Genomic DNA, 129,392 nt, shown 5'->3' with positions numbered 1-129,392 from the left:
GTTAAGTAATTTTATCCTGTTTATTTGGCTGAAAAGTATTGTTCGTGCATGCGCGAGGTCCATGACACGGGCGCCACCAGGCTAGGCGCTGCCGCCGACGACAGGGCGCTTTATTTTATCCGTTGGGGGGAGCACACCACCGGCGGGCGGCGGTGCAGTGCAGTGCAGGCCGAGGCACGCACGCAGACGCACACGCAGGCGTAAATTTTGATTGCCAGGAGCAGTAGCTGTATAGCTGATTGATCATAGAGAGTTTGGATCGTCCGTCCGTCCGTCCGGTCCGTCCCCACTGGCCGTTGCCTGCACTGTTGTGCCCCAGTGCTGGAGCAGTGCAGGTGCAGCAGCGCCCATTCTCCCCTCTACTACTACTACCTAGTATGGCATTCCCTGATCATCTGCGGCTCATGCATACCATACCACCGCCACCTTGGGGTGAAATGGCAAAGCTTCTGCCGCCAACTTGCCAAGCTTGTGCTATGTTGCGCTTTGTCAAACCTCAGTGGACTTGTTCAAAAAAAAAACCCTCAGTGGACAAAACAAAACAGTGGCGCAACGAAGGGAGGGAGAGGATTTGGTGACTGCCCCAAAATCCGCGTCGATCGTCTCCCTCATACTATCTCCAACGACGCAGGCCCAAACAAGAGAACCATTTCAGGATTTAAGTCACACACAATAAATAAGTCATGCACCCACAACCTATCTTCTCCAACAGCCTATGCAAAATCCGTGTTTCTGGCTACGCAAACCACTGTGTGCGACTCATTTTGCGTATGGGTAACGTTATTGGAGACAGTCTTAGGCTGTCTCTGAAGACCGCGACCTAAAATACAAGACATATTCGTCCTTAGAGTAGCGCTACAGGCAAATGATTCAATATTTATTTTTGGTCTTCTCCAACAACAAGGCCTAAAAATAACCATTTTTACCAACAGGTCTTCAGGAGAGAGAATACTCAGATTTAGGTTATACCTCTTCCGGCACCCAAAATGGGTCTTCCGTATAGGTAATATGTTAGAGGCTATAGGTATTATGTTGGAGACCCATTTTATGTTTGGGTTCTACAACGGGTCTCTCGTTGGACAACAGGAGACCTATAAGGAGACCCAAATTTAAAATAGGTCTTCAACAGAATACCTATAGCCTCAAACAAGATATCTATATAGAAGACCCATTTTAAGTTTCCTTAGATGTATAACCTAAATCTGAGTATCCTCTCTCTTGGAGACCCATTTGTAGAAAGAGTTCTCTTTTAGGTCTTGTTGTCGGAGAAGACAAAAAATGAGTATTAAACTCTTTACCTGTAGCACTATCTAAATATGGAATGGTTCTTGTATTTTGGGTAATAGTTGTAGGAGACGGTCTGAGAGAGTCCGCAATGGGCGTTTCTATGCTCGAATTTTTTACATTTTAACCTTTTTTTGAAAGTTTCTCATAAATAGACCTCTAGAGGAAAGATTTCAGAATATGGACCCTTAGCTCGGTGCCATTGATGGTGGCGCCGAGCTATCACGTCTCGACGCCAGCGTCCCTGGCACCGAGCTCTTGGGTTCGACGCGAACGTGGAAGGTGACATGGCAAGGAGCTCGGCGTCAGTCACTCTGGCGCATAATGCAACAACATGCTCATTTAAGACCTGCATCTGTACTCTTGTCTCCTCCCTTGCCTCATTCCTTGCCCTCTCCTCCTCTAACGTCATCCGTCTCTCCAATCCTCATATGTTAAGCCCAACATCGATCGGGTTGTAAATACCGCGTTGTCTAGCAAACTCACACATTTTTTCTTTGTGATGTTTAACGAATAGATTGACGTAGTCAGGTCCATATCCCCTCTTCCGTGCAATTAGTTGCCTATTCTTCAGTTCATCCAAGAACTTAGCTTGACCATCATAACATTCCCACCTGCATTTTCTAGTGCTCTGTTCAAAAGAAATATTATATCATATATGTCTTAGCAAAAGAAACAAAATATGATTCCATGTTTACCACAAAAATAACGAACCTCATCATACTCAATCATATGGCCATAATAATGGCCTATTCCAAGCTCCGAAGGGACTAGGCCATAGTTGGATTTAACACCACATTCGCACATGACAGGAGGTGCTTTGTAGATTATCCTTTCTTTCTTCTTTTCCTTAACCCTCCGCGGTTCTTCCAGCCATTGGTTCTTAGGACCATACAACCATTCCTTGAAACGACACTTCGCCATTAAAAACACCTAAATAATGAGACATTAGTACATGAATGCATATAACTCAAGATTTGAACACATACACTTTGCACTTACTTCATGCTTGTTTAGACACACAAGCTCCAACATATTCTCAGGGCTTATCACAGCTCGATCTCCAAAATCACACAGAGAAGGTTCCTCAAGTCATCTAACTGTGGCTAGGTGCTTCTCCTTAGCCGTCATTGACAGAGGGTTAGGGGGTGGAATCCACCGCTTGAAATGCTCACGTGGATGTCTCCCTCTAAACCAATCGTTGAAAAGGAGGTACTTAGGATCAAACTTGTCTGCACCGTCGATCCACTGAAAAAAAAACACCTCTCATGGTCCTACATAACGAGATTCCAATAAAATATTAGTAGCATACTTACACAAATAAAGAAAAATGATAGTGGAAACAATTTCTTACATTAAAACGACTACATATGTAGAAGCAACACGTCGCTATGTCCGGATGTTTCGATTGAAAAACATGGATCGGAAAACCATAGTCACAGTTAGGGACAGAGAGGTCAGGAGAGACGGGGGCATCTTTGCTAGACGCGTCGGGGTATAATTCTCGAGGACAACCCTGTTTTCGCCAAAACTCCTCCCAAAACATTTCTTACATCTAACAAAACGAATGTAATTTAACAAACATAAATCAAAACATCACAAATAAATGTCAGTGAGAACCATAACTACAATACAACTAATTTCTTTCTAAGAACCGAAAGCAGTTAACATTAAACCCTAAACCTAAGGCTTCCTATTTGATGCACAATAATGAACCCATAACATAACTATATGCACCTAGGTTTGCTAGCTTTTTTATGCCTTAGCGTCATCCTACGTTTGTATAATACATATATTGAGGAATATAATGAAACTCTAAGTGATGACGATTATTATGTTAAAAAATCCGACTAATATATACTGAATCGATCGAAAAAACTAGGAGGGGAGCGAGAATATCTTGCTTTCGAAGATCTACGGATCAAATCAAAGTTTCAAAGGTCCAATATACTGATTCGTGAGGTAGGGTGAAGTGGGGAGAGAAAAAAAAACCCGAGATGGAGGAGAAAGAAGAAGAACGCTCGGGCACGAAGCTTGGGCCGGGTTAAATGGCAGGGAGCTCGGCGTCAATATCTATGGCGCCGAGCTCGTCGAGCTCCCTGCCATGTCACTTTCCATGTTCGCGTCGAGCCCAGGAGCTCAGCGGCAGGGACGCTGGCGCTGAGACGTGTTAGCTCGACGCCAGCATCAATGGCACCGAGCTAAGGGTCTATATTCTGAAATCTTTACTCTAGAAGTTTATTTGTGAGAAACTTTTAAAAAAAATAAGCTAAAATGTAAAAAATTCAGTTTCTATGCCGGGTCGATGCATTTAATGCGAAGATAGGACCCGGGCCTTCACACTGTGAGCCCGTTTCGATGGAGAAGCCGGTCTGAAAGGTCCTTGTTTAGTTTTGGTAATTGAGTGACAACTTAGGTGGACTAATTGTGTTTATGTGAGATACACAGGTGATTAGCCCACAGGTACATGTGTATGAGCAACATATGCCATGGAGGTGAAAATGGCTTGGAGATGTTGCAAAGCTCACACATGTGATGATGAAGGAGCTTAAATGCACATGAGACATGACATTGAGTTATATGATCAAGGTGGAGAAGATCAAGACAAGACTTGGCTTGATGGACCGGTTGTAAGCGTGAAGGGCAAGTCGAAGGCTTTGGAGTGATGGACCGCGTGGCGGTGAAGCTTGAGCGAGACTTGGCGCCGATGGACGATGGCAACGGTGAAGAGCAAGTAGAGTCAAGATCGATGAACCAATATGATCATATGATGATATGAAGTGGATCATATCATTGTTGATCGTGTTGGTGCATGTGTTGCATCAACATTGGAGGAGATGGAATGGAATGCACAAGGCAAAGGTATAACCTAGGGCAATTCATTTCACCGGTCATAGGTGTGTAGAGAAGTTTATGACCGGGTTTAGGATAGATAGCCGTACTATCAAGAGGGGCAAACTTGTTTGCATATCGGTCATCTAGTGCCACTCGAGTGATCTAACTTTGCATTGTCGCTAGGATCGAGTGGCGTGGCAAGCTGAGTGGCTAACATCCTTTGGGAAATGATTGTGAAAATGCTAACACACATATACATGGTGGTGTTGGCACATTTACAAAGGAGGTGGTGCTTGCAGGGGTGAGATGGGTTTGGGTCCCTCTCTCCCTCCCACCGAGCTTGTGAGGCGGGATTCGGCGCTTTCGAAAAAATGGAATGCCTATTTTCTATTGCGCCGGATGCAAATTCTTGTGGTTAGCACACTTGAGCAAGGGTGAAGAAAATGGAGAAGATGCTGGCGTCGGTCAACTGACCGGACGCTGGATCTGAATGCACCGGACGCTGGCAGGCTGTGTCCGATCGCGCTGACGTACGGTGACGCGGTAGCTGGAGAGTGACCGGACGCTGGCTGTGTCCGATCGCGTTCGACCGGACACGTCCGGTCATGCTCAGAAGCTTACTGGAAACGACCGGACGCTGGGGGTTCAGCGTCCGGTCAGTTGAAGCTGGAGCGTCCGGTCAGGTCAAGTGACCGTTGGAACCGGGCCACGTGGTCGTCTGTGAGCGACCGGACGCTGAGGTCCAGCGTCCGGTCAACACGACCGGAGCGTCCGGTCGGCCCGACCGTTGCCCAGTGAAGGGGTAACGGCTAGTTTAGCCCTTGGGGCTATAAATAGAAGTGGCCCTCGGCCATGGCTGGTGCTGAGCACCTTGGGGGACTTTGTGTCCATGCTTGAGAGTGCTTAGGAGCCCTCCATCTCACACATACTTGATAGCGATCATTCGATTGTGTGAGTGAGCGATTCTAGTACGATTGCATCGAGAGGTTGCATCGAGTGGCACTAGGTGATCGAGTTGCAAGCCGGTGGTGCTTGTTACTCTTGGAGGTTGCCACCTCCTAGACGGCTTGGTGGTGGTCTCCATGGAAGCCCGCAAGAAGCTTGTGCGGCGCTCCGGAGAAGTGCTTGTGAGGGGTACTTGTGCTCGCCCCACGGGAGTCGTGAAGAGCAACTTTAGTAAAGCGTGTCATTGAGCTACCCTCACTATCGGGGTGGGTTCTTGCGGCGCCCGACGTGCGGGCTTAGCGGGTGATGCTGATTAGCCGCCGAACCATCAAGTGAGCGGTCGACACAACGGGGACTAGCGTGTTGGCAAACACGTGAACCTCGGGAGAAAAATCATCGTGTCAACCTTGTTCTTCCCGTTGGTTTGTATCCCCATTACACAAGCTTGCAATTACTTTTATACATATTAAGCTTGTGTAGTTGCTCTTGTAATTAGATAGCTTGTGTAGCTTGCTAATTACCTTCTTGCTTGTGTAGCATAGAAGTAGCTCTCTTGCGTGGCTAATTTGGTTTTAGTAACCTTGTTAGTCACATTGCTTAGTTTGTGTAACTAAGTATTTGCGCTCTCTAATTAGGCATTGGTTGCCTTGTTATTGAGCATTGTTAGTGAGCTTAGTTAGCTTTGTGCTTTTGCTTACTAGCATGTGTAGGAGCTCCCTTGTTGCTTAAAGTACTAGTGGCATAGGTTTGTGTGACATTGCTCCTAGAATTGTTTAGGAGAGCTCTAGCTAGCCCGGCACCTTTGTTGCATAATTGTTATCTTTGCAAGGTGCTAGTGAACATATATAGTGTGGTATAGTCTTGGCTAGACCGATAGTTTTAATTCCGCATTTATATCGGTTAGCCGACGCGATTAAGTTTTAGAAAAGACTATTCACCCCCCCTCTAGTCGCCATCTCGACCCTTCACGGTCCCTTCTATAGAACCTGGCTCGAAACAAAAAAGAAATCACGCTCTCTCTCTCCCAACCTTCTCTTTCCTACCGTTGATGCTCCCGTCGAAGATGTCGTTGTCGGCGGCGGCAGCACCGGTGGCCCGTCCGGGTACCTGGCCCCGTCGTTGGCCAGAACCCCTCTGCACCTAGTCGCCGCCGCCGCCATGGCCCCATCCTTGCAACCCCATGGCCCATAGATCTAGCGTCGAACGACCGTGTGGCAGCGGCGGGCTCGGGGCCTCCGAAGATGGAGGCCCGCTCAGAGCCTCCGAAGATGGAGGCGCGCCATACCAGCCAGCTATCGAGGAGAGGATATAGAGGAAGTTGCGGACGGAGGAAGTTTCTTTGGGCCTTGTTTAGTTCCAAAAACTTTTTCCAAAAAGTGCTACCGTAGCTACCACATCGAATCTTACGATACGTGTATAGAACATTAAATGTAGACGAAAAAAACTAATTGCACAGTTTGGTTGAAAATCGCGAGACGAACGTTTTGAGCCTAATTAGTCCATGATTGAATACTAATTGCCAAATAAAAACGAAAGTGCTACAGTAGCCAAATTCCCAAATTTCATCCAACTAAACACAGCCTTAGATACGAAGCGAACCGAGGAATTCGCGACGGAGAGAGTGAGAGACGAGGGAGGACGTCGACTCGACAAGTGCTGAGGAAGGGTAGTTGGGCTAGATTTTGTATTTTTTTTTAAATGTGGTGGGTCTCATTTATAGAGTCAGGCCTGGTTCCATACATTGTGGCGATTTTTAGGCCATGTTCGGCAAGACTTAAGCCCCTTTGGCACGGCTCATCAAAAATGACTTCACCGGTGAAGTTAAAGCCGGTGAAGTCAGAAAAACTGGCTTTTCTCGGCTTCTAGTTCATTTTAACATCGGCTTACAAAACGGCTTCACGCTACAGTGCCTCGATTTACGCAAAATAGATGAAGCCAAAGCCAGCAGGCATAAGCCGTGCCAAAGAGGCCCTTACTGCTGCTACGGCTGGTTTATTGTGAGAGAAAAATACTGTTCCCCAACTGATTTGTATGGATTAAAGCCGAGTGAATAGCACAAGCGAGCATGGTCTTAATCTGTTTAACAGGTGAAATAACGTCTAACCTATAGAACCGGGGTTGGTTCCATACCTTGCTGATGTCCTTACGTTCAGCATGTTCGCTTTATCGTATTTAGCTTATAAGCTATGACTTATTAGCTAATAAATATTATTTTTCTCTTACACCAAACTAATTAATAATATTTTTACTCATGATTTATAAGTTAAACGAGGCCAAACTTAACGTGCCGCTTACCAGCAGCTCGTGTGAATAGTGAACTCCCGCTGCGTATCCGCGCAGATCGTGAGTGATCTCTGTAGTAAAAACCAAGGCATGCTGCACCGCAGCAGCAGCAGCAGCACTGCTGCCGCGTCAAATCCGGCTGTCTAAAAAGTTTTTCGAAAAGTGTTACAGTAGGTATCACATCGAATCTTACGATATATGTATTGAGCATTAAATATAGACAAAAAAAAAATTAATTACACAGTTTGATTGGAAATCGTGGGACGAACGTTTTGAGCCTAATTAATCTATAATTAAACACTAATTATCAAATAAAAACGAAAATGCTACAGTAACAAAATTCTCAAATTTCTCGAACCAAACACAGCAGCTCGATCGGTACAACGACGGCAGGGGTTCGTTTTACGACTGCAAGCATTTACCACGAGTTACCAGCGACAGCGAGGATCGATCTCCGAGGTCCGAGTACAACGCAAATACAGAGTACTCCTACGTACCTGTTGGACTGGACGTGGACGAGGACGAGCAGTGTGCTCGTCATAGAGGCCTGCATCTTCAGTGACGTGAAGCAAAGATCTACTACAGCGCAGCGCACGTACGGCACCAAGCCACTGGAGACTGACAGAGAGCTTTGGAGTAAGGAGAACAGGCAGGCAGGCCATCGTCGCGTCGCTGTTCGACTGCATACCTGCCTCAAGCTTTCAATTCCTTCGTCCCTTCCCTCGGTATTAAACGCCCCCATTACCCACCTGCTCCTCCCTCTCACTCTCACCAGTCACCATGCATTCATGCCACCAAAGCAAACGCTGCACCTGCACCCAACCCCGACAGCAAGGTGCGAGGCTTCGCAACTGCTCCACGGCCGACATGTGGGACCCCGTGTTAGTATTCCATTTGCATAGGGTACACCGTACATGTAGGGCTGGCTGGCTGCATTGCAATGTTGTCGTGCTGGCGACCTTGCATTGCATTATTATTACTGCGTCGAGCAAAATCAAACTACATCACGCAAATGGTACTCCTAGTATAAAGCATGCATGCAATTTCTGGGGGAAAATGAGATCAGGACACAGCACTAGAGTTCGTTGCTTCCTGTAAATGCAGCCGCGTCCGTCCAGCTGGGAGTGCGGCTATTTTCCCAAGGACGATGGGAGTCTCTGATTCTGAAAGTTTGAGATCTGAAGGGAGTCTCTGATTCTGAAAGTTTGAGATCTGAAGAAAGGACACATCATACACACTGTACAGCAAACAAAATAATGAAATGCACTGAAGTATGGGTTACTCACTGCCTAGAAAAAAAATGGGTATTTTTATTGAACAAAAGTGACAGCCTCTAATTGTAGTACCCCCTATATATCCAGCAATGTCTTTGAAAAGAGAAAACTTAAGCCTTACAAATTTTATCAACAAATAACAAACAATATACACGCCCAATGTATAGAAATTGCATCCAGAGTGGCTTTGAGATGATATTTAAGCAACTGACAGTATATTATAAGACAAAACTTAAGCTTTACAAATTATCAAAACTAACAAATGATACATATAAGCTACAGGGCGCTGTTCACCACCAGCTAGTCAGACACTACTATGCTCTCACCAGCAACTAGTCAGACACTACTATACGGGTACTCCACTCCACATTCCGCAGCACACACAGACGATATAAAATAAGTAAAAATCCTCAAGAAAGAAAAACGCAGCGTACTATCAGTAATAAAATACTTCCTCCGTAAAAAAAACGTAATTCACAGATGTAGCGTTTTTTTCGGAGAGAGTACATTTTTATATGCTGTAGATGGACCCCGCGGTGCTCCCTCTTTACAGGTTTTTGGTGCGGAGCCCAAACTCCGACGCGCACACGGCACCCCGCTCGCAGCACGCACGCACGGACACAGCGGCAGAGCAAGGACCACAGCATCTTCGGAAGGTTATCGTAACTTATTTACTGCTGACCTAATTTGGTAAAACACTGTTTCCGGTTGGAAATAGGCCAGGTCACCCCTCATTACCTCCGCTCTGACGGACTGCCCTCTCTGCGTCGAGCATCGCCCGCCCAGCCTCACGCAACTGTTGTACGTGGCTTAGCTCCAGTCAGTCCAGTATCGCAATTGCTTCATGTTTCGGTGCAGTTTGGCACCCTGAAAGAGTGAAAGGTGATTACATACAAGTAATTTCCAATTTTCCAGGCAATAAGTAATACTGTATTATGTGTTGCATGCTATTAGGTCCCGTGGCAGACCGTAAACTGTATAGCAATGTACTCCGTCCGTTCAAAAAAAACGTACAAAAAAAACGTAATTCTAGCTTTGAACACGCGACGTACAGTACAGTGTCAGCCTGCAAAATGGGACGCGCACACAGGCCTTGGCGCCTTGCTTCCCCTCGCTCTCTTGACTCTCCGGACAATGTTCTGGAGGGAGTACAAAAGTGAAGTTTTACCACACTATTCTAACGATAGGAGAGAGGTACTAGAGCTGAGAGTGTGGTGTGGGCATGGCTGTATATATATAGTACAGGGCGTCGCAATATATTTTTCCCACAGCGGTGGGGCAGGCAGGCAGGAGCCAAGGAGGGCGAGGGAGACGAAGGCCCAAGCCAAAGCCCAGGCGCGCCCATGTGGGTGTGTGAGAGGGTCGGTCTCGGTCAGGTCACTGAGATATATAGGAGGGGAGAGAGAGCCAGCAGCCAGCAGGGCCCAGGTGAGGGTGAGGGTGAGGCCGAGAGGAGCGTTGCCGAGCCATTCTTTTAAATGCGGGCGGGGGGAAGTGAGTAGTGGCTTCACCTGCAACGGCACAAGCACAAGAACAAGAACAGAGACTCTACTATCACTCCTCCACTTCCCCACCATCAGCTGCCCCATCCTCCTCTTCCTCCGTCCGTCTCTTCTCTTCTCTTCTCTTATCCCCCAGCAGCCAGCAGTCTCTCTCTCTCTCTCTCTCTCACACACACACACACACACAAGCAGCGACTTGCTCACAGTAGTGCTCCCCGGACGGAATGACCAAGGACGAGGAGTTCAAGCTGGTCAAGATCCAGGTTTCCCTCTCTCTCCCTCTCCCTCTCTCTCTACAAGTCATGTGGCTTCTTGAGTGAGAGCTGACTCGAACTGTTCTTGGGCCTTGTTCGCTTGTTTCTTGCAGAACCATGTGCTGAAGGTGAACATACACTGTGACGGGTGCAAGCACAAGGTCAAGAAGCTTCTTCAGAAGATCGAAGGTACTTCCTCCTCCGCCCCCCCCCCCCCCCCCCCCCCCCCCCCCCCCCCCTCTCACTCTTTCTCTCCCTCTCGTGCACACACACAGGTTTACTGCCACCCACACACACACAATTTCTTGGCCTCCTACAGAAGAGCGCCTTACTCTAAGGTGGTGTGGTACTTTGTTTTCAGTTCTCCTTTTCCTTGACGGCCACTTCACTGCCAATATCTTTTCTGCCCGGCCATAAAAACCGAGAGCTTTGTCCACTTGCAACCACCCCTGTGTCTTGCTAAATGTGTTTACACGACAAGAGATCCCGCCTTTCCATGTAACGGGCACTTGATGTTCAGACCAGATTGATTGTTAATACCATCCTTCTACCTTACGAGAACCAAAGATAGGAACCGCTAAAACTTGATTCCGGTTTTAGAGATGGTGTGCATTTTATTTTACTGAGCTATAGTAAATAGGGAGCCCCAGACTTTTCACCTCAGGTTGAGGTGAAATTTCCTGCCCGTTCATTCAAATGGATGGGCAGGAAAGTACTCTGGATCGCAACGCCACTCACTGCACAAGCCCACATCTTGTGATATGCATGCAATCGCCAATCGGTGACACAGTACATGGTAATTACTAGTTACCGTTGCTCACGAGCGGCCTGTGACCTCTCTCTGCTGCATCTCATCTCATGGCAGGCGTGTACTCGGTGGCCATTGATGTGGACAACCACAAGGTGTCGGTGACAGGCGATGTGGACTCGGAGACCTTGATCAGGAAGCTCACCAGGGGCGGCAAGCATGCGGAGCTGTGGTCACAGCAGAAGGGCGGCGGCAACCAGGGCCACAAGGGCAACAATGGCCAGCAGAAGCAGCAGCAGAGCCACCAGCAGCATCAACAGCAGCAGAAGCAAGGTGCCAATCCGGGCAAGGATGGGCACAACAAGAACAACAATGGCGGCCAGAAGGAGCAGGGAAAGCAAGGAGGGGTTGGGAGCCTCATGCAGGGCCTCAAGGCATTCAAGAACCTGCACAGCAACAAGCACCAGCTCCCTGAGCTCAGCTCGGAGGATGATGACATGTATGATGACGAGGACGATGAGTTTGACGACGACTATGAGGAGGAGCTTCGCTTCCTTGGGGACAAGATGAGCCAGCTCGGATTCCACAGCAACAACCACCATCAGAACCAGAACAAGAACGGGAACAATGCTGCTGTCAACAATAACCACAACAGTGGCAATGGCAAGAAAGGTAATGGTGGCGGAGCCAATCATCACCAGAACAACCACCACCAGAACCAGAAGAATGTAAATGTGATCAACATGGCAGCTGCAAATGCCAAGATGGGCGGCGGAGTCCAGAACCAGAAGAATGCTAATGCGATCAACATGGCGGCGGCGGCGGCGAACGCCAAGATGGCGGCTAATGGTGCCCAGAGGAACACTGGTGCCATGAGTGGCATGTTGGGCCTGAGCCATGGCTTGGGAGCCGGCAGTGCTGCTCCTGGCTTCCAAGGCTACACAGGCTTCAACCACCCGTCCTATGCCGCCGCCGGCTATGGAGGTCTTCAGCAACAGCATCTCCAGCAGCAGCAGAGCAACAACCTCATGGCGAGCATGCAGGGGTACCATCATCACCCTGCAGCGACGGCCGCGATGATGAACAATTTGAGGGGTCTGAACAGCAACATGATGATGATGCATCAGCCCCAGCAGCAGCCGCAGATGATGTACCACTCCTCTCCCCAGATCAGCCCTTACACTGGCTACTATAACCCTTACAATTACTACTACCATCCCCATCCTGGCAGTGCTGGTTACCCAGCCAGCAATGGGGATGTGGAGACCATGTTCAGTGATGAGAACACCAAGGGCTGTGTTGTCATGTAGGGATGAGCTACAATCCTATAATCTAGAGGTTGGTGATGGACCATGGTAATGGTGATGCAGTCCTGCTACCTTTTTTTTCGTTTTTTTTTTCCTTCCATTATTTTACTGCTCGTATGGTTTCGCCTGTATCAAGAGTGAATCATGGTGTTGACTTAGATGTGTTGTTGAAAGTAGGGGCAACTTGAGAGGGTTATCAAACAGTGTAATGTAATACCTTTTAGGCTTTTACTGCCTAGTGCTTTGCCCTGACTGGCTTGTTATAATTTGTATATTGTATATCTGGGTGTTTGTGGCTTTGGACTAGTATGCTGTGGCATGTGAGTGCTGCTCATGGCCTAGACTAACAGTGGAGAGGGTGAACAACTGTTAGGCCTTGTTCAGTTACAAAAAGTTTTCCTAAAAAATGCTACAGTATTCATCACATCGAATCTTATGATACATGTATGGAGTATTAAATGTAGATGAAAAAAAACTAATTGCACAGTTTGGTTGGAAATCGCGAGATGAACATTTTGAGCCTAATTAGTCTATGATTGAATATTAATTATCAAATAAAAACGAAAGTGTTACCGTAGCTAAATTCCCAAATTTCGTCTAACTAAAACAGCCTTAGCAGTCAACATTGTGGGTGATGCATGCCAGGCAAAATTTGTCGGTGACAGCATTGGAGTGGACTTGGTAAAAGCATGCCATGTGAATACAAATTAAACAGTAGTTAATTAAGCACAAAGGACTCAAGAGCTTTCGAGTCCCGGCACTTTAGTTTAGGCAGCACAATTTCTCAGGGTAGTGTAATAGTGTTTAAGGTCGAAATATTACTAGGAGAATTACATATTGTAACAATTTCGATCACCAAAGAGGAGGAAGCTTTCAAACCTGTAACCCTGGAGATAAAGAGAATTCCATGGGAGCATTTTCCTTGAAAGAAAGTTATGAGCCTGCTGAAACCAAAGATTCCAGCCATGATCAAATTCCATGATGAAAGTGTATGCTGGTAAAGGTGGTTGAAAATGAATGCCCATCATAATGGTTGTGGCTCCCTTCATGAACGCATTGGTCCCTAACAAAAATAAATTCTGATTTCTCGTCAGTCTTTCTTACCACTTTGCCAGACTATAGTACAGATACCATAACGCACCCCTTATATAGACAATTGATACCTGTTGCGAAATAAACAAACATAGAAATACCAGTACTAGGATTTGTTATTATTCTGAAGATTTTAGAAAGATCGACTTTCCAGTGTTGTACCGAAATGTGACTGAGGCCATGTTTAGATTGCAAAAAACTGCAACCCGATGAATAGTAGCGTTTTCGTTTTATTTGATAAATATTGTCCAATCGTGAACCAACTAAGCTCAAAAGATTCATCTCGTGATTTTCAACTAAACTGTGTAATTAGTTATTTTTTTTACCTACATTTAATGCTCCATGCAAACGGCTAAAAATTGCTGTGACGGAGAGAGAGTAAAAAAACTTAGAATTTGGAAGTGATCTAAACAAGGCCTGAGGGGGATGGCACAAAAGGTGGAATGCACAAGCTCACTTATCCCTGTATATTCTTAAGAATTCCAAGAACTTTTTTAGCAGTTTTTATCCAGTTTTCAAGTAGTTAGTTATGCCTTATCAGAAAAAAAATAGTTGTTATCTGTACGAACTACAAAGGCAATATTTTTGTAGTGCACAGCAGTTCCCCCACTTCACCTGTATAAAGAATGTGTAGATTCTCGGGAAGGGAAATTAGCAGACAAATGGCTTGTTTATTCCTCCTTGGATGGGTGGAATGGTTGATGTGCGTATAATATTTCATACACTTCAGGGAGCGTGCGGCACGCACGCCTGCAGCAGTGATGATGGTCAACTCAATGCAAGATCCGGACGGATGGACAGTGCAGCAGCAGCTGTACCGTTCCGAGTAACCTGCAGGAAAAGAAACCCTATCAGCCGTCCTTTGTTTCGGTGGCTTATCAAACCAGCACCAGCCAGGCTTATCAGTCTAGAAATCAACCAGTGAACAGACTCATTGGAGGGTTTTTTTAATTTTTTGATAAAACCATGAGTTGGAGTTGAAATGCAGGGATGAAACAAGCATTAAGATGCCAGTGTGCAGCTTATTTCAGTGAAGAATAAATATGCACGGTAACAAGCGCTTGTGCTGAACAAGTATATGCATAAACTAGCAGACCAATTTTCCACGACTAATGGTCCTGATTCCTCAATGGCTGAAGGTAGAGGACAAAGCCGCTTGTGGGCAAACTGCTCTGTTCACTTGGCTTATAAGCCGAACTTTTTTCAGCCAACGAACAATATTTTTCTCTCACAACAAATCAGCCAACCATACTTTCAGACATGGCTTATCAGCCAAGCGAACAGGACAAATCTGGATCAACACCCAGTTTTCTTTCCGTCAGACTATCTCCAATGACAGAAACCTAAAATAGAGACCCATTGTACAGTTTAGGTCACGCACAGTAAAAGAGTCACACACACAAAACTTTCCTTCTCCAACAGCGACCGCAAAAGCAGAGCACACAAAACTGCCGCGCCGCTCCGGCCGCTCGCCACGGGCACGCCACGCCGCTCCCCGCCGCGGACCCCACTGCGGACCCACCTTGCCCTGTCGGCCACGCCGTGCTGCCGTCAGGTGCCGCGTGGTGGAGGAGTGCTGGGAGCCATCGCTGCAGCGTCTGTCGGAGCGGGCCTGGTTCCATGACTCCTGCGACCTACCTCCGCTCTCCTGCCCAGCTCGTCTTCGATGTCGCAGGATTTTGTGGAGCCAAGGCTAGATCTAGCAGTAGGGCGGCAGGAGGTGGTACGAGGCCGGCGGATCTGAGGGATCACCGGCTCGCGGAGAGACGAGATCAGGGAGGCGCGGCGAATTCGCGAGCCAAGGCAGAGGATGGTGAGGAGGAGGTGGAGGGCCGTGGGCGCCATGGCCGCGCTGCGGTCGACGTGGGCCGTGGTCAGGGAAACGAGGCGGGGCGGACGACCACGCGGGGCGCAGGCGGCAGCGAGTTCGTCGGGGACGGGGCGGACGACGCTTTTTTGGGTCGTGCATCGCGTCCCACCCAAAATGCATTCCTCGTTTGTGTCGTCCATTGAAGCGCGTTTTCCATCGATAAAAGCAACATGGAGTACGTATTTTGGGTTTGCATGCCGTGATGCATGAGTTGTTGGAGACAGTGTCAGGACGTAACTTGGGTAACGAGTCCCTTGCCGTATTGATACCCAACACACAAGCTTTGTGGAAAAGAGGTTTTTCCCTAGCAGAAAAGCTGAGAGACACTAAAGCAGAGCCAGTACATGATGCTAGCGTAGTTGAAATGAGGCTTTCTCCATTTCAGTCAACATCTCGCCCCCGCACACATGCATTTTGTGTGTATGAGCCTATGAGGGGAGAAGTACTCCAACAGCCATGTGAGACCCACGTACAGCAAACGTCTCAGCAAGCCAGGCGGTGAGGAGTAAGAACTGAGGGACCAGAACACAGGAAACAGTGGACAAAAGCTGGAACCCAGCCGAGGGCATGGAAAGCCATGCACAGTAAACTATAAACACAAACGATCATCTTTAGACTTTATCAGGCAGCTTTGGCATATCACTAGAATAAAATTGATGCTTGCTTTTAGCACAAGGGATTATAATGAGAGGGGGGGGGGGGGGGGGGGGGGGGGGTGAATATAAAGGGCAAAAACAAACCTCTTCAACAAAGAGGAGGCTCTGCGACGGCAAGGTCTGAGCGGGGGCACCACGCTTTTTGACCTGTAGTTGTGAAGCACAGTGAAATGCTACTTGCAACTACCAAGAAAACTTGGCCCCTGCGAGATGAACAAGCGGGCAGAGAACCATTGGGGGAGGTGATGAGATTCTCTCTGGAATGCGACATTCACCTCAACAGACATGCCAGACTTTTGATTCAGAGCTTTGGTATTTGGGTGATGTTTTGTATATTAGTGGTACTTCGAAATGTGGGCAGTTTAAGCAGTATGGGGACCTTAACTGTAAAAGCTACCACTGAAGTCGTGTCATTTCTGAAAATTTTAAAGACACGATGTTCTTGTTGCGGACTAGATTAGTTCCGGTTAGTCATTATCACAACTCAAAATATTATTATATTTGATGAACTGGAATTCTAAAGCTCAATTAAAACTAAGAATGAAACATAAAAGAATACTTAACTTGCAAGTTGAGCGTACTTACCTTATTCATTTGATCAAGCATAACCGATCGTGAAGAAATCACTCCTTATCCAAAGTTCCAAACTAATAAACATATCTTCAAAGTACCCAGTGGAGAGAGCTTCCGCTCCGTGCAGGGTCTAGGGAAGGATGTCAGTGGCAAGCCTTACCCTCGCATGTGCAATGCGAGGAGACCACGACTTGAACCCGGGACCTTCCGGTCACAGGCGATAAGACTCTACCACTTGCACCAGGCCTGCCCTTCTTTCAGGGTTCAAAGTAACCTGCCTTTTTGTCAATTAATAAAACCATAGATGAATCCTTGATGTACGCTATATGTTCACCGTCTTATTGTATACTTTGGTTTAACTTTATGTGAGTAAAAAGTGGAGGACGAAACTTTAAGGTCCCCAATGGAAGTCTGAAAAGCCTACAATAGATCATTAGGCTGTGGAGACAGCCAACTACAATATTCACAAAGGAAACTTCAGCAGTGGATGCTTTTCAGACTTTGTAATAGCATTTCAGCAGTAGCAACAAGCTCAAGAACTTTAATATTGATCTGCCCCTCATGCTTCCAGAGAACAAACTAAGACAACGAATCTTATAATTCTGTTTGGAAGCAATTCAATATTGTAGAGTAGCTATAATTGAGGTGAGATGCGTGAATAAAGTGAGCATGCTCACCTGCATGATCCCATAAGAAGCTTCCTTGCCTTCGCTCTACCTGAAAAGGAGAAGTGAACACAAGCAAGTAAATTACTTGCATGACAGTTTTCAATCCCATTGCTCTAGATCAAATATACTGCAAACCATTGATTTTTCGAACCTTCACATTAACAAGGCAACTTCTCATATAAGAAATCCACCATACAGTGGTAACAAAAATAAAGGTCACCACGTCACAACAAAAGTCCGACGGCTTTATTGGCTCAGTTGCCAGTTGGCACAACAATCAGATCCAGCCAGCATGATAAACAGGGTTGAGTAACCATGGATTGCTCAACAAATTAAACTTTTCAATATGCAGGCTGAACCTTCAATTTATCACAGCAGGTAGTGGAATGACAGCATCAGTCTTCACACGACAGTTAGCATTAGCAACAATCTACTATATGAACTACAAATAAGTGATCAACCATCCAAACAATGTTATTTAGCCATTAGGACAGACAATTAGGGGCTGTTTAATTGCGTCCCAGGCAGCTTTGCCTAGCACTGCACTAGCTCCCAGGCGTCTGATTTCGAACGCCTGAGGCTGAGAAGGCTGCCTGGTGCTCATGCTGCCTGGGAGGGCGCAAGCCAAATATGTCCTTAGTGTATAATCTTCGAACTGCATAAGGCGTACTACAAGGAAAAAAAAAAGAAAAAACCCAGTGGTATTGGTACCAACCATTTCAAAACAAGTCCAAACCAAGTCACTAAAGTCCAGCCAGTTACCGCTCACACCAGCCAGGACTGGTTTATATTGTACCAGCAAGTAAGAGATGAACCCAGTGGTATTGGTAACCAACCATTTCAAAACAAGTCCAAACCAAGTCACTGAAGTCCAGCCAGTTACCGCTCACACCAGCCAGGACTGGTTTATATTGTACTAGCACTAAGAGATGATTTCAAATGGTTTTGATGTAATCTTAGTGTTGAAGGTTATGAAAGACCGAACAAGCACAATAGTTTGCGGAAACAGATAATTGCATACTAAGTAAACATGTGCACTCGAACAATACAAAGAAACAAATTTTATGTCCTATGAAACTATCAGGGGAAATAAACTGTTAGTTTGTCATGACAGCTATATACAGCTTCTAATGATATATTGGTTATATAAACATGCAACATAAGGCCTGACCTCCATAGTGCTTAGTCAATCAACACCAAGTCAACAAGTATGACCACAAAGGTTAGTGGTAAATCTGGTACTGTAATACTGTAGTTGGTCCAACTCATATAACTTGTAAGCGTTACAAAGGACATTAGCTATTCACCTCAGATACAAGAGAAACTGAGAAACTATGCAAAATCAACAGTTTGAGCAAATCATTTCCTCACAGACTTCAATTATAGAAACAGTTGAGAATATCAAGACATGCATGTGTTGAAGAGTGAAGATAACAGAGAAACTTCAAGTCTGACTTGAGTTAGTTGTACACAAACTTCGTATCACTCCAGTGTGAACAAAGAGAATCATACTCCCTGCTTCTTGCTGGACTCAGATAGACAGTAATTCAGAACTCTCAATCGCCAAATAGAACAGACGTCACATGTGAATGATATGAACATTTATGTTTTTCTTGAAGTGCTTGTGCCATCACACCAAGCATATCCCATTGTGAATAACACTACAGATAATTCGTGAACCATCTGAAGAAAGCATTCTGATGTGAGGGAAAAAGAGATGAATACATTACGAGGTATGATAACCTCAACGTCTGTCATTTTTCCTCTTCCTAGCTTTGGCTTTCTGCCACTTTTTCCTAGACACTAATTTACTCTTTGGCTTTAACTTCAACTCTGGAGAAAACTTGAAATTTGGGTCCCTCATGCGTGCCTGTATATCCTTAAAGAACTGTATATTGAGCTTTTTTGGTCCACCCTCCCGCAGCTCTGCATATTCTGGTCCTGAAACAATGTTCTCAAATGCACCAATCAGGATATCTATATCAGTAACAACATCAAATACGTTAATGTAGCGTCCATCAGGGCCTTTCTTCAACTTTTTAAGAGCATTTTCTACGGCAAGTTTTCTTGCTTGCTTTCCCGGAGATAGCTCAGGTGGTTCATTCTCTACTTTCAACAGCTCTGAGATTGTGCGGTACTTTGGTGACTCGTCAAATTCAAACACCTTATCAATATATGAATCACTGCGTTCACTAGGATGTGCTTCGGAGGGAATATCATCGTCATCATCGTCTTCACTGCCACTCCAGAGAGTCATATCATCTTCATCACTCTCAGGGCATATACTTCTTAACTCGTCACTGTCATCAGCATCAATAAGATTTGAATTTTCCTTGGCTTGCCTCTTCACTTTCTTAATTTCACTCTCCAGTTTTGTATCACTCTCTTCGTCGTCGTCGTCATCTTCACTACCTGTCCACAGACAGTCCTCTTCATCTACGTCCTCCTGCCAAGCTTTTCTGAACTCCTCATCCCCAGGCCTTCTTTTACCAAACAGATCGTACTGTGAGCGATCGTCAGCAAAGTATCGGGTTCCTGGATAAGAAATTCCCTTCAGTATAAATTGTACTCCCTAAAGGTTCATTTATCCATTTTGACAAAATAACTACAACATTCTAGACTGATCAAACTATTAGTTTGCCTCCACGACCACCTTAACATCAACCAATGCACCTTGTATTAAATTATCTACTATTACCTCCAATTCCAGATGTAGGTTGTTTTAGGATTCTATCCAGTCAAACGTTTTTAACTTGGACCACTGATAACGAGTTACATAGATTCACAACAGATGGTTGCTGTTATCATATTCATCATGGAAATATTTTTATAATATATATAATTTTCACTATTTGAAATGGTACGTTTTTTATCCTTCGTAATACAAAGATATACAGCTCTGCTGCATGTTCGATAACAGAAATGGTGTATTTCAATAAATTTTACAAGTCAAGGTGTCACATTTGAGACTGTGTCGCTGTCCTAAACAACCTAAACCTACATTTGGAATCAGAGGGGGTACTTGGCAAGTTACCATCCTTCACATGAAGCAACAGAAGATTTCAAACAAACCACTGACTGTCTGGAGTGCAAGGAGTGTAAATCCACTTTGCCAGAAAAGAAGGAAGTGCTGAGGTTTTGGCGTACTCTGCATCTGAAAATCCCAATATTCTGCTGTCTTAACCCCAGCCGTGGAATTGGGTTGTAATCGGATATTTTTTTTCTATCTATCAATGAAACGACATGCAGCTCTCCTGCGCGTTCGAGAAAAAAATATTCCGTTGTCTTAATCTTAAGAAATACTTTGTCATTTTCCCCCCGAGAGGAAACATACAGTGTAGAACAATAGTGGTATACTTCAGTTCTATAGCTTCTTTCCCCAAATCAGGTAAACACAATCAAGAAGTGAAATGGGTTACGCACACTGTAGCATATGCAGTTTTCAGATGCAGGTGGTGGCGATGAGCCAATGATGCATGCGTCCCCTCGTGCTCCATCACACTAATCTCACATCATTCATCGCCAAAGACGAGACCAAAGGCGCGCGCGTGGGGGGGGGGGGGGGGGGGGGGGGGGGGGGGGGGGGGCGGGTTATCGAATTCGAACAGCCCGCACCTTGAGGCGCCTGAACCGGAGGAAACGACAGTCCGACAGCTCGAGTAAGCATGCCCAGCGTCGGCGGTGGAGCAGACAGGAGACGCGGCGCGTGGAGGCGGAGGTGCGGGAGGAAGTGGCGGGCGACGAGGCAGCGAGCCATGAATAGGTGGGAAGCCTGACACCGATATCCAAAGACCAAAGTGGAGGAAAATCGTGTCAGAGTGGAGGGCAGAGTTGGCGCAATGGGAATGGGATTGAAGCGTCGATCCTTACCTAGGTCCCTCGGCGGCTTCAGGAGTCGGCGGGCGAGTTGCTCTGGCGGCGGTCGGCTCCGTTTTTGCTTCCTCAGTCCGAGTCGGGCTGGCCGCGGCGGCTTGCGTCCGGCGGGCGAAGCGGCGGCGGGGAACGACGCCTTCGGCCGCGGGAAGGGGCAGATACGCCAGGCGCGGCGCAGGCGGCAGGCGGAGGCGCACACGACGGCAGGAGCTCGGGAAGAGGCCGTGGACTGATGATAATGGGCCTCATTGACAATGGTATGGACCTGGTGTGGGCTTCACATGCTTATCTATTTCCTTCGTCCCAAAAAAATATATAATTCTTTTTCTAAAAAAATATGATTATAATTTAAACTTTGACTAAAATTATTAAGAAATTGCTAATATTTATAATACAAAATAAGTACTCCCTCTGTCCAGGAAAACATGCAATTCTAGCGCAGTACCATGTTTTAGTATATCTTGTTTGACTAATTATAGGTAAAAAACTATAAATATTTATAACATCAAATAAATATCATTAGATCAAATATGAAATATATTTTCATAATAAATTAATTTAGAGTCATAAATATGAATATTATTCACTAAAAACTTGGTCAAATATGAACAACTTTATCTGGCACGCAACCCATAGTTGCATGTTTTCCTAGACAGAGGGAGTATTAGATAAATTACATAATGTATTTTTATAGTAAACTTACTTGAAAACATAAATGTTGATTATATTTTCTATAAACTTGATAAAAATTTAAACTTGTTTGACTGGCACGGATCTCATAGTTATATTTTTTCTAAGAACAAAGGGATATAACAAGGAAAAAGGTACATCTTGCAACCTCAAGTATTCTGCAAGTTCGCTTTGCCGCCCTTAATCAGAAACTGGATTTTTAGATTCTTCTGAATTTTTAAACCGTCCATTTTACTCCTTAAGCGATTACTAAAAATGGTTTTGGTTGACATGGTACAAGTTAGCCACGAGGAACGATAGTCAATCATACTTTAACAAAAAAGATAGTATGCATATAAAAATACTAAAATCTAATTTAACCTTAGAAAAATTGTTTTCTCTCAGAAAATATGAATCCATTTTTATATGAACCGTGTTGTCCTTTGCTTGTGCACTCATGTAGACACGCATGGATCCAGTTTGCGGACGTTGCTGCAATAACTAAGTCCTTGCACCATACATCGAGAGCCATCTCTTGGTGTGCACATTACGCCAACCATAACTCTGTACTCCTACAAAGCCTTTCATCGGTACTGTTTGCTAATTTGTTGTGAGAGAAAAACACTGTTTATTTGCTGACAGATGGTTTCACTGACGTGCGGGGTCCAATATAAGCTGGGGCCCACCTGTCGAACAGGAGAGAGAATTTGCTACGGAACGCATTCGTTCGTACACACCGATTATTCCGGTAAACGTGTAAGCACCACCACCTGTTCACCACTCCCTTCCCTCTCGCGACCTCAGATCACGCGACGCAAGGAGGAAGAAAAAAATGGCGCAGCTGGTGGAGACGTACGCGTGCTCGCCGGCGACGGAACGCGGCCGTGGGATCCTCCTGGCCGGGGACCCCAAGACGGACACGATCGCCTACTGCACGGGCCGCAGCGTCATCATCCGCCGCCTCGATGCGCCCCTCGACGCCTGGGCCTACCCGGACCACGCCTACCCCACCACCGTCGCCCGCTTCTCCCCCAACGGCGAGTGGGTCGCCTCCGCCGACACCTCCGGCTGCGTCCGCGTCTGGGGCCGCTACGGCGACCGCGCGCTCAAGGCCGAGTTTCGCCCCCTCTCGGGACGCGTCGACGACCTCCGCTGGTCCCCCGACGGCCTGCGCATCGTCGTCTCCGGGGACGGCAAGGGCAAGTCCTTCGTCCGCGCATTCGTGTGAGTACAAACTTTGCACGCTCTTCTCTCTTCCTTCCATCTCGATCTCATTTGAAGGATTCGGAGGTTAGGGGAAAAGCCAATGGTGCCGCCTTTTTGTGGGGTGGCCGTGATCGGGATTCGGGGGAGAGCACAGATTGCTACCATTCGATGCTTCTAATTGAGATTAGCAGTTGGCTGGTGATCTGGCCATACGAGGCCGTTCGAGGGATGTATTCTATGAAGTGCTTTGCAATGGGGATGACGGGCTAGCCGTTGTCCCCATCACACATGGATTGTTCAGGCCTACAGGATTCTGTGAATTGGATGAAGTATTTCTTGAAATCGGGATGATTAAATGATTCCTGCATGCCCAATGTATTTTGATTCATAATTGGCACGGAAAAATGGAGGGGCCTATTAGGTTTACTCCTTGAAACTTCCATATGTTCTTTATCTTATTTCAGATTAAGCATCACCGTCAATTGACATTATGTTAGACTATACATGTACTCTTGTTTGTTTGAATGACAATTATTTAGCCATCATTTAGTTCATATAATAATAAGTAATACATAATTGAAGAAAAATTCTCCTCATAGGAACAGGCCAGGACCATAATGATTTTGTTGTTTGTTGTTTGTGTCTTATTTAAGTTCTTTGCATTATGTAGGTGGGACTCTGGCAGCACAGTTGGTGAGTTTGATGGGCACTCAAAGAGGGTTCTGAGCTGTGACTTCAAGCCGACACGTCCATTTCGCATTGTGACATGTGGTGAAGATTTTCTGGCTAACTTTTATGAAGGACCACCATTCAAATTCAAGCATTCCATAAGGTCAGTAGTCGTCTCTGGTTTCCAGACCTACCTAACAGTGTATAGCTATAACTCTCCTGCCATAACAGTTTTGTTACGATCTTGCTTACCTTTTGCCAATGGGCCAGATATACACATCTGATGTGGCTTACTATAATACATTTATTACAAGTGTGTGAATTAAAACCTTCATTTACCCCTGTATCAGCGATGTAGTCATGTTAACATGGGGTGTCATCTATCAGAATTTATCCTGTCTTGCATTTGCTTATGCAGTTACACTCTAACCTATCCTAATATAGTTTACCCTTTTCTTTTCATTTTTTTTCTCTTGTTTTCCATAACAATATGTGATATTTATTGAGCTTTGCTTATATATATCTTAACACTTGACAGAAAAGACAATTGTAGTCTGACACAAGTTTTGGTTACTGCAGGATCTGTTTTCAACACCTATAGCGATGTTGTTTCATTTTTTTAGTTTACTTCCTGACCTATGCAGAAATTGAAGCTGTTTCTTGCATAATTAAGGTTTTCCAGTAGCTGTAGGCTTGTTCCTGTATACTGATTCTGTGCTCCAGTATGACAGACTGAAGCCAACACACATTGGAGTGACTGGAGTACATAGATGCTCTGTCCTGCACCTGCTCCATGCATTCAAAATAGAATGTTCCTATTGATTTACATGCTTTGCACATTTCACAAGCACTTCTTTTAGTTGTCATTCGTTATGTATTTATGCATCATCCTGTAGCATTATTTACTTCTGGCACCTGGGATACATATTTCACATTTTTCAATTCACTTTGCAAATCAGGGATCACTCAAATTTTGTTAACTGTATCCGATATGCTCCTGATGGTAGTAAGTTTATCACTGTGAGTTCTGATAAGAAGGGTTTGATATATGATGGCAAAACTGGAGAGAAGATAGGAGAGCTTTCCACTGAAGGCGGTCATACAGGGAGCATATATGCTGTTAGCTGGAGTCCTGACAGTAAACAGGTAATTTGATATTAATTGTTCTCTGTTTTTAGTTCTCATGTCATAGTTCTAACTTCTAGATGTCCTGTTTATACTTTATAGTGTACCTAGATTGTCTTAGATTAGATGTGGAATTATTTGTTAGGCATGATTCAGGAACAACACACAGATTCAGAAAATATGCTTGATAAAACGTAACTCTGTTGAACATATAACATAATCCACCTATAAGGATACTGGACCATCAACAAAGTATTTGATTTCAACGTAGATCCCATAATGATCTAGCCTGTATCTAGGATATGCATGATCTCATTTTTTTATGCACCTCTTATCTTTTTCCTTCAAATTTTCAGCTTTTTTTTTGTAGCATTGCACTTAAGCATTTTAGTTCCTTTCAATGGATGTTTGGTGCTCATGACCTATGTGTGCCTATCTAAGCAATATCATATGATTTCAAGTGTTTATCCACTTCTAATGGTTTTCTCTTATTTTACGGGTGCCTTTAGGTTCTAACAGCTTCTGCTGATAAATCTGCGAAAGTATGGGATATCATGGAAGATGCAAGTGGGAAATTGAATCGAACTTTGGCTTGCCCTGGTATAGGAGGTGTGGATGATATGCTTGTTGGTTGTCTCTGGCAGAATGACCATCTCGTGGCAGTATCTCTTGGTGGGACATTTAATGTGTTCTCTGCAAGCAACCCAGACCAAGAACCAGTTACATTTGCAGGACATTTGAAGACTGTTAGTTCTTTGGTCTTCTTTCCTAAAAGTAGCCCAAGAACTATACTATCTACTAGCTATGATGGTGTCATCATGAGGTGGATACAGGGTGTTGGATTTGGTGGCAGATTGACGCGCAAAAACAACACTCAAATAAAATGCTTTGCTGCAGTAGAAGAAGAGCTTGTTACCTCAGGTTATGATAATAAGGTAAGAAAAATCAACAGGTTGCCCATATGACTAGTATTCATCCATATCTATTAAGGATAAACAGAAATCTTTATCTAGGGTTTGTTTTGATTTATGAGATTAGACTAGTTCCTTTGGGTTGGTACAGAAAATGTGGTTCTTTTAAATTCCCTACTAATTTGAAGGGTCAAGGGTTTAGACTATCTTGACTACTTTCTCTTGCTGGTATTATAGGTTTCCAAGGGGGCAATAATTGTGTATATGCTAGGTATTAAAATAATGATACTTTAGCATTTTGAGTTTTAACTAGTATGATATGGTCGGTTGATCGGGCACTTGATACAAGACAACAAGATAGATTAGTTATCTCACCCTCCCTTTGGAGGAGCTGCTTTCTTTGATCTATTCCTCCTTGCCGATCCTATGTCTACAGCTGCCTGTAGAGACCAGACATCTGCTTTCTTTGAGTGATTTTGTAAGAGGATAATAATATATACAAATCTCAACATTGAACACTGACTGTAAGCTTATCTGTTTGTAAATTGCCAGATGAAGTTTCTATGGCTAAACAAGATAACTTGAAAGGGCCACAGGCTCCATCATTCTTTAGGACAATATTTATAAAGTTCATTTCTTTCCAAAGACACAATTAGAGGATTAACTTGATGTCTGGCAATTGATTTGTAAATCCTGAAATGTCAGTAATTATGAAATGAATAGTTTCTTTTTATAATCTCATTTCATTAATACTGATGAAATCAAATACTGAATCCAAAATTTTTGACTGATGTATTTTCTTTTTCATGTGCTGAAGTTTGGTTAGGCTCAGTTATTATGATAACTTATAGTTTCTCCTTGAAATCAGGTCTTCAGAATTCCTCTTAATGGAGACCAGTGTGGAGATGCTGAGTCAGTTGATGTAGGCGGTCAGCCAAATGCTTTGAACCTTGCAATTCAAAAACCTGAATTTGCACTGATCACTACTGATTCTGGGATTGTATTACTGCACAACTCAAAAGTCATTTCTACAACCAAAGTTAACTATACCATCACTTCATCTTCGGTATCTCCTGATGGCACGGAAGCTGTTGTGGGTGCTCAAGATGGGAAACTGCGAATCTATTCCATCACTGGCGATATGCTTACAGAAGAAGCTCTGCTTGAGAAGCACCGGGGCGCTATCACTTCCATACATTATTCGCCAGATGTTTCTATGTTTGCTTCTGCTGATGCCAACAGGGAAGCTGTTGTGTGGGATCGGGCAAGTAGAGAGGTACTGTCAGTTTTCAACTACTAGTTCTTTTTTCAGTTGTAAAATGATGAATATTGGACTGTCAAGTTTTTGTTGTTACTACTTATGAATTTTTCCCCCTAAACATGTCAAGTAATGCATACTTGCCACTTTTTCTGTTTTGTCTATACCAGTTTATAGTTCGCTGGAGTTTTTGTTGATATTTCTTGTGGTTAATGCAGCTCATTGATTCAATACACCTTGCCTTTCCCGGCCATGTCACATCAAAAGATATTAAATCTGTCTTTTGATTACTAAATATTTTTTATTCGTAATCATTTCACACCCTTGTAATCTTCGTTAGTTTGATGGAAAAATAAAACAATTTAATGCAAAGTCTTGCTGAAAATATATTTCCCTTAATCTAAAGAGAGTTCCAAGGTTATTTTCTTTCTGTAAACTTCATTCAGTGTGTTTAAGTTGAGCAATGCCCTTTACCTCTTTACATGAAATTCATGTGCTCGACTGACTTATTTTCTACTCAATATTTTGGGTTGCAGTAAGCATAATATTTTTTTCTTTAACAGGTCAAGCTGAAGAACATGTTGTACCACACAGCTAGGATAAACTCCCTGGCTTGGTCACCTGACAGTCGATTGGTTGCCACTGGCTCACTGGACACCTGTGCAATTGTCTACGAGATAGACAAGCCAGCAGCCAGTCGCGTCACTATCAAGGGAGCCCATCTTGGTGGAGTTCATGGTTTAACCTTCCTGGAGAATGATACTCTGGTGACTGCTGGCGAGGATGCTTGCATTCGTGTTTGGAAGGTGGTGCAGCAATAGGTTACTCATTATTCTGGTGTGCATTGAGAATGTCTTTGCTATTCATTGGAATAAACTTCTTTTTTTTCTGTGTTTTGTTGGTACGGTGGCTATTTTACCCACAGGCCATAGCATCGTTGTTGCCTTCTCTGCGATTTGTGCTCTAAATTTCCTTTACAATTCTTTTTGAGTTGTGTAATTTTCGCTTGTTTTTTTTTTCAGTAAGAAAGACTCCTTTGTAAATCTATATCCCTGCATATGATTTTGTTAGGAGCTGTGAGAATATAGGGATACTGTTGTTGCTTTTCTTCCTCTGGTCCTGAAATAGTCGTTAAAAACTGACTTCGCTGTGGCCTGTGGTGCAAGTTTTAACGAATGTTGAACCCATATGCATTCAACGGATGCCTCTAGCTGTTGCCTGTAATTTGCATACGTGTGTTGGCAAGAAGTAATACATGACTTGCAGCTTGGAATTGGAATAGAATAACTTTCTTGATGATTATTTTTCTCTTTTTTTGCTTAGGATTATATTTTGACGCTGAAGCTTTTGTGAGAATATAGGAAAGCATCTGTACCTTCTTTTTTTTTAATGTTAAGCATCGGTATTTGTGGTTTCATAGGGCATAGAGTTCTCCCCCATCACAGGGCAAGAACAAGATCTGGATTGCGACCTATGCGGCTGTGCCAATTCCATCCCATAATTTATCAGATGCATTGATGACTGATGAAGTGACGAGTGTCCGGTATTTTCAAACGTATATAAACCGCGGAGACTATTGGGCCTATCTCATTCTTTTCTTATCTTACATATACTCTTCCGTTCCAAATTAGACGTTTTTGGCTTTGCAGATGCATTGTTTTTTATTATGTATCTAGACATAATGTATATTTAAGTATATAACAAAAACTATATATATAAAAAATCATAATGTTTTATAATTTGAAATTTGAAATGGAGGCAGTAATGAAAATGGCCGTGAAAGATCTAAGTTGAGAAACATCACGAATGGGAATAGCATTACAGATTTGAACTGCATGCGTGAGAAAAACATTTATCCTTTCTCTTCATTTTACTGTCTTATGCCCTTTTTAAGTGAAGCAAACAAAATCAGAGTTTTCATGCATGCATCGTGTAAAAAAAAAAATATATATGTCTTTTTTTTGGCACGGCTCCACTTCATTAGTGAAGCCATTTTTTTTTCTTTACCTTTATGAGTAGCTCCATCGATAGAGCTGGAGCCGTTTTGGTAAACCTTTAACAACTTCACGTATAGAACAGTGAGCACATTAAAACATGCTCTCATACCCCATGCAGGGTTCACCAGGACAAGATGAAGCCAAATGAAGTCACTATTTTTAGCTTCGTCCCCCCTCAAACCCTTGTGAGAGCATGATTTAAGAGATTTCCTGGATAGAGCCGTTTTGTTTTACCTGTTTCGCATAAAACGGCTTCAAATCGCTTCTGAAGCTGGTATTATTACCGGATTTTCATACCATCGACATCGTATTTGTATCAATTCCACGAGTATACTGTATATATGCAAAGCACAAAGAAAAACAAGATTTGAGCAAAAGAATAAAAAAAAGTAAAAATTATGTGCTACCGGGCAAGCCAGCAGCATAACCCCACTTCTCATCTCAGTCAGCTAAACCGTCTACCCCCCCGAGTCCACCACGACCACGATCCGATCCACGAGGGCCGAAGCACAAACGGACCAGAACTCGAGACCCTTCTCCCCCCGTTTGCCTCTTCTCCTGTAGGAGCACAGTCCTGTTGGTGTTCGTGTTTTCTGGCACTCTTCCGCTTTTCCCTTTTCCCCTTTCCCCCCGACTCCTTCTTTTCTTTTTTATTTTTTCGTCTCCTGCGCTGCTGGCCTCCGCCTCCTCTTTTGTCCCCCGCCTCGTCTCATCTACCCTCACCTAGGGCACGCGCGCCGCCTCGCCGCCTCGACACCGACGCCGCCGCCGCCGATCCTGCAGCCGTCGACCCCCGGCACTCCGATAGCCAGAGGTCAGTCCGTCCCCATCACCAGATGACTTCCCACTCATATCCCCTCGCTATAATCGATCGCTTTCGACTTGCGTGGTTTCCCGGCGCTCCTACGGCCGCGCCGCCCCTGATCTCGGTGCGATAGTTCGTGGATTGGCAATCGTAGGGTATCCGCTGGCCGATGAGGCTTTTACCCGTGTCTCGATTCGGTTCCGGCGAGTGCGGCGGTTGCCGCGGCTGGATGGCGGCCGGATGCAGGGTGGGCAATGGGACTGTGGCTTCGCCGGCTGTTGGTTTAGCTTGGTTGGATTGGGGGTTCGTCGAGAACTAGATGGTGGTTGCTTGCAGACTCTTTAGCCTGGCATATTCGGTTGCTTGCAAAGTCTGCTAGTACATAGAACAAGGTCAATGGCACGCCTCTTTTGCGAAGCGTTTGTTTGATTTGGATTGGCAAGAACAATAGCCATGTTAGATTAGCAAAAGAGTATGGGCACCATGCTCACTTCAGCCTGTTAGGTTGCTTGTCGCAGTTCTTGCTTTTAATGCCTATAATTGCCTATTCTTCAGTTATAAGCATCATGTGTGGTTCTTTTTTTTTCCTGAAATATGTGATTGTTTTCTTGTCTGTCTTCCATGAGTGGTTGCAACTATGCTCACATAACATGTTAACTCTTGTTTATGATCAGACAAGGTTATTTACACGATTAATACATTGAAATTCAATTTTTGAATCAAGAGTAGCCTAGCCCATTCTAATTCCACAACTGTTACTGCTATTTTGTCTTCATGAGTTAAGTTATTCCCATGTTCACATTGTCATTATTATTTCCTGATGAAACTATCACCAGGTACACATCGACGTTCTATAGTTCTTGAGCTCCTTGTAGTTTTTAGGCATATGAAAAGATTGTGCAAAATACATGTTACAAAATAAAATGCAATATATATGCAGATAACTGCATTATAGTTTTCTGTGGCTTCTTGATGATTATGGATTTAGGATTATTTAATGTACAAGTAAAACAACATATCGTTCTACTTTTCAGCACGTATTTATTGCACTCGCACGATACTTTAATGGGAATGCAAGGAGCTAGGACCCTGCATTGCATGTACATTCCACTTGTCATGCTTGTTCCTTGTGTTAAGGAAAAGTATATATTGTTTGTTAGGAAACTACTAGGTACGACTCATTGGCTTACTTTAAAAATTCTGGCAGTAAAACAAGTGGTGATCTGCATGCTTTTGTGGAATTCAATAGCAGTAATCATGGGGAAATATTTGCATATGTTAAGACTTTTAAATTTGTTTTTCTCCCAATTTTAATGCTTAGCCTCATGTTTCTTATCTAAACATGTTGTATGTGTTTCAGTTTAATAGAGGGCTACTTGATTGTTCGAAATCTACTTTTATAGTTGATTCCAAGCATGGAAAGTCGACCAAATGGTTCAGTAAATAATGCTGAGCATAATCAGGAAAATGAGAAGTCCATGGATGCTAGTGAGCCTGAAGAAGCACGAGACGTTTTTGTTTACAGAGAAGATGTTGTGAGTTTGAAGTCCAAGGAGGATGTCCGTGGATTAGTTTTGGAGGTAGCTGGGGAATATGATTCTGAAGGTAGCATCACTGATGATGATATTAATACTGAGGAACATAAGGATAAATCTGCCCGCGGAGCTGAAAATGGTGGTGCTGATGGTGATAATGTTAGTAATGGAGCTGAAGTTGAAAGCCAGAGTTCTTTGCCTGATGACAAAGTTCGAGTGTTATGGATAGATGGTAGTGAAAAGACAGAAGAGATTGATGAGGTAGTTGTTGTTGATAGAAGTTTCCTTCATGGAGATTTAGTTGCCTCTGCCTTAGACCCAACTGGTCAGATGGGGCTTGTTTTGGATGTCAATCTTGTGGTTGATTTGCAAGGTGCCAATGGCGATACGATAAAGGGTGTATCTTCCAAGGATTTGAGACGAATCAGGGAATTCAATGTGGGTGATTATGTCGTCTCTGGGCTATGGCTTGGTCGAGTTGATGAAGTGCTAGATAATGTTAATGTGTTGTTTGATGATGGCTCTGTCTGTAAAGTTAATAGGGCAGATCCTATGCGCTTAAAGCCAGCATTTGGCCCAATTCATCCAGATACAGCTTGTCCTTTTTATCCAGGACAACGTGTGAAGGCAGTGTCATCATCTGTTTTCAAAACATCCAGGTGGCTTAATGGATTGTGGAGAGCAAGTCGTCTTGAAGGTACTGTCACAAAAGTGGAAAGTGATGCTGTTATAGTGTATTGGATGGCATCTGCACACTTTGCTACAGATCAGCAACCTGTTCCTCCAGAGGAGCAGAACCCAAAGGACCTTACTCTATTGTCTTGTTTCTCATATGCGAACTGGCAATTAACTGACTGGTGTCTTCCTCGCCGATCCACTTCATGTACTAATGATACCGTGATTAATTCTGATAAGCATACAAGGCAGATATGTACATGCTCACAAAGCTCAGCTCCACTGTCTCATATTCCAGAATCTCAAGCTGATGTTCAGACTGAACAAGATCAAATGACTGATACAGATGCAGGTCACCGGCAGACAGATGTTGATTCTACTGCGGATGGATTGAGTATGTCGGATGGAAATAATTCATGCATAGCCAAAGATTCAGAAACAGGAACTAGTGTATCAAGCATCCCAAAGTTGGGTCCACAGGACAATGCAACATCCAGAAAAAAGTTTAGGAAAGTGTTTCTAAAAAAAGACAAAAGAACAAAAAAAAGAGACGACAGCTTTGAGCGAGCTCTACTCATTGCAAATACTTGTACCAAAGTTGATGTAGTCTGGCAGGACGGGACAAAGGAATGTGTAGTAGCCGCAACATCGTTGATCCCTATCCACAGTCCAAATGACCATGATTTCTTCCCGGAGCAGTATGTTGTGGACAAGGTCACAAATGATGATGATTCTTCTGAACCAAGGCGTGTGGGTCTTGTTAGAAGTGTTAATGCTAAGGACCGAACAGTAACTGTATCATGGTTTAAGCCTTCGCTACGTCTAGAGGAGCCAATGGAGATCGGGTGTAATGAAGTTGTGAGTGCATATGAACTGGATGGCCATCCGGATTATGATTATTGCTATGGAGATATTGTCGTCCGCTTGCCGCCTGTCTCACCTGTAATTGAATCAACCAATAACAAGGACCAAATGGAACTGGATAAGACGGTAGATTCCTCGGAAGGATTTGCTGCTTCAAATGATGCACCCCCTGATACTAGTGCGGACGAACAGCTTTCACAGAAGGAATCCTGCTCGCAGTTTACAAGCCTCTCATGGGCTGGAAATATAGTTGGCTTTCAAGACGGTGAGATTGAAGTCATTTGGGGTGATGGATCGATTTCAAAGGTATTTCACAGCTAATGCGCTAAACACTATTATTTATGTGAACTAGCATTAGGAGTTTATTCTGTCAAAAATGGTTAGCTGAATCCTTTTGCTTTGTCAAATATATTCAGGCTTGTCTAGCTTAATCATTTCCTTTTACCACCTGGCCTGACCCTCACTTGACTATTCTGCAGCTTATATTTGTTTTAATGATATCCTGCTCTTTCAGGTTGGGCCTCATGAAATATATGTTGTCGGTCGTGAAGATGATGGTGCCTCACTAGATGATGGAACAGCCTCTGATGGTGCTAGCTGGGAGACTTTTGATGACAACGAAATGGATGTACTTGATGATTCTGCAAAGGTATTCTCGACTGCTGTCTGACATTATCATTAATTATTTTAATCAGTTATATCTTGGATATATCTCCGAAACACATTTTAGTTTCCTTTTCTTTATATTATCAATACCTATCGTCTTTCAGGATGGTTCGCAAAACGTACCTGAGAATAGCATTGAAAGGGAAAATGGTTCATTCAGCTCCCAGGATGGAAGTTCTGTTGCAACTGGTCCCCTTTCGGTTGCTTTTGGGTTTGTGACCCGACTGGCGAGTGATCTCTTTGCTCGAGGTAGAAGGCATTTAGATGGATCATCAAACTCAGATGCTATGGATGAAGTTGAGTCTCACCGGTCTAATGAGGCTTTAGAAACTGGTGATGACGTTGATAAAATTAATGAGAATCTTGTGGAATCGCCAGAGCATGCTGCAGTCACAGAAAATGATTCTTCTGCCGAGAAGTCTGTAGATGTGGTCATGGCTGATCATCCTGTAGATCCGGAATGTTTCAAACACTTTGATGTTCTGCAATGTCCTCCAGACCACCACTACCTTGAAAACACAGCCCAGGTGAATTCTTACATTACTGTTTTTATGTTACTCTGTTCCGTATTGTAAGTCGTTTTGGCTTTTCTAGATACATAGCTTTTACTATGTATCTGAACACAATATATGTCTAGGTAGGTAGCAAAAGCTATGTATCTAGAGAAGCCAGAATGACTTACAATTTGGAACAGAGAGGATTAGTATTTATTTGTTTTGTAGTACACTTGTACTCTTCCTTTTTAGCTGATTATGAAAGCAATTCATCTATAGTCTATTTCCGTTGTTAAATACTATCTCTGTCCAAAATATAGTTAGGTCTGGGTTTGTCCTACTCCCTCCGTCCTGAAATACAAGGTGTAGGAGTTCTAGGACATATTACGCATGTAACCTCCCTTAATCATGGAGAGAGATTATGATTAGATATTTGGGTTGGTATAAACATTAATGGAAGGTATGCATGTGAGTGCTGCCTTTTTAAACTGAGTTAGGAGGTTACTTCACCTAGAATCCCTGTAATTTGTGACAAATTTTGAATGCTTGGGTACCTTATGATCTAGGACAGAGGGAGTAAGTCAAATTATTTTGAATTTTGACCAAGTTTATAGAAAAATTAATAAAAATCTGTGACACCAAATACATATATTTCATAACTGATCTAATGATAATACTATTTTGGTGTCCCAAATGTTATTTTCTCCTATAAATTGGGTCAAACATAACATGGTTTCACTTAGGACAAACTTACAAGTATAAATGTTATGGGATGGAGTACTCCCTTTGGTCATGGTAGTTGACTTCTCTGGTTGCATGTAGTTGAGGTGTATAAAATTCAGCGATACATATCTATTTAGATTTGAAAATGTGAGTAAACTTGTCCTGAAACATAGTAATTTACTAATTTTGCTGTATCTTCTAACATATCAGAACAAAAGTTAGTAGGGAACCTTGCATTTTGTCGACTGTTTTGATCTCCAAAATGGCAATTGTTTGTGGCTGGAGGGAATTTTTTTGTTGGCATTTCACTGCTGTAGTCAAATATGTTTCTGTATGAGGTTTCTTGCTTACATATAGGTAAACAATGTTCTGGCAGGGTACGGGTGGAAGAAAGTGGGTCAAAAAGGTACAGCAGGAATGGAGCATACTTGAGAAGAACCTACCAGGTCTGCTATTACTCAATACAAACACTAAAAACAACCAAGGACAACAGTATTATGATTTGCTGATGTTCCTTTCACTGCATTTGTAGACTATATTTATGTCAGGGTGTTTGAGGATCGCATGGATCTCTTGAGAGCTGTGATTGTTGGAGCAAGTGGAACACCCTATCAAGATGGCCTGTTCTTCTTTGATTTCCACCTTCCACCTGAGTATCCGGAAGTCCCTCCGGTAATTGCAACAACTACATCTTTCATCTATGCTGTCTTGGTTTTCATAACTGCTGTATATTTAAACTGTAAATAAATACATTTAGTGGAGCTCTGCTGACATTGCTGCATTTTTTTCATTCTGGCATCCATTGTTGAATCTGCAGTCAGCATACTATCATTCTGGTGGTTTGCGTGTAAATCCAAACCTGTATGTGGACGGGAAGGTCTGCTTAAGTCTCTTAAATACTTGGACTGGCAGAGGGAATGAAGTGTGGGATAAATCATCATCAAGTATTCTCCAAGTACTAGTTTCACTTCAGGGATTGGTTCTCAATGAAAAACCCTATTTTAATGAGGCTGGGTATGAGAAGCAAGTTGGTACTGTTGAAGGGGAGAAGAATGCAGTGCCGTATAATGAGAATACTTACCTGCTGAGCGTGAAATCTATGTTGTATATATTGAGACGGCCTCCTTTGGTAATTGAACTTACCCTTGAGAATCATATCGCACTTACCCAGTTAATCCAGTTTGCCTGTGTGTTCCTAATCTGTTACCTGAACCATGTTTTACCTTTCTGTCACAGAATTGATAAGCATGCAATAAAATCTTGAAAATCCCAATTTTTAAATGTCTAGTGGTCATTTTCTCTTCGTATGGTCCAATAAAGAATTTGATTAGTTTAAGATAACTATTCAATACCTCTTTATTTTCTAATTGTTTAACGCATGACACCGCAGCATTTTGAGGATTTTGTGAAGAGCCACTTCCGCAAGCGTGGTCACTACATCCTTAAAGCTTGTGAGGCCTATTTGCAAGGAAATGTTGTTGGCACTCTCACTGACGACGCATGCCCCACCGACAGAAGCAAGGAGCACTCGAGCTCTGTTGGCTTCAAGCTTGCACTAGCAAAGATTTTACCACGGCTGATTACAGCCCTGAAGGAGACTGGAGCCGACTGCGACCAATACGAGCACCTTGGGAAAACAGAAACAGTTAGAGAGAGCTTATCATTGAGTGACTTGTAATTGGACTTGTGTTTTTTCTCTGTTTTCTTGGTTCATCAGAAAGATGGTGACTCAATGACCAGGCTGTTTTCCTATAAATGTACATTCAAAGTTTGTTGTTTCAGTCAAACATTTGGAAAACATGGCTCCAAATGATTTATTCGATATACATGGAACTGAGCTACCCTGTACAGTTGATGTTTTTGTTAAACTTGCAGGGTGTTTAAATACCAGGGTATCGTTGGCAGCAATACTGGAACCAGGCCAAGAAATTCCTGGAACAGAGATGTGAGATCCATCTATCTACGTCGTTACGGGTGGTGGTGTTGGTTTGACGAATAAACACACCTGTGGGAGAACCTGGCAATTCAGTGATTTGCCGTATTCACTTTCCCGTTGTTAACTTAGGCCCCGTTTGGTCGGGCTCCCGCGGCCTCCGGCTCCGGCACTGTAGCAGGGTGCCGGAGCCGGAGCCGGTGAAGCTCGAATTTCTGGCTCCGGCTGCTGTGATGGCGTCTGTGAGAGGGGAGGAAAGGAGAGAGAAAAACGGCTTTGATGAACAGTGAAATACGTATAGGTGAACAGTGATTTCGGCGCAGGAGCCGGAGCCGCCGCAGCCAGCCAAACGGGGCCTAATCCTTGTGGAGGACTGCTGATTCTTGATCAGATAATCTGACTTGGGTTGCTTGTTCTTGGAATCTTGGTGAACAATCAAACGTGTATGTTTATCTGTTTGACTAGTCCTGTGATCTTGGCATGGTACCCAATCCTATCTTAGTCCAAGAAGTACAGCCTGTGCTGCCAGTGGGACGCTTACCTTCGTAGCAATAATCAGGCTTGCTACTCCCGTCGATAAGAGAGTAGTGTTCTTGTTTGAAGAGCAAGATGAATCGCAGACTCGAAACGTACGAGTTCGGCGACGATCGGATCGCCAGGCAAACTACGCCGGCGTCGTGCACCATGCAGCACTTGCTGCCTATTTTTTTAGTGGCAATGGCGCCATATTGCACGCTGCCAGTGCCACACCCTGGATTTGGAAGGCTGACTTCGTGGAGAAGAGAAGAAGATCGGGATGCAGCGCGAATCCGTAGCTTGACTTCGGGCATGCGTGCCTGCAACGACTCCGAGATTTGGGTCGCGCTTGGTTTCACACTAAGAACATCGCTTCAGCATAAACATCTGTCGAAGTTGCCTTTACATTTTACAAGTAGGGATACAAATGTATTGGCACGCAAACCCCGTGCAAGCAAAAGCCTCCCCCTCATTTACCGAAATACACCAAATCTGATTAACCATTTACAACATGTCCCATAAGATGCCTCAGTTTATAGAAAATATTTTCAACATCTATGACCTAGGTATACTATAAAAATATATTTCATAACGGATCTAATGATACTTGATACTTATTTAGTATATTACAGTATACTTTTATATAAATTTGCTCAAACTTTAAATTACTTGATGTAGCAATATTTTAGTATTGCATTCTTTGGAACGGAGGGAGTACTATTTACAATCTGAAATTAGTTTTGCTGGCATTGTCAAATTTGCACATCGATAAAGCTCACATATTATTATACGATAATGCTGCAGTTAGGGCGTCTGTCCGCCCGGACGCTTGCTACCTGGGCTACGGACCGGACCACAAGCCTGCTGGACGACTTCTGCGGCTTCTAAAAAACTAGACGCCTCGACGACTTCCTGACTCCGCCTTATTGCGTTCTCCACCGCCGCACCCGCGCTGCCTGCTTGCTGCAGCTGCCTCCTCCGCGCTACCCGCTTGCCGCGACCGCCTCCAACAAGCCGGCGAGCCTCCTCGTCGTCGCCGGGGTCTGACCGCTCACCAGTACAACTGGCTGGCCGGACCATCCTAGCAACAGCCATGCAGGCACCCGGACGCCGCATGTGGCCAGGCGACCAGGAGAGGGGGCTGTCACTGGCTGGGCCCAGGCTAGGTGCAGGCATAGTTGGCCGCTACCAGAGGCCACGCCACCATCCTCAGTTATCGGCTGACCGGAACAGGTCGTTTCCCGCTCTGCTCTGCGTCGTACGGAAGAAGGTTAAAAAATGCATGTTGCAAGCATATGTTTCAAGTGTTTCAGATGTTTTAGAGGTATATTGCAAGTGTTTCAGATAGATGTTACAAAAGTAGATCGGGATGTTTCATATGTTGCAATGGTTGTACAGTATGTTGCAGCCGTCTGTTCCCAATGTTTCATCCGTGTTTTCAGACGTATGTTGCAAGTGTGTTTATCTGGATGTTGCATACATTTTTACACATATGTTGCAAGTGTTTTATCTTGATGTTGCGTATATTTGCAATGGTTTTCAAGCGTTTTTGTAAGTGTTTCAGAAACTGTTTCATCTATCTTCAGGCATATGTTGCAAGCGTTGCATCTCGATGTTTCAAAAGTAGATCGGGTGTTGCACATGGGATGCGCGTGGAAAACGAGAAGGCAGCGTCTGTTCCCAATGTTTCATCCGTGTTTCCAGACGTACGTTGTAAGTGTGTTTATCTAGATATTGCGTATGTTTTTACACATATTGCAAGTGTTTTATCTGGATGTGGTGTATATTTACAATGTTTTTTCAAGCGTTTTTCAAGTGTTTTTTACAAGCATTTCAGAAACATGTTTCAAGTGTTTCATCTGTCTTTAAACATATGTTGCAATTGTTGCACCTCGATGTTTAAAAAGTAGATAGGGTGTTGCACATGAGATGCGCGTGGGAAACGAGAGGAGGCGCGAGCAATCCCCGTGAGCAGTCTGGCGGCGCTGGTGACGTCCGGGCGGCACTGGCCCGTGTGGTTGCGCGAGCGGAGGCATGCTAGCACGAGAGCGGGCGTGGAGTGCGGCACGCGCAGGAAATGGAGTGCAGCGTGTGCGTTCGTCCGGACGGTCCGACGCTAGCACTACCGATTATTATATATACTACATTCATCAAGAAAAAGATGCAATTCTAACTCTATCTCTAGTCAAATTGTCTAAAGTTCGATCGAATTTATAGAAAATACTATCAATATCTATAATATAAGATAGTTATAATATAAAAACTGTTTAAATGCCGTTTAAACACTAGTCGGTGACCAGCCGTGCCGTGTTTGTTTATCCCATTTAATTGACTGTGCAGCCCGAATAAACACTAAATAATAGGTGTCCGATTGTCTACTATTTAGCGTTTTGGTGAGCATTGGAAAACATATATCTCATGATGACTATAGTAACACTTATTTGGTATCATAAATACATTAATATTTCTTTGCATAAACTTAATCAAACATAAAATTGTTTGACTCGGTACTATATTAGAATTATGTAATTTTTTCTGACGTTGAATGCACGCATCTCTATTTGAGAAAAAAAAGGGTTTGGAGATCGCGTTCCTTTGTTTTTTTTAATAATTTTTTTAGCATGATTGGTGTTTTGGCACCAAATCTTTCATAATACTATATAGTACTGTATTAGAGTTGGTAGCCCATGCCATGAATGAACATTTCTTACACAAGCAAAGCAACGGCGCGCCACACGCTTTTGACGGCAGACGTACCACGCAAAGCCGGCCCTGCCCACTCCCAACAACAGGTTGATCTATTTAAATTACGCCGCTGATGCATATGCACTCTCATCCACATGGTGCTCAATGAAGCATGGAACTGCGGCTAGCAGCTAATATCATTATCTCATTTAAGTTAGCAATATCTAATCATTGCTTAATAGAGCGGTGTGAGGCGTTCATCTTGCTATTGCTAATGGCACGGGAGGTCCTCATTTGCTTGGAGACTATCTGGTACTGCACTCTCCTACTACTAATCTTTTTCCTGTCGCAGTCTAGGGCAAGCAAACCTGGTACCTGCTTCTCGGTGTGTGTGGCCTCATGGTTGCCTATTTATATGGTAGCTCGGCTTGGTTCAAGCATATGTCTTACAATTGTACGTACTCGGCAGCTGCAGGCCTCTCTCTCTAGCTAGTTCTGCCGCGAGCAAGCATTATTGTCCACTCCCACCACCGTCTATCTCATCAGCACTGGTTTGTACATCTGTCTGCTCATCTGGTTACCAATAATATACTGCAGTTTTAATTTCATTTCATTTTCATTTCGTCCTTCCGATCAGCATGGCCATTAGATATGTAATAAGTCAGCGTAGAGATCCAGCTCCACATGAATAGGCACACACGCACATGGAGTTCTTGATGATTATGAACAAGGAAGCTAAGCTTGCATTGGTAGCATATATGCAAATAAACATCTATCCATATATATAGCTCCACATGAAAAAATTGACTTATCGAGAAACAAGAACAACTTCTATTTTGATACCAGGGGAGTATATCTTATACCATCATCCGTTCAAAAAGGTCACCAATATATGTCTGCTGCCTGATGTGACGTCGACGTGTGGATAGTGCGCTAGGCTAGGCTATCCCTCATTTGCTTTCCAGACTTATAAGCCCCAGCAGGCCGCACTACATGTTCCTAGTAACTACAAATGCTTGTTCCGATCCATTCCCATTAGACGTCTTGATTATGCATATGCATGGTTTAGCAATATATCCAGTTGCCCATAACACTGGTTGTGTCACTTGTGTGTGCCGATGCGTCACGCGTGCGCGGTTGTACATGCGGCCATGCGGGCATCAACTTTTGTGAAATACATATAAGCATGCGATCGACAGCCAAGTGCTGCCAGTCTACCACTTCGATCGACAGCGTAGTGGGAGCTCCACATACATCTCGGCATGCATGGAGCATATATATAAACATTTGGAGCAGTAGCGCATCATGCATGATCTCCATCTGCAAATATATTGGCGCACCGCGCATGCATGCTCGCTCGCCAATATGCATGCATGCATGTAACAGACTGCATGCCGCTAGTGCTCCTCTCAGAAAAGTTTGTCTGCGCGCGAGACCACCACCGATCAGATGAGCATGCACGAGATAGCACTACCTGGGCGGGCTCAAATAATGATGGCCTGCACCTGCACGCACTACTAGCCATCCTTGTGCGTCTTCCATTTCGATTCCACCCCCCATCACGCCTGATGCTTCTGTCCTGGCTCTTGCATTCCGAGAATCAGAGGTAGTGTGCTGTAAGCAATAACAGCCCGGCCGGCCGAAATGGTCGCCGCCAGAGCAGAGCTCGCCGCTCTTCTCCTCGTCGCCGCCGTCTGCGCTGCCACCGGGTTCATGCCGCCGGTAACGGAGGACACCCTTGAGAAGGTGGCCGCCTCGCTGGAAATGTACGTCGACGTGCTCCCTCAGATGCCTAAGGTCCTCGGCTACTCCATCAAGCACGGCCGCCCCACGCCGACTCACCTCACCATCGGCATGTACCAGAAGAAATGGGTATCCCTTTATTTATTTACTCAAAATCTATATCTCTATATTATTTATATATATCTAAGTTGTGCGGGCGGAACACTGTTCAAAGTTGACTTTTATATTTCTGTGTGCGCGCGCGTAATGCATGCAAGCAGAAATTCCACCGGGACCTGCCGGCGACGACCGTGTTCGTGTTCGGCACGTCAGCGGAGAGCGCCACCTTCCCGGGGCCTACCATCGAGGCGCTCCAGGGGGTCCCGCTGTCCGTGACGTGGGAGAACCACCTCCCCGACCGCCACATCCTGCCGTGGGACCCCACCGTGCCCACCGCCATCCCCAGGAGCGGCCGCGGCGGCGTGCCCACCGTCGTCCACCTCCACGGCGGCGTGCACCCGCCGCAGTCCGACGGGCACGCTAACGCCTGGTTCACCGCGGGGTTCCGCGACACCGGGCCCGCGTGGATGACGCCCACGTACGCGTACCCGAACGCGCAGTCGCCCGGCGGCGCGCTGTGGTACCACGACCACGCGCTGGGCCTCACGCGCGCCAACCTCCTCGCGGGGCTCCTCGGCGCCTACGTGCTCCGGAACCCATGGGTGGAGGCGCCCCTCGGCCTCCCCCGCGGCGAGGAGTTCGACCGGGTGCTCGTCCTCGCTGACCGCAGCTTCTACGCCGACGGCGAGCTCTACATGAACTGCACGGGCGATAACCCGCGCGTGCACCCGCAGTGGCAGCCCGAGTACTTCGGGGAAGCTGTCACCGTCAACGGCAAGGCCTGGCCGTTCCTCCCCGTCGCGCGCCGCCGCTACCGCTTCCGCGTCATCAACGCCAGCAACGCCCGCTTCTTCAACCTCTCGTTGTCCAATGGCCTCCCGTTCCACGTCGTCGGCTCCGACGCCAGCTACCTGCCCCGGCCGGTCGTCGTCACGCACCTCCTCGTCGCCGTGGCCGAGGCGTTCGACGTCGTCGTCGATTTCTCCGAGTCCGTGACCCCCGAGGCGGAGCTCATCAACACGGCGCCGTACCCGTACCCCGACGGCGACGCGCCGAACCACCTCAACGGCAAGGTGATGAAGTTCGTCGTCGAGCCGCCGGCGAAGAAGGTGTGGAACCACCACGACGACCACTCGAGGGTGCCGGCGAGGCTGCTGGACTACGTCAAGGTCGCCGAGGAAAAGGCGGCGCGGAGGCGGTACATCGTGATGTACGAGTACGAGGACGAGGCGACGGGCGCGCCGACGCACCTGTACATCAACGGGAGGCGGATGGAGGACCCGGCGACGGAGACGCCGCGGCCGGGCACCACGGAGGTGTGGGAGGTGATCAACCTCACGCAGGACAACCACCCGCTGCACCTGCACCTGGCCACATTCCAGGCCGTGCGCGCGCGGGAGCTCGTCGGCCTGGAGGAGTTCAAGCGCTGCATGGAGAGGCTCAACGACGCGGTCCGCTGCGACGTGGGCCGGCACGCCGTCGGGGAGGAGGTGGCCGTGCCGGAGCACGAGAGGACGTGGAAGAACGTAGTCAAGATCGCGCCGGGGTTCATGACCACGGTGGTGGTCAAGTTCCTCATGGTCGACACCGGCAGGAGCTACCCGTTCGACGCCACGGCCGAGCCAGGATACGTCTACCATTGCCACGTAAGTAGCTGTAACAAGTTGATTATTACTACTATATTCATTGCTTATTACCAACTGATTGCGAATGCTTTGTTTTGTTTGATTAATACTTGCAGATTCTGGACCATGAGGACAACGCCATGATTCGGCCGTTGAAACTGATCAAATGGTGATTCGTCCACTACTTGAGCTACAGAATTTCACAGGAAATAGCTCATTCGTTTCAAGAAAAATAATAATAATGTAGTCAGCCAAACAGGGCGTTCAGCAACCAAAATGTAAATGGCTTCAGCTGTTATCAGATTATACAAAAGGCAACAATTTCCTCCAGAGATGTAACCCATATATATGTACATATAAAGGGCAGCATATAAATTGTTGTTATGTATTCTTGGATTCCTAAATACCAAACAAATGAAGGAGGTTAAATGAACCATCCCATTTCACTATATTTTTAATGCTCGTGCTCCACCAAGCTCACAGGCTGAATTTCGGCAAACCATTCACTACTACTATGTGCCCTTCACACACTAGACTTAGAGCTTGTTTGGATACAAGAGCTAATTGCTAGCTAGCTAAGATTAGCTGAAATTACATTGGGAGAGAAGAGGAAGAAAGAGATTGGAGGATAGGATGACATGCCGGCTCTGCACTAACAGTTCTATAATATAAGACTAACAACCATCCATCCTCTCTCCCCATCCTTCTACAATCACATATAACAGGATGACATTATTCCCTTAACTAACTGAAGAGATACAAGAAACCATATTTTAATTCAAATACGGATGTAGATATTGTCGGATACTAATACAAAAAGGACATCTCGAATTTGGATTCAAATTTGGATATCTACTTGATTTTGAAGATGGCATGTATCTATTTGCTTATCGATAGTTTTAGTATAATAAAATCATTATGGATGAAAGCATTTAAAATATAGCTATATAACACCGTGGATAAAGACAACTACCAAAAATTTAATATTTTAAACAATATTTCAATAATTAAATACAAAAAATACATGAAAATTGTAGACAATATATATTAATTACTGAATTTAAATAAATAAAAATAAATTCTAGAAGTATATAAATAAAATAAAATACTAATTAATATGATTAGCCATGTTAAAATTAGTTAAACTTTAGATTTATATATCATTAATAATATTAAAATTACATTAGCCATAGATAACTTTTAAATAATGATACATATCATTTGTTATGTTAAAATTAATTTTATTTACATTGTTAATTAGTCATAATTAGAATATCTAGATGATTTTAAAATAATTTGTACTTCGCGGATATGGATAATATCCGATATTTCACATTTTTGTCGAATACAGATGTGGAATCAGATAGAGGATAATTTCCAAAAGCGAGCACAGATACATCCATTTAACATCAATATTTAAATCGAATACGGATAGGATATTCATATTTACGCTAAAATGGATACGGATATCGGATCTTTCGAGCATATCTGGACACCCGCGTCCATCCCAAAGAGATACAGTAAGATCAAACAACTTTCCACTGGTGGCTAACGAAAAGATCGGTGGTTGATTTCTATTGAAAAGACTGTCCGATCGGCAGGGCTTTGGAGGAAGCTGCGGCGTTATTAGATATCTTGCTTGCTTTGTTTGTGTTCTTATCGTTTTGGTAGAGTGTTTTGAGCTTGGTAAGCTCCGTCCCTTAGCTGCAGTGGAGGTAGCGTTGCCGTTGCTCTGCACCGTTTTTTTTTAAGCTGGTAATCCCAGCAATGATGTACCTATAAGTGCTTTATAAAACCAGGATTTTCCTCCGTAAAAAAAAAAGGAGTAAGATCAAACCATTTCAGAAAACTAGGATGCAATCATCCCGTCCCATGCATCTTGTCCCTAAAGCAAATGCATCCCAAGAGAAAGTTGGCTTAAAAGTTGTTCCTAGTTCCTACTACTGTTCTGATGCTTGCCAATTGGCAAAAGAAAGCTTTCCAAAAAAAAATCGAGGGGAGAAGAGAATGCCACATCCTTCCCACAGCAAAAGTGAAATTGCTCGTCCACTAGAAATCGTCGACACCTCCCAAGCAGTCTAAAGAGAGATTCCTGCCCCTGCCAATCGCTAGATTTTTCTCTTGTCACCTATCGGTCAGTGCCCTCAAAACCAAGAACCAGGAAGCAAACAGCACAGTGCTGAAAGGTCCATCGGTGCCAGTTGCCAGCAGCAGCTAGCAGCGAAGCGAAGTCCGAGCTCTCCACTGAGAAAACCTCCCCTCTCTCCTCAAGACATCAGTCCCCTATATATCCTCCTGTTCTTCTTCTTCACATCGTCAGTGAGGTCCTCGGGGTTGTTGCGCGCAGCAACGGGGGAGAGGAGGCTTCCTGCTGGCGCCTGCTTGCTCGCCGTGGCGATGGTGTTGCAGGCGGCAGCGGTGGTGCTCGTTCTGGGCGAGGAGAATGACGGCGCGGGGGCCCTTCTGGACCCACGGCAGCTGGAGAAGTTCGTGGACGAGCTGCCGGCCGGACATGCCGAGGCTGCGCGGGTACGGCGTCACGGAGGGCGGCGCGATCGTCGCCGGCAACCTCACCATCGGCATGTACGACACCACCTGGGTAAGCGCTCGTAACATGTCCATGTTAGTTACATGTACCTTATTACCTACGTTCGTGGCTGGGTGCACAAAAATTACATGTCTTAGTTTCCTAAGCTAGCTAGGTTCACGTGTCGCCGTGCCTAGAAAATCAATCTATCCTTTACTTTCGTCAGAAACTAGGGTGTGTCTGGTTCGAGTTACTAAACTTTAGTAGCTAAGAGCATCTCCAAAAGTTTCCTAAACATTCTCCTAATTCTTATTTTTTTAGAAAGATGGAGAAAAACCCCTCTCCAACAACTCCTAATATTTAGTCCTAATCTTTTAGGACTTGAAAAATTCCTTCCCTTTCCGCGTAACTTTACGCGCTGCTCCAGTCGCACGTATCCGTCCAACTGCTCGCCCGAGGACAATGGCGTCGGCAAGCCGTGGACGCTGACGCGGAGGACTTCATCCGCCGCTTCTACGACCAGCTCCGCCGCCAGAACACCGTCGCGCTGCTCCCCTACTACATGCAGCAGGAATCCATCGCCCCCGCGTGATCGCACCGGCCGGCCGGCTGCTGGACCCTTTTGCAGCATGCCGCGTGATTGCCGCTGGCCATGTGATCGCTCGGGGTCGGAGATGGTCGTGATCATCAACCACACGTCACGTACTCACGTACGGTGCCTTGGTTGGATGGATTCCTTTGCTTCGCACTTTGCTTCGAGTACGACGAGACCCCAGCGGCTGCCGTCGCCACTGAGGAAGAGCAGGGCGAGCATCTCGTGTCGCCGTCGCCGATCACAAGGGTTCGCCCGCCCCCGATGCCGGGCTTCCTCGCCAACACCGGCATGGAGACCCGCTTCATGCCCACCTCTGAGCCGATAGCAGCCATGAACCCGCGTGGAGATGATGTGGGCCTCAAATTTGATTTTTTAGATGATATTTATTAAAAACTCTTGGAGATGAATATATTTTTCCATTCTAATATCTTTTTAGGAGTTGCCAAACTACAGATTTTTAGGAGAAAAAATTAGGAAACTTTTGGAGATGCTCTTAGTAACTCAAGAGTTACTAGAGATGACTAAAACTCTTTTAGTAGCTTTTAGTCATAGTATTTGGTTAAAAAATTACTAAAATGACTAAAAGCTACTAAATTTAGTAGCTACTAGGCGAACCAAACAGGCCCTAAGATAGTTTTTCGTCGTCTCGTAGAATTTAAATTTAAATTTATTATATGCATGTATATATAGCTCTATTCGATATGGTCGATGTCCTTTGAATCACGATAGATCGTCCAACGTAGTACGTCAAATACGAGTGATACGAAAGGGAAATTCGAGGTTTTAGAACAATTCGCAACAACGACCCGGCGTCCAATATCTGCGTAAGGTTTGTGTTTAGTGAGTCGTTGAAACAGCACGGCAAAATGCTGACTCATGATGCGCACCAAAAAACTTACAAACTCATTAAACATACTTCGTAGATGCTTAAATTAAATTAGACGTGACAGGCCACTGGTAAAAAAGCAATTCATCAAGAGTAATCGGTCAATTCAGCAATGTTATTTTTGTTAATTAAGCTAGCCTTCTGCAGCAATCTAACGATCGTCTTCAAGCGGCATTATTGGAGCCTGAATTAGAAAAAGATCGCACGTACTAAGCACTAAAGTATGCTGTTCAGCTTTTGAAAAAGTTAGGTTAAGCTCTCAACTGCTGTCAAGCACAGATAGACGGTTATTAGCACCTTTGACTCTCTGAGTGAATGGCCTCTCTAATTTCTAAAGGTTTATTATTATTTATTAGGGAAAGCCTCAACTGATCTGAGCTAGATCCATTCTTCTAAGACAAGTATCTATTTCTTAGGGATAGTTTCAGTAGAGCAAAATCATTATTATACCCATCGAAATTTAAAATATGGCTTTATAATACATGTAGATAAAAGACAACTCATTAAAATGACATATTATTATTGAATGTTTCAATCAGTAAATAGATAAAAATAAATAAAACTATAATAAATATTTCAATATATATACATCAATAAATAATTAAATTATGTGAATCAATATATAAAAAACAACTATTTAAAATTAATATAATTATCCATATTAAAATTAATTAAAATTAACCTTTATATATCATTAGTTTATATTAATATATTGTTATTCACCACAGAGAAAGCTTTTAAATAGTTTAAATGATTCATATCATTTGTTATATTAAAAATAATAAGTTTATGCTGCTAATTAGTTATAGTTATAAGTTTTAGATGATTTCATGAGGAACTTTGTTCTTCTCAAATATGGATAGTGTTGGATGTTTCGTCATTTTTTTAATATAGATCAAATCGGATAGAGAAAAATAGTAAACAACAAATCTCGATACATCTATTTAGCATCCATATTAGAGCTAGATACAAATATAGATATCTATAATTCTATATTGATACTAAACCATATGAATATTGGATAATTCATATGTCTAGACATCCGAATCCATCACTCTTCAAGCGGGCAGTCCCAACAGACAACAGCATTACAAAATCTCTTACCCACTGGTTTATTCATTGTTTGAGATTAAGAGGGGTCTGTATTTTTTTTACTTTCTTTTGCGTACAAAATCCATTAAGAATCATCCTATTCATTTGGACTTGTTTAGCTGATAAATCATAACTAAAAGTACTGTTGACTGATTTGTATAAGAAAAAAATAATATTCATTAGCTAAAAAAATACGACTTATAAGCCGATCCACCTAAACACGATTCGCGAAGTGGAGGCACCCGTCTACATCGTCGATCACACTCACTGGCCACGACGACTGAACCGAGTTAGCTCATGGCCCACGGCCCACGGCCCCACCTTATCGTGAATGGCAGGCAATAATTCACAGCTTTCATCGGAGCCCATTCGGCCTCTGGCTCCTTTTTGGAGACTTTCGTAGCAGCATCATGTGTGTTTTGCCCTCATTGTCAGCATCGCGATACAAAAGTTTGAAAAACCATTTCTAGTGTGAAAATTTAACGCTACCCTGAATTATGTGGCCTTTTTTCTTTCCGAAATGCTATACAACAACCTAGTGTTTTATCACCTGGTAACACGCGATTTTTTTTTACCGCGGAATCGCATGTTCGCCGCGCCTGCGCCGCCGTGCCTGCGTCGTTGCAGCGCCTGCGCCCGCCCTTCCCCGCGCCGCCGCCTTCATGCTCGTCCGTCCCCGCGCCGCCGCCGCCGTCCCCGGCATCTTCCTCAAGTCCGGCGAGCTTCTTCCCCAACTCGGACGTCGTCACCAAATTTGTTTCTGTCCTTTCATAGAAAAAAATTGTTACTTATGATTTATGATTTGATACTTGTGATTTGTGATTTGTGATTTGTTACTTGTGATTTGTGCCGAGGAGAAAGAGAAGACAGGAGAAAGATGAACAGTACAGGCGTTACCGGTGCTAAAACAGCCGGGCGTTAGAAAGCTCTTTTCTTTACGTGATTTGTTTCAGAAATTCCACCGCGACCTTCCGGCGACGCGCGTCTTCGCCTACGGCACCAGCAAGGAGACCGCCACGGTGCCTGGCCCCACCATCGTGGCCATCCGGGGCGTCCCCACGCACGTGACGTGGGCCAACCACCTCCCGCCGCGGCACTTCCTCCCGTGGGACCCCACGCTGACGACCGCCGCGGCGCCCGGCGGCCGCGGCATCCCGACCGTGGTCAACCTCCACGGCGGCGTGCAGCACTCCTCCTCTGACGGCCACTCGCTGGCCTGGTTCACCAGCGGGCTCGCCGCGACGGGCCCGACCTTCTCGCCGCCGCCGTACGCGTACCCGAACCGTCAGCCTCCCGGGAACCTGTGGTACCACGACCACGCCATGGGCCTGACGCGCGTCAACATCCTGTCGCCAGCCCCGCCGAGGAGGCCCCGCTGAACCTGCCGTCGGGGGAGGCGTTCGACCGGAACCTGGTGCTGTTCGACCGCGACTTCCGCGCCGCCGACGGGGCGCTGTTCATGAACCGCACGGGCAACAACCCCCGCGTGCACCCGCAGTGGCAGCCGGAGTACTTCGGCGCCGTCGTCGTCGTCAACGCGTGGCCGTACCTCCGCGTGCGCCGCCGCCGCTACCGCTTCCGCATCCTCAACGCCAGCAACGCGCGCTTCTTCCGCCTGTCGCTCTCCGGGGGGCTCCGCTTCGTGCACGTCGCGTCCGACTCCGTGTACCTCGCCAGGCCGGTGGCGACCGACAAGTTCCTCCTGGCGCCGTCCGAGATCGCCGAGTCGGCCGCCGACGCGGACGCGGTCGTCCTCAGCGACGACGCCCCGGCGCCGTACCCCGGCGACCCCGGCGAGAAGGCGGAGACCGTCGCCGTGATGAAGTTCGTGATCGAGGGCGGCGCCACGACGGAGCCGGACACCTCGACCGTGCCGGCGACGCTGATGCCGCACTACCCGAGGCGGCCACGACGCGGCTCATCACCATGTACGAGTACACCAAGGCCGGCACGGACGAGCCGACGCACCTGTACCTGAACGCGCTCTCGTTCATGGACTCGGTGACGGAGACGCCGAGGGAAGGCACGTCGGAGGTGTGGGAGGTCATCAACCTCACGGGCGACAACCACCCGCTGCACGTGCACCTGGCGGTGTTCACCGTGCTGGAGCAGCGCTCGCTGCGGCGCGTGGACGAGTTCATGGACTGCATGAAGCGCCGGAACGACGTGCGCGCGCGCCGGCTCGACCGCCACCTGGCCGGCGGGCGGAGGCACGTCGTTCCGCGGCAGGAGCGCGGGTGGAAGAACGTCTTCAAGGTGCGGCCCAGCGCGGTGACCTGGATCCTCGTGCGATTCAAGCCGCTCACTGACGCCGCGTCGCCGGAGGAGAGCCGCTTCCCCTTCGACGTCACCACTGGTCCGGGTTACGTGTACCATTGCCATGTGAGTACTGCGCGCCTCTGCCTCTGCCTCTGCAGTCTGCATCCGTCCCAGTTTTGTCTAATGGATTTGGGTTTCGATCTCGATTCTGTCCTAATCTTCTTTTGTGCCGTTTCAAACATGCAGATTTTGGACCACGAGGACAACGAGATGATGAGACCGATGAAGATTGTGCGTTGAACGTTTTTTAGGGAAAAAACACGATGCTTGATTTCTCTGCACTAGATACACAGTCTCTTCTTCTACAGTTCTACCGATCTCCACCTTTCTAGTGGAGCATTAGTGGACAACAAATTACTAGAATGGAATCACCTAGTTGCTAGAGTGCAGATTGTAAATATGCAACAGGTCCTGATGTGTTTGTTTGACACCTGCATAAGAATGAAATTTTCTAAGCCAGTTCGATGAATAAATTCATAGACAATAATAGCGACAAAGTTTCACAAATAGTTTGACGTTCAAAGATACCTTTGAAGATTAAAATCTTCATTTAGTTTTTGAAAAGGTAACTAGTCAAAGAGAGATTGGGTGCAGATACCTCTTGTTGTTTTTATTAAGCCAGAAATATTTAATATCTCCTCTTTGAGTGCACTTATCCTAGATTCCTCTGGGGGGCGGTTCATATAGTGCTCGGTCTTAATCCATCCCTAAATATTTATAACTTATTTAATAATTGGTATTCTCCAAGGGATAAAACTTTTAGATCATGTTTATTGATAGGTGGAACAATGATCTGCTTGTGTATTTGGCTAACAAGAAACAGAATTATTTTTGACAAATGTCGACAAAAACCTATTTTGTAGGTCTTATTTAGGGAACATATGGGCTATAGTTTTAGGCCTAGTTGCAATAGTGCAAGGAGAAAGAAAAGTTGGAGAATGTGGTTATGTGCCTTTCCGCCTCCTTTAGATGACCTGTTATTTCACAAATTAAGTTATCAGTCGGCTTTGTTTAATAAACTCGGTTGGGATTTGTCACGTGGTATTTGTAACAAGGTCGTTTGATTCCTCTTCCCAGAGGATGAAGCTCGATTTTTCTTTCCATTATCTAAAAAATCTTTCTATGTTATAACACCAACAGAGAGTCACAAGTCTTGTTTGAAACCACTAAGGGCTTGTTTGGGTGCACTTCTATCCACCCTAATTCACTCTAGTACATAAATTGAGATTGATATAAGTGCATTTAAACAAGCTCTGATGGAGCAGCGAACACTTAGTTTAGTCTGAGCTGCTCCAGGAAACGTTTTTAAAATTTTTTATGTATGGGAAAACAACATTCCATCAATATGGTGATTATCTTGAGCTCCGCTGCCCACCTCTCATGAGCCATGATCTGCATGCGCCGTGTGCTCCGGTGGTGTGGGCACGATCGTTTGGGTTTTGGTCTTCTGGAGTTACCGGAGCAACGCGGTGGAAGTGCACAGGAAAAAATGTGCTGCCTCGTATGGTATGTGATGGGGCAGTCGCAATGAGCCAGAATGCAAATCACGACGATTGTGAAGTCTGCTAACTAAGAGGCAGTTTTGAACGGATTTCGTATATAACCTATTTGGATAGTTTGAATTGAGGTGAATTGGAATATCTTTATAGAGGCCTACGTGTGTACATATATGTGAGTATTTTTTTTGAAAAATATACATGCACATTTCTAATTTTTTTAAGAATATTAAATGGATAGGGGTGAGTATGCGCGGAGTGTTTGCGAACTAGGTCTCGTAAAAAAAAAGATAGCGAAGAAAAAACCAGCATGTTTGAGAAAAAAACAAAACGCTTGGTGCTCTATTTGCAACGTAGAATTTTCCCTAAATCTTGTACTTTTTTGTGAAATTAAATCGGTTTTTGTGAAATTCAAATCCAATGATTTCAGTAACAACCCTTCATGCATTTCAAATGATCCAACAGGCGTGTCCAATTCCCTTTCTTACTTTTTGAAAGGACACGGGCCCAATTCTGGTTGCCGGCATCGCAGCGCGGGGGCCGCAGGCAGAAGCACGACGGCCTCACGCCGCACGCATTGCGGATTTGCGGGGCAGGCAGCTCAGCCTCAGCGGCGGCGATCCTCTGTTCTGTTCAGCTAAACAAAGAGACTTTTCCCTGTGTGCCCTTATAAAAGATCGTAATTCCCTATGTGCTCCTGAAAAAATTCAGCGGTCTTCAGCGCCACTACTTCAACTTTTTCGTGTCATCCATGCCACTTCCGTCAGTTTGGGCTCTAACGCCGTTAAACTGCAGGTGTGAAAAGACGAAAATGCCCTTAAGTTCAAATATATTATTAATTTTTTTTGAGCATCTTAACGACTTCAAATGAAAAAACTCAAAACTAGAAAGTTGTAGATCTCGTCGAGATCTATAATTTTCATATAAATTTTTTTTTTCATTTAATTTCGCAAAAAAAATAATATGATTTTTCTAAGATATATTAATCATATCAAATCATATTTTTTTGCGAAATTAAATGAAAAAAAAAATTTATATGAAAATTATAGATCTCGACGAGATCTACAACTTTCTAGTTTTGAGTTTTTTCATTTGAAGTCGTTAAGATGCTCAAAAAAAATTAATAACATATTTGAACTTAAGGGCATTTTCGTCTTTTCACACCTGCAGTTTAACGGCGTTAGAGCCCAAACTGACGGAAGTGGCATGGATGACACGAAAAAGTTGGAGTAGTGGCGCTGAAGACCGCTGAATTTTTTCAGAGGCACACAGGGAATTACGATCTTTTATAAGGGCACACAGGGAAAAGTCTCCTAAACAAAAGGGACAAATTAAAAGGACCGGCGGCGATCCTCTGTTCTGTTCTGTTCTGCGGCTCCACGCTCCACCCACACTACGCTACACAAAAGCGAGGGGCAGCACAAAACCCCCTTCCTCGTGCTGCCCCGCCGCCACCGACCGCCGCCGCCGCTCGCCGGAGGTAACCCCGTCGGCCCGCTCCTTCCTCCTCGTCCCTACCTGCGTCCGTGAAGTGGCCTCCTTCGTTTCCCGTACGTGGCCAACAAACTCCAGGTCGCCCAGGCAGGGGCCCGTGGGAGCGGATCGCCGGGGAATGCGGGTTTTCTTGTTGCTCTATGCGGCGATCGGCGGCGTGCGGAAGGGTTTTCGCTTGTGAATTTCGGCTTCGACGGATTTATTCAGGGTTTGGAGATCTTGTGGGGTTTCGATTGGGTGGCGCGACGCGTGGGGAGTGGTCCCCTACGTCAGAAGTTTATAATATCCCAAATGCATGCGCCGCGTAGATCAAGCCGAAAATGGCTATTTATTTCTGGGGATGGCTTTCTGAAGTCTTAGAATAGATCCACTTAACTGGTTACTTAGATTGTTGTAGGGTCCTGTTTACCAGTGATTGATACATGTGTGTGCTTAGATACGGTCGAACGTGGGTAGCCTTGCCAAGTCGGCCATGACGGGTGGCAGCACCTTGCATCTGTTCGCTTTGGAAAGCATGCTAGTTCATGGATTTTGCAGTCACACCTTTGATTTGGTTATGCTCGTGGTCTGAATTCTGATGTCTCTGTTGGGTTGATTTGTTTATTCTTATGAGCTTGGTGGCTTCATCAAAGTACTTGTAGCTACTGGATTATCGTATTTACACATTGTAGTTGTGCACGATCTTAGCTACTTCACTTCACACATGCCTATTTCGCTAAACATTATGAAATTTCTAGAATGTGACGCCTAGGACCTAATCATGGCTGTGCTTCTATCTTTATGAATCCAAAACCTGGATATGAATCTAACTCTACAATTCTCTTTCGTTCTCCTTTACATCCTTTTGACCCTAATCATGGTTGTGTTTACTAGCTCCGGTACTGAGCCTAACCTCTCTGCATCACAGCATCCTCTACCCTCTCTCACATGTTTTCTTGCTCAAATCAGCCACTTTCAGCCATATATTTCAATAATATCATCTCCATAAGCTATTAAAGTTCCAAACTGAGTTGGTTAAAGTTATTACTGCTATATTTATAAGCCTAAGTTGTATGGGAATGTTCCATTTTTCAGTGCTCTTTTTTTGAATTGGTATTTTGTGGGTATCCGTGCCAAGTCGGCCATGACCGGTGGCTAGCACCTTGCATCTGTTCACTTTGGAAAGCATGCTAGTTTATGGTTTTTGCAGCCACACCTTTGATTTGGTTATGCTCGTGGTCTGAATTCTGATGTCTCTGTTGGGTCGATTTGTTTATTCTTATGAGCTTGGTAGCTTCATCAAAGTACTTGTAGCTACTGGATTATCATATTTACACTTTGTAGTCGTGCACGATATTAGCTACTTCACTTCACACTGCCTATTTCGCTAAACATTATGAAATTTCTAGAATGTGACGCCTAGGACCTAATCATGGCTGTGCTTCTATCTTTATGAATCCAAAACCTGAATATGAATCTAACTCTACAATTCTCTTTTGTTCTCCTTTACATCCTTTTGACCCTAATCATGGTTGTGTTTACCAGCTCCAGTACTGAGCCTAACCTCTCTGCATCACAGCATCCTCTACCCTCGCTCACATGTTTTCTTGCTCATGGCAGCCACTTTCAGCGATATATGTCATCTCCATAAGCTATTAAAGTTCCAAACTGAGTTGGTTAAACTTATTACTGCTATATTTATAAGCCTATGGGAATGTTCCATTTTTCAGTGCTCTTTTTTTGAATTGGTATTTTGGAATGGAGGAGTTTTCAGAATATAGCTTCGTTGTTGCCAGTAGCAAATGGTTTTCTCATTCTATCTGGTGATCGCTTGTGAATTTTGGCTTCACTTGATCTAATCAGCTTTGGAGATTTGTGACGTTTCGATTGGGTGACGACACGCGGGAAGTGATCCCTTATGTAAGAAATTTGTAGCCTAATGCAAGCGTGTTGTGGTATTTTCTTGTAGAGGAAGCTGAAATGCCTTATAATTCCTGTGGATTGCTTTCAGAAATACTAGGCCCACTAGATTAGTATGGCTTAATTTTTGTAGGGTCCTGTTTCCTAAATATGGATGAATTTGTCTGTGCTTCCATATGGTTTGAATCTGGTATCAGTACCAAGTGCGTGGGGCTTGCACCTTGCATCAATCTGTTGTGAAATACATGCTGATTTGTGAACTAGAAGACAGGCAATTGCGGTCATTGTGTTCCTATTATTTTCGTTATCTGAACTCTGATATTGCTGATGGGAGCATGGTTTATGACAGAGGATGCATCACCTCCAGTACAACCTTACCTCATTGCATTACAACATCCTCAGCCTTTGCCCACATATTTTCTTTTTCCATGACAGTCACTCAGCCATAGAGATAATGCAAAGGGATTATGACAGAAGGAATCTTCAGCAAGAGAAGGAAAAAGGTGTGATGGTTTATTGCTAGTCTGTAGCTTCCTTGTATTAAGAATTTGGAATTTTGTACGGAGTCCATAACAACATTCCTTTTGTGTGCCCAGCATTTGATGCTTATGGAGCCCCAAAATCTTGGAACACAGACGATCTGTTTGTCTGGCCCTGGATGGGAGTTCTAGTCAATGTGCCTACAGAATGGAAGAATGGGCGCCAAGTTGGAGAGAGTGGAAATCGGCTTAAAGAGCAACTTGCACGCTTCTGCCCGCAGAAGGTTATTCCTTTATGGAATTACAGAGGTCACACCGGCAATGCTATTGTTGAGTTTGCAAAAGACTGGACTGGCTTCAAAAATGCTCTTGCCTTTGAAAATCATTTTGAGGCAGAGGGCTATGGCAAAAGGGATTGGAAGCTGAAGTACAGGGGGTCAGGGATGTTTGGATGGGTTGCTAAAGCTGATGATCATAGATGCCAAGGGCCTATAGGAGACTATTTGCAAAAAAATGGTGATCTGAAAACTGTTGGTGATCTTGAAAGTGAAGGGACCCGTAAAACTGATACGCTTGTGGCAACTTTAGCTAGTCAGATTGAAGTAAAGAACAGGCATGTGCAAGAACTGGAAAACAAGTGCAATGAGACGACCGCATCACTTGACAGGATGATGGAGCAAAGGGAGCTGATCCTCCAGAAGTATAATGAAGGTTTCTATTCATCTTTTATTATTCATATGTTCTTTATGGTTTAGTACTCTGCATAGCCTCATCTGTCCTCTTAGTGTAAATGGAACTTCCAGTTGCTTGATGTTCTTTTAACTTTTTTTTTAACCAGAAATTCGCAAGATGCAGCAAATTGCTCGTAGGCACTCGCAGAAGATCATCGATGATAATAAAAAAGTCCGCAAAGAGTTGGAGTCCAGGATGCAGGAACTTGACTCAAGATCCAAGGAGCTTGATGACATAGCTTTGCAAAGGGATTACGACAGAAGGAATCTTCAGCAAGAGAAGGAAAAGGTGTGATGGTCTATTGCTGTCAATTGCCGTATATCTTCTGCACATTGATGTTCATCCAAAAACTTTTCCTGTTTGTGAAATAGTTCTCACTAGAAAACCAAGTGCAGCGTTGCCGTGCTCCTGTTATAGGAAACCAGCTTGTCAGTTCAAGTCATCTTTAAAAATATGTTGCTGATGTTTAGTCGTCATCTTTTTGCTAGTCTTTTTTTTTTTCCGAACGGAGAGCTGCGTATCATTATATTAAGAAGAATAAATGAGTGGGTTTAGAAACCCCATACAGCCACACACCTACACACACCCTTTTACATCTAATATTGTACCTCTCTCAAATTTCAAACTTGACCCAAAACCACTATCTTTTTGCTAGTCTAGCTGGTTTTATTTTTGAATGATCCTAATTACTTCAAAAGCTTACCTCCTTTTTGATAAGGCTTAAAAATTCTTGTGCTCCTTGGTAACATACTGCAAGATACAGGGGAAGAAAGGGAGAGGAGCAGAACCAACCATGAACTGGATATCAACATATTCAATTCTCAGCTCCAATGCCAATAGAAACGTCATTTCATTGAATAAGCCCAAGGATATGGAGCCAAATGTACAAAATTATTGGATACAATACTAATGCAAAATTAGATGACCACTGGCTACTAAATTAGTTTATTTGTAAACTCAAAACAAACTGACTAAAACTATAAATTTGATTAGGGCGTGGAAGCAATGAAGTAGTTCTGCTGCTAACTAAGCATGCCTCTAGCAGATATTAAACTCTGAATGGAGCAGGACCTTGTTGTCCTGAAGCCGCTGCTTAGTTTATAAATCAAACTCGAACCATTTATAAATCAAACTCGAACCATAGGGGGTGTTCGACTGATCCAGTTTGGAAGATGTGGACGGCTGATTTCGGCTGATTCAATAGTGTTATGTGAAAGAGAATAAGCTGAAACAAGTTGAGACTAGACAAGGAGAACACGTTGATACAACCTCTTTTGTCCTCTAATGTAATGTTCTACTTCCTATATACAACCTCAACTTTGAGTTTAATGAACCATAAGCCTAAAGTCCAAGGTTAAAGGTGTAGACTTTCACAGTTATAGCCAAGTGTTGAGATACTAAGATTCATATTTACTAACACAGCTATATCTTAAAAAAATCCAATTAAGCGAGAAGCCAAACAATGTATATACTGTCTGTGTTACAGCAAATCATTGTGCTTTTTTTTTTTTTACTTGTAGATGTTTATCAATTGATAATATGTCAACTATGCAATTTTTTTGGCTGGGGGGGGGGGGGGGGGGGGGGGGGATATTACAAGCTTATATGCCATTTGGTTCCATCATTGTAGCTATGTGTATTTTGCAGCGCTTGTATAGAATAAATCTTCCGTTAGCATCTATAAGCCAAAAAAAAAAAACAAATTTGTAAAAATAAATAGTATATGATGCGTTCAATAGGAAATCAATTGGAGGACAACAGTGTAACTGCAAATGGACAATTCAAGCTGTTGAGCCTTGTCTAATATTCCATATAGGCATTCTGCCGAGCACATGACATGCAGCCAACATTTTAATTTTGTGTCAGAAGCAGTGGTGCAACTGAATTTCATTTTGCTGCTGCTGCTGCTGCTACTACTACTACAATCAATAAGAAATAAAGGAATTTGGGCCTAGAGCTCATGCGGTCTCTTGCCGAAAATCACGAAATAGAATAATCTAGCCACCATGGTTGCAGCCTCTCGAGTTTGTGGGGGAACTCAGAGAACAAACGAACACAGAAGGGAAGGGGTAGCTGGGGAGATGGAATTGGGGGCACGCTACTTGCAGTGCCGTCTCGGTAGGTGTCAGGGCGGACCGATTGTCGATTGCAGAGGGAAGAAGTCGTGCACTGCGCACCCTCCTTCGAGGTTCGAGCCACCTTGTCCTCGGACCTCCTGCTCTGCCTCGTCGCGGCTTGTTGGGCTGACCGTGGTCATGGTAGGAGGTGGCTTCGAGTGGCTTGTGGTCTTGTGGACGTCGTGTGCTATTGTCGTATGCCATCGGGTCGCTCGTGGCTGCTTAGTTTTGCGGCCTCGCGTCGCACTGCTGCATGTGGGAGACCAAAGTCCTCATCGAGGCGGCCACGGCCACGGCAGGCCCCTGCCGTCGCCAGTGGCGTGGTTCGGGATGCTGGACAGGGAGCTGCACTGGAGCTTCGTCTTCGGCGTGGTGGCCACGTACGGCATCAGCCAGGGCCTCGGCGGCGGCATCACGCGCGTCGCGTCCGACCACCACTGGAAGGACGTGCAGCGGGTGCAGCCGTCGGTGGCGCAGCTGTACCAGAGCGTCACGTCCATCCCCTGGATGGTCAAGCCGCTCTGGGGCCTGCTCATGTATAGGCAGGAGACAAAGATGGAGAACTCGCGACAATAGCTATTGGGCAGGCAGAGAATGCATCCCAGTGGCGGCGTTTCAGGCAGAGAATGGGCTTGCGATGACGGGGAGATGGCGAGCCCTTGGGACTGTTGAGGGACGCGGACACGCGGCGTCCGCTCGGGCCTAGGAGCTGGGACGACGACTCTAGAGTCTAGATCTAGAAAGTTGAAGAAACGTTCGTTCATCAGCTGATCAGCCACGCCCCGAGAAACAGAGGCCACGTGGCTACATAACATGCTAGAGGACCTGGTACAAGATTCGCTTGAACTTATCAGCCGGTTTATCAGCTAGAATCTACAGTACTTTTTGCTCACAAAAAATCAGCTTCAGTCAATTTTAATACCAGCCGAACAGGCCCTAGTCCAAAAACAAGGAGAATAAAAGATACAGCTAGATTCAGCCATTTATTTTTCTCAACAGATTTCGGACTGACCATATAGCCTAAAGGATAGCACCAATCGGCCTGTTCGCTGGTTGGTTTCTGGGCTGATTTGGACTGACTGGTGCTTGTTTATTGTGAGAGAAAAATACTGTTGGCTGGCTGGTTTGGGCTGGCTGAAACTAACAAGCGAACAGGCTGAATGCCTACACATGTTGATAATTTCATCATACAACATTGATACCTTTCCGTGGTGTATCTTCTTGTATAAAAGCTGGCTGATTTGTCATTTGCTACTTTATTAAACACCTTTAGCAACGTAGTTGCTATTGCTTTGGCGATAATTCCATTTATAACTGTTCAATGACCAAATGGGTCTAAATTTCTGTATGGCCTTACCATCCTTAACCTTGGGCACTGTATGACCTTGCCATCATTAATTTTGGGCAGTAGATTGATAACACCATTTTGTTTTGTGGGACTGCATTCTATGATGCTAGTGATGACATGCTGGGTGCTATTGTAATTTCCCTGTAGTTGTGCTATTCATACAACTTATGCCAGACTATTTTTGTGGTTGAGCGCAGAACAAAATTAAAACTAAGCATCTCATGATGGCAACAATGGAGCAACAGAAGGCTGATGAGAACGTGCTTAAGCTTGTTGAAGAACACAAGGTTTGGTTCAAGGTCAAATATGTATTGTTTCATGTTATTTCTCGAGAAACTAATATCTATGAGTGTGTTACTGTGTGGAAACGCAGAGGGAGAAACAAGCTGCTCTGGGAAAGATTCTCAGGTTACAACAGCAACTGGATGCCAAACAGAAGCTTGAACTGGAAATACAAACTCTGGAAAGCAAAATGAAAGTTATGAAGCATATGCCAGGTGAACAGGATTCTGAATCAAAGAAGAAGATGGATGAACTCGCTGAGGAGCTGAAGGAAAAGATGGATGAATTGGAAGCAATGGAGTCTCTGAACCAAACTCTGATTATCAAGGAAAGGAAGAGCAATGATGAGTTGCAACACGCTCGGAAGGAGCTGATAGATGTAAGCTACCACATTGATTGACCAGCTATCCAATATTGTGCTCTGTTCTGCTGTCTCAAATCAATGATGCCACCTAGGTATCTTTTGCTTTGGCATCCTATCTCATGCACATTCTCTTTCTGGTTTGTTGCATGCTTTGCAGGGCTTTAAGGAGCTTGCTGTTGCTGGACGAGCAAATATAGGTATAAAGAGAATGGGTGAGCTTGATCTCAAAGCATTTGGAATCGCTTGCAGGAAAAGGTTATCAAAAGCGGATGCGGCAGTCACTTCTGCTCTCCTTTGTTCAAAGTGGGAAGAAGAAATTAGAAACCCAAACTGGTACCCTTTTAAGGTTAAAGTGGTGGATGGGAAAGAAATGGTATGGCCGTTGATCACTTACAATTGCTATCTGCTGTTTATAATGTTAGGTCATCACTCTCATAATAGTGGGCTTGCGGTTTTGATAGTGGTTACATGATATATGGTAACATCCGGTGGGTATTCTCTGGATCAGGAAATTCTTAAAGAGGATGATGCGATGCTCCAGGAGCTGAAAGAGGAGCACGGTGAAGAAATTTATGGGTTGGTAACCAAGGCACTGCTTGAGATCAATGAGTACAATCCTAGTGGCCGCTATCCTATACTAGAGCTGTGGAACTACAAGGAAGGCCGGAAAGCAACGCTGAAGGAAGCCGTCCAGCATGTCATGAAGCAGTGGAAGACTCACAAGAGAAAGCGTTGAGCCAATTGGTTGGTGAGTTCTTCTGCTTGCGCTCTCTTGAGCTTGACATTTGAACTCCATACTAGTAGTATTAGATCATTGCTTTTAATACACAGTAGGGATGTGCCTTCTGGATGTATCCTGCAAATACACAGTAGGGATGTGCCTTCTGGATCACGAGAAAAACCATGTCGATGTTCTGTTGATACCATATTGTTGATCATATCTGGTAATCATTGAATGCCCATGCATCCGCAGAACTAATTTTAGGTTGGGCATATTTTCAGCACTGAAAATATGGCGCATCTTAAATGATTGCTACATCCTTTAGAAAAGGAAAATGCTTATGGACTCAAAACCAAATTCACTGAAACAACAGTCGAAAACAAGAGGAACTAAAATGGATGTATCCTGCAAATACACACTAGGGATGTGCCTTCTGGATCATGAGAAAAACCATGTTCTGTTCTGTTGATACCATATTGTTGGACATATAATTCTTATGTTTCTTTATCACTGTCTAACCAATTGTCTTTATGGACAGCAGGAAAGGCAATAAAGCAACTAAGCATGATGTAGAATGGAAATGGTCTCAGTGTCATTGTATCCCCAATTATCAGGAGATGTTAACTGATGGTCTTCGCTGCATTCTTTGGCCCCCCTTTTTCTGCCATCAGGCCACAAGCAGGCGTCAGGAGTAGAAGAATGGTAGCGGTTACTGCATTTGAAAAAAAAATGCCGAAGGATGAGAAAGGCCAAACAGTAATGTGTATCATAACCTGATCCTGAGTGCAAGCCGGCAAGAAGTAACCTTGAGAAATCCTTCTGAATCTTGCAAACTTTGCCGAAGGAGAGGCATGAAAAACCTTCCTGTTCTTGCATGATACGCAGATGTGATGGACAAATTCTTGGTTGATATAACTTATGCCTGATGACTCTGTGTATGGATTACTACTAAAACTTCCATGCTTCTAAAATGTGTTGCAGTCATAAATTATGATTCTGTCATGTAGAATCTATGATTTTTCAATACCGAACATTATGATCTTGTTGTCTGATTCAAGCACTATGATTAAACAAAAAATGAGTAACTCAACTGGTTGGTGAGAAGTATGATCATCCATCCATTGAGTCCTCTTAAACTCAAATTTAGACGCCTATTTTCTTTAGTAACGAAAAACACCTAATTTCTCCTAGGTTTAGTTTCATTTTTTTTACATTGGTTAAAATGTTTTGGACATCAATATTGAACTAGTTGCAAATAAAATTAGTTTAATGTTATTTAACTGGTCTAACTCTTAGTTGACAGCAAACGACAGTAGAAAATAGAGGAATTCACATACTATATTATTTCACTTCTTGAAACAAATTTCTATGGGCTATGGCCAATGAGTGGCTGATTTAAGGCCCATTTCATGTATGTACATACCAATTACAAGCCCTGTTAACACTGAGGCATAGCTACACTTACATGATCCATCAGTAGTAGTAACAAAGCACTTCATAGGAAAAAAAATTAAACTTCACTATACAATCTGCTATCACATGACACCATTGCAGCTAACCCAGCTCGATCTGCTTCTTGTAGCTCTATCAAGTTCAACAATAAAAGGACAATATTAATATCAGCATCATAAAAAACAGTATTAGTCAAGTGCAAATTGACATCATTAGATACGACACTATTCATAGAAAATTTTTAGAAACAGAAATATGAGTAGGTAAACTACTTTACCTAGCGCAAGATTGTAAAACTGTACACATATACATGTCAAAATGCTAGTAAATAAAGAACTAGGTTGCTACCCGTACCCTTTTTGGAATAAAAATGCTTGTTAATTGTGAATAATCATTAAGAATTCAGCAATCATCTGGAAATAATACAAGAAAATTATATGCACACCTCCTTCCTCTTGTTAGCACGGTTAGCACACACAAGTGAAGGGGCAACAAGAGCAATTGTCTTAGTTCTACCAGCTCTTGTTGATGTTGTAGTTCTTTACACAGCTCAAGAAAAGGGCCACATGCAACTCAGAATGCTTGTAAAATTCATGTGTTTCTGAATTTAAACATTTAACTATGAAAACGGGCATCATCTTGAAAAAATAAAGAAAATGCTCTGATGTTCACAGAAGATTAGTGTAATCCTTATTTGCTTTGAAGCATCGAAAAATTTGGTGCTTAATTAAGAAAAACCTATATACGATTTTATGGTCATCTAGAAACTTGAATATTCAAATCTATTATTCCATCCTTATGTAAGTAGGTGTGAAACATCCGAAGAAGGTTATATACCAAAAGTTAAAATATTAGGTGCATATCTGACAGCATAAAAAAGTATTCCTAGGTGTCATCTGCATACTCTGAAATTAATAGCCAGAGTAATTCTGTCAGTACAGAATCCTATTTCACAAAAGTATACATCAGAATATTTTCAGATAGAGAAGAAATTAGGCATGTTCCCAGTTAATTAGAGATGACATACAGTTTGTGCATCAATTTTTAGATGATCCCATGTGGTAGAAAACTTAAACATTGAAAAAACACACGATCAGGTAGCTTCAGTGCATAACATAAAATATGTATGATCTAGCTAGTAAGAATTAGCAAAAAACCATACTGATGATAACAAAACGTTCAGAACTGAGACAAACCAAATATCTTAACAACATTGGCCTCCTCAGCTTCCTTCATCAAATCAGCTCTGCATAATTAATCAACCTTGCAACTGCATCAACGATTGCCATTCAGATTACATCGGAGACAAAAAAATATGTACTAGGCCATCACTCAGTTTTCTTCATCATCCTTGAAACAACTATCAAATATCTGAGATGCTAACATTAAATATGATACATAATTAACATATATGAAAAAATAATTTTCATCTAACAGCTAGGAACAAAAAATTCTGCTACTGCTTTGCATAACTGAAATTAACTCGATATGTACTAGTGCTTAGTTAGCTATATATTGCTTTACATGGTTTAGTTATCTGAAGAAGCTACATGCTAAAGCAGCAGCTAGTTTCACTTCATTGTCCTATGCGATGTAACCAGAGCAGATTCTATTAAGCAGAGCTAGCTTCATCATTGTTCTGGTGATTTGCAACCATGGCTGGAGCATTGATGGGCTCTGATGGGAGTAATATCAAGATGTAATGGCTTGCACCTTGCATCAATCTGTTGTGAAATACATGCTGATTTGTGAACTAGAAGACAGGCAATTGCGGTCATTGTGTTCCTATTATTTTCGTTATCTGAACTCTGATATTGCTGATGGGAGCATGGTTTATGACAGAGGATGCATCACCTCCAGTACAACCTTACCTCATTGCATTACAACATCCTCAGCCTTTGCCCACATATTTTCTTTTTCCATGACAGTCACTCAGCCATAGAGATAATGCAAAGGGATTATGACAGAAGGAATCTTCAGCAAGAGAAGGAAAAAGGTGTGATGGTTTATTGCTAGTCTGTAGCTTCCTTGTATTAAGAATTTGGAATTTTGTACGGAGTCCATAACAACATTCCTTTGTGTGCCCAGCATTTGATGCTTATGGAGCCCCAAAATCTTGGAACACAGACGATCTGTTTGTCTGGCCCTGGATGGGAGTTCTAGTCAATGTGCCTACAGAATGGAAGAATGGGCGCCAAGTTGGAGAGAGTGGAAATCGGCTTAAAGAGCAACTTGCACGCTTCTGCCCGCAGAAGGTTATTCCTTTATGGAATTACAGAGGTCACACCGGCAATGCTATTGTTGAGTTTGCAAAAGACTGGACTGGCTTCAAAAATGCTCTTGCCTTTGAAAATCATTTTGAGGCAGAGGGCTATGGCAAAAGGGATTGGAAGCTGAAGTACAGGGGGTCAGGGATGTTTGGATGGGTTGCTAAAGCTGATGATCATAGATGCCAAGGGCCTATAGGAGACTATTTGCAAAAAAATGGTGATCTGAAAACTGTTGGTGATCTTGAAAGTGAAGGGACCCGTAAAACTGATACGCTTGTGGCAACTTTAGCTAGTCAGATTGAAGTAAAGAACAGGCATGTGCAAGAACTGGAAAACAAGTGCAATGAGACGACCGCATCACTTGACAGGATGATGGAGCAAAGGGAGCTGATCCTCCAGAAGTATAATGAAGGTTTCTATTCATCTTTTATTATTCATATGTTCTTTATGGTTTAGTACTCTGCATAGCCTCATCTGTCCTCTTAGTGTAAATGGAACTTCCAGTTGCTTGATGTTCTTTTAACTTTTTTTTTAACCAGAAATTCGCAAGATGCAGCAAATTGCTCGTAGGCACTCGCAGAAGATCATCGATGATAATAAAAAAGTCCGCAAAGAGTTGGAGTCCAGGATGCAGGAACTTGACTCAAGATCCAAGGAGCTTGATGACATAGCTTTGCAAAGGGATTACGACAGAAGGAATCTTCAGCAAGAGAAGGAAAAGGTGTGATGGTCTATTGCTGTCAATTGCCGTATATCTTCTGCACATTGATGTTCATCCAAAAACTTTTCCTGTTTGTGAAATAGTTCTCACTAGAAAACCAAGTGCAGCGTTGCCGTGCTCCTGTTATAGGAAACCAGCTTGTCAGTTCAAGTCATCTTTAAAAATATGTTGCTGATGTTTAGTCGTCATCTTTTTGCTAGTCTTTTTTTTTTTCCGAACGGAGAGCTGCGTATCATTATATTAAGAAGAATAAATGAGTGGGTTTAGAAACCCCATACAGCCACACACCTACACACACCCTTTTACATCTAATATTGTACCTCTCTCAAATTTCAAACTTGACCCAAAACCACTATCTTTTTGCTAGTCTAGCTGGTTTTATTTTTGAATGATCCTAATTACTTCAAAAGCTTACCTCCTTTTTGATAAGGCTTAAAAATTCTTGTGCTCCTTGGTAACATACTGCAAGATACAGGGGAAGAAAGGGAGAGGAGCAGAACCAACCATGAACTGGATATCAACATATTCAATTCTCAGCTCCAATGCCAATAGAAACGTCATTTCATTGAATAAGCCCAAGGATATGGAGCCAAATGTACAAAATTATTGGATACAATACTAATGCAAAATTAGATGACCACTGGCTACTAAATTAGTTTATTTGTAAACTCAAAACAAACTGACTAAAACTATAAATTTGATTAGGGCGTGGAAGCAATGAAGTAGTTCTGCTGCTAACTAAGCATGCCTCTAGCAGATATTAAACTCTGAATGGAGCAGGACCTTGTTGTCCTGAAGCCGCTGCTTAGTTTATAAATCAAACTCGAACCATTTATAAATCAAACTCGAACCATAGGGGGTGTTCGACTGATCCAGTTTGGAAGATGTGGACGGCTGATTTCGGCTGATTCAATAGTGTTATGTGAAAGAGAATAAGCTGAAACAAGTTGAGACTAGACAAGGAGAACACGTTGATACAACCTCTTTTGTCCTCTAATGTAATGTTCTACTTCCTATATACAACCTCAACTTTGAGTTTAATGAACCATAAGCCTAAAGTCCAAGGTTAAAGGTGTAGACTTTCACAGTTATAGCCAAGTGTTGAGATACTAAGATTCATATTTACTAACACAGCTATATCTTAAAAAAATCCAATTAAGCGAGAAGCCAAACAATGTATATACTGTCTGTGTTACAGCAAATCATTGTGCTTTTTTTTTTTTACTTGTAGATGTTTATCAATTGATAATATGTCAACTATGCAATTTTTTTGGCTGGGGGGGGGGGGGGGGGGGGGGGGATATTACAAGCTTATATGCCATTTGGTTCCATCATTGTAGCTATGTGTATTTTGCAGCGCTTGTATAGAATAAATCTTCCGTTAGCATCTATAAGCCAAAAAAAAAAACAAATTTGTAAAAATAAATAGTATATGATGCGTTCAATAGGAAATCAATTGGAGGACAACAGTGTAACTGCAAATGGACAATTCAAGCTGTTGAGCCTTGTCTAATATTCCATATAGGCATTCTGCCGAGCACATGACATGCAGCCAACATTTTAATTTTGTGTCAGAAGCAGTGGTGCAACTGAATTTCATTTTGCTGCTGCTGCTGCTGCTACTACTACTACAATCAATAAGAAATAAAGGAATTTGGGCCTAGAGCTCATGCGGTCTCTTGCCGAAAATCACGAAATAGAATAATCTAGCCACCATGGTTGCAGCCTCTCGAGTTTGTGGGGGAACTCAGAGAACAAACGAACACAGAAGGGAAGGGGTAGCTGGGGAGATGGAATTGGGGGCACGCTACTTGCAGTGCCGTCTCGGTAGGTGTCAGGGCGGACCGATTGTCGATTGCAGAGGGAAGAAGTCGTGCACTGCGCACCCTCCTTCGAGGTTCGAGCCACCTTGTCCTCGGACCTCCTGCTCTGCCTCGTCGCGGCTTGTTGGGCTGACCGTGGTCATGGTAGGAGGTGGCTTCGAGTGGCTTGTGGTCTTGTGGACGTCGTGTGCTATTGTCGTATGCCATCGGGTCGCTCGTGGCTGCTTAGTTTTGCGGCCTCGCGTCGCACTGCTGCATGTGGGAGACCAAAGTCCTCATCGAGGCGGCCACGGCCACGGCAGGCCCCTGCCGTCGCCAGTGGCGTGGTTCGGGATGCTGGACAGGGAGCTGCACTGGAGCTTCGTCTTCGGCGTGGTGGCCACGTACGGCATCAGCCAGGGCCTCGGCGGCGGCATCACGCGCGTCGCGTCCGACCACCACTGGAAGGACGTGCAGCGGGTGCAGCCGTCGGTGGCGCAGCTGTACCAGAGCGTCACGTCCATCCCCTGGATGGTCAAGCCGCTCTGGGGCCTGCTCATGTATAGGCAGGAGACAAAGATGGAGAACTCGCGACAATAGCTATTGGGCAGGCAGAGAATGCATCCCAGTGGCGGCGTTTCAGGCAGAGAATGGGCTTGCGATGACGGGGAGATGGCGAGCCCTTGGGACTGTTGAGGGACGCGGACACGCGGCGTCCGCTCGGGCCTAGGAGCTGGGACGACGACTCTAGAGTCTAGATCTAGAAAGTTGAAGAAACGTTCGTTCATCAGCTGATCAGCCACGCCCCGAGAAACAGAGGCCACGTGGCTACATAACATGCTAGAGGACCTGGTACAAGATTCGCTTGAACTTATCAGCCGGTTTATCAGCTAGAATCTACAGTACTTTTTGCTCACAAAAAATCAGCTTCAGTCAATTTTAATACCAGCCGAACAGGCCCTAGTCCAAAAACAAGGAGAATAAAAGATACAGCTAGATTCAGCCATTTATTTTTCTCAACAGATTTCGGACTGACCATATAGCCTAAAGGATAGCACCAATCGGCCTGTTCGCTGGTTGGTTTCTGGGCTGATTTGGACTGACTGGTGCTTGTTTATTGTGAGAGAAAAATACTGTTGGCTGGCTGGTTTGGGCTGGCTGAAACTAACAAGCGAACAGGCTGAATGCCTACACATGTTGATAATTTCATCATACAACATTGATACCTTTCCGTGGTGTATCTTCTTGTATAAAAGCTGGCTGATTTGTCATTTGCTACTTTATTAAACACCTTTAGCAACGTAGTTGCTATTGCTTTGGCGATAATTCCATTTATAACTGTTCAATGACCAAATGGGTCTAAATTTCTGTATGGCCTTACCATCCTTAACCTTGGGCACTGTATGACCTTGCCATCATTAATTTTGGGCAGTAGATTGATAACACCATTTTGTTTTGTGGGACTGCATTCTATGATGCTAGTGATGACATGCTGGGTGCTATTGTAATTTCCCTGTAGTTGTGCTATTCATACAACTTATGCCAGACTATTTTTGTGGTTGAGCGCAGAACAAAATTAAAACTAAGCATCTCATGATGGCAACAATGGAGCAACAGAAGGCTGATGAGAACGTGCTTAAGCTTGTTGAAGAACACAAGGTTTGGTTCAAGGTCAAATATGTATTGTTTCATGTTATTTCTCGAGAAACTAATATCTATGAGTGTGTTACTGTGTGGAAACGCAGAGGGAGAAACAAGCTGCTCTGGGAAAGATTCTCAGGTTACAACAGCAACTGGATGCCAAACAGAAGCTTGAACTGGAAATACAAACTCTGGAAAGCAAAATGAAAGTTATGAAGCATATGCCAGGTGAACAGGATTCTGAATCAAAGAAGAAGATGGATGAACTCGCTGAGGAGCTGAAGGAAAAGATGGATGAATTGGAAGCAATGGAGTCTCTGAACCAAACTCTGATTATCAAGGAAAGGAAGAGCAATGATGAGTTGCAACACGCTCGGAAGGAGCTGATAGATGTAAGCTACCACATTGATTGACCAGCTATCCAATATTGTGCTCTGTTCTGCTGTCTCAAATCAATGATGCCACCTAGGTATCTTTTGCTTTGGCATCCTATCTCATGCACATTCTCTTTCTGGTTTGTTGCATGCTTTGCAGGGCTTTAAGGAGCTTGCTGTTGCTGGACGAGCAAATATAGGTATAAAGAGAATGGGTGAGCTTGATCTCAAAGCATTTGGAATCGCTTGCAGGAAAAGGTTATCAAAAGCGGATGCGGCAGTCACTTCTGCTCTCCTTTGTTCAAAGTGGGAAGAAGAAATTAGAAACCCAAACTGGTACCCTTTTAAGGTTAAAGTGGTGGATGGGAAAGAAATGGTATGGCCGTTGATCACTTACAATTGCTATCTGCTGTTTATAATGTTAGGTCATCACTCTCATAATAGTGGGCTTGCGGTTTTGATAGTGGTTACATGATATATGGTAACATCCGGTGGGTATTCTCTGGATCAGGAAATTCTTAAAGAGGATGATGCGATGCTCCAGGAGCTGAAAGAGGAGCACGGTGAAGAAATTTATGGGTTGGTAACCAAGGCACTGCTTGAGATCAATGAGTACAATCCTAGTGGCCGCTATCCTATACTAGAGCTGTGGAACTACAAGGAAGGCCGGAAAGCAACGCTGAAGGAAGCCGTCCAGCATGTCATGAAGCAGTGGAAGACTCACAAGAGAAAGCGTTGAGCCAATTGGTTGGTGAGTTCTTCTGCTTGCGCTCTCTTGAGCTTGACATTTGAACTCCATACTAGTAGTATTAGATCATTGCTTTTAATACACAGTAGGGATGTGCCTTCTGGATGTATCCTGCAAATACACAGTAGGGATGTGCCTTCTGGATCACGAGAAAAACCATGTCGATGTTCTGTTGATACCATATTGTTGATCATATCTGGTAATCATTGAATGCCCATGCATCCGCAGAACTAATTTTAGGTTGGGCATATTTTCAGCACTGAAAATATGGCGCATCTTAAATGATTGCTACATCCTTTAGAAAAGGAAAATGCTTATGGACTCAAAACCAAATTCACTGAAACAACAGTCGAAAACAAGAGGAACTAAAATGGATGTATCCTGCAAATACACACTAGGGATGTGCCTTCTGGATCATGAGAAAAACCATGTTCTGTTCTGTTGATACCATATTGTTGGACATATAATTCTTATGTTTCTTTATCACTGTCTAACCAATTGTCTTTATGGACAGCAGGAAAGGCAATAAAGCAACTAAGCATGATGTAGAATGGAAATGGTCTCAGTGTCATTGTATCCCCAATTATCAGGAGATGTTAACTGATGGTCTTCGCTGCATTCTTTGGCCCCCCTTTTTCTGCCATCAGGCCACAAGCAGGCGTCAGGAGTAGAAGAATGGTAGCGGTTACTGCATTTGAAAAAAAAATGCCGAAGGATGAGAAAGGCCAAACAGTAATGTGTATCATAACCTGATCCTGAGTGCAAGCCGGCAAGAAGTAACCTTGAGAAATCCTTCTGAATCTTGCAAACTTTGCCGAAGGAGAGGCATGAAAAACCTTCCTGTTCTTGCATGATACGCAGATGTGATGGACAAATTCTTGGTTGATATAACTTATGCCTGATGACTCTGTGTATGGATTACTACTAAAACTTCCATGCTTCTAAAATGTGTTGCAGTCATAAATTATGATTCTGTCATGTAGAATCTATGATTTTTCAATACCGAACATTATGATCTTGTTGTCTGATTCAAGCACTATGATTAAACAAAAAATGAGTAACTCAACTGGTTGGTGAGAAGTATGATCATCCATCCATTGAGTCCTCTTAAACTCAAATTTAGACGCCTATTTTCTTTAGTAACGAAAAACACCTAATTTCTCCTAGGTTTAGTTTCATTTTTTTTACATTGGTTAAAATGTTTTGGACATCAATATTGAACTAGTTGCAAATAAAATTAGTTTAATGTTATTTAACTGGTCTAACTCTTAGTTGACAGCAAACGACAGTAGAAAATAGAGGAATTCACATACTATATTATTTCACTTCTTGAAACAAATTTCTATGGGCTATGGCCAATGAGTGGCTGATTTAAGGCCCATTTCATGTATGTACATACCAATTACAAGCCCTGTTAACACTGAGGCATAGCTACACTTACATGATCCATCAGTAGTAGTAACAAAGCACTTCATAGGAAAAAAAATTAAACTTCACTATACAATCTGCTATCACATGACACCATTGCAGCTAACCCAGCTCGATCTGCTTCTTGTAGCTCTATCAAGTTCAACAATAAAAGGACAATATTAATATCAGCATCATAAAAAACAGTATTAGTCAAGTGCAAATTGACATCATTAGATACGACACTATTCATAGAAAATTTTTAGAAACAGAAATATGAGTAGGTAAACTACTTTACCTAGCGCAAGATTGTAAAACTGTACACATATACATGTCAAAATGCTAGTAAATAAAGAACTAGGTTGCTACCCGTACCCTTTTTGGAATAAAAATGCTTGTTAATTGTGAATAATCATTAAGAATTCAGCAATCATCTGGAAATAATACAAGAAAATTATATGCACACCTCCTTCCTCTTGTTAGCACGGTTAGCACACACAAGTGAAGGGGCAACAAGAGCAATTGTCTTAGTTCTACCAGCTCTTGTTGATGTTGTAGTTCTTTACACAGCTCAAGAAAAGGGCCACATGCAACTCAGAATGCTTGTAAAATTCATGTGTTTCTGAATTTAAACATTTAACTATGAAAACGGGCATCATCTTGAAAAAATAAAGAAAATGCTCTGATGTTCACAGAAGATTAGTGTAATCCTTATTTGCTTTGAAGCATCGAAAAATTTGGTGCTTAATTAAGAAAAACCTATATACGATTTTATGGTCATCTAGAAACTTGAATATTCAAATCTATTATTCCATCCTTATGTAAGTAGGTGTGAAACATCCGAAGAAGGTTATATACCAAAAGTTAAAATATTAGGTGCATATCTGACAGCATAAAAAAGTATTCCTAGGTGTCATCTGCATACTCTGAAATTAATAGCCAGAGTAATTCTGTCAGTACAGAATCCTATTTCACAAAAGTATACATCAGAATATTTTCAGATAGAGAAGAAATTAGGCATGTTCCCAGTTAATTAGAGATGACATACAGTTTGTGCATCAATTTTTAGATGATCCCATGTGGTAGAAAACTTAAACATTGAAAAAACACACGATCAGGTAGCTTCAGTGCATAACATAAAATATGTATGATCTAGCTAGTAAGAATTAGCAAAAAACCATACTGATGATAACAAAACGTTCAGAACTGAGACAAACCAAATATCTTAACAACATTGGCCTCCTCAGCTTCCTTCATCAAATCAGCTCTGCATAATTAATCAACCTTGCAACTGCATCAACGATTGCCATTCAGATTACATCGGAGACAAAAAAATATGTACTAGGCCATCACTCAGTTTTCTTCATCATCCTTGAAACAACTATCAAATATCTGAGATGCTAACATTAAATATGATACATAATTAACATATATGAAAAAATAATTTTCATCTAACAGCTAGGAACAAAAAATTCTGCTACTGCTTTGCATAACTGAAATTAACTCGATATGTACTAGTGCTTAGTTAGCTATATATTGCTTTACATGGTTTAGTTATCTGAAGAAGCTACATGCTAAAGCAGCAGCTAGTTTCACTTCATTGTCCTATGCGATGTAACCAGAGCAGATTCTATTAAGCAGAGCTAGCTTCATCATTGTTCTGGTGATTTGCAACCATGGCTGGAGCATTGATGGGCTCTGATGGGAGTAATATCAAGATGTAATGTTGTAGTACCTGAACCAAAGACATAGTTTCTTAGTCAACAATAGTTAATAATTTGTCCTTTCATAGTCTCTTAGTCAACAATAGTTAATAATTTGTCCTTTCATATAAAGGAAACTATGGATGAGAAAGAAACAGAAAAGCATACAGCAGCACAAAAGTTAAGGTATAGTAGATATTATTGCAAATGGTCTTCAAACTAGATTAAGTACAACTCGAAACCAATTAAGAATCATCAACTAGCTGTATTGAAGCATAATTTGCTCATATATCGTTAGCCTATTTGAATGTCATCACAATCCTTAATAATCATCCATATATGCACACAATGATTCAGCAAGTGGGGATGATTTTAAAACTATCCAAGCTGAATAATGGAATTTTAGCCTATACCATCTTGAGTTTTCTAAGATGCGTAACTTCTGTACAAAAGAGGAGATAAGCCTATCAAGTATTAGCTGTATCGAGAACCAGGAAGAAAAAAACAAATAAAACATTGCAGATCTTGTTGATTGCAAACTGTACGTAGTACTGCGTCAGATTTCTTCCTACTTTGTGGATGATTATACGTGTGCAAAATTAAAGCTATTGGAGCTGAAGAAACACTCTCAATTGACTTATCTAGGATGGCTAAACATATTAATTTGCAAATTCATAACAGAATGCAGTATTATATAAGCTATATTTGCAGAAAACAAATAGCTGAAAGATTCCAGATACATCTGTACTGTTGCCCACATGCATCTCCCCAATTGCTGAGCCTCACAAAGCAAACAAAGACAAGCCAAAATCAGGTACAAAAAATATCCAGATTAAAGATGGATAAGAAATCACGTATGTACAAACAAGAAAAGAACAAAACAGATCAAATTAGAGCAATTTGGACAAGATTTGCAAAATCCTGAAAAAACCAACCTATGTTGGCCGGTCTGGGAAACCGGCCCAGGCTAATTTTGGCAGTCTAAGCCTAAATTCTTGCTTTTCCTTTGGAAAATCATCTGATCTCAATGACGATATTTGTAAATTATGCGATAAGCTTCCTACTAGGATAATACCGCCCCCTCTATTTATATGAGAGGATTACAGTGAGACATCAATCTATCCAATTGTTAAAATCAATCTACTTTTTATGTTCAACCGCAAGCTTCCTAATCCGTTGTTATTCTTTAATTAATTCCTGCAGGAATGCGCAGAATAAAAACTTGACGTCTACTGTATACACAAATTCAACGATATTTTTTCGAGGAACCAAATTCAACTACACCAAAACACTGTACGCCTCTACCCAGGCCCAGACACATATATATAACGTGGATAGATAGAACAGATAAAAACGAGAAATTTCAGAACACTAGCAGATGGAATGGTGCTAGATGTGTGTACATGAGCTACTACGCAGTTTAAAACACTAGCATGGTTACGTAAGCTCAATAATCTTTGTAGATACAGGAGGCATCAACAATATACTAGTTTTAATAACTCATCGAGATCCAAAATTTTTGTTTTTGGCTTCCATGGCAGCGAAGACGAAGAGGAGCAGCAGAGAAGACGACGACGAGCGACAGACACTCTGATAAAGCATTGTGTTGAACAATTTCTTGTACCTCGTTGGCTTCCATGGCAGCGAAGACGAAGAGGAGCCAGAGCAGATAATTGTCAAACTAATATATCAGTGGACTCAAAGCCGTCTGCATACACTTGAGCCACCGAGCTGTTTTTCTTCCTGTAGTGAGAGTGACTAAATAAAGCTGGATACCGGTCGACGACGTCTTCTTGGAGAGCATCGAACCAAAAGGAGGTATGCTTGTGTCGTTGTCGATGGTGACTGTGGCCACTGCTTGGTATAGTGGCAGTAGAGAGTGAAGCACCTCCCAATGTGAACCACAGAGCTCTGCATCTAGAGAAGCGAGGCATGCATGTTGGCGTACCCAATCCGCTCATGTCGACTCTTGGCCGCAATGTAGGCGATGTATCAGCTTTAATAGGAGGCATGAGGCATGCATTTACCAGGCCAAGATCTCTGATGCCGATACCACCTTGTTCCCGAGGAGCGCAGATGTGCTCCCACGCAACCAGGCTTTGCGTGGGTGAAGTGTTGGAGACTCCCGCCCCGCCCATATGAAACCTTGGCGACGACGGTCCATCTGAGTAATCACACCTAGTGGTGGAGAAAGTAGGCGAACACTCTCAACTTTTGAGTGGATAGCGGCAGACCTAAGTATGTTTGTGGGAATCCTTTGCACCTTCAGCTCAAAACTGCAATGCACTGTTATACCAGTGATTCCTCCATATGTATAGGTACCGCTGTGCTTTTGTTATAGATGATGTGTAATCTGGTTGCTGCAGCGAACTGATCCAGCAGTAGCGCTTCAGTCGTGTGACCCCCTCGATCAATCTCTCCTCAGAGGACGATTAATGTGTCGTCTGCATATTGAAGTACCGGGCAGGGCCGCAGGGGTGGTCTTCCACAATCGGTTGGCATATAGAGGCTTGATTTTGTTTGACTAAACTCTGTAACATGTCTGCAACGATGAGGAACAGGAGCAACGAATAGAGGAAATTAAATTATATTTGATAATATGAGTTGCCATCTTCTCTTCTTAGTTTATACTTACCAATGTATACTTTAAATATATCATGCATATTATAACTGAGTGACCAGATTGTGTAAACTCAGATTATGTTCATTTAATTACGCTCTACTTCCAACAACAAATCAGCAGTACAAACATCAATACTCAAACGAGGTCCTTAGCAAGGACGACGCGAGTTGATCCCTTTTTTCCCTTGTGTGCTATAGCAATTTTATATTGTACTTGGCACTCTTGAAATAACACAATTACATAAGGGCACTTATTATACTAATCTTAACGTTTATCCCTTTTTATTGATTTTCAGTACTTCCAATCCATGTGTAAGGTTCTGCGCTTACATGCTTTTCACTTGCTAATAATCACAATATGTTTGCCTTGCAGTTTTACAAATGGCATCTTGAGGACAATTTGACGTCGCACCCCGGCCCATTCTAGGATCTGATCAACACCACCGGCCTGAGTAAAGTTCATAAACTACTTGTTACATCTACCGTTTAATACTCTACGACTACACACATGCTTTTGTTTTAGGTGGCTTCACAAATAGCAATGTTGGAGGATCAATGGCAACCAATGTGCATCCACCACTTTTAGATCCTAGGGAACGAAAGCAGCAATGGGATAGGAAGACATGCACAAATGCTTGCACAACAGAAGGAAGAATTACTGAAAAGGCGCTGTGAAGCCCGTCATCAAAAGAAAACTGCGATGTTGGTGTCGAACACCATCAACTATTAGGTACTATGGATAATTAATTACTGTTATTTTTAATGTTACATGTCATCATATAAAATTTATTGGTCTTCACTTTTAGATGCCCCTTGGTCATCAAGTAATAAAAGATGTGCTCATGATATGCATTATGCTAGCACATCAGTAGAGCAAAGACAAGGATTAAAGAATGAACAAATTGAATCAAGGAGGGCAAAAGATAAGGCACCATATACAAGTATGACACCTAAGCAGAGGCAAGCAATATGTGATTGTCAAAATGCACTGAATAAGAAGCCCAAGCAAAAGCAGACAAAGAGGGACCGTGATAAAGTGCATCAAGCATTGTGGACAGTTTGGGTAAAGATTCCATCGCAATGGTGAACCCTATTTATAACCTAGTGGTGGCCTCCCCTTGAGGTTAGCTTTTTCTTGCACTTGCAATATGAGTTAATATGATATGTTCTTTATGCTTCATGAAATGAGAACACAACATAGAGCATATAAGATTATTCCACATAATTAATGAGTCATTGCTTCTATGACTTCAGGTTATCATCATTTTATTCTGTTTTGTTCCACAATGTGTGACTTTTGTTGGTTTTACAAGGCCACCTTATGCTTTTATAGATATATAGATAGATAAGTAGATCAAGGAAATTACCTAAATACCAGTGTATTGCTCTCAACATTTCCTGGTGACTTTATGAACTATATCTTGAGATTACTTGAGCTATAAATATAATGAATGTATTTATGCTAAAGTATACATTTCTGCTAAAGTAGGAGTTGATCTTGTTGCTAATTGATTGTGTGGTGGTACTTTGACTACCTTCATTGTGGAATGCTACGAAATTAATTCAAGCATTGTTCAAGCATATAACCTAAACAACACCACACAACCAATCAACAAATTGAGTTAATTCCTTTGTTTAGAGGCCCCTATTTGGTGGAGCTTCGGTCAACTCCAGCTCCTCCATGCACCGTAGCAAAGAGTTATTTTTATTTCTTCTCTCAAAATGAACTAGGAGCTAGTGGAATTACTATTTTTGACTTCACTTGCTTCGAGTTCTGCATTCTATATACCAAGGAGCCAGAGTCATAAAATTTCGGTGCCCGTAGCAACACGCGGGCACCCATCTAGTAAAACAGGTTGATTCCCCATGTATTGCCGCGGGAATTTAAGGCATAGTTGCAGAAAAATGAGCACATATTTAAGCTCTATTTATAAATTGAATTTGCTTGTAGAAAAGACTAATGTGATTTAAGTTGTAGAAAAATATTTCTTGTAGCAAATATATTGCTCTAGGTAAATTCAGAAAGCTACCTGTCTTAGTTATGCTTCTGCTTGAAAATACATTTCAACTTCCCCGCTACGTTATATAGGCCCTGTTTGCACAACTCAGTTTCACCAGTAAGTGAAGCTGTTTTTTTTGCAAAATAGCTTCATGAGCATCTTTCTCGGTAAAGCTGAGGTGTTTTGAAAAACTGTTTGGCAAAATAGCTTCAAACGGTAAACCAAAAGAATAAAATTACTACAATATCCTTAGCTTTTCTCTTCCTTTTTTCTCTTGTCTTCTTCCTACGCATTTTCTTCACGACGCAAGGAATAGGCGGCGCCACTCCTGGCGGCCCGCGTCCCTAGCGGTGTCGCCTCCCCCGGCGGCCCGCGCCTCCAGAGGTGACGCCCCTCCCGGTGGCCCACACCCCCAGCGACGGCGCCCTTCCCGGCAGCCCATGCCCCCCATGGTGGCACCTCTCTTGGCGGCCCGCGCCTCCCACGACGGTGCACCTCCCGGTGGCCTCGCCTCAGTGGCCGCACCAGCAGCGGCCCAGCGGTCGCGCGTGCAGCGCCCAGCATGCGGCATCAAGCCCACGCGGGGGCATACCTCATGCCGTAGGGCCCAGTGGTGTTAGATGATGCTTGAATAAGCTACTTTTTTCAGCTCTCTCTCACTCTATCTCCTTGTAAGAGCGGAAAAAAAGAGCTTCACCCATGAAGTTGTTTTGAAAAAGATTATGTATGACAAAAAAAAAAAAACTGCTTCACAATAGCTCGTGAGGCTGTTGGGAGAGCTGTGTCAAGCAGGGCCATAGTTTTGATGCTCATGCCAAGTCAACGGAGAATTATTAATTTATAGATTGTCAAGAAAAATTACAAAACCAAAGAAAAATATAATCTTTAATCCTCTTGCCCCTTAATCATTAGTTACTTGATCTCAAGCCCAAACATATGGGAAGTACACCCGTCATCAGGGTCACTTCTGGTTTGCATATATATATATATATATATATATATATATATATATATATATATATATATATATATATATAGACTAAAATGAAAACATATTTATAATTTATAATGCAATAAATACGAGAGCTTCGTGTCTGAACCAATGTATTGTCCATACTGAACTCGAAATTAGGTCCAACTTGAAATTTCAGAAAGGTTAACTGTGGCGCCTGATAGGTAGAGTATGAACATAAATAGCTCGAGTACGTAAATCACAACATGAAAGAAAATTTGACACTTTTAAGCATGAGATCTAGGAAGAAAGACTTCAAGAGAATGGGAAGAAAACACAAATCAGAGGATAGTCTCTCTGCTCAGCAGCGTGAAGGATGAAGAATTAGGATCAGGACGCTCAGAACGACACGGTACTTGTCTACTTGAAGCGCCGGAGGGAACGGAACGTTTGAGTAGATGAAGAGTGGTTCACGGCATCTGTGATTCCTTCCGTCGCCTGCTCGCCTGCTCCCCCCCCCCCCCCCCCCCACACACACACACTATGCTAGACGGGAGAGTACACAAAAAGGCGAGGGGGGCGCAGACAGCACAAAACCCTCTTCCCCGTGTGCCTAGGCAGCTACGCTACGCAAAAGCAAGGGGACAGGTGCGCAGCGCGGCAGCACAAAACCCCTTCCTCGAGCGCCCCGCTCCCACCGGCCGCCGGAGCCGGCGCCACTCGCCGGAGGTAACCCCGTCGGCCCGCCCCTTCCTCCACGTCCTCCTCCTCTTCCTACTCTCACCTGCGTCCATGAAGGGTCTGCGTCATTTCACTGCGTGGTTGGGATGAAATCCCCCGTACGCTCCAGGAGTCCAGGTCGCCCAGGCGGGGTCTGTGGGAGCGGATCGCTGGGGAATGTGGGTTTTCTTGTTGCTCTAAGCGGTGATCCCCGGCGCACGGAAGGGTTTTCGCTTGTGAATTTCGGAATGCGGGTTTTCTTGTTGCTCTAAGCGGTGATCCCCGGCGTGCGGATCTACCGATCTATTAAGGGGATCGGAAATCTAGTAGGGTTTCGATTGGGTGGGGACTCGTGGGAATTTCGGCTAGCACCCTTGCATCCGTTCGCTTTGGAAAGTGTCAGGGACCAATATTAGGGTACTCGAAGAGGAGGAGCTAATGATAATCAACATTGACTCATCTGAGCAGTCAAGAGCGCGACTATAACTCCAACCGACCCTAATCTCAAAGGCTCTGGCTCGCCCGACCTCTGAGGGCGGGCTCCGCCTCGTCCGATCCTTGGGTTTGTGCTCTGCCTTGCCTGACCTCTGGGGTAGGCTCGGCCTCGCCCGACCCCGAGGTCGTGGGCTTGGCCTCACCCGACCCTTGGATTTGTACTACGCCTCGTCCGACCCCGAGGCCACGGGCTCTGCCTCGCTCGACCCCAAGGCCGCGGGCTCCGCATCGCTCAACCCTTGGGTTTGTGCTCCGCCTCATCCAACCCTTGGGTTCGTGCTCCGCCTCGCCGGACCTCTGGGGGTGGGTTCCGCCTTGTCTGATCCCGAGGCCGCGGGCTCCACCTCGCCCGACCCCGAGGCCTTGGGCTCTATCTCGCCCGATGGGGACCCATACCACCGCCAACCACTCCAAGTCCAAGCGTATGGACCTGGGTTAAAACTCTGACACCAAGGAAGAGATCGGCATGCCACGATGTAACCCATGGCCATGACGGTCCATACCTGAGGATTCACATCAAGAACAGCGTCGGGCGTACAGGTGCTGTCCTGCCTAAACCCCGTACGAACACTGACAGGCGCGTCAGCTCACCACGACGTCCGCTGTGATGGAATGGAACGCCATGACCGGCAGACGACGCCTGCGCATGGCGCCAGTAACGGACAGGGCCACGACGTGGAGCTGTCCCTATTGACATCTATAGGGTTGGTGGGACCCGCATGAAGGATGAGAAGGACCCGGCAATCCTGAAGGACTTCTTCTCTCTCGTTCTTCTCTTTTCCTCCGCTGTAACCCGTGCTTTCCCTTGGCCTATAAAAGAGAAAGTAGGACGTCCCATGAATGGGGGGGATCCGATTAAAACCGACCAATCGAGATCAACACAAGAAGCACGACACGAGCACTTGGCCGAGCAGCAAGCAAACTCTCAGCACCCGTTCACTCCTTTCACCAGAGACTTGGAATCCTTTTCCTCTCTCGTCCGTTTGTTCCCCTACTACAAACTTTCAGTGCTAGTAACACGAGCAACAACGACGAACTGGACGTAGGGACTTTCTGCCCGAACCAGTATAAACTTCGTGTCCTCTAAGCACACCATCCGAGCCAGACGCGCAATATTAGAAATTTACTCGTCGGTGGTAACTCGAAACATCGACAGTTGGCGCATTAGGTAGGGGCCTTTTGCGCGTCTCGACATCCACACCAGGCCTCAGATGGCTATTCACGGTGTCAGCTGGGTCCCGAGCGCGCACGTGCGCTTTGGGAACCTATACTTCATCGTCATGACGGAGTGAGGGTTGGTGCAGGCTCCCGCCGCTGTCCAACCTCTCTACTTCACTGGTCTTGACGCGATCGCCAAGGCGCTTGAGGAGCTATAGTTGCATGCATCGGAGGCCCGCATCCTCGGGAGCGACCAGCTCCTCGGCTTCGATTACGGGAGTCTGAAGCGCCAGCTCGGCGCCTTCCTGGGACCCCAACCATCCTGGGAGGACTTGCACCACCTTACCTTCTCGTTCGCCAATGTCATGATGCAGCTTGCCGAAGAAGAGCCGCTCTCCTCGGAATACCTCATCCGGAGCGCCCCGACAGCGATCTCGTCTAGTCTCCGCAACACCATAGAGACCATTGGCCAACCTATGGCGCAACGCATGCCTCCATCCCCCATGAACGATGAGTTCGTGGGGATGACCAAATATGTCGCGGAATCTTTTCACGACCTCCTCACGGGAGAATCAGGGTTGCCCTCTGACTCTGACTCCAGCGGGCGGAGCCATCATTTTCCTCGTGAATGTTTCATGGTAGGTACCCCCGAGAGACACATTGAAAGCATCCATGAGGGAGAGGCTACCCCAACGAACGACCTCAATGATGAGGTCGAGAGGGATGCAGAGGCCCCACCTCGCCTGCGGGTGGAGCAGCTGAAGGCCCGGCACCAAGAGCTCGAGGAAGCATGACTCTAGCTCGAGCAGAAACACGCGTAGCTTGAGCAAGAGATCGAGCGCCATAGAGACGGTGGGCGTGCGCGCGTCGTGGCCCACTACGTGAACCGAAGGATCATCGAGGACGATGAAGCCCTCCCACACTTCACCCGGGTGAGCCAGAACATCACTGTTGCGAAGGCCTTGCTCTAGGGGCTTCCGGGGCCTGCGACGCCCGAGGATTGTTAGGCCCATTGCGAGATTCGCATGCTACTCGAGCGTGCGGCGGCACAACAGGCTGAGAGTTCGCTGTCTCGACGACGCGAGCTCGACGCCAGCCAGCACGCGCCCTCAGAGCGACCCAACATGGACATGTTAGTCCACTAGGTGCAACGAGGCGGCAGGCCACACACCGTGGTCCCGGTGCACGAGCGTCTCAGCCGCAACCGTGATGCGCGCGACACCCTCGATACCCGTAGATGTGCTCGCGGCGATGCGAGAGAGGGGGCCCGCAGCGGCTACCACCCTTGTCATGGTGGACACTATGACAGCGGCAAGGACCAAAGCACGAGCCCTGACTTGTTGGGACCTCGGGCCTTTGGCCGACACATCCTCAACGCCGTCTTTCCACCACGGTACCGACCATCGACCAACATCCTGAAATACTCTTGGGAAACGAACCCTAGATTATGGCTCGAGGATTATCGGCTTGCTTGCCATGCCGGTGGAGCGGATAATGACGATTTCATTATCTGCAACCTTCCATTGTTCCTAGCCGATTCGGCGCAAACGTGGTTGGAACACCTTTCGCCCAACAGAATCCAAAGTTGGGCGGACCTAAAAGAGATCTTCGTGGGAAACTTCCAGGGCACATACACGTGTCCTGGGAACCCATGGGATCTCAAAAACTGCCGACAGAAGGTCAGGGAAAACTTTTCATGGGTACATCCGACGCTTCTCCCGGTAGTGCAACGAGCTGCCTAACGTCGTCGACGCTGACATCATAGGAGCCTTCATGTCTGGGACCACCTGTGAGTCCCTGGTTCACAAGCTGGGACGTAAGGGCCCGTGAACCACCAAGGAGCTCCTCGACATCACCACTAGCCACGCCTCGGGCGAGGAGGCGGTTAGAGCGATCTTCGATCGCCTCAAGGGCAAGGCAAAGCGGGCCAAGGATGCCGATGAAGGTGCCTCCAACTGTCCTAGCAAGAAGAAGAACAAGTAGCGGTGCAAGGGCTCGCTCATGGCTGCCACCGACCGCAAGGGGGTCGGAAGCCCGTCGTGGGCACCCCGAACCACTTCGAGAAGTTGCTCAAAAGACCATGTCCAAACTATGCTTTCCCCATCAAGCATCTATACAAGGACTGCGATCTCATGAAGTGGTTTTTATCCAAAGGCTCCAACAAGGGGGAACATAGAAAGGACCCCAAGCCGTCTATGGATGACACTGAGGGGAAGGACGGTGGCTTTTTGACGCCAGATGGCTGCCTCATGATCTTCGGAGGGTCGGCGGCCTACGACTCCAAGCACCGCTAGAAGCTCACATGCCGCAAGGTCTATATAGCTGCGCCTACCTTCCTCTAATGGTTGGAGTCTGCCATAACCTTTGATCGGACCGACCACCTGAAGAGCGTCCCACAACCAGGGAGATATCCACTCGTGGTCGACCCGATCATTGACACGAAGCGGCTCACCAAGGTACTGATGGATGGAAGCAGCGGCCTCAATATCATGTATGCCAAAACACTCAACGCCATGGGCATTGACCAATCGCGTATCTGACCGACTGGAGCGCCTTTCCACGGCATCATGCCTAGAAAGCAGGCTGTGCCACTTGGGCAGATCGATCTGCCCGTCACCTTTGTGGATCCAACCAATTACAGGATGGAGACCCTTACCTTCAAGATGGTCAGGTTCCACAGAACCTACCACGCCATCCTAGGACGTCCATGCTACGTGAAGTTCATGTCCGTTCCCAACTACACCTATCTGAAGCTGAAGATGCCGAGACCGTGCATGGTCATCACCATCGGCACCTCCTTCTAGCATGCCTATGAGTGCGAGGTCAAGTGTTGTGAACACACTATGGCAATCGTCGCCTCCAAGGAGCTTGCAGCCATCAGGAAGGAGGTCGCCGAAGAAGCACCCGACCCCAAGTGGTCGGCCGGGTCTTTTGAGCCTGTAGAGGGTGAAAGGTCCTTGTGTGGTTTTGGTAATTGAGTGACAACCTAGGTGGACTAATTGTGTTTTTGTGAGGTACACAGGTGATTAGTCCACAGGTACATGTGTGTGAGCAACATATGCCATGAAGGTGAAAATAGCTTGGAGATGTTGTAAAGCTCACACATGTGATGACGAAGGAGCTCATTGCAAATGAGACATGACATTGAGTCATGTGATTAAGGTGGAGAAGATCAAGACATAACTTGGCTTGATGGACCAGTTGCAAGCGTGAAGGGCAAGTTAGAGGCTTTAGAGCGATGGACCGCGTGACGGTGAAGCTTAAGCAAGACTTGGCGCCGATGGACGAAGGCAACGGTGAAAAGCAAGTGAAGTCAAGATCGATGAACCAATATGATCACGTGATGATATGAAGTGGATCATATCATTGTTGATTGTGTTGGTGCATGTGTTGCATCGACATTGGAGGAGATGGAATGGAATGCGCATGGCAAAGGTATAACCTAGGGCATTTCATTTCACCGGTCATAGGTATGTAGAGAAGTTTATAACCGGATTTAGGATAAATGGCCGTACTATCAAGAGGGGCAAACTTGTTTGCATATCGGTCATCTAGTGCCACTTGAGTGATCTATCTTTGCATCATCGCTAGGATCGAGTGGCGTGGCAAGTTGAGTGGCTAATCCTTTGGGAAATGTTTGTGAAAAGCTAACACACATACACATGGTGGTGTACACTTGGTGGTGTTGGCACATCTACAAAGGAGATGAAGTTGGAGTTGATGTGGATCAACTCAGCGATGGAACGGAGGCGAGAAAGGTTCAGAACTCTACCGGCGGAGTGTCTGCCCGTAGAGTGTGCATAGTTCGACGGTGCCACCGGCACCCTATATAGAAAAGATAGGGTTTCACAGAGTAGATCAGACACTGGTCATGTGGTGATCGGACGCTGAGGTCCTACGTCCGGTCAGTGGCAACAGAGAGCGCGCGGGCATCGGTCTTCGACCGGACGCTGGCACTGAAATTGACCGGACGCTGGCAGGGCGTGTTTGGTCAGGTTAATGTACGGTGATGTAGGCGATGCAGAGAAGTTGGAGAAGGACCGGACGCTGATGCTATGTCCGATCGTGATCGACCGGACGCCTCCGGTCGTGACTAGAACCTTACTAGAAATGACCGAACGCTGGGGTCCTGCGTCCGGTCACTTTGAGCTACTACGTTCGGTCATCACTTGACCATTGAGATCGAGCGACTGTGTTTGAACAGAGGCGACATGTGGCGAGCATCCGTTGACCGGACGATGAGGTCCTGCGTCCGGTCGATATGACCAGCACATCTGGTCAACCCAAAAAACGCCCAGTGAAGGGGTAACGACTAGTTTAGCCCATGGGGGTATAAATAGAAGGGTGTCTCGGCCATGGCTAGAGCTAAGTACCTTGGGGGACTTTGTGTCCATGCTTGTGAGTGCTTAGGAGCCCTCCATCTCACATATGCTTGATAGTGATCATCCGATTGTGTGTGAGAGCGATTCTAGTATGATTGCATCGTGAGGTTGCATTGAGTGGCACTAGGTGATCGAGTTGCAAGCTGATGGTGCTTGTTACTCTTGGAGGTTGCCACCTCCTAGATGGCTTGGTGGTGGTCTCTGTTGAAGCCCGCAAGAAGCTAGTGCGGTGCTCCGGCGAAGAGCTTTGTGAGGGGCATTGTGCTCGCCCTGCGGGAGCCGCGAAGAGCAACTCTAGTTGAGCGTGTCATTGAGCTACCTTTACTTTTGGGGTAGGTTCTTGCGGTGCCCGACATGCGGGCTTGGCGGGTGATGCCAATTAGCCACAGAACCACCAAGTGAGCGGTCAACACAATGGGGACGTAGCGTGTTAGCAAGCACGTGAACCTCGGGAGAAAATCACCGTGTCAACCTTGTTCTTCCCGTTGGTTTGCACTCCCTTTACACAAGCTTGAGATTACTTTTATATACATTGTGCTTGTGTAGTTGCTCTTGTAATTAGTTAGCTTGTGTAGCTCACTAGTTACCTTCTTGCTTGTGTAGCATAGAAGTAGCTCCCTTGCGTGGCTAATTTGGTTTGTGTAACCTTGTTAGTCACATTGCTTAGTTTGTGTAGCTAAGTATTTGCGCTCTCTAATTTAGCATTGGTTGCCTTGTTATTGAGCATTGCTAGTGAGCTTAGTTGGCTTTGTGCTTTTGCTTACTAGCATGTGTAGGAGCTCCCTCATTGCTTGAAGTACTAGTGGCATAGGTTTGTGTGACCTTGCTCCTAGAATTGGTTAGGTGAGCTCTAGCTAGCCCGACACCTTTGTTGCTTAATTAGGATCTTAGCGAGGTGCTAGAGAACAAAGATAGAGGGGTGTAGTCTTGGCTATACCGATAGTTTTAATTCTGCACTTGTTTCGGTTAACCGGCGCAATTAAGTTTTAGTAACGACTATTCACCCCCCTCTAGTCACCATCTCGACCTTACAGAGGGCGCTAAGGAGGTCCTCATAGACCCCAGCAGCTCCAAGGGCAAAGTGGTGCGCATTGGCACCACACTTTCTTCCGAATAGAAAAGCGCGCTCGTTGACTTCCTCCACGCCAATAGAGACATCTTTGCGTGAAAACCCTTAGACATACCAGACATTCTAAGAGAAGTCTCTGAGCATGCCTTGAAGATCAAGCCAGGCTCCACATTGGTGAAGCAGCGCCTGCATTGCTTCGACGAGGAGAAGCGCAGGGCCATCGGTGAGGAGATTGCAAAGCTTTTGGCGGCCAGGTTCATCAAGGAAGTATACCACCCCAAGTGGTTAGCTAATCCCGTTCTGGTATGAAAAAATTGTAGGAAATGGAGAATGTGTGTCGACTACACGGGTCTTAACAAGGCATGTCCAAAGGATCCATTTTCTTTGCCACGCATAGACCAAGTAGTCGACTCAACCTCATGGTGTGAAACCCTTTGCTTCCTTGATGCATACTCCGAGTACCATCAAATCATGATGAAAGAGTTCGACCAGCTCGTGATATCTTTCATCACCCCATTTGGATCGTTCTACTACATCACGATGCCGTTTGGTCTAAAAACATGGAGGCTACATACCAGTGTTGTATGCTCAAATGTTTTGGGGACCTCATCAGGCGAACAATTGAGGCCTATGTGGATGACATCATGGTCAAGTCCAAACGGGCTGATGAGGTCGTAGCCAACCTAGAGCAGACCTTTGTGAAACTCTGAGCAAACAACATTAAGCTCAACCTCGAGAAATGCATTTTCGGGGTCCCAAGGGATATGCTGCTGGGTTTTATCGTCTTCGAGCGTGGCATCGAAGCCAACCCAGAGAGAATCTCAGCCATCATAAGGAAGGGCCCGATTCTGAATATAAAGGGGGTACAACGAGTTATAGGGTGCCTCGCTGTGCTCAGCCGCTTTATCTTGTGCCTCGATGAACGAGGTCTCCCCCTCTATCGGCTCCTAAAGAAGGCTGACCATTTTGAATGGATGCCCAGGGCCCAGGAGGCACTTGACATGGTCAAGCAGCTTTTGACGAAGGCCCCGATCCTAGTCCCTCCGACCGATGGGGAACCGCTTCTGCTCTACATCGCGGCCACCATGCAAGTGGTCAGCGCTGCCCTAGTGGTAGAGCGAGAAGAAGAGGGGCATGCCCTCAAAGTACAGCATCCCATGTACTTCATTAGCGTGGTCTTGTCTGATTCTAAGACTCGCTACCCAAATCCAGAAACTCCTATACACCATCCTTATCGCCAAGAGGAAGTTGCGTCACTACTTCGAGTCTCATCTAGTGATGGTCGTGACGTCCTTTCCTCTCGGTGAGGTCGTCCAAAACCAGGATGCCACAGGTAGAATTGCGAAGTGGGCACTCAAGCTGATGGGTCAAGGCATTTCATATGCCCCTCGGACAACCATCAAGTCCCAAGTGCTGGCTAATTTCATTGCAAAGTGGACCAAGGTCCAAATGCTATCAGCAGCCATCGACCAAGAGTACTGGAAGATGTAATTCGATGGATCGCTGATGAAGAAAGGCACCGGCGTGGGGCTGGTCTTCGTTTCGCCCCTCGGGGTACGCATGAGGTACATGGTTCACACCCATTTCCCCTCCTCCAACAATGTGGCTGAATATGAGGCACTCATCAACGGCCTACGCATCGCCATCGAGTTAGGTATCCGATGACTTGACATCCGGGGCGACTCCCAGCTGGTCATCAACCAAATCATGAAGGAATCAAGCTACCACAACGCCTAGATGGCTGCGTATTGCTAAGAAGTCCACTAGCTAGAGGACAACTTCGATGGTCTCCAGCTCAATCACATTCTGAGGCGTCTCAATGAGGGGGCCAACGCGCTGGCGAAAATGGTGTCCGACCGAGAGCCAGTGCCAATGGGCATCTTCGCTAGTGATTAGTACAAGCCCTCGGTCTGCTATGAAGAGCTAGAACAGACCGGTGATGGGTTGCCTGCCCTGGGCTCAGGGACTAACTAGACAATGGCTCCATCCAACCTCAAAGTCATGGAGCTTGAGGAGGATCCAGTGACAAAGCCTGACCCTTTGGCCAACTGGAGGATTCCTTACCTTGACTACTTCCTTCGTGAGGCGCTGTCGATGGACAAAATGGAGGCTCGATGACTCCCGCATCACGCCAAGTCCTTTGTCCTTATTGAGGGCGAGCCCTACAGGCGAAGCCATCCTAGGATCCTGCAGCGCTGCATCCCCGTTGAACGAGGGAAGCAGTTATTGAGTGATATCCACGGTGGGGTCTACGAGTACCATGCTGCGTCTAGGACCCTAGTCGGAAACACATTCCAACAGGGCTTCTACTGGCCGACCGTAGTAGCCGATGCTGAACAGATTGTGCGCACCTGCGAAGGGTGTCAATACTATGCTCGGTAGACCCACCTATCGGCCCAAGCACTCCAAATGATCCCCATCACGTGGCCATTTGTGGTCTGGGGGCTCGATCTGGTCAGACATCTCAAGAGGGCGCTAGAGGGCTATACACACTTGCTTGTCACCGTAGACAAGTTTACAAAGTGGATAGAGGCTCGACCAATCTCCGTGACCAAGTTCGAGCAAGCCGTGTTGTTCTTCCTTGACATCATCCATCGCTTTGGGGTCCCGAACTCCATCATTATGGACAACGGCACGCTGAAAGCTCTAGTTTGGTTTTGGTGAATTGATGAAACCCTAAGTGCTAACCTAGTTTATCAAAGTGATTATGAGATAGGTAGCACTACTCCAAGTAGTGAAGCAAATGAAGATCATAACATGATAATGGTGATGCCATGGTGATGATCAAGTGCTTGGACTTGGAAAAGAAGAGAAAGAAAATAAAAAAGCTCAAGGCAAAGGTGAAATTGAAAAGAGCCTTTTGGTTTAGTGATCAAGATACTTAGAGAGTGTGATCACATTTAGGATCGATAGTCATACTATTAAGAGGGGTGAAACTTGTATCGAAATGCGGTTATTAAAGTGCCACTAGATGCTCTAACTCATTGCATATGCATTTAGAATCTAGTAGAGTGCTAACACCCTTGAAAATGTTTGTGAAAATATGCTAACACACATGCACAAAGGTGATACACATTGTGTTTAGCACTTGGGAGCAAGGGTTCAAAACTTCACCGGTGGAGTGTCCACCAGTGCCCTATATAGAAAAGACAGGGTTTCACATAGTGCACTGGACGCTGGTCATGTTGTGACTGGACGCTGGGGTCCAGCGTCCGGTCAATGGCGTGCAGTGAAGGCCGCCCTCAGTCTCTTGACCAGACACAGGCGACCGGACTCTGGCTGAACACTATTCAGCGTCCGATCTTGCTGATGTGGCGGCGCACAGAGGAGACAGTGAGTGACCGGACGTTGGGTGAGTCTGGCCGGGCATGACCAGACGCATCCGGTTGCGAGTGGAACCTTACTAAAAACGACCGAATGCTGGGGTCCTGCGTCCGGTCACTTTGAGCAGCACGTCCGATCATAACTTAAATGTACCGATGACCGTTAAGATCGGGTGATCAGCATTTGAAGCTGGGGCCACGTGACATGCATCGCGCGACCAGACGCTGGGGTCCTACATCCGATCGCCCTGAATTCTTAGAGAACAGAGAGCCAATGACTCTATTTCATGGGGGCTTCTATTTAAGCCCCATGGCCAGCTCAAGCTCACACTCTTGGCTATTTGCATTGACATAACAATCTTGTGAGCCTAGCCAATGCCCTCCCACTCATCTCCATCATTGATTCATCATCTTTGTGAGATTGGGAAAGAATCCAAGTGCATTGCTTGAGTGATTCCATCTAGAGGCACTTGGTGTTTGTGTTTCACTGCCGGATTCGCTTGTTGCTCTTGGTGGTTTCCACCACCTAGACGGCTTGGAGCAGCGGAGGAGGATTGGCACGAGTTGGTGATTGTTCGTGTCCATCTTCGGTGATTGTGAGAGGACTTGTGCCTTCCCCGGTGGAGTGCCGAAAGGTAACCCTAGTGGATTGCTCATGTCATTGAGTTACCTCACTTTTGGGTAGGTTCTTGCAGTGTCAATTGTGTGGACAAGGTTCGTGCATCACCTCTTAGCCACTGAACCACCAAGTGTTGGTCGACACAACAGGAACGTAGCGTGTTGGCAAGCACATGAACCTCGAGAGATAATTGTTTGTCTCTTGCTCTTTGGTATTCTCCTGGTGATTGAGTTATTATTCATCTTGTGATTGGTTCACTCCTCTACGCGGCGGTATAATCACCTTACTTACTCATTTACATACCTGCAAACTAGTTGTAGTAAGCTCTTTAGTGTATCTAGAATTGAGAGCTTGCTTTGTAGCTTAAGTTCATCTAGTGGAGCTGTTTAGTGTAACAAGTGTGAGAGCTCTTTGTGAGTAGTGACTTTGTAAATTGTGTGTCTAGTGATCATAGTAACTAGAATTGTTGGATAGGTGGCTTGCAACCCTTGTAGAGCTAGAGCAAGTTTATTTTTTGCTATTTGTCATACTAATTAAATTACTCTAGTTGGTTTGTAGATTTTTAAATAGGCTATTCACCCCCCTCTAGCCATATTAGGACCTTTCACACGTAGTTCACTAGAAAGAAGTTCCTCCGATTCTATGATGAATACCACATCCGCGTCGATTGGGTTGCTGTGGCGCACCCCCACGTGAATGGGCAGGTCGAACGTGCAAATGACATGGTCCTACATGGCCTGAAGCCTAGGATCTTCAACCAGTTGAACAAGTTTGGTGGACAAAGGGTCGTGGAGCTTCCCGTGGTGCTCTAGAGCCTAAGGACGACCCCCAGCTGAGCCACCAGCTACACACCATTCTTTATGGTCTATGGTTCCGAGGCTATCCTCCCGACTGACCTTGATTATGGAGCACCATGGGTCAGGGCGTATGATGAATAGGGAGCCGAGGCGTCCCTCGAGGATGCCATGGACTCCTTCGCTTGGCCAAGTACTAGCAAGCGTTGTGCTCCGTCGAGTGTGGGGTTAGGCCTTTGACGTCGGGGACCTGGTGCTCCGCCTCGTCCAGAGCAACAAGAACCGCCACAAGCTCTCTCCACCATGGGAGGGACCGTACGTCGTCGTAGAAGTGCTGCAACTAGGCACCTACAAGCTCAAGACCATCGACGCCGAAGTCTTCGTCAATGCCTGGAACATCGAACAACTACGTCGTTTTTACCCTTAGTATACACACACTTTCTCTTATCAGTTTCGCTACCAACTCTCTAATCTTTAGTAACACCCGACCCCAGCAACGGCAGGGGGTTAGGCCTCACTCAGGGGCTGATATGAGCATATCTATCTAGTAGATATTCTCTACACCCGACCTTTTCTCCTGTTAAGACCTAGAAGCAAGGGTTGCAGAAACAGACGCTGAGTAAAACTGATCGGACTGCAAGAAACCTATGCCCCAATGGCTATGGTGTTCCTACTCACCAGCATGATCAGAGTTTTTTTCGCACCCTGAGCTTTTCTAGCCTTAACTACAGAAAGAGTCAGTACGCGTCTAAGAGTGTATCCACCTAGCAAACATTCTCTATGCCCAACCCTCTCTCACGTTAAGACCTAGAAGCAAGGGTTGTGGAAACGAATGACTGAGTAAAGCTGGTCGGACTATGAGAAACCTACGTCCCAGCGGCTACGACATTTTTGCTCACCAGCGTGATCAAAGTTTGTTCACCCGCACCCTAGGCTTTACAACCTTAATGACGGAAAGGGTCAGAATGCATTAACCTTTTTATACAAAAGGGGAGAAGGGCTAAAAATCTATTTGGCCATAACAAAATTTAAAAGCTTGTTCACTTGTTATGAGTTCACCACCTGGCTTATCTGCCTAACTAATTTTTTTGGGGAGGATGATCTCATCCTCTATCTTTGTGGGAAAGTCCTGTGCTAGCGGGTCACCCAGATCGGTCAGATGGCTCAGGCCACTGTCGAGAGACGAGCAAGGAGCAGTAGGATGGCCCATGCGGGTTATGCTGACCCCGTCACGAGCGATGGACCCAGATTCCACTCGAACATACCCGGTAAGAGCTTCCCGAACCCGTCACTCGAGCCATTAAGGTAAGTCCTATGCCAGCGGGTCACCCAAGTCGATCAGATGGCCCGGGCCGCTACCGAGAGACGGGTCACCCTTAATTTACGCACGTCTTCTCCTATTCGTTTCGCTATCGAATCCATGATCTCTAAGTGACGCCCGACCCCAGCAATGGCCAGGGGTCAGTCCTCACTCATGGGCTGGCAAGAGTGTCTATTCGGTAGACATTCTCTATGCCCGACCCATTTCTCGCGCTAAAACATAGAGGCAAGGTTTGTGGAAACAAATGCTGTGTAAAACTGGTCGGACCGCAAGAAACCTATGCCCCAACAGTTGGATGTTTTTTTGCTCACCAGCATGATCAGAGTTTTTGTCTCCGCACCCCGAGCTTTATCCTCCACCTTCCTAAGAAGGGTTTGGAGGGGCCCACTGGTAGAATCTCCATCGTGGAGAACCCAGTAGGTCACCCAAGTTGATTGGACAGCTCAGGCCGCTATCGAGAGACAGGTCATCTTTAAGTGACACCTGACCCTAGCAACGGCAAGGGGTCGGTCCTCACTTGGGGGCTGGCAAGAGTGTCTATTTGGTAGACATTCTCTATGCCCGACCCCTTTCTCATGCTAAAACCTAGAGGCAAGGTTTGTTGAAATACACGCTATGTAAAACTGGTCGGATCGCAAGAAACCTACGCCCCAGCGACTACAACATTTTTTCTCACCAGCATGATCAAAGTTAGTTGCCCGCACTCTGAGCTTTAGCCTCTGCCTTGCCAGGAAGGATTTGGAGGGGCCCACCTATGGAATCTCCATCGAGGAGAGGCCAGTAGGTCACCCAAGTTGATCAGACAGCTTAGGCTATTGCTGAGAGACAGGTAAGGAGCAGTGGGAGGCCCCATGCGGGTTATGCCGACTCCGTCACGAATGATGGACCAGATTCCACTCGGACATATCCGATAAGAGCTCCTCGAACCCGTCACTTGAGCCCTCAAGGTAACTTTACCAACTCCCATTCCGCTTTTCCAGTGCATGATCATTCATTCATCCATTCCCATGCATGCTTTCATACATTCATCCATACATTCATCCCATACGTCCAAGCATCGCATATGCAATTATTGCATCACAACGCTTCACGTCGCGACACGAAGCGGTAGTCGTCTTATTCGATATGAGCGGCGACTGACCAAAGTTCTAAGGCCGGCCCACGAAGGGCTCGAGGCTGCCTCGCGTCAAACAGAGCTAGGGGAGAAAATGCAGATGAGCCCCAACAACCTTTGCCCGACCCGATCAGAAGAGGATAGGGTCATCTCGACCTTCTCGTTCGATCTTAACCTTGAGCCATGCCCACAGAATGTCCATCGAGGGGAGGCAAACGGGCCACCTAAGTTGGTCTCCGGAATGACTCGGGCATCTGTCGGGAGGCGGGTTAAGGAGCAGTGGAATGCCACATGAGGACTATGTCGACCCCATCATGAACGACAGACCCGGATTCCACTTGGACATGCCCGTTAGCGAGTTCGCCGAGCGTGACACTCGAGCCATTGAGGCAAGTGTCGTTAGCTTAGCCCCTCCGGTTGTGGAAACCACGGATAGGGTGACGCATAAAACTCGATCGACCCCTACCGAGCCCAATGGGGCTCGGAGGCTCGAGCCGTCCGACCCCAACTCAGGAATCCAGATAGAGGTAGGGACATTTGTGGCTGTGGACGTACGGCTCATCGCAGTTGTAGCAGAGGCCAAGCTTGCGATGGTCGGCCATCTCAGCCGAGGTGAGGTGCTTGAATGGGCGCGGTGGCGCCGAAGATGACGCCGTGGCGGAGCCCGCAGCACCGGCCGTAGGAGTGGTCATGGCCGGGGGTGGCGTGGCTATGGCGGTCAGGTGGCGACGAGGTGAACGGGGTGGCAAGGCCGGGAGCGCGAGTGGTGGGGCGACGTTGCGGCGCTCGTAGGCGCGTGCCAAGTTCGTGGTGAATTGGAGATCTTGTGGATTGTGGAGCTCGACATCGATGCGGATGTGCTCCGACAGGCCTCCCGTGAAGAGTTGCGCTTGTTGATATGGGGTGAGGCGCCCCGCGTGCGCCATGCGCGGCTGGGAAAGGCAGACGAGCCAAATCCGCCAAGTGATTCATGCGGAGAGGCGGCCCGAAACGTTGATGGCAAAGGCGCTTGAATTCCTCCCAAACGAGCTCGCCGGCGTTGCGCTCCAGGACGTAGTACCACTGCTGCGCAGTACCCGTGAGGTGGAAGGAGGCGAGCCACACCTTGTCGCCCTCAGGGGTGCGCTGGGCACGGAAGAACCGATCGTAGCGGTTGAGCCAGCCGAGTGGATCATCCTTGACATCGTAGGAGGAAAAGAGATTTTGTGGTAGCGAGGAACGGCCGCGGCCTCGTGTTCCGGCGGCACGTGGGGAAGGGGTGGCGGCATGTGCATGGCAGCGGTGGATGCTGGCAATGGCGCTTGCATGATGACACGGGGGGAGGGAGAGTGGGGGAAGTTGATGTGGGTGATGGGTACGCCCATGGATGGCTGTCTCGGCTGGGTGGACATGGCCATGGATGCCAGCAATGGTGGCGCTGACGCCTGTATGGAGGGCATCATCGGTGGCGCGGTGGAAACCTCCGAGATGACCGGGCCGGAGGCCGGGAGTTGTGGAATGACCCCGTAGCCAGGCAGGCCGTACGACAGGAACGGCGGTGCGGGCGCAGATGGACGGCCCTCGACGGCCGCCAGACGCGTGGAGATGTCTCCCATCTGGCGTTGCATGCCGTAGATGGACGCAATTAGGGCGTTGAGGGCGTCGGTGGGGATAGCGGTGAGCTGTGGAGGTGGAACGGGGAGTGGAGCGGTGGGAACGATAGCGGCGGAGCTGGCGAAGGCGGGAGCGGATGGGATTACATGGAGCGTGGTGGTGGTGGTGGCGGCGGTGGTGGGAACGACGATGGCGGACAACGCTCTAGAACCGGACATGGCTGATACCAGATTGTTGGAGCTCGAGTTGCTGCGAAGGTGGTATGTGTGTGAGGTGGTCAGACGTGGTTTGAACGCCCGGCGGCGAGGTGGCGGTGCCATGCTCGGTGCCGAGGGCTAGGGCTAGGGAACAAGTGGAAGAGAACGAGAGCTCTATCGCCAGAGAGCAAGAGAGAGATTAACTCTAACCTCTGGCTAATCCTTTCATTAAACAATTGTTCAGGCCTTATAGGCAAATCCCAACAAACTGCTAACAAACTCCTCAGAACACTCAAGTGATCTAACAAACCAAAGAATGGCTAACAATCAAACTAACGATCCTGGAAATGTGACGCCAAGCCGCCGTGGTGACCGCGCGTCCGCGCCCAGCGCGCCGTGCTCGCTGCACGCTGGCCCCTTAGCCACGGCTGCGCTTCCTTCCCTGGTAAGTGTGGCCCACCATAACACCAGGTGAGCAGGATTCTGAGTCAAAGGAGAAGATGGATGAACTCGCTGTGTGGCTGCATGAAAAGGTCGATGAATTGGAAGATATGGATTCTCTGAACCAAACTCTGATTATCAAGCTAAGGATGAGCAACGATGAGTTGCAAGATGCTCGGAAGGAGCTGATAGATGTAAGCTACCACATTGATTGACCAGCTATCCAATATTATGCTCTGTTGTGCTGTCTCAAATCAATGGTGGCACCTAAGTATTCTTTGGTTTGGCATCATATGTCATGCACATTCTCTTACTGGTTTGTTGAATGCTTTGCAGGGCTTTCAGGAGCTTGCTGTTGTTGGCCAAGCTAATATAGGTATAAAGAGAATGGGTGAGCTTGATCTCAAAGCATTCAGAATCGCTTGCAGGAAAAGGTTATCAAAAGAGGATGCGGAAGTCACTTCTGCTCTCCTTCGTTCAAAGTGGGAAGAAGAAATTAGAAACCCAAACTGGTTCCCTTTTAAGGTTATAGTGGTGGATGGGAAAGAAATGGTATGGCCCTTGATCACTCACAATTGCTATCTTCCTCTCTAGTTCTGTCTGTTTATAATGTTGAGTCATCAGTTTCGTAATAGTGGGCTTGCAGTTTTGCAAGTGGTCACATGATACATGGTAACATCTATTGGGTATTCTCTGGCTTAGGAAATTCTTAAAGAGGACTATGAGATGCTCCGGGAGCTAAAAGAAGAGCACGGTGAAGAAATTTATGGGTTGGTAACAAAGGCACTGCTTGAGATCAATGAGTACAATCCTAGTGGCCGCTATCCTGTACCAGAGCTGTGGAACTACAAGGAAGGCCGTAAGGCAACACTGAAGGAAGCCATCCAGCACATCATAGAGCAGTGGAAGACTCACAAGAGAAAGCGTTGAGCCAATTGGTTGGGGTTCTTCTGCCTGCGCTCTCCTGAGTTTTGCCATATAAGCTCTTTTTTATAGGCAAATTTGCCATATAAAGTTGATACTAGTTTCATTGGATCGTCACTCTTAATTGACTCCTAAGTCCTAATGATGAGTGGTCAGACATTGGTTGGCTAATATTATCGTTAAGTTGTGGGGGGTTCGGTCTCGATTATTCTCCTGTCGTTGCATGCCGAAGCAGAGGCTTGCTGTTCTTGCATGATACAGATGTGAGCGCAATTCTTTCTTGATATTTGATCGTACAGCACCATTGACCGGCTTTAACTTATGCCTGGCGACTTTGGGTATGGATTACTACCAAAACTTCGATGTGCCTAAAATGTGTTGCAGCTATAAATTATTTGTTTTGTCAAGTAGCATCTATGATTTTACAATACCGAGCATTATGATCTTGCTGTCTGATTCAAGCACTATGATTGTTCAAAAAGTGAGTCTAACTCAACTGGTTGGTGGGAGGTATGATCATCCATCCATCCATCTGAGTCATCTATCTGAGTCCTCTTACACTCGAATTTAGGTACATATTTCTTAGTATACATTGATTGATTAAAAACACCTAATTTCTCCTAGGTTAGTCTCATTTTTATACATTGATTGATTAAAATGTTTTGGACATTAAGGTTTAACTTTGTTACAAATCAAATTAGCTTAATATTATTTAACTGGTCTAATTCTAAGTTGACAGCAAACGAGAGCACAAAACAGAAGAATTCACATACTGTTGGATCAAAGAATGCTTGTACATATTATTTTACTTCTTATAATCAAATACGATAGACGATAATTCGCATATATGGGCATGACAGAAAACAGTATATGATCTAATGCTTACAAACGAAATATAATAAATTGAAATTTACATATAAAACAAACAAACATGCAATCGAAAATATAATTAATAATGAATATTTGCGTTCATGGCTCTTCCAATCCGGAATTATGAGTTCGTCTTCGGCAACTACTGCTCATCGATCATCATTGACTCGTTGGATCCTGCGAATCTCTTCAAGGAAGCAGCTTAAGTGGCCTGATCATGGCATTGTCTTCGTGGTCCAGGATCTGAACAAGACCACGACATCACATCAGCATCTTTGCGGATACATGAATGAATCAAGGGAACATTCATGCGACACTTACGTGGCAGTGGTAGACGTATCCAGGCTCCGCCGTGGCGTCGAAGGGGAAGGGCTGGTTGGTGTCCACCAGCTTGAACGCCACCACCACCGTGGTCACGAACCCCGGCGGCACCTTCACCACGTTCTTCCACGTCTTCTCGTGGTCCGGCACCGGCACCACCGGCCCGACCGCGTGCTGGTCGACGCCGCACTTGACGGCGTCGTTGAGCTGCGTCATGCAGTCGGTGAACGCCTGCAGGTCGACCAGCTGCTGCATCTTGACGGCCTGGAACATGCCCAGGTGGATGTGCAGCGGGTGGTTGTCGGCGGTCAGGTTGATCACATGCCACAGCTCCGTCGTCCCCGACCTCGGCGTCTCCGTCACCGGGTCCTCCAGACGCAGCCCGTTGATGTAGAGGTGCGTCGACTGCCCGGACGGCGTCTGATACTCATACATCACGATGTACCTCGTCTCCGACGTCGGCCCCAGCGACGCCACGTTGGCGTACGGCACCTCGCGGTCCGGCACCGTCGAGTTGTCCGGCAGGTCGCGCGGCCCGTTCGGGGTGACCACGAACTTCATCACCTTACCGGTGAGCGGCCCCGGCGCCGTTCCGTTCGGGAACGGGTAGGGCGCCGAGTTGAGCATCTCGACCTCGGCCGTTGGCGACACCGAGAAGTCGACGACGACGTCGAATATCTCGGCCGGGGAGATAAGGAGGCTGGATACGGTGACCGGCGCGGCGAGGTACGACGCGTCCGAGCCGACGACGTGGAAGGGAATGCCGTTGGAGAGCGAGACGTTGAAGTAGCGCGCGTTGCTGGCGTTGAGGATCCGGAAGCGGTGGCGGCGGCGGTGGACGGCGAGGAACGGCCACGCCTTGCCGTTGACGGTGACAGCCTCACCGAAGTACTCGGGCTGCCACTGCGGGTGGATGGACGGTGCGACACCCGTGGAGTTCATGTACAGCGAGCCGTCGACGTTGAAGCTGCGGTCCGCGACGACGAGGTGGAGGTCGTCGTCGTCGCAGGGCAGGTCCATGGGGACGTCGATCTCCGGCTTCTCGATGACGTAGGCGCCGAGGAGGCCGGCGAGGAGGTTGGCGCGGGTGAGGCCGAGCGCGTGGTCGTGGTACCACAGGTTGCCCGGCGGCTGCACGTTGGGGTACCGGTACGTGGCCTGCGTCCACGCGGGCCCGGTCTCGCGGAACCCGGCGGTGAACCAGGCGAAGGCGCTGCCGTCGTCCTGCGGCGGGTGGGCGCTGCCGTGGAGGTGCACGACGGTGGGCACGCCGCCGTTCTTGGGGATGGCGGTGGGCACGGTGGGGTCCCACGGCAGGATGTGGCGGTCGGGGAGGTGGTTCTCCCACGTCACGGACAGCGGGACGTCGTGGCGCGCGACGATCGTGGGGCCCGGGAACGTGGCGGAGTCGGCGCATTGGCCGTACACGAACACCGGCGTCTCCGGCAGGTCGCGGTGGAATTTCTGCCGGCGTTGAGTGAAATTGCATCAGCATGTCAACAACATTTCTTGGACAGTAGTTCTTTTTGTCGGCTATGTACGTACGTACGTACCCATTTCTTCTGGAACATGCCGATGGTGAGGTTGACGGGCACGACGCGGCCCTGTTGGAAGCCGTAGCCGCGGATCTTGGCCATCTGCGCCAGCGGGTCCACGTACATCTGCAGCGACCCGGCCACCTGCTGCAGCAGCGCGGCCGTCACCGGCGCCGGCGGCACCTGCGCCGACACCGCAGCAACTCCAGCAACAGCGACGAGCACCACGAGTGCAGCAGCTACGCGGTGCGGCATCCCCACCATCTGCAGCCATGACATTGACATTGCAACCAAAATGTGTGAAGAACATCACACGATTCCACAAGATACTAATCTGAATTTAATCCGCCACGTGAGAGGCGACTGGCCAATAAGCTGGAGTAGTTGATGACAACTAACCTTGCCGAACCAGCCGAAGGAGCTGGAGACTGGCATGCAGAGTGAAACAAGGGCGTACGTGTGGCGGACACACGACTGATGTTGATGACAACGTAGGGAAGGCATCTATTTATAGGAATAGGAGGACTAATTGAGGCGCATAAACAGTGTATGAACATGCACGCAAGAGGGAAACGAGTGAGATGATGCTCAATTAGTTGAGGCCGGCCAACCCGACTTTGATTAGGTGTACTGCTTCTACACACTCCATTTTAAATTCAAATAATTGTCAACTAAGCTCGGGTAGTCAATGGGTACAAGAAGAGCAGAGTTTGCTTGCTTTCATCAGATTGTTACCTGATCTGAACTTCCATTTGGCAGCACCCTGCTGAAAGGGAAACCGGGCGGTAACTGTGAGGAGTTCATCTCACGAGAGGTGGCAGTTTAGTGTCCGTTTGCTGTAAACGTGCTACTACATGGAACAAGAAACAGCCTTTCGAGTAGGAGAGCATACGCATGAGCTAGTACTCTCATCACCCAATTAGCAGATCGAGGAGTGACTAATAATCGAATATCAGTTGGGCACGTTAGGTGGCCGGCCTCCTGAATCAAGTAGTAGTAGCACTTCCCCCTGATGACAGAGAATTACGCGGTATTAAAAGTCAATCTCCCAACTAATCTACACTGGGCAATATAAATTTCGTACTCAGTGCTAACTACTTGTACTGAAACCTGATTCCAGAGTCCAGACTACTACTTCCTTGGCTACAAGTTACTGTAAAATACAAGGGGCGCGTACATCGTACGTACTACATATGCATAAGCATAACAGATTGTGGTGGTCTTCATCATCCGTGGCAGTGACGAAGTACCAATAAGGCCGCAGTTTTGGTTGACATTCTGCTGTCATTCCGATGTGGAATCGCCACCAAATCATTGCGGGATCGAGCTCAGAAATTAAAAATTCTTCACATCTCTCGTTAGCTGTCAAGCATGCATATATGCAGCCATGCAGGGTGTGTAGCATGTAGTTTTGTACTACTTACTAGGGCGATTGACGAATTCGCCTGCGTAAAGCAGCGTGCGTGCCTTGACGGAGGAGGACCATCGATGAATGTAGATAGATAGATATACGTGCACGTATCTGCACCAACTAGTTGCGGACCCGGACGACCTCGAGATATATATATATATACACATGTACAGTTGGAAAAGGTGGCGACGGTTGATATGCATTGGTGAAACTGTGTGCGGCGTCCCAAGTTTTGTGGCCTGTCACACGGCTTGGTTGTGTCTACATGAAAGCCACATGTTGGACGGCACAGATGCATACACAAAACTCTACTAAAAGCCTCATTTGGATACTTCTCGTATGGATAGGATGTGGGCCAAATTTATGCATGTCATCTAGGGAACTTGACCCACGCTAGGAAAGAAAGTCCATGGCTGGCAAAATATGGAAAGAAGTTCAATTTACCTCACTCAACCACCGGGGTTGTCCGATTTTCCTCCCTATCTAGAAAACCAGTTTTTTTAACCTCCCTCAACTTTTGAAAACCATTCGCTTTTGCACCCTGGCGGTTTTGATAATGGTTTTGCTGACGTTGCACCATGCCAGAGGGGTAAATCAGACTAAGTTGATAGTTCAGGGAGGTAAATTGAACTAGAAACATTTTCAAAAAATATCTAGAAATTATAAAAAATAAAAAAATTATTCAAATATATTTTTATATGGAAATAGATAATGCAATTAAAAATCATAAAATCTGGTTTGATCTTGAAAATTCATAGAAAAATTATTTTGGCTCAAAATTATGAAACTTGTTTAGGATTTTTCTAAAATCATGCTCTATGTTATGGTGCCTAGGTTGAAATTGTTTGAATCTTGATGGACTCATTTTGGTGCTTATTTTCTAGTACTAGCTCTCATGTCTATTATAATTAGTCAATATTGATCATCAGAACTACATTGAAACTCCAGTGAAGCATCGTCACGACTGAAGTGGGCACTGGTTTCCTGCCCTACATAAATTTTCAAAGTATATGTATTAGCCTGCTTGGCTGCATGCACCCCTGCCACACACATGTCATGCATGCATGCACCCTTTGAAGTTTTACAAACTATTAAATCTAACTAAGTTTTTGTGCAATGAATTATGGAGCATAATGTAACATGCAAATCTAGATGGTAGCACATGGGTCATGATATTTGTACAGATAGGATCAAGGGACATGAACAAGATATTTGAAGCTAGGCACCATATAGAGCATGATTTTAGAAGAAAAAAAATCTAAAACTAGTTTCATAATTTTTCGAGCTAAAACTAATTTTCTAAGATTAAACCAAGTTTTGGGATTTTTAATTGTGTTTACACCAAAATTTTATAAGCTTACCTGGAGAGGAAAGAATCAGCTGATGATGTCAAAACATGAAAATCATATTTGCAAGCCGGCCACAGGTTCAGCTAGGCTAAATCATCTACAATGTATTGCCGGGTAGACAAAGGTTATTTAATATATCAAACAAATATTCGGCAAGGAGACACAGTCCGGTTTAATTAGTCTACTACAGAGATCTTACATGGACAAGTCGAAAAGAAGTATTATTGTCGACGTGGATGTTTATACGTGAGGAAAAGCAAGAAAGGAAAAAGTCGGTGGTTGCTTGCAAGCAAAAGAAGTTACATGCATGCAGGATCGGATAAGGAAGGGAGCAGACGTAAGGCAATTGCAAGGAGAATCTTTAATTTAATCTTGCGTGTAACTTATTTTCCAGATGGAGAAATCAAGAAATATACACAAATACGTACACGTGATTGTAATGTGTTTGTATAGGACTTCGTGGACATGGCTGTGGAGGATTAGGAATATTATATTCCGATTGCTTAACAAGCACTAGTAGAGAAACGACCTTTGATCTAGCTCGAAATTTGGCTTTAGTTTCAGTATTTTTCGTGTTCGGGACTAGAGAGACCTTTAGTCCCGGTTTGTAGCTTCAACCAGAACTAAAGGTCCCTGCCCAACAGTTACTGCGGCACGTTTTTGCTGCAGGGGACCTTTAGTCCCGGTTGGAGCTACCAACCGGAACTAAAGGTTAACTTTTACTCCCGGTTGGTCCCTCCAACCGGGAGTAAAAGTCTACTCTTGGCTGGAGGCTCCGTTCGAGACTAGAAAGGGACCTTTAGTCCCGGTTTCTGTCTTCAACCGGGACTAAAGGTCCCCTCCTATATAGCCCTTCTTCCTCCCTGAGCCCGAGCTACTTCAAGCTTAGTGTTCTTGCTTCATCGTCGGCCTCTCTTCTTCCTCATCGCCGGTAATAATAAGATTTCTTCAATTCCTCCATCGATTCTTCGGTTCTAAAGGTTACCAACTTTATACTCTCATGTTTTATCAGTAGCATATCTCATTTTGTGGACTAGATATATGTGGTTTTTTATGGTCGATTTTTTTATTTGTAAGCCATTTAAGCTCAAAATCACTTTAAAGTTTGTATATTTGGATGAAGGAAAGTTAAAGTAGTTATTCAAAACTAGTATTCAGCTTTCATTTCTAGCATGAATAGCACACTTCATGGTTTAGAGATATAGAGAATTTTAGAGTTTTTTTTAATTTTATTTGTTTATAAAATGAGAAATTTTATATTATATTAAAAATGAGTATAGAGAGTAGATGTCAACTACTTCTGGGTCCTCAGCCTCTCATCGGGTTCCAAAGCGACTGAGGCCAGACCTCTCTCTCATTGCATGTGGCAAGTGTGAGGAGAAGATTGTGATGGAGTACCGGGTGAGGAAGGAGTGTCCCAACAAGGGCCATATCTTCTACAAGTGTCCGGATCGCAATGTGAGTTATTTTGTCACATTTGATGATTATGGTTAATTTATACTTATTTTTATGATGATTGTGATTAAAGTTCTAATTTTTTGTTTTAATTTCAGTGGGATGGCACTAGATGTTCAGGCTGGTACTGGGAGGAAGAGTATGTTGAACACGTGCAAAACTCTCTTACACAGGCGGCTACGGCGGCTGATGAGGCAGTGATCCTGCGAAAGAAGCCCATAGATGTTGAACAAACACATGATCTGTCTGTTTTAGTTGGGATTGGTCGCGAAATCTTTATGCTGTTGAAGTGCATTTTAGCTTTAGTTTTTTTAGTGGTAGTTGGGATTGTCTGCATTGTAACGAGACTTTCATAAATTAATACCTTGTGTGGTGGCATGCATGTCGCATAATTAACTAATTATGTTCTAGGTTTTAATATGGTATGTATGTCATGTAATGCAGATGAGCCGGCATTGGATATACAATGCTGATCGCCGCTCCCAAGAGTTTATTGAGGGCGTGCATTCTTTCTTACGTGTGGCTGAGGCAAACAAACACGATGGTTTCATATGCTGCCCATGTGCCATATGTAAGAATTTGAAGGAATATGCTAGCTCAAGGAGTCTTCATTCATACTTGTTGAAGTCGGGTTTCATGCCAAGCTATATTTGTTGGACGAAGCACGGAGAAACCGGGGTTGTAATGGAAGAAGGTGAAGAAGAACAATGGGACGATGATGACATTATTGCTGAATATGGTGCCTTCAATGAGACTGCAATGGGGAAAGCTGAAGAAGAGGTAGTGGCAGAAGATGAGCCCGCTGATGATCTTAGTCAGGCCATTCGTGACGCACAAAGAGAATGCGAAAGTAAAAAGGAGAAGATCAAGTTCGAGCGTATGCTAGAAGATCACAAGAAATTGCTATACCCAACTTGTGATGCGAGACAGAAAAAGTTGGGTACCATACTAGAATTGCTGCAATGGAAGGCAAAGAATGGTGTATATGACAAGGGATTTGGGGAGTTACTGAAAATCCAAAAGAAGATACTTCTGAAGGATAATGAATTGTCTGTCACTATGTATAAAGCAAAATAGGTAGTCTGCCCTTTGGGATTAGAAATCCAGAAGATACATGCATGTCCTAATGACTGCATCCTCTACCGTGGCGAGGAGTATGAGAAGTTAGATGCATGCCCGGTATGTCATGCATTGCGGTATAAGATTAGGCGAGATGACCCTGGTGATGTTGAGGGCGAACGTCCCATGAAGAAAATCCCTGCCAAGATTATGTGGTATGCTCCTATAATACCACGCTTAAAACGTCTGTTCAGAAATAAAGACCATGCAAAGTTATTGCGATGGCACAAAGAAGACCATAAGGTAGACAATATTTGAGACACCCTACTGATGGGTCCCAGTGGAGAGCAATCGATAGAGAATTCTCGGAGTTTGCAAATGACGCAAGAAAGTTAAGGTTTGCTTTAAGTACGGATGGTATGAATCCTTTCGGGGAGCAGAGCAGTAGTCATAGCACTTGGCTTGTTACTCTATGTATCTACAACCTTCCTCCCTGGTTATGCATGAAGCGTAAGTTTATTATGATGATAGTGCTCATCCAAGGCCCAAGGCAACCTGGCAACGACATCGATGTGTACCTGAGGCCACTAGTTGAAGAACTTCTACTTTTGTGGAACATACCAGGTGTACGTGTGTGGGATGAGCACAAACAGGAGCACTTTGACCTGTGAGCATTGTTGTTCGTAACAATCAATGATTGGCCTGCTCTAAGTAATCTTTCAGGACAATCAAACAAGGGATATAATGCATGCACGCACTGTTTCGATGACATTAAAGGTATATTCTTGAAAAAATGTCAAAAGGTCGTGTACCTTGGCCATCATTGATTTCTTCCTGTGAATCACCCCCTAAGAAAGAAAGGCAAGCATTTTAAAGGTAAGGCAGACCACCAGACCAAGCCGGGCAACCGAACTGGTGAGGATGTACTCAATATGGTCAAAGATGTGAAATTAGTATTTGGAAAGGCACATGGCAGCGTACCTGTTCTGAACGATGCCAACGGTCACACACCCATGTGGAAGAAGACGTCTATATTTTGGGAGCTACCCTATTGGCAAGTCCTAGAGGTCCGTAGCGCGATTGACGTGATGCACCTGATGAAGAATCTTTGTGTGAACCTGTTAGGCTTCATGGGTGTGTATAGGAAGCCTAAGGACACACTTGAAGCACAACAGGACCTGTGATGTTTGAAAGAACGAGACAACCTATATCCAGAGAAGACAGATGATGGACGCCATTACTTAAGTACTGCTAGCTACACTCTTAGCAAAGAAGAGAAGAAAGCATGTTTGAATGCCTAGCAAGCATCAAGGTACCATCTGGATTCTCCTCAAATATAAAGGGTATAATAAATATGCCAGAGAAGAAATTCCTAAACTTAAAGTCCCATGACTGCCATGTGCTTATGATGCAATTGCTTCTAGTTGCATTAAGAGGAATTCTATCTCCAAATGTACGTCTAGCCACCGTAAAGCTATGTGCATTCCTCAATGCAATTTCTCATAAGGCAATCGATCCAATGGATCTAGCTAAACTATAGAATAATGTGGTTTAATGTCTTGTTAGCTTTAAGTTGGTGTTCCCTCCTTCCTTCTTTAATATCATGACACACCTCCTAGTTCACCTGGTCAAGGAGATTAGCATTCTCGGTCCTGTGTTCCTACACAACATGTTTCCTTTTGAGAGGTTCATGGGAGTTCTAAAGAAATATGTTCACAACCATGCTCGGCCAGAAGGAAGCATCGCCAAGGGCTATAGAACAGAGGAGGTCATTGAGTTTTGTGTTGACTTTATTCTCGACCTTGACCCGATTGGTGTTCCTGAATCGCGACACAAGGGGAGACTAAGTGGAAAGGGGACACTAGGGAAGAAAACATATATTGGTACGTAGGACAATTATTTTAATAAAGCACACTACACAGTTCTGCAAAACTCCTCCTTGGTGGATTCGTATATCGAGACACATAAAGAGTTACTCCGATCCGAGTTTCCAGGGAAGTCTGAAGCTTGGATTACGCGTCAGCACATAAAAACTTTTAACGACTGGTTGCGAAAAGAATGTCAGGGTGATGAGAGTATTGATGAGCAACTGTATTTGTTGGCTAGGCAGCCATCATGGCATATCCTCACATACAAAGGGTACGAGATAAATAGGAATACATTTTACACAGTAGCCCAAGATAAAAGGAGCACCAACCAAAACAGTGGTGTCCGCATAGATGCCACCGACCCTAATGGAAAAAAGCAAACATATTATGGCCACATAGAGGAGATATGTGAACTAAACTATGCACCTACTTTTAAGGTACCTTTGTTCAAGTGCTAATGGGTAAAGGTGACTGGAGGCGGGGTAGCAGTCGACAACCAATATGGAATGACAACCGTGGACCTCAACAATATTGGGTACAAAGACAAACCATTTGTCCTTGCCAAGGATGTGAATCAGGTGTTCTATATTAAGGACATGTCTACAAAACCGAAGAGAGGGAAAAACAACAACGACCCAATCAATGAGCCAAAGCGCCACATAGTTCTTTTAGGGAAAAGAAACATCGATGGAATTGAAGACAAGTCAGACATATCAGAAGATTATGAAAAGGATGACCGAATTCCACCCTTCACAGTGAACAAAGACCCAAGCATCCAGCTAAATGATGAGGACACTCTATGGTTACGGCGCGATCATAACCAAGGGATATACGTTAAGAAGAAGTTCACTACTGTGCCCGCTTGATATATATAGTGTATTCATATTTCTGTCGTGTATTCATATTTTCTACCATTTAAATGAATTTTCTGCTTAATGGTGGATTTCCTGTAGAGAATGTGTGATGAAAAAACAAATGATCAACGTCAATAAGATGTGAAAACTAATTTCCTATTGAAAAGCAATAGTTTTAATGATTTTAATTAAGTAGTACATTTTTGCATGGTGAAAATTATGATTATTATTTACACTATGTTAAATATTTATACAGTAAAACAAAAGAGTTTATGTTACAGATTTTTCTTATGTACAATAATGCAAAACCAGGTCCCAGAATTCTTTTTGTATTTTTTTTGCTAATATTTTATTTACTAGGCAATTAACAACTCTCTTCATATTTATATAAAAGAAATATATAAAAAAGGAAAAACTTCTATAAACTGGCGGGAAGACAAACTGCAGCCCACCTTTACTCCTGGGTGGACCAACCACCCGGGACTAAAGGTCAGACCTTTAGTCCCGGTTCTAACCATCACCCGGGACTAAAGAACCTTTAGTCCCGATTCTAACCATCACCTAGGACTACTAAAGATGGGCTGCGTTTTCGCGGCCCGCCAAAATCCCCTTTACTCCCGGGCCATGGCTACACCCAGGACTAAAGGTCAGACCTTTAGTCTCGGTTATAACCATCACCCGGAACTAAAGAACATTTAGTCCTAGTTCTAACAATCACCCAGGACTACAGGTCCCCCTTTATAAACCATGCCCTTCTCCCTTAGTTCTCTTCCTCTCTGTCTCCACCGCCTTCTTCTCCAACTGGATCCAGTAGCCGAAGCCTTCTTCTCTGTCGCCTCATCTTCTCCAACCGGATCCAGCAGCGCCGCCGCTCCCACCGGCCCCACGCGCACGGACGCTTCTTCTCTGGCCAGCCAGGGCATGCCTCGCGTCGTCCTTGTCCCTGGCCCACCTCACCCCCAAGCGGTTCAAGGTTCTTCGAGGTGTCTATCTCCTCCAATTCATCCCCTTCTTCATCCTCCTCTCTGTGCTATGTTTGAACTTTGAAGCCCTCGTTCTTGTGTTAGATCCACGAGACGCAGTCTTCTCTAAGATCCACAGCAGGCCACAACATCTCTATTACGGCACATCTTCTCTAGGTTTGGCCCGGTCTCCCTCTTCCTCTGCACTCTCTTGCTGCTGTATGGCCAACTCGTTGATCAGTGCTGTTGCTCAATGAATGTATCGCTTCGATTTGGTGCTAGCTAGTAGCCTTTGCAATTGGTGCATACTTCTGTTTATATGTTAGGCTCCTTGGTGCTAGAATATGGGCGACATACTTGCTGCTGTATGGCACTGGATACGTTACGACCGCCGCCTGCCCTGATTGTCCGTTGGTGGATTTGCTTTCATCGGAGTTGACACATCGTGGCGTGGCGTGGTCCACTACCCGCGCGCACCGCCACCGGGAGTCGGAGAAGGCAGGCGCCCACCGATGCGGGCTACCTAGGGCAGCTGGTGTCGAGTCGTGCCATGGCTGTGGGCCTCCATTGCGTCCTTCACTGCACGCTACGCGTGACTGCGTTCTGTTGGGATTCTGTACGCTGTCATCTCGGCTCCATCTTGTGTTTGTTGCATTTTTCGTTTCGACTTCACCACTCAACAGTCGCCAGTAACCGGTGTCGGCTCGACAATAACGCGATCATCCCACGCGGATGTTGTACCATGTGCCTTACACAATTCCCATCACCGTTGGATCACAAGTCCAAAGAGAGCAGCAGGGTTTTGCACATTTGAGAGAGGATGACAGGGGTCCAAGCTCTTCATCTCAGATGGTTTCTATAGCACTAAATATTCTATCATGTAAATAAAAAATCTATTAGAGCAACTCCAACAGCTTGGCTAAAATTAGTTGACAAATTCCATTATTTAGCCATTTTGTAAAATAGAAAACTTCTAAAAAAGAAGAGATCTACAACAGCTTTGTTTGATTATATATGGCCACAGTTATATATACAGAATATTACATGTCATAGTGATGGTTACCTTGTTTGCTACATGGCAAGTCTCAGTGCCAATATAAAAGCATTACGGAGTGCTAGCCTGCTAGGTAGTAATATTATACGATTAGTAGGATGTGGAGTCTAGGCTCTGTGAGATGCAGTGTACAAATGGATGGACAGCCATATTTACCATCGGCCAATAATGAAACAGATTATTACAGTTTTTTAGTAAAGTCTAAATCTCTAACATGTTTTTTGGCTGCAGGAGCTGGACCTCGCGTTTGACACCTTGGATGTGAGCCACCGCCGCCACCATATATAATCCATTTATGATGGATTAATTGTTCCAACCTTTTGTAATCGGATGGATGCGTGTGCTGAGCCCTCGTGTTGGCAATCGTGTAATGCGATTTTGCACTGAGCCATCAAGCTCAGTGGAGCACGAGCATGGCCTGGTGTCTCGTTGTTTCCTCCTTTTTACGTGGTAGCTTATGACGACGCCAGCCCCCAGATCCGAGATGTTCGATGATGTCCGTGATGTTGTAGTAGCAGGGCACATAGTTCTCGTACTCGGGCGGGCATACCTCTGCCTCCTTGGCGCGGACTAGTTAGAAAATTATAGAAAATCCGTACTAGTTGAACTTACAGACCGTGTTCATCTCGGCTAGCATGTTCTCTGCCGAGCGGTAACGGACGTCAAGGAGGAGCTTTGATTCTACAAGGGAGAGCGGCAATGGTCGTGGAAGACCGTATTCCCTTCCTTGTAGAATCAGAGCTCTTCCGTGGCCAAGTATAGTGCCGTCCGATGGAGAAATGCCTACCAAGATGATCACGTAAGCAAGGTCAACTAGTATGGATGATTATTTATTTAAACATGTTTTTGAGCTAGAATTTGATGGATATTTGATAGATATAGTTTTTATTTTTTATAGATATATCTAGTGGTGTAAAAGCTAGATAGCTGCCCCAAGAGACAACATGGATGAATAAATGATGGATATTATCAACACCGGAACTCAATTGGCCGATGGTGACCAGCAGGATGTAGATGACGTGAGTCAATACCTGGCTCTTGAAGATAACCAAGAAAATATTGTGCAAGAAAACACTGGCGAGGTATATATATTTATATATATATTTGAATATTATATATATATATATTTGAATATCTATCATCTATTATGTGTACACATGATATTTATTTATTCTTTTTCATACGTAGCCCTCTGGATCGACGACCACAATGGCGAAAAGAAAAAATATTCGAGGCCCGAAAAAACCATTGGAGGGGCGCTACATAATATCGGAATTCAATATTGAGACAGGCGAACCACTTAGTCCACATGCAAGAAAAATCGTGCAACACTGTGGGTGCCTTGTAAAGGATAGACTTTCGATCAGTGTCCGTGGATGGAAGCAAAAGATCAACGAGCCTCATGTTAGTTTTGTCTCTAATCTTGATAAGAATTTAATTTGGAATGATATCCTTCAACATTTCACGTTGCAAGCGGATGATTATGATGCTATCAACGATGATGAATTGAAGGAACTAGTTTGAAAGTGGGCTATGAAGAAGATGGCCACACAATTTCAGACTTGAAAGAAATCCCTATACACGAAATACGTTAAGAAGAACCTAACGCCCAATTTCAATACTAGTGGCCCGCTCGCGAAGTTGAGGCCCTACTGGAATAATTTTGTACAGTACAAGACATCGGAAGAGGGTGAAGAACGGGTGAGAAGGAACCAAGAGAATGTCCGATAGAAGGTATACCACCATGGCATGGGATCAGGTGGCTACGCGACTGCCATTCCCAAGTGGGAAAAAATGGAAGCGGATATTCTTACCAACGGTATCACACCAGAATCACTCAATTGGCCCAAACGCGCGAAGAATTGGTTTTTCGCTCATGGGGGAAGACTGGACCTAGAGACCGGGAAGCTGGTTCATGGCCCAAAACTCGAAAGAGCAACACAAAGATTTTCTTATGCTAAGAAGCATCCGAAGAAGAGAATCAAGATGAAGAAACCAAAGCCAATTGAAGAACCGGAGAAGCCTGTCAAGAAGAAGAATAAAAAGAGATGGCGTAAGAAGAAAGATCCGTCCTCAACATTGTCATCGCCTGATCCTAACAAGGCCTCCGAGGTGGAACAAGAGGAAACACCCCGCTCAAGGCAGAATAACCTTAAGCTTGAGAGCATCTAAAAGGTAAGTCTTTTATCCTTCACACAATTATTGCATTTTAGTAGTTGCATCTCATATTTAAATTTCCCAATAAATTTGCCTTGCACTCCATGTTTAATTAGTTGCATATAGTTACTCTATGTTAATAAACAAAGTTCTTTAGTAGCTATGCATGATATGATAGAGTTTGCATTTAAAAAAAACCAAAAAATAAAATAGAGTAGTAGTAGTAGTAATAAATAAAAGTAAGTTTAGATATTTATGCATCATTCTAGTAGTATTAGTTAATCAATAAAGAAAAAATCAAAGAGCCACCAGAAGATAAATCCAACCTCCGCAAAAGGTAAGCTTGGGGGAGATGTCTCTCCCCGCCTAGGTATGAAAAATCTTGAACCTTCTCTTTACATTCGTGTTTATCTTATAATGTCAATATCAGTAGAATGTAGAAATAGAGAGATGAATACCTTGAAACTTTGCCTTAAATAAACTTTGCTCTAAATAAAATGATGATGATAAGTTCTTTTGAAAATGATGAATGGTTAGCTCTGTGATACTTTGCAAAAGCTTGTTATATAACCTGATACTTCTTAAGTCTTGAGCATGATAATTTAGAGTTCATCTTTAGTTGAAAGCTTTTGTGGGTTGCAAATGCTAGAACCAAGTATAAGTTCTTGTGAGATATGTTGTGGTAAGGACTAGAGTAAATCTTTGAACCTATCTGAGAAATGGATAAGACAACCTTGAGTTTTGTTTTGCAAAATGCTAAAACTATCTTGCTAGAAGTTTCTCAATGGTGATAAATTCCTACCAGAGCCAAATACTTGTTCACCCTGATATGATAAAGCCACTATAAAAGCTGCTTGTTTGTTTTGAGCTTTTTCAAGCCTTGTTGATCTGAGTAGAGAAACTTGTTATGTTTTTTGATCAAGATGACAGACACCCACCTACTTATGCCATTCTGATACGAACCTGTACCTTCCCCTTGGTCGATCGGAGATTGTATGTGTGCGGGGTGGCCGGATGCAGGGCACGGCGGTGGGGCGCCGTGATCGCGAGGGAAGGAGAAGAACAGGTAGCGGCTAGGTGAAAGCTCTAGTTTGGTTTTGGTGAATTGATGAAACCCTAAGTGCTAACCTAGTTTATCAAGTGATCATGACATAGGTAGCACACTTCAAGTAGAAGAAGCTAATGAAGATCATAGCATGACAATGGTGATGGCATGGCGATGATCAAGGGCTTAAACTTGAAGAGAAGAAAGAGAAAAACAAAAAGCTCAAGGCAAAGGTATAAACCATAGGAGCTATTTTGTTTTGGTGATCAAGACACTTAGAGAGTGTGATCACATTTAGGTTTGATAGCCGTACTATTAAGAGGGGTGAAACACATATCGGAATACGGTTATCAAAGTGCCACTAGATGCTCTAACTCATTGCATATGCATTTAGGATCTAGTGGAGTGCTAACACCCTTGAAAATATTTGTGAAAATATGCTAACACATGTGCACAAGGTGTTTGTAGGGTTGAGATGGGTTCGGTGCTTTTGGAAAAATGAAATGTCTATTTTCTATTGCGCCGGATGCAAAATTCTTGGTGGTTGGCACATTGGAGCAAGGGTGAAGAAGTTAGAGTTGAAATGGGTTGGTCGAAATGATGCTGGCGTCGGTCTACTGACCGGACGCTGGGTCACTCAGCGACCGGACGCTGAAAGGCTACGTCCGGTCGAGCTGTCAGACGGCACAGTAGGTAGGGTTGAGCACCGGACGCTGGTCTGCGTCCGGTCAAGGTGGACCGGACGCGTCCGGTCGAAAAAACATGCCTCGGGGAGCTTACTGGAAACGACCTGACGCTGGGGCTTCAGCGTCCGGTCAGTTTTGACCGGAGCGTCCGGTCAGCTTCGTAGCCGTTGGAATCTGACGAACTGTGTTTGAAGCTGGTGACGCGTGGCGTCCATCGGGCGACCGGACGCTGAGGGCCAGCGTCCGGTCAGTTTGACCGGAGCGTTCGGTCAGAGCGCGTTTTGCCCAGTGAAGGGGTATAACGGCTCTATTTGATGGGGGCTCTATTTATAGCCCCATGGCCGGCTCAAGGGTAATCTTTGGCCATTTTCATTGACATAGCAACCTTGTGAGCTAAGCCAAAGCCCTCCCACTCATCTACATCATTGATTCATCATCATAGTGAGATTGGGAGTGATCCAAGTGCATTGCTTGAGTGATTGCATCTAGAGGCACTTAGTGATCGTGTTTCGCTGCGGATTTCGCTTGTTACTCTTGGTGGTTGCCGCCACCTAGACGGCTTGGAGCAGCGAGGATCATCGAGCGGAGGTGGTGATTGTCTCCGGCTCCGATCGTGGTGATTGTGAGGGGTTCTTGACCTTTCTCCGACGGAGCGCCAAAAGGTACTCTAGTGGATTGCTCGTGGCTTGTGTGATCCTCATCTTGTGTTGGTTGTGCGGCACCCTATTGAGGGTTTGGCGTGTGAAGCCAATTAGTGCGTGAACCTCCAAGTGAGTGAATCGCCACAACGAGGACTAGCTTGCCGGCAAGCAAGTGAACCTCGGTAAAAAATCATTGTCTTCATCATTGATTCCGAGGTGATTGGTCTTCATTGTTATTCATCTTTGTGATTGATTGGTTCTTCATCTACACGGCGGTATAACTATCCTAACCACTCTCTTTACTTTACCGCAAACTAGTTGACAAGCTCTTTAGTGTAGCTAGTTGTGAGAGCTTGCTTGCTTGGTTGGTATGGCTCTTTAGTTAGTCTTTGAGAGCACACTAACATAGGATAGTGTCTTTGCTATTGTGTGAATAGACACTATCTAAACTAGAATTGTGGTAGGTGGCTTGCATTTTAAGTAGGCTAGTGCAACACTCGCTTTGCCTCATAATTGTCTAACCATTTGGTTAAGTGTTGTTGTAGAAATTTTTATTAGGCTATTCACCCCCCCCCCTCTAGCCATTAGGACCTTTCACTAGGGCAACTCCCGGCTCCCAAAGGAAGCCGAGTAAGTATATTACTCTTGCTTAATTATCCAAGTGTCTCACAATTGATATTTATAGCTAATGGAAATAATAGAAATAATACTATGGGCCTTTAGGCCCCCTAACCCATCCGGCTGCTATCAGCCATTAGCCACTAATGGGCCGGCGCCTTTGATACTGGACGCCGGTCATAACATCTCTCCCCGCATCGACAAACAGCTCGTCCTCGAGCTGTACATCGGGGTAGAGGGCTTTGAAGTCATCGAGAGCTTCCCATGTCGCAGCAGTAGTCGGAAGGCCGTGCCACTTGACCAACAGCTTCCAATGGCCACGGCGCAGCTCCGCGCGCACGACCTACTCCGGGGCCGGTAGCAGACGCCCCTCGGAAATGGGTGGCACCACCGCCGGCGTCGCTGGAGGATCACCCCGCCACTGCTTGAGCAGCCCGACATGGAAGACATCATGGAGGTGTGCAGTCTCGGGCAGCTGTAGACGATAGGCCACACGCCCAATGCGTTCCAGTACGCGGAACGGGCCAGCATAGCGAGGACGAAGCTTGCCCTTGGCGGGTGTCGCGAGCGTGTGGGTGGGACGGTGAAGAAGTCGAAGCAGCACCCAATCGCCCACAGCGAAGTCCACAGCCCGGTGGTGCTCGTCGTAACGCTCCTTGGTGTGTTGTTGCGCCTGGAGGAGGTGCTCCCGGACCTCGACCAGAAACGCGTCGCGGTCCCGGAGCATGGCGTTCGCGTCCTCCGTCTCAGCCGCCCCCTCCTGGTGGGGCAACAGGGAAGGCGGTGGGCGGCCGTAGACAATCTCGAACGGAGTCGCACGAAGCGCCGTGTGGTACGACGTGTTGTAGCAGTACTCCGCCCATGGTAGCCAGTCGACCCATGAGCGCGGCCTGTCACCGGTCGCACAGCGCAAGTACATGGCGATCACTTTGTTGACGATCTTAGACTGGCCGTCCGTCTGAGGATGAAAGGCCGTGCTGAGCCGCTGCTGCACCCCTGCAAGGCGAAACAAATCCCTCCACAAGTGGCTGGTGAAGACCGGATCGCGGTCGCTGACGATGGAAGTGGGGAAGCCATGAAGCCGCACGATCCCGTCGAAGAAGGCGCGAGCCACCGACGCGGCCGTGTAAGGGTGGCTGAGGGCGATGAAGTGCGCATACTTGGAGAAGCGATCCACCACCGTTAGAATCACAGATTTACCATGGACCTTGGGAAGGGCGTCGATGAAATCCATGGAGATGTCGGCCCACACTTGGGACGGCACATCCAAGGGCTGCAGGAGACCGGCCGGTTGTGTCGTGGGCATTTTGTTGCGCTGACACACACCACACGTGCGGACGTAGTCGTGTACAAGCTTGCGGTCGCCAGGGATGTAGAAATCACTGCGCAGACGCACGAGGGTCTTCTGGACGCCCTCATGGCCCGTGGTATGCGCCAAGGTCACCACCTGATGGCGCAAATCCTGCAGGTCAGGAACATAGACACGTTTGCCATGAAGGAGGAAGCCGTCCGCGGTGGTCCAGGGCGCCTCCAGCGTCCCTGCGTCCTGCTGCTGCAAGAGGCCGCGTGCCACTGGGTTCTCCCGGGTGGCTGCCCTGATGTCATCGTAGATGGCGAAGGACGGCCCAGACAAGGGAAATGCTGCCACAGCGTCCTCGTCGCGGTGGGACAGTGCATCCGCCATCGAGTTGAGTCGTCCGGGGCGGTATTCCACCGCGAAGTCGAATCCGAGCAGCTTGCTAACCCACTGATGTTGCAGAAGAGTGGAAAGCCGTTGGTCGAGCAGGAACTTCAAACTGTAGTGGTCGGTGCGGACGAGGAAGCGGCATCCCCACAAGTACGGCCACCAGTGCCGGACCGCCTGCACCAGTTCGATGAGCTCGCGCTCGTAGGCCACGAGCTTGACATGGCGCACGACGAAGGGTCTGCTGAAGAACGCCAGGGGGCTCGACCCCTGGTGGAGGACGGCGCCGAAGCCTGCACCTGAGGCGTCACAGTCGACGACGAACTCGCGAGTGAAATCCGGCATCTACAAAACAGGGGCGGATGACAAGGCCCTCTTGAGGGCGTCGAAGGCCTCCGCTGCCTCCGGCGTCCAGGCGAACGCCTCCTTGCGTAGGAGACGAGTGAGTGGAGCAGCGATGGAGCCGAAGTCATGGATGAACTTGCGGTAGTAGCCTGCAAGCCCGAGGAAGCCTCGGACACCCCGGGGTGAACGCGGCGTCGGCCACGAGGAGACCGCAGCCACCTTGTCGCTGTCCATAGCGACGCCATCGGCGGAGATGATGTGCCCGAGGTAGTTGATGGAGAGCGTCCCAAAGGAGCACTTTGACCTCTTTAGGTAGAGGCCGTGAGCCTTCAAGGCGGAGAAGACGAGGCCGACGTGCTGGAGGTGCTCGGACCATGAAGAGCTGTAGATCAAGATGTCATCGAAGAAGACCAGCATGAACCTGCGAAGAAATGGCCGGAGGACGTCGTTCATCAGGGCTTGGAAGGTTGCCGGGGCGTTGGACAGCCCAAACGGCATCACCAAGAACTCAAAGTGGCCGTGGTGGGTGCGGAAAGCGGTCTTCTCGATGTCCGCCGGGTGCATGCGCACTTGGTGATAGCCCGAGCGGAGGTCAAGCTTGGTGAAGAAGCGTGCCCCGCGTAGCTCGTCGAGGAGCTCATCGACCACTGGGATCGGGAACTTGTCCTTGGCCGTCTTATCGTTGAGTGCGCGGTAGTCGATGCAGAACCGCCACGACCCGTCCGACTTCTTGACGAGCAGCATAGGGGCGGAGAATGGTGACGAGCTCGGCCGAATGATGCCCTGCTCCAACATGGCGGCGCATTGCCGCTCTAGCTCATCCTTCTGGAGCTGCGGGTACCGGTAGGGCCGCACCGCCACTGGCGCGGTCCCCGGTAGGAGGTGGATGTGGTGGTCGTAGGTGCGCCAGGGCGGAAGACCACACGGCTCGTCGAAGATGGCCCCGTGTTGCTGCAGGAGCTGATCCAACAGTGGCCGCTGCTGGTCAGGCGTGGTCGTGGCCAGGTGCTGCTGGTGTGTCGAAGCACCCGGGGCGCCCATGCACTGCCACATGACGCGCTGGTCGCCGCGCTGGAAGGAGACGGTGAGGCCCTCGAAGTCCCACAGGAGAGGCCCCAAAGCTCCCAGGAAGTCGACGCCGAGGATGAAGTCGAAGCAGCCGAGGGTGAGCCCCACACACGTGACGGGGAAGGACTCACCACCGATGAGGATGGGCAGATCACGGGCGATCCCCTCGCACGACAAACGCTCCCCATTCGCGACAGTGACACGGAGGTTGTTGCCGCCATGCGGAACAATCCCCAGGCGGCGCATGACCGTAATCTGGAGGAAGGTGTGTGTGGAGCCGGTGTCTAGCAGGGCGAGGAGACGTTCCCCGTTGATGGTGACGGGCAGCAGCATGGTGTGGTAGGTGCGGATCCTTGCAAGAGCGTACACGGAGACCACCAGAGCATTAGCAGTAGCCCCATTTGGTGGTGCCGTGGGGTCCTCGGCAGCGGCGTCCGTGGCGGCCTCTGCCTCGGTGAAGGCGTCGTCGTCGATGTAGTCGGAGGACTCCAGGTAGAAGACACGCGGGCAGATGTGGCCGCGCACATACTGCTCATCGCAGTTGTAGCAAAGCCCCTGGCGACGGCGCTCGAGCATCTCTGTCGGTGTCAAGCGACGGAAGGTGCGGGCGGGTGTAGCGGGGCCGGTCGGGGTCGGCGCAGTAGGAGCGGGCGCACCGGCTGGAGTCCCTCCCCCAGTGGTTGAGCGAGCCGAAGGAGTCTGCCGCTGGGGAGGGCGAGTGCCACGCTGTGCTGGTGCCGCGAGGGCCGTGGCCTTGCGTTCGAAAGTGCGCGCCAGGTACATGGCCATCTGGAGGTCACCGGGTTCGTGCATCTCCACGTCCACGCGGAGGTGATCAGGCAGGCCGCTCACGAAGAGTTCCGCTTTCTGGTGGGTGGAGATGTCCCGGGCGTGAGCCAAGACCGCTTGAAAACGGCCTGCGAACTCGTCTACCGTGGAGTGGAAGGGCAGCCGGCCCAGCTCTGCCAGGCGAGTGCCACGAATGGGCGGTCCGAAGCGAAGGCGACACAAGTCCTTGAACCGATCCCATGGCGGCTGGCCCTCGTCCTGCTCGAGGGCATAGTACCACGTCTGGGCGTCGCCCGTGAGGTGATAGGACGCCATCCAGGTGCGCTGCGATGCCGGCGTGAGTTGGCCGCGGAAGAATTGCTCACAGTGCGTGAGCCAGTTCAGCGGATCAACGGAGCCATCGTACGTCGTGAACTCGATCTTGTGGAACTTGGGCGACCCATTGCCCTGCGCTGATTCCAGGGCACCCCCCCGTAGCCGGGTGCGTGGTAGGATGGAGGCGATGGTGCCACGCTACTGCCAGGGAGGAGGAGGTCGGCCGTGGCGCCGTAGAGGGTTCCCGACACCGTCGGTGCGCCATGATCGGGCACATGTGACCGGGGGGGCACCGACGTGTAGATTGGCCCGGATGAGTTCAGCGCCCATGGCGGAATCTGGGACGGCGACGGTGGAAAACAGAGCTGATGGATCAGAACGGACGACGAAGTAGGCGATGGCGCCGTCGAGAGCCCTGCGTCGGAGGGCCTCCCGTAGGGGTAGGAGGCCGGCTGCGCGTGCTGAAGGGCGACCGACGGGGACGGCGGAGGCAGGAGCGGCTGATGCGGCGACGCGCCGTACTGCAGCTGTGGTGCGCCATACTGTGGCGGTGAGGTGTTGAAGAGCTGGAGCATGGTGTTCATCGTCAGTCGCAGCTCGGCCAAACCATGGCTGAGGTCGACGATCGCGTCTGTCGTCTGTTCGAGCGTGAAGACGGCGCGCGGCCCCCTTGGCGCGCCCTGTGCCAGCGGCTGCGAGGAGGTCGGCACCAGGGCCAACGTTGATGCGGCTGCCTGGGGCAGGACGCCGGAGGCGGAAGGCGCCGGCGTGGATGAGGGCGGAACGGCGGCGGTGGAGGGTTGGATCGACATGGCTGATACCAGGTTGATACGAACCTGTACCTTCCCCTTGGTCGATCGGAGATTGTACGTGTGCGGGGTGGCCGGATGCAGGGCACGGCGGCGGGGCGCCGTGATCGCGAGGGAAGGAGAAGAATAGACAGCGGCTAGGGCAACTCCCGGCTCCCAAAGAAAGCCGAGTAAGTATATTACTCTTGCTTAATTATCCAAGTGTCTCACAATTGATATTTATAGCTAATGGAAATAATAGAAATAATACTATGGGCCTTTAGGCCCCCTAACCCATCCGGCTGCTATCAGCCATTAGCCACTAATGGGCCGGCGCCTTTGATACTGGACGCCGGTCATAACACATTCCTACACGGGGAGTAATTGTTTTTCTCAGTTAACTTTTTTTTAGACCAAAGGCCTTGGCCCTACTTATATTGAAAGCAAATGAGTCTGCTGGGGATACCAGCTTTACATCACAGTACTTAAAGGTTCAGATTACAGAAACCAAAAGACAAGGAAAATAAAAACAACAGCTAAGTGCGCAATCTTATCCAAGCTTCCTGGCTTCTAAGTTTGGATCGCCACCACCACACCTCTAATGTAAATCAACACCTCTATCAAAGTAGCCTCCATTATATTACATCGCAAAAAACCAAAATGATATCCCTTTTCCACTTAAAGCACGAGAGTCTTCAGCGGCCTTGCTTCACCACGCCTTCAAGCCTTCCTGAAGCTTCTTGATGTTGTCCTCCATCTTCATCATCTCCACCGGCTTTAAGAGTTTCTTCCACTGTGTCAAAAATCCCAGAATCATATGAGCAATTACCTTTGGTGATTTGATTAGAGCATTATTGAACACCCAATTATTCCTAGTCTTCCACAAGCTCCAAGCCACACTGGCTAAAATAAAGGAGTATTATCTTTTATATGCCCCAGCCCAATCCCCATCATATCTTCAAAATGCTGTAGGGAAGTCGGCCGTTCAGCACATCTTAAACTAATTCTAACCCACACCCAGATGATTTGAGAGATGTTACAGTTAAAGAACAGATGACTTCTGGTTTCAAGTTTGCCACAATATTTACACCTCTCTAGCCCCTTGCCTTTCCTAATCTTCAGCTGTTCCCCTGTTTGCACTCTGTCATGCCATAACATCCAAAGAAAAATTTTAATCTTGAGAGGCAGCTTCATTTTCCATAGATTAGTCATTCTAATATCCACCTCTCTACTGGTTTTCATGAATCTGTACAGAGACATAGCAGAAAAATTCCCTGAAGGCTCTAGAGCCCAAATAACTACATCATCCACCTCTTCTGAGAATTCCACTAGGTCTAAGGCCTCCCGTAAATCATTCCATTCAGCTACTTCTTCAATACCCAGTCTTCTTCTTAGATCAAGATCCCATTCCACCTCTCTAAGCTCTGCAACAGACCAATCCTACTGTCTGCATATCCTGAACAGTCTTGGATATCTAATCTTAAGAGAGCATTCCCCTAACCATACATCATGCCAGAATCTGATCTTCTTTCCATTGCCCAATTTCCATTTGATACCTCTTTCATACCACCCTTTAGCTTTTTCTAGTCCATGCCAGAATTGGGAAGTGCCTTTTTGTTTGCTCTGACAGAAGCTGTTATTACCAAGATATTTCTTTCGAAGCACCTCTAAAGCTAGGGTAGTATAACCTCTATCAAGCTTGTAGATCCATTTTGCCAATAAGGCCTTGTTCATTGCCCTGGTGTCTACAAAGCCTAGGCCACCAAACTCCTTAGGTGAAGCAAGAGTTTCCCATTTAATCATATGATACTTCTTCTTGTTGACAACTTCCCAAAAGAACCTCCCTCTGGCTGTATCCAATCTCTTTTGTGTACCCTCATGCAACCAATAAAAACCCTTGGTATAGATGGGTATGCTTGTTAAGCTTGAATTTATGAGGATAGACCTCCCTCCATGAGACAGCTGGTTACATTTCCACACCTCTAATCTTCTCTCCACTTTTCCTGCAGATAAGCTTAGTTCTTCTTTTGAATTTTGATAGCCTTTTGTAGCTTATAGGTAAGCCCAAATATTTCATTGGAAAATGCCCCAATTTACAGTTGAAGGCATCAGCAATCCTCTCAGAATCCACCTCAAAAATCCCAATGGTAAATACCTCTGATTTATTATAATTGATTTTCATCCCTGAAACCTCCTCGTAACAGAACAGAAGAAATTTGAGATTTGCAATGTTTTGCTGGGTGTTCTGTATGAATAAAATAGTATCACCAGCATACTGTAGGTGTGTCAAGCCCCCATTAACCAGATGTGGAGTGACACCCACCAGATGGCCTTTTTACTTTTTATACCACTCACATCATAATGATGGTAAACATGTAAATAATCCTTTCAGAAGCTCTCACAAGCATGGCTGACAACCCATCAGCAACTATATTAAAAAGGAGTGGAGATAGAGGGTCTCCTTGTCTCAACCCTTTGTAACTTCTGAAATAGTGTCCCAGTTCCCCATTGAGGTTAACAGCCACCTGGCCCCCACATACAGCTTTCATGATCCAATCAATCCACCTTTGACAGAATCCTTTCTTTTCCATCACCTCTTTGAGAATTTCTCAGTTAACTTAACAAGCACTGCAATGACTGGAAATTTATCATATAACGGAACTCATTGAAACCTATTATATTTGTGTATCATCTGTGCCACAACCAGATCGAACTTTCATCAGCAGAAGAGGTCACCGGCATCTGTCCAAACTTCATCGAGATTCAGAAATGTGCTGAAAGGGGGATGATCATGACCGGGCCAGCTCCTATTGGATCTCAGATCGATTTCGTCACCCGATTGTTTGCCCCATATCTCGGCGCCAACAAGGTACTGTTCATTTCATGGTGATTGAAAGCTATCGTTCCTCACCATTCGTTGAAGATTTTGCTTCGTAACGTCATTGATCAAGTGTGTGGAAACGTACACTATGCGCTGGCGCATTACTGGGCAATGAAGCTAGGGAAGACAAGCCTTACGGCGTACATGGTGTTGTAAATCCCAGTCAAAGATGGTGGTCAAATCCATGTGGAGAGAAGGGACAAAATTCTTGGAGCTTATGATTTTACCTTGCCTCCTTGTGCTATAAATAGGAGGTCACTTTCACCATTGTAACAATCAGAAGAAGCAAAAGTGAAATACAGAAAGAGCGCTCCCTTCCTCTCTATATCTCTGTTCTTGTTCTAGTTCTTGAGTGCACCAAAGAACGTGATTTCTAACACGTTATCAGCACGAGTTGTACCGAGCTAGGAGGTAAGAAATGGTTTACAGAAATCAGTGTTCAACTGACACACACACAAGAACACGAACACACTTTTACTTATGTCGTTGGCGCATCTGCAACACCAAAACAAACTTGTGTACCTTGCCGCCATCCTGAAGATGCGGTGCAGACCGAATTGCCGCCGTCCCGGAGACGTGCGCGTAGATCGAGGCTACCCCAGCAGGGGCTGGCAAGGCCGCTGTTGCGCCAACTGCGTGGGAGCCATGAGCCCCACCAGGAACCCCTGACCGCCATGGGCGCGGACGAGCAGGCTTGACGGGCCGCCGCCGCAGGCACGGACGAGCAGGCCTCTACAGGCCGCCGCCGAAGCCACCTTGGCAGTCATTGGACGTGCAGATCCGGCCGCAGCCGTCCCGGTCCGGCCGCAGGCTGCCGCCGCAGCCGCAGCCCAAGCAGCACGAACACGCGGGGGACTCCGGCCCCGCCGTCACTGCTGCCGGCCTCCCGACGCCGGCGCGAGCTAGCCGGCCCTGCAGGCCGCCGCCGCCACCAGCCCTGGCCACCGACGAGCGCCCCAAGAGCGGCGCAGGTGCGGGGCCCCGCGGGCCAAGGCCGGTCGCCGCCCCGGCAGGGCGCGGGCGCGTGCGTGTGGGCGACTGTGGGTAAATTGCTCAACGATATTAGGTAGTGTTTAGTTCCCAAAATTTTTCAAGATTTTTCGTCACATTGAATCTTTGGGCGCATACATGAAGCATTAAATATAAATAAAAAATAAAACTAATTACACAGTTTAGACGAAATTCACGAGACGAATCTTTTAAGTCTAATTAGACTATGATTAGACACTAATTGTTAAATAACAACGAAAGTGCTACAGTACCATTTCACCAACTAAACAAACCCTTATACGGAAGTACCACTTCAGCCAAAGTAATCCAGTTTTATATCTAACTCGAACAAACATTTGTGAGTAACTAAATTTAAGTTAACTCAACTTCACAATTAAGACCAGATATAGAAGTACAGAGGAGATCATAAAGGTCTTCTAGTTTCAACTTCGGTAAACTTTGTCTTCTATTGCTCAATTTTAGAGATATTACTGAAGAACACACTAGCAGAGTATGTTTCCTATAGCAATAAGGTCCTGCTAAACCTACAAACGGGAGATGAACTACAAAGAATTCAACGAGACTATAAAAGTCATACTCACGAGCTACCACCAATCTAAAAAGTATGGTACATCCACAAGTAACTAAATCTAAGCACCACACTTACACTACAAATACTACTTTAACCCAGGAGCTAAAAGGATTAAAGTACTCAAAAGAAAGTCGCAAACCTGAAGAACAATTTGAACAAGATGCTTACTTCAATTAGAAGTTGATTACCAGATAAATCTCAGAAGCAAGCTCAAGAAGAACTTGATTTCGCCAGAGTACAAGGCGTAAAGATAGCACCGATAGGCCGGGACACCTCCAAATTCTTCTCTCTCACTCTATCTCTCTATTCCTAATACAAGACTAGATTTTATTGAGGACTAATCTTCTCTTGATTGCTAGCTCTGATCCTAGTGAAAATTTAAATTAGGGTTTCTGACCCTCAGGCTCTCAGGATCATATGCATGGATGCCCTAAAGAGGGGGGTACAGGTAGGTATATATAGGACCCTTCAAGCATCCTAGACCTTCAGATCAAACCGACTTAAAAGAACGGTGTAGATATGATCCTTAAGGCGGTGGAGAACCGACGTAGCGAGGAGAGGCTGTCAGGTGGGGCCCATAGACTGGTCGCCCTGACATTGGGACCGGCCGGTCCCATATGTCAATGTCACGTGTCGTGCTTCGATGGAGTACCTCCTGGAGTCTTCTAAAATCTTCCCATATAGGTACCGCGACGGAATTCCGTGATTTTCTTTGACGAATAAATCCTTCTTGGCGGTTTTCTGATTAAATCATGTTGACAACACAGATTCACCAAAACTCATAGAAATTGTCAGTTTAAACCCCTAAGTCTATGTTGATGATTCATTTTAGTCATTTATGCAAGGTGTATTGCCAATTTATGATTAACATTAACTACTATCAACAAACTCTCCCACACTTAGGCTTTTACTTGTCCTCGATAAAAGGATGGATTACTTAAGATATAACCTTACGACAAGACATCAACATAAAAACCATTCCCAGTCATACATGCTCTACAGGATTCAAAGTGTCTACCATGAAACTTTGAGCGATTGAAGAATGGAACATCTTGAAACTGATGACCATCTTCCTTTAGTCAAGTCAATTAGAGAAATATTTTAAGATTTTTGAAAACAAAATATAGCTTACTTTCTCCTTTTGTAGTACTCTCAAATCACTAGTATATATAGTATTTTTGGATCCTTACCAAGGCATTGATGTTTTTGCCTTCTTTCTGCCTACTTCTAAAAGGCTTATGTGGAGCTCAGGTAGGGATAAATATGATAACATACTTATATTGCATATATTGTAGAGTGAAAACAAGGATCCAAGGAGAAAAATGTTATACTCTTAGATCAAGATGTGCATGAGTGTGGATATGTATATATGGTGGCTAACCTAATTCTACTCTGCTCCTTGAAACATATCTCTCTTGTTGAAACCTTGAAAACACTTTTTGAAAGGAAACATGGGCTATCTTATTCATCTCTTTCTTTCTCTTTTTTTAGGCGGAAATCTGAGTACCCATTGTCCTCAATATCTCGGACACTTGTCCATTTTTCAATACTTTTTTTCTTCTATTTTTTTTATGAATAACTCATAACACATGCCTCTTTTCTGCAATTGAAACTTTTCAAGAGAGATATTTACAAGAACTTTGAGCATTCATCCTATCCAAACTTATTTTTGTGTTTATTCCCGGTGTAGGAGTAGACCATTTTTAGGTGGATGGAAAACATGTTGTTGTGTACTCCCAATGTAGGAGCAGCAGATATATGTGGAGTGTACGGGATCTTTATCTTGGGAGCATGATAAATTTCTCAACAAGGGTCACAAGGTTTGACCAAACTCAATACAATGACAAGTAATATATGTAGAAGGTTTCCCTAGTCTATCATATCATATATGGCTCTAGTAGGACATTGCTTACCACAAAGGAGAGGTGTAGCCATTCTTTTTTACTTTTTTGAAATAAAATTCTCCAATAACAAGACATCAAGAATCAAGTTCTCATTATTCTACTATATCTCATTCCACAACAACTTAAGTAACATGGAGTCCCTAAAAATAAGTTCCCAACAGTAGCAAGACTTTCAGGAAAAGTATTATTTGAGTCTATCCTTAAGTCATGATTGAAATAATCTTTCAGGTTTTAAAGTTGTTTATCATAGGATTTTCAATTCGGTTCGAAACGAAAAGCGAGATAGGTGAAAATAGAATATATGGGCCACAAACCTGAGCATGGACGAAGCACGAGGCAGAAGGACACTCTGGTGGGCCGCCCGACCCAAAGAGGAGATTAGGCAGCCTGCTCTGGAGTCCATTCGGGTCCAGCTTTGGTTGATGTGGTCCTTGGTCCATTACTTCCTAAATTTCATGATTTTCGTGATCGAATTCTATTTTGTTGTCATGGTGTACTTCCCCCACACTTGTTTCCTATTTTACCTTTTATGCACAACATGTGGAGACAAACACATATGCAAAAAGAAATAGAGAATAGGTAATAATAGCAAGATTCCATTGATATCATAAGGCACTTTATTACACAAACCAACTTAAGCACAAACTTTTTGACTAGCTAACACACACTTTAACCAATCTAACAACTGAGCTAAACAATCAACCTAAACATATGATCTTTAAACACTTGACCTAACCACTTGTGCCTTATCATCATCTATCTAACTCTTACTTCTTAGACTTGGTAACATAACGATTTAAAACGTTTACATTGTGTTCTAGGCTCTTGCGATGAACGTGTTCTTCATCAATCCTCTACTCTAAAGTATGGACATAATCAGTAAGATCTTCAGTTTTCTTCTACAAGAGTGCAATGGTCATCAGTGGGTGCTTCTCCTCATTCTTTGGAATAGCTGGTGGTGCCCTCTTCTTTTTCTCCTTAGGAGGAACAACCTTGATCTGCTCTGGGATAGCCTAGACTCCATCAATAGTTGTACATGGGGTGACCAACTTATACTTAGCGCATGTAACATCTCTGAACTTATTGGTCTTCACTCCGGTTAGTGTCTCATGCCCTTTTGGAGGAAGGAGGTTGATCTCCTTCGTCACCTTGATCAACTTCGGGACATCTAGCTGAGGCTCTTGCTGGTGTGGTTTGTCTTCAAGGAATAGGCATGGGGGCGGCGGAGCAATCACCGAGTGATGGATAGCTTGAGCGACGTAGGATAGGCTTTGACAAACGGGGGCTATTTCACACGGTGGGACGATGCTAAGCGCTAGAGCATCAGGCTTCTTGCTAAGATCCACTCAATAGGGGACGATTTGCTTGTTGGCCATTGGAACTTGGGAGGAGGAGAGCTTTGTTGCTATTGGAGAAAGGAGGCTTGTTGGAATGACTATGGAGGCAGGCAGGGGCTCATTTATATAGGGGAGAAAAACTTACAACAGGGGTCAAGATCTATCCATTAGGGTCTCGTAACAAAGGAAAACCAAATGCGGCAAAAAACTGTGGGATTGTTAAGGGGAAGACTCTAGAAGACATGAGAGAATCGACCGAAGGCGAGGTGACTGCTAGGTGGGCTAGCCAGTTTGTAGGTAGGACTGGCCGGTCCCACATGGTGGCCTCTCGTGGAGATTTTTCTCATGGGAGTTTCTAATCTCTATCTAATCTCGAAAAAGATATTTATGCATTATGAAATATAAAGAGGATGGCAGTGGTGTAAATCTATGGTAAAATCAGAAAATCTATCTAATCCAAATCCTTAGTTGGTTTTTTAGGCTCTAGAAAGATCTTAAGGCGATTATCATTTACCTTGAATAACGTACCTTCATCATTTTGAAGTGTTACCGCTCCATGTGACGAAGTGCTTATAACCTTGAATGGTCCTTCCCATTTGCTCTGAAGTTTTTTGTGCCCAAATAATTTTACCCTAGAATTAAAATGTAATACGTTATTTCCTGGGGCGAACTCCTTCTTCTTGATCCTCTTGTCATGCCATCTCTTTGTTCTCTCCTTGTATATCTTGGCGTTGTGATATGCTTTTTTACGCCATTCATCAAGCTCAGAGAGTTGCATCTTCCTCTTGGTTTCTGCAGCTTTGAAGTCCATGTTCCATCGTTTGATGGCCCAGTGAGCCTTAAATTCTAGCTCAATAGGTAGATGACAGGTCTTCCCATAGATGAGTTGATATGGTGACATCCCAAGTGGTGTTTTATAGGCTGTTCTATAAGCCTAAAGTGCATCAGGTAGTCTATCCTGCCATGCAGTCCCCATCTCAATGACTGTCTTCTACAGAATATTCTTGATTTGTTTGTTCGATATTTTTGATTGGCCACTTGTCTGAGGGTGATATGGAGTAGCAACGTTGTGATGGATCCCATGTCTTAACAAGTACTTATGAAAGTTCTTGTCAGCGGAGTGAGTGTCTCCATCACCGATCACCATTCTTGGAACTCCGAATCATGGAAATATTGTCTCCTCAAACATCTTCTTGGAGTTCTTTGCAGCAATAGCTCTAGATGGCATGGCTTCAACCCACTTGGAGACATAGTCAACT

The 129,392-nt window shown here is 45.7% G+C and overlaps 9 protein-coding genes and 1 pseudogene across 18 annotated transcripts; 8 read left to right on the top strand and 2 right to left on the bottom strand.

Annotated features, from left to right (window-relative positions):
* Window positions 1–8,863: 8,863 nt before the first annotated feature.
* On the bottom strand, window positions 8,864–21,300 carry LOC136457850 (U3 small nucleolar RNA-associated protein 25-like). 4 transcript variants are annotated; one of them, XM_066457854.1, is made up of 8 exons: window positions 21,162–21,300; window positions 20,907–21,063; window positions 18,599–19,826; window positions 16,636–17,340; window positions 16,135–16,253; window positions 14,140–14,355; window positions 13,312–13,495; window positions 8,867–9,488 (listed from the first exon to the last, which is right to left on the bottom strand). In XM_066457854.1, exons 2-3 carry the CDS (start codon window positions 21,046–21,048, stop codon window positions 19,036–19,038), a joined length of 933 nt encoding a protein of 310 aa, XP_066313951.1. In that variant the 5' UTR covers window positions 21,049–21,063; window positions 21,162–21,300; the 3' UTR covers window positions 8,867–9,488; window positions 13,312–13,495; window positions 14,140–14,355; window positions 16,135–16,253; window positions 16,636–17,340; window positions 18,599–19,035. The 4 variants fall into 4 exon arrangements, with proteins under 4 accessions (XP_066313950.1, XP_066313951.1, XP_066313952.1 ...); XM_066457855.1 differs by having other exon boundaries at window positions 8,868–9,488; window positions 16,135–16,197; XM_066457853.1 differs by having other exon boundaries at window positions 8,864–9,488; window positions 16,135–17,340.
* Window positions 10,050–12,772, top strand: LOC136457849 (heavy metal-associated isoprenylated plant protein 37-like). Its single transcript, XM_066457852.1, has 3 exons — window positions 10,050–10,386; window positions 10,491–10,566; window positions 11,243–12,772. The coding sequence occupies exons 1-3, from the start codon at window positions 10,348–10,350 to the stop codon at window positions 12,433–12,435; spliced, it is 1,308 nt and encodes a 435-aa protein (XP_066313949.1). The 5' UTR covers window positions 10,050–10,347; the 3' UTR covers window positions 12,436–12,772.
* A 1,289-nt stretch (window positions 21,301–22,589) lies between the features above and the next one.
* On the top strand, window positions 22,590–28,226 carry LOC136457848 (actin-interacting protein 1-2-like). The gene is made up of 6 exons (XM_066457851.1): window positions 22,590–23,057; window positions 23,710–23,871; window positions 24,668–24,854; window positions 25,343–25,768; window positions 26,613–27,020; window positions 27,566–28,226. Exons 1-6 carry the CDS (start codon window positions 22,666–22,668, stop codon window positions 27,821–27,823), a joined length of 1,833 nt encoding a protein of 610 aa, XP_066313948.1. The 5' UTR covers window positions 22,590–22,665; the 3' UTR covers window positions 27,824–28,226.
* A 1,289-nt stretch (window positions 28,227–29,515) lies between these two features.
* On the top strand, window positions 29,516–36,609 carry LOC136461865 (probable ubiquitin-conjugating enzyme E2 23). Its single transcript, XM_066461200.1, has 8 exons — window positions 29,516–29,813; window positions 31,165–33,184; window positions 33,393–33,527; window positions 33,649–34,071; window positions 35,138–35,207; window positions 35,294–35,433; window positions 35,579–35,890; window positions 36,152–36,609. Exons 2-8 carry the CDS (start codon window positions 31,220–31,222, stop codon window positions 36,437–36,439), a joined length of 3,333 nt encoding a protein of 1,110 aa, XP_066317297.1. The 5' UTR covers window positions 29,516–29,813; window positions 31,165–31,219; the 3' UTR covers window positions 36,440–36,609.
* A 3,582-nt stretch (window positions 36,610–40,191) lies between these two features.
* Window positions 40,192–43,779, top strand: LOC136457847 (multicopper oxidase LPR1 homolog 1-like). 3 transcript variants are annotated; one of them, XM_066457850.1, is made up of 5 exons: window positions 40,192–40,207; window positions 40,365–40,446; window positions 41,500–41,767; window positions 41,899–43,383; window positions 43,479–43,779. In XM_066457850.1, the coding sequence occupies exons 3-5, from the start codon at window positions 41,540–41,542 to the stop codon at window positions 43,533–43,535; spliced, it is 1,770 nt and encodes a 589-aa protein (XP_066313947.1). In that variant the 5' UTR covers window positions 40,192–40,207; window positions 40,365–40,446; window positions 41,500–41,539; the 3' UTR covers window positions 43,536–43,779. The 3 variants fall into 3 exon arrangements, with proteins under 3 accessions (XP_066313947.1, XP_066313946.1, XP_066313945.1); XM_066457849.1 differs by having other exon boundaries at window positions 40,204–40,446; XM_066457848.1 differs by lacking the exons at window positions 40,192–40,207; window positions 40,365–40,446 and having other exon boundaries at window positions 41,183–41,767.
* Window positions 43,780–45,234: 1,455 nt separating this feature from the next.
* Window positions 45,235–51,278, top strand: LOC136460347 (multicopper oxidase LPR1 homolog 2-like; annotated as a pseudogene).
* Window positions 51,279–53,627: 2,349 nt separating this feature from the next.
* Window positions 53,628–62,755, top strand: LOC136461864 (factor of DNA methylation 1-like). 4 transcript variants are annotated; one of them, XM_066461198.1, is made up of 9 exons: window positions 53,628–53,757; window positions 56,106–56,173; window positions 56,267–56,860; window positions 56,988–57,169; window positions 60,544–60,633; window positions 60,720–61,007; window positions 61,150–61,365; window positions 61,501–61,740; window positions 62,255–62,755. In XM_066461198.1, exons 2-8 carry the CDS (start codon window positions 56,125–56,127, stop codon window positions 61,726–61,728), a joined length of 1,647 nt encoding a protein of 548 aa, XP_066317295.1. In that variant the 5' UTR covers window positions 53,628–53,757; window positions 56,106–56,124; the 3' UTR covers window positions 61,729–61,740; window positions 62,255–62,755. The 4 variants fall into 4 exon arrangements, with proteins under 4 accessions (XP_066317295.1, XP_066317293.1, XP_066317294.1 ...); XM_066461196.1 differs by having other exon boundaries at window positions 53,646–53,757; window positions 56,020–56,173; XM_066461197.1 differs by having other exon boundaries at window positions 53,646–53,757; window positions 56,020–56,173; window positions 62,252–62,755.
* A 2,150-nt stretch (window positions 62,756–64,905) lies between these two features.
* On the top strand, window positions 64,906–71,739 carry LOC136457846 (factor of DNA methylation 1-like). 2 transcript variants are annotated; one of them, XM_066457847.1, is made up of 8 exons: window positions 64,906–65,161; window positions 65,254–65,847; window positions 65,975–66,156; window positions 69,528–69,617; window positions 69,704–69,991; window positions 70,134–70,349; window positions 70,485–70,724; window positions 71,236–71,739. In XM_066457847.1, exons 1-7 carry the CDS (start codon window positions 65,011–65,013, stop codon window positions 70,710–70,712), a joined length of 1,749 nt encoding a protein of 582 aa, XP_066313944.1. In that variant the 5' UTR covers window positions 64,906–65,010; the 3' UTR covers window positions 70,713–70,724; window positions 71,236–71,739. The 2 variants fall into 2 exon arrangements, with proteins under 2 accessions (XP_066313944.1, XP_066313943.1); XM_066457846.1 differs by having other exon boundaries at window positions 64,908–65,161; window positions 71,239–71,739.
* Window positions 71,740–96,690: 24,951 nt separating this feature from the next.
* On the top strand, window positions 96,691–97,561 carry LOC136460346 (factor of DNA methylation 5-like). The gene is made up of 3 exons (XM_066460083.1): window positions 96,691–96,825; window positions 96,968–97,183; window positions 97,334–97,561. Exons 1-3 carry the CDS (start codon window positions 96,691–96,693, stop codon window positions 97,559–97,561), a joined length of 579 nt encoding a protein of 192 aa, XP_066316180.1.
* Window positions 97,562–98,458: 897 nt separating this feature from the next.
* LOC136457844 (multicopper oxidase LPR1 homolog 4) lies at window positions 98,459–100,545 on the bottom strand. Its single transcript, XM_066457845.1, has 3 exons — window positions 100,300–100,545; window positions 98,747–100,210; window positions 98,459–98,668 (listed from the first exon to the last, which is right to left on the bottom strand). Exons 1-3 carry the CDS (start codon window positions 100,543–100,545, stop codon window positions 98,615–98,617), a joined length of 1,764 nt encoding a protein of 587 aa, XP_066313942.1. The 3' UTR covers window positions 98,459–98,614.
* Between the last annotated feature and the right edge of the window lie 28,847 nt (window positions 100,546–129,392).

The sequence above is a fragment of the Miscanthus floridulus genome, chromosome 6 (genome assembly GCF_019320115.1).
Source record: "Miscanthus floridulus cultivar M001 chromosome 6, ASM1932011v1, whole genome shotgun sequence".
Classification (NCBI taxonomy): Eukaryota; Viridiplantae; Streptophyta; class Magnoliopsida; order Poales; family Poaceae; genus Miscanthus; species Miscanthus floridulus.
The sequence above is the reverse complement of the archived record's forward strand: the minus strand, read 5'-3'. Positions and strand labels throughout refer to the sequence as shown.

Coding starts and splice junctions, on each gene's coding strand:
- LOC136457844 (XM_066457845.1), bottom strand. CDS start 100,545: ATGGTGGGGATGCCGCACCGCGTAGCTGCTGCACTCGTGGTGCTCGTC. Junction 100,211..100,299: donor GCATGTTCCAGAAGAAATGG/GTACGTACGTAC, acceptor CAACGCCGGCAG/AAATTCCACCGCGACCTGCC. Junction 98,669..98,746: donor GATACGTCTACCACTGCCAC/GTAAGTGTCGCA, acceptor GGTCTTGTTCAG/ATCCTGGACCACGAAGACAA.
- LOC136457850 (XM_066457853.1), bottom strand. CDS start 21,048: ATGGCTCGCTGCCTCGTCGCCCGCCACTTCCTCCCGCACCTCCGCCTC. Junction 19,827..20,906: donor TCCGGTTCAGGCGCCTCAAG/GTGCGGGCTGTT, acceptor TTTCTTATCCAG/GAACCCGATACTTTGCTGAC.
- LOC136457847 (XM_066457850.1), top strand. CDS start 41,540: ATGGTCGCCGCCAGAGCAGAGCTCGCCGCTCTTCTCCTCGTCGCCGCC. Junction 41,768..41,898: donor GCATGTACCAGAAGAAATGG/GTATCCCTTTAT, acceptor GCATGCAAGCAG/AAATTCCACCGGGACCTGCC. Junction 43,384..43,478: donor GATACGTCTACCATTGCCAC/GTAAGTAGCTGT, acceptor TAATACTTGCAG/ATTCTGGACCATGAGGACAA.
- LOC136457848 (XM_066457851.1), top strand. CDS start 22,666: ATGGCGCAGCTGGTGGAGACGTACGCGTGCTCGCCGGCGACGGAACGC. Junction 23,058..23,709: donor TCCTTCGTCCGCGCATTCGT/GTGAGTACAAAC, acceptor TGCATTATGTAG/GTGGGACTCTGGCAGCACAG. Junction 24,855..25,342: donor GGAGTCCTGACAGTAAACAG/GTAATTTGATAT, acceptor GGGTGCCTTTAG/GTTCTAACAGCTTCTGCTGA.
- LOC136457846 (XM_066457847.1), top strand. CDS start 65,011: ATGCATCACCTCCAGTACAACCTTACCTCATTGCATTACAACATCCTC. Junction 65,162..65,253: donor TCAGCAAGAGAAGGAAAAAG/GTGTGATGGTTT, acceptor TTGTGTGCCCAG/CATTTGATGCTTATGGAGCC. Junction 69,618..69,703: donor AGCTTGTTGAAGAACACAAG/GTTTGGTTCAAG, acceptor GTGGAAACGCAG/AGGGAGAAACAAGCTGCTCT.
- LOC136457849 (XM_066457852.1), top strand. CDS start 10,348: ATGACCAAGGACGAGGAGTTCAAGCTGGTCAAGATCCAG. Junction 10,387..10,490: donor TCAAGCTGGTCAAGATCCAG/GTTTCCCTCTCT, acceptor TGTTTCTTGCAG/AACCATGTGCTGAAGGTGAA. Junction 10,567..11,242: donor GCTTCTTCAGAAGATCGAAG/GTACTTCCTCCT, acceptor ATCTCATGGCAG/GCGTGTACTCGGTGGCCATT.
- LOC136460346 (XM_066460083.1), top strand. CDS start 96,691: ATGGATGAACTCGCTGTGTGGCTGCATGAAAAGGTCGATGAATTGGAA. Junction 96,826..96,967: donor CTCGGAAGGAGCTGATAGAT/GTAAGCTACCAC, acceptor AATGCTTTGCAG/GGCTTTCAGGAGCTTGCTGT. Junction 97,184..97,333: donor TGGTGGATGGGAAAGAAATG/GTATGGCCCTTG, acceptor TCTCTGGCTTAG/GAAATTCTTAAAGAGGACTA.
- LOC136461865 (XM_066461200.1), top strand. CDS start 31,220: ATGGAAAGTCGACCAAATGGTTCAGTAAATAATGCTGAGCATAATCAG. Junction 33,528..33,648: donor TACTTGATGATTCTGCAAAG/GTATTCTCGACT, acceptor ATCGTCTTTCAG/GATGGTTCGCAAAACGTACC. Junction 35,434..35,578: donor AGTATCCGGAAGTCCCTCCG/GTAATTGCAACA, acceptor TTGAATCTGCAG/TCAGCATACTATCATTCTGG.
- LOC136461864 (XM_066461196.1), top strand. CDS start 56,023: ATGCATCACCTCCAGTACAACCTTACCTCATTGCATTACAACATCCTC. Junction 56,861..56,987: donor CCTCCAGAAGTATAATGAAG/GTTTCTATTCAT, acceptor TTTTTTAACCAG/AAATTCGCAAGATGCAGCAA. Junction 57,170..60,543: donor TTCAGCAAGAGAAGGAAAAG/GTGTGATGGTCT, acceptor GGTTGAGCGCAG/AACAAAATTAAAACTAAGCA.